This window comes from Triticum aestivum, chromosome 3B (genome assembly GCF_018294505.1).
Source record: "Triticum aestivum cultivar Chinese Spring chromosome 3B, IWGSC CS RefSeq v2.1, whole genome shotgun sequence".
Classification (NCBI taxonomy): Eukaryota; Viridiplantae; Streptophyta; class Magnoliopsida; order Poales; family Poaceae; genus Triticum; species Triticum aestivum.
In genome coordinates, this window is record NC_057801.1 from 804392870 (window position 1) to 804537048 (window position 144179).

Sequence of the window (144179 nt, forward strand, 5' to 3'; positions counted from 1 at the left end):
AATCTACAACGTAAAAAATACGCAAGAGCAACACAAATTGCTTCTACTGACATTAAAAGTACCAAACTAACAACACTTTTAGCCAACTAACACTATTAGGAAAAACCTTATACACAGAATCTTAGCAGCAGCGCAACACAAAAAGAGGCGCTACTGCTAATTAGTAGTAGCGCGGGTTGTAAACCCACGCTACTACTAAGTTGATAGCAGTAGCGCGGGGTGTAAACCGACGCTACTACTAAGTGTTCTCCACCGCGCCCGCCCGGACAAGTAGTAACGCGGGGTATAAACCCACGCTACTACTAAGTTGATAGTAGTAGCGCGGTTTGTAAACCCCGCGCTACTACTATGTGGTCTTCATCGTGCCTCGCGTGACAATGCCGTAGTAGCAGCGTGCGGTATAAACCCAGCGCTACTACTATAGAACCACCGACGCATGTATACACACATAGGCGGAGGCCAAAGCCCAAATTCCCCTCCTGACCACTCCGCCGCCCGACGCCGCCGCCAAGCACCACCCGTCCGCCACCGCCACCGCCTCCCTCTCCCTCTCCACCCCCGCGCGCGCCGCCTCCCCCAGCGCCCTGTCCCCCTTGCCATCTCCTCCGGCAGACGGGGTCAGCCCCGCGGCGCCGACACGGGGCGACGAGTACCTGGGGCGGCAGCTCGCGGCCGGGGCCGCGGCGGGCGCCTGCACATGCGCGCCGGAGGAGGACGCCGAGAGGCGCAGCGGCCACAAGGAGAAGCAGAGGGCCCTGGCCAAGAAGATGACCCCAACACACACACTCCCGCTCCCATCCTCTTCTCCCGGGATGCAAGCAGCTGCAAGAAAGGGCGCGGCGGCGGCAGCGGCAGCGTCGGCGTCCTTCCACTCCACCGCCGCAGCGCTCTCAAAGTCCACGGTGCGCCCACCCTGACTTTCCCCATCCATCTCTTTCTCCCTCTTTCTTTTTTCCGAATGACGAATCAATTCGATCCACGCATCCAGTTCAGTTCTTGCTCTCCAAATCCCGTTAGGATTGCTATACTAGATAGGCTAGGAGAGATGGCTAGGCTGTAAAAGAGGAATATTTACTGCCCGGGATCATCATCACAGTCAGCTTAGTAGGGTGATTAGTTTGCATGCTTCAGCAATGGAAGCTCTCCAAAGAAGGCTCTGCTAGATGGTGCTCTGAGCCAGCTGGACACATACGAGAAACTAGAATGACTCAGTCAGGTCACTATGTTGCTGAGCCTCTTCAGTCCATGGTTTCGCTGTTGTACTCTACAGTCTACAGTATGATTATGGTTGGCAAACATTTTTGTTAGCTAATGCCTGATGCATTGTTGTTTGAAGTGTCAACAAGCCATGTGGTGTAAATTTCCATGCCACTACAGTCTACAGCAATGACTCAGTCTGGTTCATTTAATTTTACTTACTGAAATGTGATTCGTAAGCACCGCAGAGTTGCCTCTGTTTAGATGCAAGTTAAGTTCAGAAACAGAAGCACTGCAGAGTTGCCTCTGCTTAGATGCAAGTTTAAGTTTCAGAAAGATATCATTTTCCAATAGGCAAAGCAGGAGCACCATCAGAAACAGCAAACAAATGCACCATTCAAATGCACCAACAGTTCTAGGCAAAGCAGAAGCAGCGCCGGAACAGCTAGTGTACAAATTCCATCGCATTTGAGATCATACAGGAGAGCACACAAATGCCCGTGTATGCAATTGCAGACCAAAATGAAACTACAATTAACAGCCCCTGTTTTGCAAGTAAATTTGATATCTTATACTCCCTCCTCTCTGGTTTACAGATCCTGCGTGTAAATCTAGGTTGTCTATTTTACCAACATAACAATACATATCACAAAAGTTATACAGTACCGTTAGTAGAAAGTACAGCAAGAACCAATAAGGTCTAAATAGGGCTCTGGCTCCAACTATATTATGTTTTGTTTAAACACGGTATGTTTCAATTCCTCCTCTACACAAATCTTCAGCAATCCGGAAAGCCACTCTGTTAGTAATACAGAACTAGCATTTATTTAGACTGAAAATATGCACTGTAATTTAATGTGCATTTTTGCCCAGTAATGTGTATTCCTTCTCTTTTTTGTTGCCTGAATTTAAAGTGGTTTTGGACTGTAATTTTCAGTAATGTGTCACTTCTAGTTTACCTGAATATTTTTGTATTCTTATCAGTTTTGTGCCCCATTCTAAAGAAGTTCAGTAAATGTGTACGTCCCATTTTGTAAATACAATATTTTACAAACCATTTAGATACAAAAACCTGATCTTTGTTTTCTTTTTCACAAGAAGCTATTTTTGGCTTACATGAAGGGATGCATGCTCTTCATCTTGCAGGTATGACTCATCCTCGCATTCTTACTCTGCCTTTGTTTCCTTCGGCTTCTTGATTATGAAATTTTAAGATAATTGTAAGTACTCAATATCATGTTCTTAAGCAAAGCTACTGTTTTTTGCTTGAATTACAGTGTTTTGTCTGACCTATGTATAGTGTCAATAAAATCTAAATTTCAAGATGGAGATACATTTTTTGGTGGCATCTTACATCACAGTCGTTGGTCATAGGATTTTAGAAAAAAACACTGTATGAGGAATACAAGTGTTTATGAAACTACTGTTGTTGGTCTAGCCAAACACCTCACAGTTTCCGAAACTTTAGTTTTGTAGAAACCAAAGTATTCTGATTGAGCTAAGCTAGCCGTGTATTTCCACTTGTGGGAGTCAAGGTGCGTACGCTCCTTGTCTTTTTCACTTTTTAGATTAGGTTGAATAACAAGAATTTCCAATCAACTGTAAAAAAAATTCATTACCAATCTGCATGCACAAGACATATATCTTTCTCATCATTTTAAACAGTAACCGTTGATACTCCAAGCATACATTTTCTGAGAATTACTCCATATATGTAGGCTGGCAGCGGTGTTCGCAAATCACCACGGAGAAAGTAAAGATCTCGAAAGGATTCCGTTTGTTTACTCTATGTATTGTCTTTCGAAGCGCACGAAAAAACACAAAAAAATTCTAGTTTATTTTAGTGCCTTTTGTAGTATGAAAATCACAAAAAAATGTTTGTTTCTCTGCCTTTTGTACTAATGGAGAGGGAAAGTCACAAAAAAATGTTTGTTTTTAGGGTCAAGCAGTCAGTTGGTTTGTTGCTCACTCAGAAATGTTTTTGGTTTTGGGGGGTTAGATGTGTACATTGTGCATCAGCATACACTGCTAGCTGCCTGTGGAGATCAGCACTAAAGAATAAACAAATCCTGGTAATTCTTTCATCTAGGATGCTTATGTCGTCTCAAAACTGTCAACCTCGCTCATAGAATGATCTTTTTATTTAGGATTCATGGTTATTTTTCCTTTTTCTTGTTATTATGCACTACTATGAGTTCATTGTATTAAGATTCCTTACAATGTTAGGCACCTGAGCTATTTACAGAAGGAGGGGACCCAACCTTCTTCACGGCTCGCGGCAATGTCTCCCAATGATTCGTTCGTGCAACAAGGAGGGGACCCGCCCTTCTTCATGTCTCGTGCAACAAGTAAGGACCACCCTCTGGCTATTACTATTGATTCGTGTGCATGTGCTAAAAAGTAAGAAAATACCCTACTAGATTTGGACGCTGACGAGCACTAACAAGTTTTCACTTTCCCGACGTGGCCACAGGGGTGATCGACACGGACTACCGCTGCCTGGTGGGCGTCGTGCTCTTCAACCACTTGGAGGTGGACTTCACCGTGAAGCCCGGCGACCGCGTCGCACAGATGATCGTCCAGGTGATCGTGACGCCGGAGGTCGCTGAGCTGGAGGACCTCGATACCATCGTTTGGGGGGGGGGGGGGGGGGAGGGAGGATTGGGGTCCACCAGCATCTGAACTCCGAGCCTTGGTAGATACATTTAGAGAAGTGGTATGTTTAGGCTATTGGTGGAACACTAGGAAAGGTACGTACCCACCTTTGGTTGTGTGCGTTTACTGTTAAATGGAATCACGTGATCTCTTGCAGTTGAGATGTTCAATGTTGCATCCATGAATGGTGCAAGTGTTAAGATGGTCATGTGACCTTAATTTATTTTGCAATGGACGTGTCTTTGATCTTCATCCATGAATGCTGCATCTAATTTTTATTTTTTTATTCTTAATTTGTTAGTAGTAGCGTGGGGGGAAAATGTATGCTACTAGTATTTAAGATACTAGTAGCGTGTGTTATAACAGATGCGCTACTACTATTCTTTTATTAGTAGCGCGGGCTTCAAATAGTAGTAGCGTGGGTGGCATCCGCGCTACTACTAACTTTTCAGTAGTAGCGCGGGTTGCACCCACGCTACTACTAACTTTTAGTTGTAGCGCGATACTAGTAGCGCGGGTACCCGCGCTACTAGTAGCCAATTTACCCGCGCTGCTAGTAGCCTTTTCCCTAGTAGTGTAAGCAACTTCACTAGCAAACAAATGAACGACAACTGCGCACAGGAGTAACGAGGATCTTGGCAGACCAAAAAGAGTCCTGAATTAACAGACCAGACCAGCAATTCTAGATTACTCCAATAGCAACAAGATCAACAGTTTATGCAAGCCATCAAGGTAATTCCCCTATTGATCGACCAAGCATCTAGCCATCTAAAGCAAAACGATACAGGTAGGTAACAGTACCAACATAGCAGCAATGAAAATAACAGAAATTAAAATATAAGTGTGGCAGCGCATATAACATTTGCCAGAAAGAACATGCTTCCACCTTGTTTTAACAAGACTTTTAAACTTAATAGTAATGTGGTTATCCATGGCATCATCAGTCTTATCCAAACCAGAGCAAGTAAAGGAGCTAATAGTCCTAATTCAGGTCATGTTATCATATCAGGTATTGCATAAAGACATAATTCACACTTTCACAGATGTGGTAGACAGAGATGCGGAAGCCTTTCACCGAATAAACCTCCCCAGATTCGGTGCATGGAACAGCTCCCTTCCGTTCCCAACAGCAGCAAGGTACTGGTGCTGCTGCCTTGCTAGGGTCCAATGGCATCCTCGCCGTCCCCCTCGCCGGGTTCCACGAAGGCTCACCAATAACATTAATGATATGTCCAAGGGTGGCCCTCCCAACAGGAACCTGAGAAAGAGAAACATCTTCCAGGTCAACAAATGAAGCGACTACATGTGTGTATGATTCAACTTCCAAAAAGACACCACCAGTGTACATGTATGTATCATATACAAGAGGCTCTTGCACCAGACTGTAAATTGATCCAACTAAGGACATCAAAACCAAGTTTCCAGTATTCACAAAGCAACACTTGATATAGATAACTGTAACAAACAGACTGTAAATTGATCCAACTCAGTCCAGCAGACACTAGTGTAGGTCGCATCGCCATAGAAAAACCAGCAGCATGGGTCAATCATGGATAGAAACCAGCATCAATCAACTGCTAGTACATAGTAATTCATAGAGAAAAGGTTCAACAAGTTACTACTACTAATTAGTCCTAGTACAACAAAATAGGATAACATGGCAAATATTTGATATTACTCTGTTTAGAACATGCATGGTCAAAACAAGCAGTGCTGGTACAAAATTCCTCGGAAAAACAAGTCTGAATAGTTGACTATAATAATCTACTGCAACGAAATTCCCAAAACAGAGAATCTGACACTAGCAGTGGTAAGATTATGTAATGTTTTACGATCAGAGGAGCCGACATGCCTGAGAAGTTGTGGCATTACAAAAGGATTTGATTAAACCAACAGGCTAGAGCACAAGTACTGTGTGTTGAATTGATAAACGCAACGAACGATCACGACCCCTTACTCAAATAGATTTAATCAAAAGGACAAACGAGAGTAATTCAGTAAAGTACTGCAATATTATCTATTATTGATTCCAAATAAGTGGTATCTGACACAGACACTTAACCTGACGGAACTATGCATCAACTAGGCACGATTTCAGAACTGATCGTGTCGTGCAGCCGAATAATTCAGGAGGGCGACTCTGCTAAATTCCAATCCACTGTTGCAGTCGATCTAAAGTACTGACTGAAACAAACAAGTTGCCTCATCCGCGACCATCTAAAATTCAGTAAGTATGCGATACCGCTTGCTTTTTGTTAAGCCGACGAAAGTAAACAAACTAGCACAATTTGACAAAGCAACATACGAAGGTGGCCTCTCCCTCTCTGCTCTCTCCCCACCCCCCAAATCCAGCAGTAGCGGGAGCATGCCCACGGCGACAACAAACACATGCCCTAGTGCACGAGCTACTCCCTTGGAAACCAAACGCGTCAGCGAAGGGAATGGATGGGATGGGGAGAAGATGGGCGAGATAGTGGCTACCTTGACGTGGGAGAAGCTGCGCTGTGGCGTCTCTAGCACTCCTATGGCGTCCGAGCAGAAGCAGACGGAGGAAGGAAGGACCCCGCCTCAATCTGGAACCTGTGCTGGCGCCGCTCTGCCTCCTCTATTGGAAAACCTCTGCATTGTGTCATTATATGTGACCAAGTTTCCAGGAAAAATAATAAACTTGTAATATGGTAATTATTTTAAAAAAGTGTTCTCAGAAATGACCTACCATGTGTGGAGATCAATGGCTTTCAAGCCAAACGATCAATCTTATGGCCATATTCATGATATAGTTTGTTCAAATGACCTCATATCATGCACAAGGGTGCATCTTGACTCACAAACAATGTTGCCTAAGGAAGTTTTCATTTTCTTTGGACGAAAAATTCATTTTCAATTTTTTCGAGTGCCCAAAATGAGTTTTTTTGTGAAGGACCTACCATATATTTGTTGCAAAATTGGACCTAATCAATTTTATAAAATACTAGGACATATATAATGCACAATTGACAAAATGGTTGGGTGTCAAAAGTTTTGATCCACCTCTGGTGAAAACGACAAATTCCCGCTGATTTAGTTGGAAGCGGGTCAAATTTGAACTGCAGGTGCCTCATAGTTTGCTCTTTATTTTTTCCAAAAATCATTTCTAGGTAAATAAGTATCTATTTAATCAGAAATACATTTTTTGATGGCGAGACATCGAGGTTTGGACGGTGGCTGAGGGCCCCAACTCTAGAGCACATAAGCTCGCATGCCCGCCGCGTGGTCACCGCGTGACCGTGGCGTTGCCATGCATTTTGGGCGGCCTAGGCATGTCTAGTGGGTTGGTCACTCCCCAGGTAGGTGCTAGGAAGAAAATTATAACATAAGATTTTCATGAGGAGACCGAACTATGCTCAAACATGAATTAGCAGCCAAGTGTTTTATTAGCGGTACGGGAAATGCACATGGCCAATGGGCGTGAGTTTTGGCTAAGGATGATCATATACTAAGAAGAATGTCTTCACAAATATGTAGGGAAATCAAGAATATATAAATAACACTTCCTTCACAAAGTGCTGCTCTGAATAGGAAAATGAATATAGTTGAGTTATTTTTGAACTAGGCAAGGAAGGTTTTTGACATATTTGATGAAGATATGATCCAAACAATTTATGAGATTTTTTTGGGAATTTTTGGAATAACAGAAATATAGGTTGCTTCACAACCTAGGGAAAAAATTGACACATGGACATGACACATAGGCAAAACTGATGAGATGGCGCCTAGTCATCACAACCCACCACAATCTACAAGGCTATGACCATCTATATTGGTCGTTAACAACTAGAAATAAGGCAGCGAACCAGCACTGTTTGCTTTATGACCATTTTGTGTAAGGAAATTACGACCTTTCTGACCAAAATGGTCGCAATGGTTTAGGGTTTGGACCCCCCGAACAGCTTTTGACCAATTGGTCTCAAATGGTCATAGATCTATGACCAATTCTTCTAGGGTCAATGACAGAAGGTCACTAGTTGACATATTTCTTGTAGTATCTTCCGATATGAGGATGTATGGCAGTCCCATGCAGAGTATGACAGTTTTGTTGCTGAGGCGTGGAGAAGGAACCATGCTGGACAAGGACTTGCAGGAATATAGGACACCTTACATAAACTCCAAAGTGATCTAGGAGCGTGGGGTGCCAAGGAATTCGTATGCCTTGCCAAGAAGGTTAAAAAGCTACAGTCCAAGCTTGAGGTTTTGACGAAGCAATCTATTGGCAGAGGCCCAACGGATGAGGAGAAAGCTACAGTGCTGAAACTTCGTGAAGCATTAAGGCAAGAGGAGGTGTGGATGAGACAGCGTTCCCGAGTGTCGTGGCTGCGGAAAGGAGACCGAAACACAGCCTACTATCATGCACAAGTGGCACAGCGGAAACGTTTGAATATGATTGCCAATCTTCGTCGTGCGGATGGATCTTTTTGCGCATCTAAGCCTGAAGATATGGCGGAAGTATAGTCATTCTATCAAAACTTATATTCCTCTCAAGAGTATAATGATATGAGTGAGTTGTTGCAGTATGTTCCCGAGCATGTCACCGGGGAAATGAATATGATGCTGGATAAACCATATGAATTGGAGGAGGTCCGAGCTGCACTGTTTCAAATGTCGCCCTCGAAGGCTCCGGGAGTTGATGGTTTTACTGCGGGGTTTTTCCAGCGGCATTGGAATATCATTCAAGGAGATTTAGTACCCACTATTCTGGGTTTTCTTAACGGGGGCGAGCTACCAGAGGGTTTCAATAATACTTCGATCACACTCATCCCAATGGTACGCAACCCTCAATGCATTGCTCAATACCGACCCATTTCGTTGTGTCCGGTTCCTTACAAGATCGGGGCCAAGATGATCACTAATCGCTTCAAAGAGCTAATGGACATTGTGGTTGGTGAAGAGCAAAGTGCTTTTGTCCCCGGTAGGTTGATTACTGATAATGTTGTGGTGACTTTTGAGAGCGTCCACACGATGAGAAGGAGGAAGAAAGGGAAGAATTTTTCTTGTGCTGTCAAGTTAGACATGATGAAGGCCTATGATCGAGTCGAATGGCACTATTTGGAGGCAATTATGACTAAACTTGGTTTCAGCGGTAAGTTTGTGAACTTAATAATGAAGTGTGTTTCTTCAGTAAGGTTTACAATGAGAGTTAATGGGGAGCTTCTGCCATATTTTACACCATCCTATGGTTTACATCAAGGAGATCTCGTATCACCTTTTCTCTTCTTATTATGTGCAGAAGGACTTACTTCACTGTTGAATTCCTATGGCTCCCCTCTTATTGACAGAGGCATCCGTGTGTCCTTTCGGGCACCATGGGTGAGCCATTTGTTATTTGCCGATGATAGTCTAATCTTCATCAGTGCAACGCAGGAGAGCGTGGTTCGGCTGAATGAAATTTTGATCATATACGCCTCATGCTCCGGCCAGGCTGTAAACAGAGGAAAAAGTGCAGTCTTCTTTTTGCCGAACACTCCAACAGATAGAAGGCATGAGTTGAAGATCCTGTTGGGCATACAAGTGGAGGCATTCAGCGAGTGGTATCTTGGACTCCCAACTGCGGTCGGGAGGATTACTAGTGGTACTTTTGACCACATTGGTGAGAGATCACGCAGTAAAATGAACGGGTGGGCCGAGAGACTTCTAGCCTGCGCTGGAAGAGAATCACTTATCAAATCGGTCATCCAAGCAATCCCAATGTTCAGTATGAGCTGCTCCCTTTTGACAAATAAGGTCTGCAAAAGTTTGACGGCCAGTATGGATAAGTTTTGGTGGAGTGGATCCCTGGATCGTCGATCTATGCATTGGTTGGCATGGGACAAGCTCGATTCCCCATAAGCTCGTGGGGGCATCGGTTTTAGAGACCTGAAGCTCTTCAACTTGGCGCTGCTCGGCAAGCATGGGTGGAGGTTTATCACTAACCCTGAATCGCTTTGTGCTCGGGTAATGAAGGGCCGTTATTTTCCTGATGGTGACTTTATGGAGGCCACGGTGCCAAAGATTTCCTCTGCCATTTGGCGAGCGATAGTGGCAGGCAGGGCGGCGCTCCAATCTGGACTGATTAAGAGGGTGGGAGACGGGACTACAATCTCGATTTGGCATTACAGATGGATCCCAGGCCTCGTGGGGGTATGTGTTTTATAAGGCAGACGGGGAAAAAGTTTCGGCTGACGGCAAATTCTTTGCCGTCTATCAGATAAAAAGTTGACGGCATATTATTCTTTGCCAACTTATCTTTGCCGTCTGAGTTTGCCGTCTGCTTCCTGACGGCAAAATCTTTGCCGTCTGGATTTAGGTCTTTGCCGTATGTGATCCACAGACGGCAAATTACCTGTTTCCTATAGTGTTACTGGATCCCCACAGACCGAAGAACAGATGTGGAAGTCGCTCTGGAAACTCAAGGTGTTGCCAAAGGTTCATGTTTTCTGGTGGAGGGTGGTGCGTGGAATACTCCCAGATGAATGTACCTTGAGGCATCGACATATAAAGGTAATCAGCAGATGTAATGTCTGCAATTTAATGGATGAGGACCTAATGCACGCCCTATTGCATTGCTCCCATGCAAAGTTGTTCTGGGAACAAGCATTTGCTCTCTTCAATCTTCGAAGGCCGCGATTGCACCCGGATACATGGTCCCGTGACATTTTATGTGAGGGGCGGTTTTTTGATGTTGAAAGGGCTCAAATGATATCAGTAATGTGGGCGATATGGCACTCGCGGAATAGAGTTACTCATGCAGATGATCAGCTTGACCCTTATACTTCGGTTAAGAGAATCCTGGAGGATTTGGCCTTGCTTGATATGCCAGACAAACATGCATCGGTGCTCCCGGGCTTTGGGTTGATTCCACCAGAGTTGGGGATCGTCAAGATCAACACAGATGCGGCTCTGAACTTGGACTCCAACAGGATAGGAGTGGGTGGTGTTGCTCGCTCCACAAATGCTTTGTTGGGTGCATGGAGTAAACCCCATCCGGGGATTTCGGATCCGTTCATTGGGGAGACAATGGCGTTGCGCGATGGAGTTATCTTTGCTAATCTACGTGGCTTCTCCCATGTGATCATGGAAACAGACTGCCTGAAGACTGCACCTTTGTGCTAAACATATTCAACATGTAAGTAGATCAGCCAATGTTTCGTCCCACCTTTGTGCTAAACATGCATGCACATTGATGGTCATCGAAAGTTGGACTGGATCTAGACCATCTTTCCTACTCACCAGCCTCTTGGCTGATGATGCTAGGAGTTCTTTCGTTGAATAAAAAGCTCTCAATTGGAACGCAAAAATAATAATTCCTACATGCAGTCAGCACCTGCTAATGACACTAGTGCACAAGGGCCTGGTCCAGATTTCGAGCAGATGTTGTCTGCACGGACGCGGTGATAACCGGGTGCCTAGACACCCGGGTGCTAAAAGTCCATTCTCATGTGTTACCACAGTAATACTAATGCAAAGGAATGCAGAAGAATGTTTTGCGTACATCTATTTTCTTCGGAATTTAAGACCTTATATATGTCTTTGCCCCAAACATTTCTAAGGTATTCGTTTTAGGAGAACAACTATAGTTTTTGCAGTTGGATTTTATTTCTTCTTCTTGCAAATCTTAAGTAACTCAAACATGAATTATATGAAGTGGCATACTCAATATGACTACCGACATTTATTTTGTGAATCACAAGGCAATTAATGGTGGCATCTCACTAGTAGAAAAAGACTCATTTGTCCCGGTTCTAGAGGGCCTTTAGTCCTGGTTCTGGAACTAGGACTAAAGGGTCGGTACTAAAGGCCGCCCCCTTTAGTCCCTGTTTTTATACAAACCGGGACTAAAGGCCCTCCACGTGGCCGCTATCTGGAACTCCACCTTTAGTCCCGGTTGGTACGAAATTTTATTTTTTGAATTTTTTTCTGATTTTCAAATTTTGGATTTTACAATTTAATCTCTAATCACCACTCATCACTGCTCAATTTAACCTCTAATCACTAATCACCCCTCATCATTCCAAATCGTCTAACTTCCCGGCCGGTCACCCATCCTCTCACTACTCCAGCCTGAGCACGCCTAACTTCCGGGTTCTATTCCCCCTCGTTTCCAAGTCTGCACTCGTTGTTTTTCTGACAATAGTAAGGTGTCAATCCTATTAACCCTCAGGAGTTTAGCTTGAGCATGAAGTCATATGTTTCACTGTTTGAATTTGAAACTATTATTCTAAAAAACAATAATTATTTTGTAACACTAATATTTCTTGAAATAAGTAGTTGGACCATAGTTTGACCAGATTTGACCAAATTCAAAATACTAAAATAATTATTTAGTAACACTAATATTCTTGAATAATTATTTAGTACCACTAATACTTCTTGATCATAGTTTGACCAAATTTAACGAAAATAAAAAAACTGAAATTTGAGTATAACTTTTTTTCCTTTTAGAATTTGAGAATTCTAAAAAATTGGAAATAGGCTGTAGGCCGTCAAAATCGGAAACGGATTTTTGTGCTGATTTTTTTGATGTATTATGCATTTTTTCGACATCGTATGCAAAAGATATAGCCGTTTATGTTTTCATAACACTTTTTTTGCAAAACATATCCAAATTTAAGTTTTTTAATTTTCCTAAGATGTAGTAGCATAACTACATCTCGAAGGATTTTAATTTTTGAAGTTTTTATCATTTTTTTTTGCTTTTTACAAAACTGAAAATGCGATCCAAGGGGGGGTGGGGGGTAGACTTTGAAAATGTGACCTTTAGACTAAAGTGGGCGATGCCCTTTAGTCCCGGTTCGTGTCTCAAACCGGGACTAAAGGGCTCATTTGTACCTGGACTAATGCCTTTAGCCGCATGAACCGGGACTAATGCCCACATTGGTCCCGGTTCGTGACTAAACCGGGACTAATGGGCTTATCTTGCTCGAATGAAAGCCCTGTTTTCTACTAGTGTCTACTGCATAATTTGTAGATTATCGATCACTACTGTGAGGTCTACATCTTATCATTTTGATAATATGACTACCTTCAATGTGCTCTTCCAAATATTAATACTGAATGTGACTACCTTCAATGTGCTCTTCCAAATATTAATACTAAATGTGACCACCTCCTTCCACGTCTGCGCACATTCCCGCCCAACACCAGCATTGAATTGGCGCTCCGGCCAAGGGCGCCACCCGCTACATGCCTGACTGAATACGCCTCCTCACCGCATTAAACCCGCGTGGAAGTCGAGAAACCTACTCCGGCCACACGTCCGTTCACGAGCATGGCGACATTAAACACAATGCTAGGCAAGAAGGAGGCCAGACGTTGGGGAAAAATAGCATCACTCCGCCGTTCCCCATCTCCTCCTTCCACCATTTTTCTTCACCCTTTCCATGGCATTTGATGAGAAGGAAGAGCAGTTTTTCGGCATAAAAGCCGGTTGGGTAGCCCGCCGGATGTGAGCGGCAGCTTGCTGCTCTACCTCTAAGACAGATGGAGCAAATTGCCGCTCCAAGCCGGCGCGTGGTTCAGCAACTCGCCGCTCCAAGCCAGCTCGCAGAGGAGTGCCGAATTGATCACAGACGACACGGGGGAGCACGGCGGCACGGGCATCATCGCTGTTGTGGACAGTGTCGGGTCGTACCACGCCTCCCGTGCCTGCGACCGCGCCATCCGTCGTGCATCTGCGTCTGCCGCCAACATCGAAGGAAAGTAAAACATGGAAGGATGCCGTTGCTTGGGTCCCAGGAAGGCCACCACCGGCGCATCACCGACTTGTACAGTCGTTGACATGTTCGGTTCTTTATCTCAGACCATCGTCGGCCACCATCTGGGCTCCACGGAAGCGCAGGAGCCCCTCCCATCCCTTCCGGCCGGAGCACCCTCTTTGCCAGTCTACTGAGCGGAGCAACCTAACATAGGGAAGATAGGGGACGTATGTGCCTCCGGGACTCTCAGTAGTATGATGAGCAGGCTGCCGGCCATGGGAAAGACAAAGCGATGCATCACGGTTGGTCGTAGGCTAGCGTAGTGTATCCTTGTCATGGAGTGGAGCTCTGCATGAACGTACGTGCACATAGTTTTATCTTTTTTATTTAAAATATGTCCAAAATGTAAATTTACAGTTTTGTGTGAAATCTGCTTAGTTTGTATGAATTATATCTGGTTTGCTGAAAAAATGTTTGTAATGTATGTGGGCAGCGTTTGATGGTTGCCTCCCGCGTCCTTGTCTAGGACTGGTCTCTTTTTGGGGACGATTACGGGAGGAAATTTGCGAGTCACCGTCGAAGTGGCACGATGGCGACATGACATGAATTGGAAGGAACCCTTGCACGGACACACGCTAACACGAAGGCACCAACAATTCCCCGGCTAAGCAAACATGCGCCACTCCAACTTTTCGTCGAAGCAGATTTTCCCCGTGCGCTCCCCTGCTTTTCTCCTCCACGAGAACCATCTCGACTGTCACGCCAAAGTCACGTATGCCCCCACGAAAGCTTCACATCCTTTTCCACTTGCTATCATTTGTTGAACTACGAGACTATGACATGCTCACAATTATTCACCTCTTTTTTCCCTTTTCCACTTGTTATCGAGTGTGCACCCTCCTTCCTCTTTGTGCCACTTCCATTTGTGTGTTCTATAGATGGTGCTTGGATAGTGATCTCACATGGAAATGATACTCCAATAAATGACTCAAGTTCTTGCACCTTCATCTGTTGACATGGTCAACAACATCAAGAATACCCTTATGCAAATATTTCATCTTCTCCTCATAATTTTTGGCAGCCATCATGCCCATATTGTACATAGTGCATGTACCTGAGTATAGTTGATTAGTGGCAAGTGAAATTGATTTAGTTGACCCTTGAATGGTGGTGCCATTTGAGTCAATTAACGTCATCTTTGTAGCCATTTTGTCCACCTATCAAGAATATATTGACTTGGGATCTCCTTCAATTTCTCTCTTTTGAGGACAAGGATGATGTGTGAATAGGGTATACCCACATATTTAAGCAATTTGCAAAAATAGTGTGAAATCTTCGTCGTAGTATTTTACATCACCTCTCTAACTTTGCCACTTAAATTAGAGATACGAGTGGTTTGTACCTTCACCAACTTGTTCTATTGTAAGTACATCACACATGTCCCTAACAGCGATCAACTCATCTTGAAATAGATGAAAAAATAGTATGAGTATAGGCATCTCTAGCATGACTCTTAATGCTCCAAGTGGTCTCTAGTAACAGTAGTGTATGAATTGTGCTATTGTCATCACCCAATTCTTTTTGGCATTCCTTTTCAGTGACACTTTCAAATCCTATCCAAAACTCAAGTAGAGAGTCGACGACTAACAAAGTGACTAAAGAAAACATTTTCACTCTCAGATGTCGATGTAGTCCGCAATAACCCACCAAGGAAGACACCTATGAAGTATGCAGGTATCCATCATTGACTAACTTGCCAGTCAACCATGTGTTGCTCTCTAGTCCACTAGTTCATGTTCAGTCGAATTAGTGTGTAAGACACGATAGTCAGTTAAAAATTCATAATTCTTATCGTTTTGTACTAAACTTTTTTATTTTGTAACATTTGGTATTTTCACTAAATGTATGCCGTGTTTTTTTTGTACATCGTTGCATAATATTTATAAATACTATTTTAATGAATAACTAGCATGATTAATAATGTAATCATGCACATGCATGTTATAGTACATAATTTTCATATTGATTAAGCATTTATCACTACAACAATAGTGTGCTTTACTAAAGTGAAATTATGTTCTCGAAATAATAAATTTAGTTTTATATTGGGCTGTTTAAGGAGATCCTTTGTTACAATGGATTTCACACTAAATCTAAGCAAACCCAAAAGTTTCAAATTACACTCAATATTAATGTATGCACCTTATTATTTATTAGAGTGAATCTATATCAATTCAATGTCCATGGTATCCTTAAATATCTAGAAACCTTGTAAGTAGTGTTTCAAATTGTATGAATCTAACAATAATTTGGAGGTTTCTAGAAAATCGGACTATTTAGTTTATGAGTAATGAAAAACATATATCTTATGTGTATCAAGTGTGAACAATTAGATTGTCGTCGAGACCCTTCTCCAGCTCTGACTCGTTAACAGTGATATGTTTGCAACAAAATTTTCCTTACTTGTTTTTGAACATGCATCCTCTATTGTTGCGGTATAAACATACAAGATCATATTATTTGTTTAGCATGCATGATATATTTTTTAGAATAAAACATATGTCTGCTGTTTTATTCATTTGGTTTTAGCTACAATTCTTCCTGAAATAGCCGTTGTTACTATAAGGTACCTAGTTAACTAATACCAAAGAATTAGTCTTTTTGAAGTCGACTCGGAAATGAACCCCATCAGATTGGATTTGTGTTTTAAAAGCAACAACAGAAGAGACAATGAATGTATAAACGCACTACAATTCATAGGTTTATAGATGCTACCGCTACTCTTTAATTTGTATGCATGCCGAAGTTTTATTTCCATGATATCTTGCAATGCAAGTGTATGCATACATTTCCGGCTGAAAATAACATTAGGTTCGATATTAGAGTTCCAAAGCTGTAGTGTGGAAATCATAATCATGGTTGGGACAGCGCGTAATGCAGAAAAACTTATACATCAATTTTGAGAAATGGCATTGCAGAAATGGTCTATAAACACTGTACATTTGCAAACTTGTAGAATCTGTCTCCTCCAAAGGATTACAAATAACGTCTATTCGATGGCTTTAGATGTGGATGTTATCTCTATGATACAAATTTGATCGTTGTTTTACTATATGCACACACTAGTACAAATAACTAAAAAATGTATACCTTTAAACATCATATAATACTCTGAAACGAGCCAAGTAAGGTAAATTCTACAAAACATATCATAAAACATGGCAGAAATCTCAAAGCGAGAGTGAACATTGTATCCGATGCACGGTAAAACAAGAAAAAATGAATCTATGGAAGAGGTGAAACACGTGAAATTGATACTTACATGCTGGAGTATTTAACAAAAAAACTACCACATTTAAGGTTTCGATCCTACGGAACTACTACATTAAAATCGTAAGCAAAAACTATCAGCTGAACCTAATTTTTTTCCAAAACGACCACGGATAGTGGCCGGTTTAGACGATTTAGATGCATTTACGGCAGGAGGGGCCTGCTTTTCGGGGGAAGTGTGAGGGGAAAGTCAACTCCATTACGTTGGACCGTTAAGTTGACCGTTATGACTCGGGGCTCACATGTCAACAGGAACTTTCTTCTTCCTCCCCTCTTTCTCTCTTTGACAATTTAACTAGCACCTTGTGTGCATCGGGCAGCACCACCGCACCGACATCGGCGAGCAGCGGCAGCCCGTACTCGTACGCACCTTGTGTGCATCAGCGCTCCCAACCAAATAAATGGTTGGAAAACACTACCGCTCCATCCAACTACAGCGGCACGATGGCGACATGCATGAGAAGGAAGGAACCCACACACGCACGCACGCCAAACGCGGAGGCGGCGCCCACATTTTCCCGGCAAAACAAACGCACGCGCAGCCAACGTCGAACTTTTCAGTCCCCGAAGCAGATTTTCCCCGTGCCTTCTCCACGAGAACCATCTCGGCCGTCACGCCAAAGTCACGTACGTCCCCCACGAAAGCTTCGCATCCATTCCTGGAGAAGACTACTGACCTGCCGTGGTTGACCACCCAGAAGAAAAAGAAAAACCCGCCGTCGTCGAGCCCGCCACACGGCATGTACGTACGTCCACGACGACCACGGCATCTCTCCTCGGGCCCTGCATGCCGTGAAGCTTCCAAGGACCGCGTCGCGCCCGAGTATATATGCACACGCGCACCTCCAAGATCACGCAGCAGCAACCTACAGCTCTATAGCAAAGCAGATGATCTAGGAAACACAGGCAGGATCAAGATCAACTAAAGTCTTATCAAGTGCCTCTCGATTGTCGACCATCCGGCGAGAATGGTTGTGACGAAGTCGGGCGAGCTGAGGGCGCTGTTCTTGTCACTGGACCGGGACGCGGACGGCAGGATCTCGGCGGCGGAGCTGCGTGGGTGCATGCGGGCGACGCTGGGCGAGGACGTGCCGGTCGAGGAGGCCGAAGCGATGGTGTCGTCGGTAGACGCGGACGGCGACGGGTTGCTGTGCGAGGCGGAGTTCCTTGAGCTGGCGCAGCAAGCGGCCTGGGCGGGCGCGGACGACGAGAACGACGAGCTGAGGATCCGGGCGCTGAGGGAGGCGTTCGGGATGTATGAGATGGAGGGGCAGGGGTGCATCACGCCGGCCAGCCTTGGGCGGATGCTCGGCAGGCTTGGCGCTGAGCAGGGCGCCGGCGAGTGCCGCGCCATGATCTGCCGGTTCGATCTTGATGGTGACGGCGTGCTCAGCTTCGACGAGTTCAAGATCATGATGAGCTAGAGGCCTGACCCCGGACCCAAGCATATACCATCTCCGTCTTGCATATAGCCCCTTCGCTCGTTCATTCATTCGATTGTTACATGGTAGTAGACTAGTAGTACAAAATTTGTAGTGATGATGCACAGACAGTAATTGATCTATGTGATACCTTTGGTCTCAATCGATTGTCGGTGCTTTTGGTATTTGATTGTGTGTATCTCGAGGAATTCAGATGCCGGAAATGAATGGAAAAGGTGTATGTGAAGGGGCTGACTTCTCATCCTCGGCTCCAACCCTTTAAGCTGGGGAGTATCATACACTAGTATCCTGTTGTTGTATGACACTACCTCCGTAATGCATAGCATGAACTAATCTGAAATATCATGACACATAGTACTCCCTCTCTCTCAGTTTACAAGGCGTGCGCGTATCCCTAGGTCGTCTATTTGACCAACCTAATACAAGTCATATATTACAAAAAATATATCAATATAAAATTCAGATATTCTATTTTCAAACCGTATAATTTTTGTGTTATATAGTTTATATTAGGGTGATAAAATTGACAACCTAGGTATACGCGCAGGACTTGTAAACTGAGACGGAGAAAGTAGCGTAGAATTTATTGAAGAATATATACACAGGAGCTCCTGGGTGCATCAGGCCTGCCAGCCTCGGGCGGATGCTTGGCAGGCTTGGCGCCGAGCGGGGCGCCGTCGAGTGTCGCTCCATGATCTGCCGGTTCGACCTCGATGGTGATGGCGTGCTCAGCTTCGACGAGTTCAAGATCATGATGAGCTAGAGCGCCTGACCCCGGACCCAAGCATATACCATCGTCGTCTTGCGTATAGCCCCTTCGCTATTTTATTCATTCGTTCATTTGATTGTTACATACATGGTAGTAGTACAAAAATTGTCATGATGATGCACAGTAATTGCTCTATGTGAATACCTTTGGTCTCGATCCATTGTCGGTGCTCTTGGAATTGGATTCTGGGTTTCTCAATGAACTCAGATGCCCGAAATGAATGGAAAACGTGATTGTGTGAAGGGGCTGACTTGTCATCCTCGGCTCCAAACCCTTTAGACTGGTCGTAGCGGGGAGTACCATATACTAGTATCACCCATATGATACTAGCATATGATACTTGCATAATATTATAAGTTAGTATCTTAGATGGTCTCAATTATTATCATGCATGACACATAGTAGCATAGAATATATTATGATATGGTATCATAATATGATAACTCAACCCTCTCTTTCTTTGTTTAATTCCACGCCACCTCATAAAATTACCTAGTTCGCATGCAGGATACTAGCTATGGTACTCCCATTACGACCAGCCTTAAGCTTTGTTCGGTAGTCAGGGGACCAAACCAACCCCCTAGGGCATTCAATCCACCCAGAGATTGGGTAATCCCCACTCCCTCACCCAATCCATGTAGGGATTAAATCTCTAGATGCCCTCAATCCATCCCTCACCCAATCATGTTCGGTTAAATCCCTGCTAGTAGGTAGCCGCTGCCGCCAAGTTCACATTGGGCTTCGCCGCCGCCAAGAGTTCACCTCCTGGTCCTACGTGGTTTGTTTTCTACAGTTGAGGTGACGATTCTGTTTCCCCATGTTTTTTGCAAGGATTGAAGGGGTTTCGGTTGGGAAACGGCCCACGCGGGGCTTAACTGAACCCGCACGAACGGATGGGCCGAGATACACCCCGGCGAAGGTGCTACCTGTGGACCCATGTGGGATTGAGCAGGGAACACCGCGTGTATGGGCGTAATCGGACAAGCACTTAGAGGGCTGCATGTGAATAGTTTGTTTCTAATTCAAAATATAGGAGTAACCAAATACACACTCGGGTTATATGGTTTACATTTGAGAGTCATAGCACCAAATATACCAAAATAGTCCCTGCTATATTATTTAGGCACAAAATATGTGTAAGTTGCCAAAAATTTATTTAGGGCCTCTATTCAATTTTCTATGCCACTAGACTAAGATCCAACCATCATCTTTTTTTTCTTCTTCCTCCAGCTTTTATTTCGTCCGACCGTTCCTCCTTCCACCAAACCGACTTACCCAAATTGCAAATTCAATGGACTTACATTTTTTTAAGCAAAAGACAGCCTTCCTCTCTGATTTTCTATTAAAGAGATAATTTGGTTCCTATCTTACTAACTAACTCCCACCAGCAACTACAACAAAGCTAAAAACATCTTCAACCCAAGAGGCAAAACATCTGGGAAAAAACAGCTCAGCAGATGAAGAACCTAGAGTCTCCAACGCCACAAACAAGGGCTGACACAAACATATTACACAAAAACTCCAGAGTTTTAAACTCAACAATACTAGAAGCTACCAACACAAGACCTAGAGCCAAACCACAACTACAAATACAGAAGGTAAATTTGAAGCAGACATCAGCATCCATGGGAAAGATATCACCAAGCAAAAGTCTGCTTCCAGAAAAATTCCAAAGCGCCAGTCCAGTATTAGCCACTGATCCCTGAGAACTCCTAGTCTCCACCCTTGTGAAGCTCTATACACCTCGTTTGCTACATGCTCTATGATTCTTGCCCCCAGCATCAACACCCTTTGATTTTCCTCATTTATCTACAGAATGGCCCAAGAAGATATCCAGTGATATATCAGTTTGATGAGAATAATTGGTTCATGATTGCGGCGGAGAAGAAGCGGAGTGGAGCCCGGGTGTAGCATTGGAGGAGACGGAGTCGTCGAGTTCCGGCAATGGTGTGACCGGGTGGCTAGAGTGGTGGAGCGGCGGCGGAGGCGAGATAGAAAACGGATGTAGAGAAAAATGAAAGGATAGATGCATGGGGTCCGGGATGAGTTTTGGGTGGCCGGGGGTGTGCGAGTCCTACATGACTACTATTCAGTCTCCCGCAAAGCGTCCCACGTTTATTTTGACTTTGCAAAAAATGCGTCCGGGTCGATCAGCAGATCGATAGAGACCCTTGTTCAATGGCTAAACACGTTCGGAGGTCCGAACGGTTGTGGGTGGTGGTCTGCTTTGGAGATGCCCTAACAGAACCAAACCTATCGCAAAAAAACACACACAATTATTGAACGGAGGCAAGTGAAATGTGTACACCTTGCATCAACGCTCGCAACCAAACAGCTGACAAAATAAATTGCTCCATCCAACAGCAGTGGCACGACCTATCTCATTGCCAAAACGCATCCCCCCGCGGCTCTCGCGTCGCCCCTCACGGGCGACTCGAGAGCGACCTAACCCTAGCCTCGCCGTCCCACTCCCTCCCCCTTCCCCGCCCCGCCGCCACCCAAGGCGCTCGCCGGCGCGGCTGCTGGTGAAGGTGGCGGCGAGGCACTGCTGCTCTGCGCTGCAGGGGCCCCTGGATCTCAGGGTGGCGGCCCTGGTTGGCGAGGGCGGCGTCGATCTCGTCCGGCGGATGGCACCGCCGGTGCTGGCCGTCCCCACTGGCCGTGTGGGCGGCGGTGAGGCGGTGGAGACTCATCGCTGCTGCGGGCTGCGCTGCTGGCCTCGGCTGGCTTGCTTGCCGGTCTTCTCTCCTCTGCTGTGGTCCTCCCTCGCCGATCTGGGTGCTGCTCCTCCGGGCGGCCAGATCTGGCACTTGAGGGTGGGTGGTGGCCGTCCTAGAACGGGGGAAACCCCTGGTCGACCTCCCGCGACCCCGACGATGGCGGCGCTCCGGTGTCGATCTCCCTCCTAAGGGTGTGTCGGGCTTCTTCGTCACCTCACTCCTCCTCTCCCACGATCCCGGGCGAAAGCCTTGGCCTTGCTGGTGGAACGGCGGCGGCGCTGTGGCGTCTCGGTCCTCCTTGGAGGCATCGTTCAAGGGAGGGTGAGGTTGTGGTCTCGCGGCAAGGTGCGTGGTGGCGGCGGCGTTGCTCTGCTCTCCGGGATGGCGGCTATGGTGGTGACGAGGTGGCCCCCCCCTGCAATCCTTCAACGGCTCTTCGTCTTGTTCGGCTCTGGGCAGCCGGTCGGTGGACGGCGTCTGCGTGTTGTGGCATGGTTCAGACGTAGGGGCGATGGGATCTCCCCTCCGGCAAGGCTCGGGGCGGCCAGATCTGGAGCCATGATTTTCTCCATGCAGCACGGGTCCTCTCTGCATTCACTTGTGCTGTCTACTGATTGCAGTTGCTCCGCTGTTCTAGCTTGCGTAGAGTTCTCCGGCAGCTTGATCCTGTTTTCGCTGTGGTGGCGCCCTGCTCGCCATTGCTCTGCTTAGCTCTGTAATATGTGTGCACGCCGCCTTTTTCTTTCAGTTTTTCTTCAAGCTTTCGCCTTTGTATCAGCACTATTATATCCTAGCCGGTTGATGGCTTCACTAATTTGAAGTCGGGCTTTACGTCTTTTGTCTAAAAAAAGAGCAGTGGCACGATGCCGACATGGAACGAATTTGCGTAGGAACCCACGCACGCGAGCGAACGCGGGGACGGCCAGAAGACTACACGCGACGCCAACCGACGCCGACCCCTTTTGCCAAGTCGGACCGCACGCACGCGCAACCAACGCTCATCTTTCGGGAAACAAAACACTCTTCCCCGCGCGCTTTTCTTTGTTTCTCGAATAAATCGACACACGGACGCCACGCGAAAGCTTCGAATCCATTTCCTGGAGAATACTGACCTGCATGCCGTGGTTGACCGCCCAGACCACAAGAATAACCCGCATGTCCACCACGACCACGGAATCTCTCCTCATGCCGTGAAGCTTCCATGGACCGCGTCGCGCCCAGAGTATATATATGCACACCCGCACCTCAGGACCTAGGAAGCCCAGGCTGAGCCTGTCTATAGTCGTCCATCCAGAGAGAATGGTTGCGACGAAGTCGGGCGAGCTGAGGGCGCTGTTCGCGTCGCTCGACAGGGACGCGGACGGCAGGATCTCCGCGGCGGAGCTGTGGGGGTGCATGCAGGACACACTGGGCGAGGATATGCCGGCGGAGGAGGCCTAGGCGCTGGTGGCATCGGCAGACGCGGACGGCGACGGGCTGCTGTGCGAGGCCGAGTTCCTCGAGCTGGCGCAGCAGGCGGCCTGGGCGGGTACGGACGAGGAGAACGATGAGCTTAGGATCCAGGCGCTGAGGGAGGCGTTCGGGATGTACGAGATGGAGGGGCAGGGGTGCATCACGCCGGCCAGCCTGGGCCGGATGCTCGTCAGGCTCGGGGCCGAGCGGGGCGCCAGCGAGTGCCACACTGCCACGCCATGATCTGCCGGTTCGACCTCGACGGCAACGGCGTGCTCAGCTTCGACGAGTTCAAGATCACGATGAGCTAGCTACCTCGCGCCTGGACCCAAGCATATACCCCTAGTTTCGTCTGCATATAGCTCTTTCGCTCGTTCGTTCGTTCATTCATTCATTCATTCGATTGTCATATGGCACTAGTACAAAGTTTGTAATGATGATGCTCAGACAGTAACTGATTATTTTTACCAAAAGGGGTCAAAAAATATTTTTTGAACATCATTTTATTACTTACGTTTTACAAATATTTAAAAGATTATCTTGAGTGTTTTATTTAAAAAAAATATTATTTAAGTTTTATTAAAAAATAGATAATACACAATTTATACTAAAATGTTCCTATTTACTAATCAACTTGTGTATGTATAATATTTTTACACACAAATATTTGAAAATAATCATATTTCTTATGTTTTACAAATATCTTAAAAAGATAGCGCGTGCAAAATGGGTCACAGTATCTGTATCCCAAATAAGCTCCACATGATCCTCGCTTAATATACTCCCTCCATTCCTAAATATAAGTCTTTTAGACATTTCAATGCGGACTACATATATACGAAGCAAAATGAGTGAAACTACATTCTAAAATATGTCTATATACATCCGTATATATTTTTTATTGAAATCTCTAAAGAAAAAATTTAGGAATGGTGAGAGTATAAATTTGTTCTCCAGTTTACACATCCAAATGTGAATGCTGGAGTGGCCATACGAGCAGTTGATCTAAAAGTGGGTGTCTGGTTAGAGCTTGGAGGTACCCTTTTTGTGTGTGTATATATAAATTCTAGGACTTTTTGTGCAAGTGTATTGCGTAGTTGGATTTTTTGGCAAATGAAAAATACGAGTGTGTCCTACACAAAAATGCATAGGTCCAGGGTCCTCACTCAATGACAAGTGGGGCCATACACATGGATATGCCAGCATACGCGTTCGTGACCGTATCTGCACGCTTGAGTTATGTTTCAATACCATATTTTTAAAATTTTAACACCAAGCTGAACATGCAATGCAAGTTTCTATGTGTTTCAGTGATATTACCTCTTTTTCAACTGGTAATTGATTTTTTCCTTCTTTTTAGTGTCAGATTTTGTGTGTGTGCGTGTGTGTCATGCATGTGCCGGTGTTGTGCAGGTGCAGGTGTTGTGTATAGTGTGCGTGTGTTGCCACCATGTCCGTGTACATGTACATGTGCATGTCTCTGTGTGTGCTTGGTTCTGAGCGTGTGTGTGTGCGCGTGCGCGCTTGTGCGGAAGATGACATCATTGGTGGAGATACGTTCTATTTCGACATGTAAGGTACAATTAATCTTTTAATTTAAAAACTACAGAAAACATAAATATACACATTTCAGTTTGACTTTTTTTTATTGTTTATCAAGTACAATTAATCTTTTAATTAGTCGTTTTTTCCTTTATGTGTGTTGTGAATATTAGGGGTAGGGGGGGTTGTACATATACACATAAGTATTATACCAGATGTGAGAAAATTACACTAGAATGCAAAATTTGCATTATTATACGGTTATTTTTGCATTTAAGAAATTATGCAATTTCATTAGAAATTGTGTGCAAAACAATTCATCATTTGCTTTTATTTTCTTATTTTATTTTCTTTCTTATTTAATAATAATACCAACACAAATAATTGATTCTTTCCTTGAAATTTATTTTTTCAAAAAACCACTATTATGCACTTATTGTTTCATATTATGAAAACGCGTAATTTCCATGTAATTTTGTGCAAAAAAAATTCATTCTTTTTTTCATTTTCTTTCTTCTGGAAGGGTAATACCAATACCACTAATCCATTCTGTCTTACAAAACTTTATTATTTTGGTTTATTTTCTTCTTTAATTAAGGGCAATGCACATGCTAATAAACCATTCCTTCTTAGATTTTTTTTGCGAAAATACCATTATTATGCTTATTCTTGTATATTACAAAAAACGTATTTTTTGTCTAAATTGTATGCAAACTTTATCATTACTAGTAAATGTGCACGTGCAACGCACGTTATATCCGAGGAATTTTTTTCATTAGGACGCGCATATTCAATCGAAACAAATTAAATCCCCTTTTAAATCTGATCACAACTCACGAGTTGAATTGCAGAAAATTTAGTACACAATGGGTAATTGAGCATACACAAAAAGTCCAGTCACATATCTCTCGTAATGCTACGCCTTTAATTCTTCTATCGAAAAAACTACCATATGCCCTAGGATAACCACCATGTGCGCATCCATGTGACAATAGCTTGTACCTTTCACCTGACATGATTCTTAGTTGGTTGTGCCTCCTCTATTTCTCTAAAAGATACAAAAAAAGACAATGTCATGTGTAAAGCTAGAATAACCAGACAATGAAGTTGTGCGAACTAAAAGCTATCTAACTTGATTACAACTCAAAACTACTCCCTCTGTTCCTAAATATAAGTCTTCTTAGAAATTTCAATATGCACTACATATGGATGTATATAGACTTATTTTAGAGTGTAGATTCACTCATTTTGCTCCGTATGTAGTCCATATATGAATCTCTAAAAAGACTTGTATTTAGGAACGGAGGGAGTAAAATTTTTCAGGTTAAGAATGATCCTGATGACATATGATGGCCGCACCTTGAAACTAATTATTTGAATTAGAACATGCATTTGGAAAACAAAGAAGTACTACACTGGAACATGCATTTATAAAAATACAATGATGCATCTGAAGAAAGATACTACTATACTGGGAATGCACTTGGAAAAATCAGTGCAACTTGCTTATCACGTGTAGAAGATGTGAATTTTAACAAGCAAGATATGAGCAATAGCGTGAGCCTGGTCTTGACAAGTTAGACAAAGCCACATATGCACTCTTCTTTCTTAATGCCTCATTGTCGCCAACATCTGAATGGTTGCCTTGATACTTTGGCAAAGCCACTGCAATCTATAAAATAAATCCATTGATGGTCACACTAAAAGTTTGCTCTTTATAAGCATTGAGTTTTCGACAGCCTCAAGAATAGAGAACACTACAAAGAGCTATTTTTGTCATGGATAATCAATTAAATAGGCACTAATGAACTGCTGCATGCACACAATCAGTTTCAGTGATTGTACAAAACAAAAACGAAGGTGAACAAACATGTACATGGGCGTTTTGAAGGTAAGGGAAGCAATAACATCACTCAGTGCAGACAGTGACTTGTCGATGAACTTTGCCTCCTTATACCTCTCTCCTTCTAATTCAGTTTTGGGAAAGTGGTCACTTCCAGCATGGTCAAACAACCATATGTGGGTTCTACTCCTTTGCCCAGTAAGCAAATGCCCACTCATGATGGTGACCCTAACCAAGATGCAAGTGAAACAGAAGTTCGGATGTCATTATCCCATTGCTAAAATATGCTCATTACTATGTCAAGTATGCTAAATTAAATAGAACTGGTTCAGTAACACTTCTTGATTAAATCAACTAACACAGCTATTATCTGGAACAACTTCCATAGTGAACATTTTCACTGTTCCAGTTTGCCCACATTGAAACCATACATCACTGACCTCACGACTGACAGATTCTTAGCAAATACAACATCTGAATAAAACATATAGAACAGAACCAATTAAATTCAACATCATCCAACAATATTAGCATATTTAAAATATATTGAGAAAAGGAATACATATGCTTATTATCGTGTTGAAAGACTGTCCAATTCATGAATTTGATACATCACAACGTTTGGAAGAAAACTTAAATGATTGCCCTATTCATAAATTTTCATGAATGCAGGAGCGGTAAAATTCAATTTGCAAGAAGCTTTTGAAAATGCAGATTGTGATGTTCCACACACCATCTATTGTATTATTTTCTCATCCAAATTTCATACCATGCAATAAATAGGAGATAGAAGAATATAAGGAACATGCTTAGGCCTGCCTCTGTCATTCCCTCTCTGCCACTTCCCTTCTGTTGTACTCCTGCTAGTGTTATGCAACATATAAGAACAATCTGCAGGGTGGAAGAACAGAATTACAGACGGGAAATAAAGTTTGATGCAAATATTTTAAAACTGCAAACATTATACAATGCCAAGCTCTCTAATATTTTTTAGGGAAGAAATCACTCTTTTTCGGATGAGTGATGTGAGAGACGCATCAAACAAGGGTTTTACGTCAAATTTGGACTAAAAAGTAAGTTTTTAGATATTTATACTATTATTAAAGAGGGATCTGTGGGGATGATCCGTCGTATTTCCAGCTCTGAAATGCGTCTTCCAAAAAAAATTGCGCGCTAAAATGAGGGCCATTGAATCAGCACTCTCTTGTCTCCCATTCTCCCTTCAAGCCTTGTGTCTTCTCCAGCAGAACCATATGCTGATCTGCATATCTACCACTGCCACATACACATACTAAACATTCAGATTAAGCTCAAGTTCCACTCATCACTCTTTTCGTAAAAGACAAACGATCTGTTGTTCTAGGCTGCTTGCTATAGACAGAGGGGCACTATAAAGCTTTGTTTAGTTTAGGCACTTGCAGATAGCATGTGAATCTATGAAGTGTCCTTACTTTACACTACACATGTTCTTTTTAGAAAAGACGCTACATTTAGCAAGATGTTAAGTAAGATGAAGATCCACGCCAATGGACGGGTAGATTGCTGCACAAAAGCACCCGAGGGGCAACAATGTGTACGAACCTGAAGTCCTGAATAACTCACGAAATTTATTTTGTTACCCTCTAGCGCTTCAGCCCAAGATCAACTCAAGTTTACTGTTCGGATAGTTCAGACAACTGACAAGTTGGTCGCTCTACCTGTGCCCGGCCAACAAGAACCCTACACATTCTAAATGTCATCGCAATCATAATGCCAACACATCTGTTCATAAATTTTGCAGTTCTATGTATAATCTGGACATACCATTTGCAATGGTGCCGAAGCTTTTCTGGCAGATTTGACAATTAGCTTCACCAATTAGGTTCTTCATATAACGGAAGAGAAAAAAAGGCCAGTCACAAACTCACAATGTTGAATGGATAGATAATCATCTAGTAGCAATATCAACCAATTAACAGGACAAAAGAAACAGTAAGCAAACACTACAAAGTGGTCTTGATATATGAATAAAGTTCTGTACGTTACAGTAAATTACTATATATGAATAAGATTAGGCGTAAGTAATTGGACACTGCTATGAGATGCTAATATTAAAAACATTAACCATGATATTTACTGGGAATATGGAGTATCACGTCGCTCCTATGCTTCATCTGCTTGCTTCTCAAACAGATTGGAAGAGCCAAATCACCTTCATCGGAATGGTACCCAATGGTTGAAACGACATACTCCCTCCGTTCCAAATTACTCGTCGTTGAAATGGATGTATCTAGAACTAAAATACATCTAGATACATCTATATGCGCGACAAGTAATTCGGAACGGAGGGAGTATCAGTGTACAACTTCTGCCTTCAGAGAAAAAATATCGAACACATACCTAGGGCGGCAGGGCTGGCTGGGAGGTGGGACAGATGCGCACTACGGCTAGCCAAGGCGGACACGACGGATGCTGCGCGCGGGAGGAAGGGGGGGGGAGGGGGGAGATCCGCTTGTGGTCTGACGGAGCTCTGCTCCATGCCATGGCGCCCTGCAGCGCGGAACGGAGAGAGGGAGATATATTAGTCAGGGGATGGAGAGAGAAGGAGTTTGAGGGCGTTGAGCGCAGCTTGCGCAGCTTACCAGCAGAGGAGGTCGGCGGCGGCTTGCTGTACGGCGGGCGACGACCAGAGGACGGGTCGACTCGCGGCGATGGGGAAGGAAGCACACGGGAGGAGGGGATCAGGGGAAGGAAGGTGGGGCCGTGCAAGTTGCTGCGGATCCGTTTTTGTGGCATGATTTCGGGTGGAGTCAATCTGGAAATCTGTGAACTGCCTGCGGGATTGCGGGGATTGGGGACGCGGAGCGCTACGAGGATTGACAGACTACCGCGTCTGGTTGGTAGAACATCTGATCTGAGACGTTGATCTCGGTAACAGACTATTGATGCATTATGAATGGTGGGATGTATTTAAGTTAATTTGATCCGAGGGTCCTGGTAAACCTGTGTATAGTTTACCGTGTGGCTTTAGGGGGATTGATGTTTGCTTTTTTAATAGTAGTATAGATATAGATATAAATTTATTTTATTTCATTTCTTCTAGAAGGATGATTCCAATGCTACTAATTCATTTCATGAACACGGAATTTAAGGATCGAGTACATATATTAGTGGTGTCACATTTTCCATCTCTCACACACGCGCACGCATACTCTACACATGCACACACACGTTGCACCGACAGCCACTAACGTGCACGTACATAAAGAAAATAAACACCGTTGAATGAACTAGCTACCATCGTATCACTAGTAGTTTGGGCATAGCTTGGCGTAGCTAGCGGATGGACAGGGTCGTTCATGGACCACCCTAGAATTCCACCATAGCTCATGCACAGTGTAGTAAAAAAATCATTTCCGTGAAAATAAACAAAATTCATGTAATATTTCTATTACGGGACCACCCTAGCACATCAGGTTGGCTACGCCACTAGCCTAGGTGCAGTGAGTACGCTCCAAGACTGACCCTTATATTATTTTCAATCGACTGGCATATAGCCACGCTCAAATCTGGAGTAACTAAATACGCACTCGGGTCATATGGTTTACACTTGAGAGTCTGTGACGCCCGGATAATTAAGCTACAGTAACTCTCTACTAATGACATCATGTCACCACATTTACTGTTGATAAACTCGCGTTGATTCAAACCCGCTCGAAATTCAAATTTAAAATGGAGTCAAACGGTAAAGGTTTTCAAACATTAAAACTAAAATCTCGATCATGTGGCAAATATTCCATTTCTAATTATGGTTGTGAACCAACAAGTTTGCAAAGTGTTTAAATGACCTAAGATAACTAAAATAGTGGCTAAAAAATTTGTTTAAATGTTTTTTAATTTATAAAATACTAAACTATTTTATTTAAACCTCACCTAAAAGTGGCAGTGGCCTAAGTTTATTAAGCTACATTAGGTACAAGTTTTATAAATTATAAAACTGTTTTGGTTTTAAAAAGTTTAGGAAAACAGAAAAGTTAAGGAAAAAAAGCAAAAGAGTAAAAAAATACACAAAGAAGGAACCCCCCCCCCCCCCGGCTCGCCCACCCGAGCCAGGCAGCCCACCTACCCCCACCGGTCGTCTTGTTCTTCTGTTCACCCGACCGAGCCGACGGATCTGGCAGCTGCCAGAGTTGCGAGGTAGGAGGAGGGAAGGGGGAGGGCCGGCGGCGAGCTGCGAGATGATGGAGGCGGACAGGTGGTGGGTGGCGCCGATGCGTTGGAGACGATGAGGAATCGGGACGAGGGTCTAGCCACGAGCCGAGGAACAAGGTATTAGGGTTAGATTTTATATGGGAGTGCCTAGGCGGGCTTTAGCGGGCCTGGCAGGCTGTACCGGGCCATCAATGACAGTTTGTGAATCTGTCATAAGAAATCCGTCATGGATTAACATATTTCTTGTAGTGAGTGCACGTCTCCATTCCATACCAAGCTCCTTCTCTAGTCGGGGAAAGGCCATTCTAAAACATCAGATCTCCCATTTTTGCTGAACAAAAATCAGTTTATTCACCTATAATATATGACAGGTAGCAAAAAATTGGATGCGTCAACAAGAGATTGTATGTCATTTCTGAACACCACCTCGGAGGAAAGCGTTGGAAGGATTCCTTTCAAAGCGTAAGAACCACCGAAGAGCATGGGATTGGTATTTCTTTTCTGGGAGTTTCCAGTTCTTGAGCACTAATAACGTTTTGATCATTCTTGTTGACCCTCCATGACCATAGGTTGGTTTCATAACTAGAGCTTCTGTTCAACTCTTTACATACCTTGATGGGAAGGAAAACTCCACTTTAGATGGATTAAAGGTTTTACAATTATACCTTGCTAATGTTATCAACCGGATGAATTTAAAATTGTTCGACTCATTGTCATCAGAGAAACACGTGCCATAGGAGAATTGACTTCGGATCAGAGCAAGAATCGAAACCAAGGAAAAGCTATCTTTCGTACCAACACATAGACAACTTACTAGTACCATTTTATTAATAAGTTCCAAAATATACAATCAATATATTAATGGAGTTTTTCTAATAAATTACAACCATACTGGCCCTCACGTGGCATAACAGTAACAGTTAAGCTTCCAAAGTAAGGAAAGAAATGTATGTCAGGCTAGCTCGACCTCTTCATACTCATGGAAGGAAAAACCTAGAACAACCAGAACAATTTTGACATGACTAACGAACTCCCCGCCAGTGATTAGATGTTTGGCGTGGAATTCAGCCCCACAATTACGAGCAATGTACCATAGCATATCCACCCATACCGTTGCAATCAGCTCCCACCGATAAGCTGCTCCTTCGGGCCTAAGCAATTCCAAGGAGACCTCACGAGCTTGGTCAAGTGCACGGGAACCATGGTAGACACCGTCATAGACTTTCTGGAGGAACGCACTCCGATCAGCAACGATAGCAGGACGAGTGCACAACAAACTATGTCGACTTTTATGAAGCACATGATACGCACAGCTATCAAGCATCACATTACACTTGGCGACAAGATACATCATGTAATTGGACAATGCTTGGCTAAAACTTCTGAATTCGGAGGCACTGGCAGTCTTATCGGCCACTAAGCATATATCAGTCACCATGTGCCAAAGATAGACACTTGACACAAAAGCCAAACCTTGGATGTTGCTTAACTGAAGTGCCCGTTGAGCTGCACTTTCAGATTGTTGACCTGCACCAAGATAATCTTTGGTCTGGAGCGCAGCCCACCATTGAGACCATTGGCCACGGAAGCTGCTGGAGGACAATCCCCCACCACCAGGTGCATTGGTTTTTATCTCAAGCAGTTTTACAAGTAGCACCTTCTTTACCTCAGGAGATATGACGACATGTGTTGTGTAATCCCGCTTGATGCCGATACTGCCCATCATCCGTTCCAGTCGGCCAGCTTGTATCTCCTGGATGCATCCATCAAGCATGTTATACTGTTTCATCTTCCCCGACCACTCCATTCTGCTTCCTGGATGGAGACCCTTGGGTACACAATGGAAGATTTTGTCATAATCAAATGTCCGCCAATATGCAATTGGCATGTATGGCCAATATGATAACAGGGACCACATGAAGGTAGAGGATATCTCCATTGTGACAGCGCCCACAAGCAATATGTAAGATATGGTAACATCAGCTCTACTGTAGTTGACTAGTCCCTGCAATTGATGATCAACCCTGGCTTCCAAAAACAAAACGAGAGCCGTAGAGGTTAGGACAAGTGTGATGAGTCGATGTAACACACCAGTGACCCGTCCAAACTTGGTGTACAAGTAGTCATGTACCAGTGAGAGTTGAATCTCAACAATCTTGTACACTAGATCACTAGCTCCATCGTCAAACCTGTGAATCCTTTCTGCAACTGCAATCCTTAAATCCTGTAAATCAATTCCGCTAAATGGAGGATTTACGTCCATCAAAAAATCAAACTTCATAAAGAAGCCCCCGCAGGTCACATCCATCACATGTTCGAAATTTTCCTCTTTCTTCTCAGAAATTATTGATAGCAGGCCATCATAATATCTGCTCAAGCCGGAGGCAAGATGCCTCCCACCGGCATTGAAGCTGCTGCTCCTTGAGCCTGCTCTCCTGAGTGCCCTAATTCTCTCAGCATATTTAATAGTTCCAGAGATGAACATTAGTACCATGGGAGCTACAAGTTGACTGCCTCCGTGCCACTGCTTGCGGACGATGTAAATGGCCAGTGCCACCTGGATGGTGAAGTTCAGCAGGTGGCGCTTCCACAGCATGCAGTCCTCCATGGAGAAGGCGGTGATGGTGTCCTGTCCGCCAAGGTGGAGCAGCAGGAAGGGCGCCCAAAATAGCACAAGCTGGTGCTGTGGGTCACTAGTGTGGGCGGCGAGGCGTCCGAGGACGAAGACCGCGATGGAGTCTGCCGATAGGTATGACAGCCACAACAGCGCGCTCAGCACGCGGGAGCTGTGGCGCTTCCGGAACGCTGCAGAGAAGAGGAGGATGACTTGAAGGGAGAAGCTCGCTAGCACGAGCAACTGGATCTCCCATTCCTTCCAGAGTTGCTGGACATGCTCCACTGAGCTGATACGTTTTACGAAACAAAAGTTAGAAAGGACGAAAAGGATTATATATAGAGCAAACGTCAGCGCGTAAGTGTTTGAGGGCGACAAACTTTGCGTCAAGCATTGGGCTGGAAAGTGATACTACCTCCATTCAAAATATAGGACAGTTTAGTAGGATACTTAAGCCTACCAAAACGTCCTACATTTTGGAACGAAGGTAATACTATCATTTAACATTGGTTTCTAACAGGGCCGGCCCTGTGGGGGGGCAGGGGGGCGGCCGCTCCGGGCCCCCAAAATCCAGGGGCCCCGAAGGGTATGTACGTAGCCTATAGGCCTATGGCCCATACAGGCAGGCGCGCGCTAGGGAGCAGCAGGCCAGCAGCCCGATCTCCCCGATCCCCAGCGATCGAGTGTTTTGAGCTATCAGCGGTATTTCCTTTCACGTAAGAAAAAAGCGATCAATCAGCGGCCTGGACCATTCCTTTCCTGTTCTGTTAGACTCTTTCATCACGCGGAGTCACGCAACACCCAGGTCCCAGCGATAGTTGATGTCCGCCGACGCCGCCGTACACGCACGCTGCACGCACGCACTCCCGCCTTGCCGCCGCCTGGTAATTTCCTTCGTAATCTGTATATGTTCGCCACTGATTTCAATTCCGGGGCCCCCTTTCGCATCTGCTCAATTGTTCTCTTCTCAATCCTTTGCAAACTCTAGGCGCTGTGCAATCCCCTGTGTATTGTATTGTATATATACGCGCACGCACTGAAGTTTGACCATCACTCCATCACGTATTGAGGTATATTGATATAATACTGATACAAGAAAAATCCTTTGATGGATAGCCGGCAATGTTCAACAATTGATAGAACAATTTTTTTTATTTTCAGCATTTTGTGTGTGTTATTATGAAGTCCTCCAGTAAGAGGAATTATCCATCATGTAGCAGCAAAAGGAAAAAGAAGAAGGAAGTGGAGAAATTGACACACACAAAACGCTGGTGTTTAAAGATATATTCAGATTTTTATTGAGCTCGGGCACTCTGAAATCATTAAGTGACAATGAACTTGAAGAATGTTGCACAAAATTTGCAGAAACTTTCTCTCTTAATGATTCATCTCATATTGAGGTATATGATCTTATTTCTGAATTAGAGATTATGATTATGAGATTAACTTTGCCAGATGGCGTAATGTCTGCTATGGAGATTTTCGGGCAAGTGAGAGAAGTCAACTGCTATCCTAATATCTCTATTGCCTCGCATCTTATGTACTGTGCCTGTGACGGTCGCATCGGCCGAAAGAAGCTTTTTGAAGTTGAAATTATTGAAGAATTATTTGAGGTCAACAATGACTTAAGAGAGGTTAAATGGTCTGGCTATATTATGCATCGAGAAGAAATTATTGGATGATATTAACATCGACCCTATCATAAGCGACTTTGCATCGAGGAATGTTAGAAGAAAATTTTAAGGTAATATCTATAAATTATTTGATACGCATACTGATTTTAGATGCATTGAAGTGTTACTGATAGTAATTTATATATACACTATTTTTTAGATAACTTTATATATATACGTATATTATAATGACTTGTATATTAAGGGCCCCCAATTTTTAGTTCGCCCCGGGCCCCCGAAATCTCAGGACCGGCCCTGGTTTCTAAAAGGCTAAAAGCAAAAGGCCTGGCCTGAGAACTCTGTTGTTTTATTTTTGCTTCATATATAAAACGGAGGAGATGTTCCCGTCGACTACTAAGGCGTCTGTGGCGACCTCGTTAATCTCAAGATGATGTGCCGGCTCAGTCTCTCGGACGTGCTCATAGGGGTATAGAGGGTGTATGCTCGTGTATGTGAGCGACTTCGATTATACCATGTTTTAAAAAGTTGAGCGGGGGAGACCCTTTCATTAAAAAAAAGGGCTAGATATCGCATGGAACAAAAGTTGATCTACTCAATATATGCATATCTTACCCCACGCATGCCATTTAAAGAAGATACTACCGGAATGACATTCTATGCCGACAGCCCGCAGTCGTCGGCATAGGCACAAACCCCGTCGGAATAGGCCTATGCTGACGGCAACCGTGGGCATAGGGTCGTCGGCAACTTGTACGTCAGTGTAGCTGGGCAGGGCCATCGGCGTAGAAAAGCCGTAGGCATAGAGGCCTATGCCGACGCCCTTCATACACCCATCGGCAAACTTCTACGTATGACGGCGGCTAACGGCGCCGTCGTCATGTTCTGATCAATGAAAGGGCGACACGTGGTACAGCTATGCCGACGGCCAATCCGTCGGCATAGTTTTATATCTATGCTGACGGCCAGACCGTCGGCATAGTTCTGCCATGTGTCGACAACTGGTGCAGCCTGGCACTAAGGTATGTCGACGGCCCAACTACCCCCCAAGTACCCCGTTCCGTCTAACCCTAGCACAGTTGACCGGCGGATCTAGCCCTTTGACTTTCACCAGACGAGATTTGCCGATGGACCTTTTCACCTGGTTGTGATAGGCTCCTCATGACTAACCCTGGCACCGTTGACCGGTGGATCTAGCACTTTCAAGATTCTTATTGAAAAAACATATAAAACTTGTCAAAATAGATGTAATTATCAATTTTTTGTGATTTTAATAAAGTATAGGGACCTATATACAAAAAACATGAGGTCACATTACTAACATACTCGAAAAAAATACAAACTACATATTCATAATCTATGGTAAATTCTACACCAAATCAATATATAATTTATGAATGCTTATGTCTAGATAAGTTAATGAAATTTTAATTTAGAAAGAGATAAAAACTAAAAAAATAGACAATACACAGATATGCCATTTAAGTTAATCAAATAGCTATGCCCCGGATCGATGAGGTGTGCCTGGCACGTGCCGCGAATCGAGGACGTGGACCAAGCCTATGCCAACGGCTTTGCCATCGGCATAGCTATGCCGACGACCTCCATTAGTGTCGTCGGCATAGCTATGACGGCATCAAACGCTCGTCCCCACCGGGTTGCCGGGCCCACGTTTATGCCGACGGCCGCTGTAGGCATATGTCCCACTATGCCGATGACATAACTATGCCGACAGTCACCGTCGGCATATGTGGAAGTATGCGGACGGCTTGCCCTAGGCCGTGGGATGGCAAAACAGGTCTGGACAACGTGGTCCGGACGTATGTGAACGATTTATGGGTCGGCATTGGAGATGCCGTTACCGGCCCACATCATTCTGGGCGTCATTAATTCACATAGAGGATGCCGGGGAAATGGCCCTAGGGACGTGGTGCCTGTCGCAAGTTGGTTCACGACGGTGTGGAGTGTGCATGTCGCAAGTTGGTACACGACGGTGTGGAGTGACAGCGGTGATGTCCACGTCGTGTTATGGGCTTATGGCTGGCCTTCTGATGACCGTGTTGACGGTCTATGGTCTCCCACCATGCATCTGCTAGCGCCGCTGTGGTCGATGTCTTGTTGGTGTGGTGGTCTTCGCGCGAATGCAGCAGTGGAGCGGGATCGCATGGTTTGGCGGCGATGTGATTTGCTGGATCGGGAGGATCTAGCGATATGCATCAGGCTTTGGTCAGATGACTCGCATCACGTGTAAGCATGGAGCGTCCTGCCATAGCCATAATGTGCATACATCTGGGCTATTTAGAGAAGGATGGTTGTCTTAGGGGGCTCTTCCTCCCTCCCGCATCTCAGGGGTGGCGGGACCCCAACATGCGTGGAGGTGCGGCCGATTTAGAAGTGACGGCGTTGGCTTCGACGGCAGCGGCGGTCGGCCCTGCCTCGGGCCAAGGGCAGCTGCTGCGGCGGCTGGCCTGGATCGGGCGGCGGCGCGATGCGGTCTTCGGCGGCATGTCATCTGGTTTTAGATCGGCGGCGGCGTCGAGGGCCTGGTGGACTGCTTCGCGGCACCCATGGCAGATCTGTTCTGGCCGGTGTAGCCAGTGGTGGTGGTCATCTTCTTCGTCAGCGGTGGCCGGCCAGAAGCTTGGTGATCGGATCTTGAGATCCATCATCTAGTCCCGGCTGCGAGTTGGGGAGACATGGTTGCCGGTGAAAACCGAACCGACGGTAGGCGATGGCGGCGTTCTATGCCATTACCTTGATGAAGGCATCGTCGTGTAACTACTGTCAACCCACTCGTGCTGCTCCGGAGGAAACCCTAGGATCTGGTGTTCTAGATCGGACGATGGCGGCACTGCGGTGTCGCTTCTCTCTTGGGAGCATCGTTTGTGGAACAACACTGGAAGTCAGAGGCAGAAGGTGGAGCGGCTTCGTCTTGCACGGAGCTTCGATGGAGATGTCAAGTCATGCCTGAGCGACAGGTGCTACGCTTGGTCATGCCTGGTCTGCAGGTGCTACGCACGGCAGATCTCCAAGGACTTCAAGCTGTGTGGGCTGGTGATACTTGGCAGCATGACACTGAGGTGTATCAGTGGCGGCCACGACGCGTTCAGTTGTTTGCGCGCAGGGAGGAGGTGTCGTTGGGTGCTGTGGTGGCGTCGACGATAGCTGGACCGAGCAAGTTTATGCATCAGTACAGTTCTGAAGATGGAGCGGTGGCAGTTGGCGGCGGCAGCCTCTGAGAGCACGCCGGACCAGTGTGTGCCCCAGACCCAGCAAGTGGCTAGGTTGGGGTATCAATCTTAGATGTTAGGCTTGGCTGCGATGTCTGTTTGGTATTAGGCCCAGGCTATCTACGCCGCTTCATCAACTGGATAGGCGTAGCGACAGTTTGTTGCTTAGACGGCGGCTTTAGTCTTACTGTTGTATTGATTTTGCAAGGTCTTATGAGAATAATTAATAAAGTGACCGTATGCATCGCCCAGATGCAGAGACCGGGGTCATCCTCCTTTTCTAAAAAAAAAAGATGCTAATAACATTTACAACAGTAAATAAGTGCTCTGTGGAAACATACGGTCAAATTGGATAATCCCCCTTAAAAAAGAGAAACGTATATTGTTTATCCTTCAACTTTTGGTGGAGTCCAAATTTAGCCCTTAAACTTTGAAACTAGATAACTCGCACCTTATAACTTTTAAAACAGGGTTTACTAGTCCTTCACCGAGTCCTTCAGGTTGTTTCCCTGCTGAGTCAACCCGGTTTTGACTCGTAAGTCTAACACAACATCCACCTCATCATCTTCATCTTACTGGAGTCGGGGATTTCATCGAACACTTCGTAGGCAGCCGATGCCTAGGTGCTTGTCATCTCGTCCATCCCGCCTGTCATGGTGCTCAACCCCCACGTCTAGCAGCCGCCTTCCAAGATCCCATGGCTGGCGGCCAGTAGCAACTCGCGGGGGCCGCGGCGATAGTTGGAAAGCTGGCCTGCGCGGCATGGATACGGCGGTGGAAGGGCGGGCCGGCCGCATACAGCAGCCTGAGAGCAACTCTAGCAGACCCCGCATCCCGCCCCGACCATTTAAATAACAGTCAAAATACGAGTCGGGGCGAAAAAACCAGCCCGATCAGACCCCGCATCCCGCCCCAACCCGCACAAAATTTTACGGGGCGTGGCAAAATCCCGACCCCAACCCGGGAAAACACGGGTTTTCCCATCGCGGCTGCGGTGCCCTGCATATAAGCGGAAGCGGTTGGTGGGGGAGACATTTCATCCCGTGCTTACACCCACCAAACACCTCTCCTCTCCCCCCACGTGTCGCCGCCGGCCGCCGCCAAAGATTCCGGCAACAGAAGCCAGCAGGAGCACGCCGGAAGACCGCCACGCGCACGAGGCCTCCCCTCCCTTCCCCCCTGCGTTGGTGGGCCGTCAGATTTGCAGATCTGCGGCACTTCATCGCGGGCCGCAGGATTTGGCTTTTGCAAGCCGCCGGTTACTGTCCCAGGCGATGGAGTGGTCGGGGAGCCACTCCCGCAGCCCAGGCAAGGGAGCATCGCCGCATGCAGGCACCGGTTCGTCCGCCCGCCGTCGTCGAAAGTTTGCTGGCATGGACTCGTCTGGCCGTCCACCGGGCTCGGCGCTCATGCAGCGTCTTTGTGGCCTGCTGATGCCGTTCATAGAGTGCGACGACTGCCCGCGCCAAGTGCTGCGGCTCACTTCGGGCACGCCGAAGCACCACATATGGGTGTTCTACAAATGCGAAAACGACGGGGTACGTGCACTTGCGGTAGCTCGTTCCATAGCTCATTCTTTAGTTCAATTGCGGTAGCTCACTTCAAGCTTTCTCATTCTTTTGTGTAGGACGATGGATGCTCATTTTGGTTTTGGAAAGGCCAATACATTGATTTGTTGATACAAAGAAACTTAATAGATGTTAGTGCACTCCTTAGTACAATCGAATGCAATGATGCGGCTGCATGTGCAACTAGAGGGGAAGCAACGTCTACTTCTTTGGAACCAAAGATGAAGAATGAAGAAAACAAGATCAAGAATCCGCAGATCAACAATGAGTGCATGGAGAAGATATTGCTTCAATTAGTGGGAGCAGTTATGGAAGTTGGAAATCTTCTGAAATGCATACTTGTGGTTCTTGTTTTCTTTGGTTTTGCTATTCTAGCCAAGATTTGGTGATATCTTTTGTATCTAATGTAGTTGCAAAGGCAAAGAAAAGCATTATGCTAGATCAATTTAAGTTGCAAATCTAAGTTTTACGGGCCGGGAGGAGCTGCGCCAGATCAGAACCCGCAGAAGTCGACCCGTAATAATAGTATATTCCGCGAATATACTTTTTTACGGGTCCATTATGCGGGGTCTGCATCTGTGCGAGCCCATGCTGGCCCGCAAAAGCGGTTTTGCGCGAACTACAAAGACGTTTTACGGGTCGGCGGGATGCGGGATCTGCTAGAGTTGCTCTGAGCCATGCCGCCATTGCACGTGCACCCAAATCAGCCATAGAAGCCTCCTGAGCACCGTGCCGGAGCTCGTGCTCGGGTGCTCAAGGAGGCATCGAGGTGAGGTGCACCAACCTATCAATAGAAGCCACCTTCACCTCGACACCTCGGCCTTGCCCTTGCCACAGCACGTGCGCACCAATGTGGCCCCGGACGCGAGCGTTGCGAGCTCGAGGGAAAGCACCACCGGCGGCAAAGTAACGTGTGGCTGCTTGTCGGAAGCAGCTAGACCACCGTCGAGCTCGATGCGTACCTAGGCGGCGTTGGTTTCCTGAAGGGGAGCTCCAGAACGACGCGGGCGTCAGCTTAGTCACCTGCATGGCTGGCGCGCTCGTGTCGCTCGTACTGGTGCGGCTAGCGGCGGTGCGCACAGAGGTTGGCAGGCAGCAAGGAACTGCGCCATGGCGAGGTGCACGGGGCTACCAGTGCTGGAGCGGCACTGTTACACGCTGCCAGCGGTGAGAAGGCGGCGCCGGCTTCGAGTGGCCAGTACGTAGGCAGCCCACGATGCGGCCACGGCAGCATGTGGTAGCTAGCAGGACCATCTGATGGTAGGCACGCATCGTGTGTTTGATGAAATGCCCAAACAGAAATAGGGAGAAGAGATAGGGCCAGGTTGGGGAGAGAAATACCGCCACGTGGATGAAAAACCAGTCAAAACCACAATGAGTCAGCAGTAATACCGGGTCAGCCAAGATGATGGACTAAACTTGTCCGATTTTTATTGTTGTGGGTGCAAATTGTCTGGTTTTAGACTTGAAAAACTAAATCTGGACTCCACCAAGAATTGAGTAACGAAAAGTATACTTTTATCTATTAGAAAGTACGATCAAATTGAATACGATTTACGACAATATCTAGAGCGTTCTATATTAAGGATTTTAAGTCTTGAAGCTACCTGTGTTGAGTCGTGGGCGGGCAGGTTGGCACGGCGCAGACGCAGTCTCCACATTCCTTCAGCACCCTCATGTTGCTCCGACAACAACATGAAACCGCAAGCAGCGGCTGGAGCGTGGGAGAAATTAGGAAAGATGGAGAGCTGCTTATGCTCGTCGTGTTTTTATAGTACCAGTACGTACCAATTCAATGCCCACACGTCCATGGCACTCTCCATTGATTCTTTGCTTGGACTGGCACAACTCCGCTTTGCTTGCAGCTGGGTCGACGGAAGATTCCGCTAGCTTAGAATAATACACATGCACGCAAACTAAAGAGCATGCCAGTGGAGGAACTGCATCAATCATATCTTACGAGGCAAGCTTTCGCTCTACTTTATACAGAATAAACCATATAGTCAAACAATGCAATGTGCAAAAAAATTCCCCTTGCAAACTGATTAGATAACAGAAAAACACAATGACCAAAGACAGCACATCACCAAGAATGCCTTGTCAAACAGCACCAACATGCCGCGGATCATAAACACGGGAGAGGCAGAACCACAACTAAATCAAACATAAGAACCGACAATCTACGAACTCGTGACTTCTATATTTTTTTTTTGAACCGGGCATTACCCCTTTCCATTGCAAACAACAGAAATACAACCAGTTTCGAGAACAGAGTCAGGAGGAGGGAAAGAGGTAAGGCGAGTTCAAGCATTACCAGGAAACCCACTGCAATTCGGTCGTCGTCGACCCGAACGCTATGGGGCGAAAACCTGGTAACACATACAGTTCAAGAGCAACAAGCTCCAGTACACCCAAAAGAGACAAACATGCCAACACGACAAAAGATCACAAAGCGCAAACTAAAAAGCCACTATGAAGGAAGAAGGCCCTCCCAGCTGCATGATCCTTCAAGCTCCTCCAATCGGCTGCCCCCCCCCCCCCCCCCCCGCAAAGCCTCATCAGCTGCATTGTGCTGTGTGCTGGTTCTGATCATCTCGGCACCTAATCGAAGCTTGTCAGCGTCTTCACCTTTCTGACAGTCATGTCCAGTACAAAAGAAAAGAGCACATGGAGAACACGATTTTAAAAGGAGACTTGATTTGCTTTTTTCAAACGTAGCCTTATTGCGAGCGAGCCAGATTGCCCAGCACGCGGCTGCAAGTCCAACCGTATAGAACTTGCCCTCTCCAGGAAGAAAGGACTGGCACCAAGCAAAGAATTGCCAATAGTTATCTGGACATTTATCGGTGCCAATAGCCACCCCAATAGATCGCCACACCACTCTTTGCAACAGGACAAGTAAAGAACAAGTGCTGGGAAGTCTCAATCTCATTGCAAAAAGAACAATCAAGATTCCCAGGCCAATTCCTATGGCGCATCACCTGTCTAGTCAACACCGCGTCTTGCGAAAGCTGCCACATAAAATTTTTAATCTTGAGAGGAATTTTGGCCTTCCAAATCCACTTATAATGGCACCTGTTGAGAGGTTTTTCAAGCCATTTGTAAACAGATTTGGTACTAAATTTACCATTCTGGTTTAAACTCCAAACCACTCGATCGTCTTTGTCAGTAAGACGCAGGTTGTTAACTATATCTAAGATTGTAACCCATTGTTCAGCAAGAGCAGGATTAAGCCTGCGCCTGAAAAAGGAGTCGGTCTCCACACTTAGCACTTGTTTAATGGTACACTCAGGGACATTACATATATTAACGAGCTGCAGATATTGATCCTTAAACGGAAGCAGTCCGTTAATAGGATCGCTCCACACCCTAGCAATGTTCCCGGATTCAGTAATAACTTTTACACCAGCCATATAAATCTCCTTGACTTTCAATAGGGCTTTCCAACTCGAAGAGTCAGAAAACCTTGGGGCGACATCCGCTACTGTTTTATTCCGCAAGTAGCGAGCATGAATAATATCTTGCTACACCCCACTTTGTGTTTCAAGCTTCCACCACCATTTCACCATCAGACTGATGTTCTGTTTATGCAAGTCCTTAATCCCTAGGCCACCTTTCTCGTTGGATCTGCAAATTCTGCTCCATTTCACAAGATAATATCTTTCTTCTTGTTACAACCCTGCCAGAAGAATTTTCTTCTATGCTTATCTAGTTTTTCAATAAAAGTTTTGTTCATCAACCACATACACATATGATACAGTGATAGCTGGGTGACAACCGAGTCTAAAAGGGTGTGTCTCCCTCCCATGGAGGCAGCATTGCCCACCCAGGCTTCGAATCTTTTCAGATATTTGCACACAATGAACTCCGAGTCAGAGTTCCTCAATGAGGTGTAACTAACAGGCATGCCCAAGTATTTGATGGGGAAGCTGCCTACATCACAATTAAAGAGGTCGGCATATTGCTTAATAACAGCATCGTCTCCCCCAACAGTCAAAATCTCACTTTTTTGAAAATTAACTTTCAAACCTGACATCATTTCAAACATGTACAGCAACAACTTCAGGTTAACTGCTTTGACGATGTCATGCTCGAGACAAACAATTGTGTCATCCACATATTGGAGAACCGCAACTCCATCAGGGATCAAATCCGCAGCTAAGCCAACCAACAGCTTATTATGTTGTGCATTCTTAATCATCTTTGTGAGACATTCAGCAGCTAAGTTAAACAGGAATGGGGAGTGAGGGTCGCCTTGACGCACCCCTTTAGCACTTTGAAAATACGGACCCACAGAATTGTTCAATTTAATGCTAACCGTGCCATTCTGAAGGATCTGGTTAATCCACCCACACCAAGTTTCATTGAATCCCACAGCTTATGACACTCTAGCAAGAAGTCCAGTTAACCTGCATGACTGGCGCGCCCTACTTTATATAGAATAAACCATATAGTCAAACAATGCAATGTGCAAAAAAATTCCCCTTACAAACTGATTAGATAAAAGAAAAACACAATGACCAAAGACAACACATCACCAAGAATGCCTTGTCAAACAGCACCAACATGCCGTGTATCATAAACACAGGAGTGGCAGAACCGCAACTAAATCAAACCTAAGAACCGACAATCTACGAACTCGTGGCTTTTATATGAAACCATCCAGCGGTGGAGGACGGAAAAAAAAACAAGGTAGGACAAACCCACCCTAAAGCATAAAGAAGATCGATACGTCATGCCTGCCTCTCCCTTAGTTCAGGTGACTCATCTCCCCCCCCCCCGACCCCATCATAACGTGGTGGCTATGGTGCTCGCCATCGAGACAATGGTTTAGTTTTTATTCTGTGGTGGTGTTCTTGAGCCTACCACAATCTTGGTACTGTGATGATCTTTCTTGTCAATAAATTGGTTTTCTTGTAATTGGGTGGCAGGTTCTTTGTTTGTACTGCATGCTGCAGGTTTTGTAATGGTGTCCATGCTTAGTTTCTATAGCATCCATATGCTATGATTTAAACTTTTTAATGGCTATAAAATAAAACAAGTTCTATAGTGCTGTTGTGTATTGATAGAACAAGTGTTATCCTTTTCTTGGAATCAATCATATTATGTGTTGTGCTTTAGTGTAGGGATAAACTCTTGTGTTACCTGCCCAGTGTTAGCTATGAATCCTGATTATAAGCATGTTTGTTTATTCACTTGTATGAGTTTGTTTGTTGCACCCTATGAGTTTGAAATTTTGTATCTTGGCCTGGCAGGTCCTCCATGAATCGTCTTTTCCAATGTCCTGTTGCTGCGCTTTTGTTTTTTTGTTAGTCTTGGAACTGGACACCTGATTCTGTTCAAAGACCTAGTTCCTTAGCTGAAATATGATGCATTTGTGGTCTGGCATTTTGGTTTTGTGGTGGGCACTATGGACTAGCAAAAAAGATGAGATGTTTGCGCGCAAACCCATCAAGCATCAAACTTACCCCCTACACTATGTCATGTTTCTACTGCAGCAATCGAGGATTCAATGAAGCGCCAAGATGAAACTTAATGGCTATCAAATATGACAAAATGCTTGTTTATTGTCTAGTCCCGATGTGTATTATAGGATTAAGCATGTTATCTCTTAACTTCTATCACCTTTTTCAATTCTGGTATAATAACTAGTGCCATTGTTTTAGTAGATTTAGGCCTAAAGTGCTAATTTAGCTACCATTTATCTAATAGTGACATGATTATGTGATTCCTAGTGTTCTTGTAAGCATATGTATGCCATTGTTTTGTGCCGCAGTCCCTATATGAACCTTGAGTTTACCTCTATCAATTACTTTTTGTTGTGTCGGTTCCAACATCAATGTTGAACATGCTGGTTACTTTCTGCTTGTAAGAACACTTCCTGTGTTCTTCTTCTTCATGCCACAAGTGAATAGAATTACTGATTTGTATGCCCTCTTCATTAGGTGTTGCCCTGATCTAAGCATTTTTTCTTGGTGAACAGCACCTCTGGTGGGCATTGTCGCCTAGACGGGAACTAAAACAAGATGGCGAGCAATAACATATCTTCCTTTCATCAACATGTGTTCTTCCTCGTCCTTGATCCGATGGTGCACCCCAAGCATCTGCGATGACCTCTCCATCTCTAATTCAAAGCCTTTGTAGTGTGTGAGGTGAGCTATAGGGACTTCTATGCTTTAGATTTGTTTTGTGGATGAGGAGTTTAATCTGTGACTTGGTTTGTGCATGCAAATATTTCTGTTACGGACTAAACATGGCTTTCTATCGTTATATTCTTGGTCTTTGGGGCTTGTTTATCTTGATAACTATTCATTATTATTTACATGTCGTAATATCTGTTCCGTTTTGGGTATGCACGACTCCTCTCATGTTTAAGTTCCACGTGTGATGGTATTAGGCATAATACGTGTATGTTTGGTGCATATTTAGGTGCCATATACTCCTATTTCTGTCTTTAGCTAAGCTGTTAGTTCATGTATGATCTGGATAGTGTAGTGTTGTGCTAATCTGGGTTAAGAAGGAGCAACCATGCGATCGCAATGCATGGTTCTTTCTCTAGCACAATGCCGATATGTACAAGGTGTAATGGGTTGACTCTGGATCTCTAGTTTATGTTATTTCTATCTACAAAAATGCTTAACAACATGCCATGCTTGGTGCATATATTACTCAAGCCTATATGGAGTGTATAATTTTATTATTCTTTCAAATATGAGCTTTTCTTTCCTCTAATTTGCTTTGTTTCACCATCTTCCTTTTTCCAGAAAATGCAGATGATTATGTGAGGTACTCTAACCTTCTACATCATTGGCTTCCTCAACCTCAACTCATTACATCGCTGCCTCTCCCTCGGTTCAGGTGACTCCTTGCTCTGTTTCTCTGTCGCCATCGAGCTGTGGGTGACTGGTGCTGGATATCGAGATGATGGTTTAGTTTACGGTTTTATGGCGGTGTTCTTCTGTCCACCGCAATCTTGTTATTGTGATAATCTTTCTTGTCGATGAAAATGGTTTCTTGTAATTCTTTCTGGGCTATTTTTTGTACTGCATGCTATAGGTTTGGTCTTGGGTGTCCATGTTTAGTCTTAATAGCAACCATATGCCAGGATTTAAAACTTTTTAATGTCTACAAAATAAAACAAGTTTTGTAGTGTTGTTGCGTATTGGTAGAACAAGTGGTATCCTTTTCTAGGAATCAATCATATTATGTGTTGTGCTATAGTGTAGGGATAAACTCTCTAGTGTTACCTGCCCAGTGTTAGCTATCAATCCTAATTAGAAGCATGTTCAATTATTCACCTGTATGACGTTGTTTATTGCACTGTCTGGGTTTGAAATTTCGTATCTTGGCCTAGCAGGTCCACTACTACACCTGATTCTGGTCAAAGACATACTCCCTCTGTATCAAATATAAGACATTTTTTTATACTCCCTTTGTATCAAAAAAGTTTTATACTTATCCCCTGAAATATAACACATTTGATACAAAGGGAGTAGTTCCTTATCAAAAAATGTTTTTGATACACCTGATTCTGTTCAAACATGTAGTAGTTCCTACTTGACATATGGCACATTTCTAGTTTGGCATTTTGGATGTGTGGTGAGCACTATGGACTAGCAAAAATGATGTGATATTTGAGTGCAAACCCATCAAGCATCATACTTACCCCATGCGCCATGTCATGTTTCTACTGCAGCAATCAAGGATTCTATGAAGTGCCAAGATGCAGCAACCTCTTGCACCCTCATCACCAAACATATGCTAAGCAGTGTGGTTGGGCCTTTTGCAGAGTCAGTGAGTTGATAGGAGTTGTTTTACCAGCCGTTTCCGCAACTAAACTGTTAGTGGGGGTGCCTTTTGGTAGCAATGACCTTGTACAAACCTATAGTGTTGGGTTTGGTTATAGTTGATGCTTGCTTGTATACGGCTTTGTTGCTTTTTTGTTTTGTGATTTTCTTAGGGGTTTTAGGATTTTCTCAAGCAATATGTTCAAGGAGCAGCACATCCATCTTGTTTGGAGGATGCTTTATCTTCCTGTAGTGTTGAAGTCTTGATCTCTAAAGCTTTTGTAGTCCTTACAAACCTGTAGTGTTCTAGTTGATGCTTGCTTGTTATCCCCAGAGATCTTTGTTTTGGTGCTTCTTTTACTTTGAGATAAATAAAAAATCGTATAGTTAAGTTGTTTCTATCATACTTAGAACTCTTCTGTTTTGTTGTCCTACGCAATACCGACATTCATTCTTTTTGAAATGGCAAAATGATTCTCAGTGATTAAATGCATTGGTTTGGTTTTTAGCGCCCGGCCTACTGCTGCAAATCAAATCATTTCCAACTACTCTCCTTTTGTGTTTGAACAATCTGATTTTTAGTCTACATTTGATCTTGGAAATACTGTGGATTTTTTTTCCTGTAACAGTTATTGGCATGTTGTACAGTATCCATCTCAGCTCTATGTGTCAACCAACCGGTTGGAGTTTAGGGAAAACATACTTATACTTTGGTTTCCAGATGAATTAATTATAGTAGTTTGTTAACATTTCAAGTAGGAGCTACACTTCCTTGCAGATCTTATAATATTTTCAGTATTTTCAGGGGAGTGCTTCTAGCATGACTGTAAGTCCTCTAGTTGTAAAGGCAACAACTTTGGTTTCTTCACAAAAGGGTCCCTTGCTGAGTTTGCAACTGTGCCACCGTAGACAATGGAGCCGGCTTTTGGGTCCCTCCTTTATATAAAAAAAGGCATGCCTTTTTTTCTTCAAATTTTCCTAACTATCGATATTTTTTAAAATATTATCTAATAATAAAAATATTGTGCTTTCACGGACCCTACTTAAGTTTTATTATGTTTTTCCGTCCATTGTTGGCATGCTCTCAAAGCAAAATCATCTTATTTGCAAACCTTAAAGGTGTGGACTATTGACAAAAATGTTACAAATAAAACTGAAGGTGCTTATTTAGATTGATTCAATCCTTCCTTTGTTACACATCAATACAAGAAAGCGGGATAGGGACACTTTGGTTTCGTCCTTTTGGCCCCACTTATAATTATACTACCTTATTTGCTCCCAGTGCAATGTACTCATGATGGAATGGATGACTGGAATTTGTTAGTTTTGTTTAATGATATATTGCATTGAAGTAAACAATATGCCCCCTCGGGCTTTTCGTTTCCATGGAGTCTTGTAATGTGAATAACACTCAGGCCAAAGTCCACATCAAATTAACTACATCTAGTTGCATCAATGCTCCCAACCAAACCATTGACACGAACTAACCTTTGGGTAGATGGTTAGGAGGATTGTGCTATCCCAGCCCATCAGGGTTCGAGTCTAGTGCTCGCATTATCCTGGATTTATTTCAGGATTTTCGGTGATGTGTGTTCAGTGGGAGGAGACGTTTCCGTCGATTACGAGACATCTGTGGTGACTTCGTCAATCTTAAGACGATATGCCGACTCAGTCTCTCGGAGGTAATCATAGGGATAGTGTGTGCGTGTGTGTTTATAGAGGCAAGTATACGTCCGCCTGCACGTCCTCGCCCAGCGTCGCCCGCATGCACCCCCGCAGCTCTGCCGCCGAGATCTGGCCGTCCCCGTCCCTATCCAGCGACGCGAACAACGCCCTCAGCTTGCCCGATTTCGACATAACCATGCCGGATGGTCGACGCTAGAGAGGTTTTAAAGACTTTAGTTTTTGATCTTGATCCTGCCTGGGCTTCCGAGATCTTCTGGTGCAGATATACTCTGGGCACGACGCGGTCCATGGAAGCTTCACGGCACGAGGAGAGATGTCGTGGTCGTGGTGGACATGCCGTGTCGCGGGTTGGACTGCGGGTTATTCTTCTGGTGTGGGTGGTCAACTAGGGCAGGTTAGTATTCTACACAAAATGGATACGAAAATGTGGCGTGGCATCCGTGTGTCGATTAACTCGAGATGGTTTCCGTCGAGGAGAAACCAAGAAAAGCACGCGGGGAAGAGGCCGGGGTGCTAGTGGAGCCGGCGGACGCGGACGGCGACGACCTGCTGTGCGAGGCTGAGTTCCTCGAGCTTGCGCAGCATGCAGCCTGGGCGGGCGACGCGGGGGAGGGTGACGACGAGCAGAGGATCTGGGCGCTGAGGGAGGCATTTCAGATGTAGGAGATGGAGGGGCTGTTAGAGTTGTGTCGAATATAATGTACAAGGTAGGTTACAATTGGACTTGTAGTTGTATTGTGTCTATATAGGATATGGAGTCGTGTCCTGATAGGACACTTGTATCCTAGGCCTCTCATATATAGCAGGGATAGACACACGATGTAACCTATGCCAACATAATAGCACATGCGCGCAAGGGGGAGCCGGCGACGTGTGCCGGCGCCCGGGTGGCCGGTGTGCGGTATTGTGACGGTGTCATGGAGAGGCGCGCCCATAGTCAAGCACCGTGGATGTAGCCATATCGGTGAACCTCGTTAACAAATCTCGGTGTCGTGCCTCGTGTGATTGCTTGGTCCTCGAATGATCGATGATGTGCCTCGGATTTATTCTAACAAGTGGTATCATGAGTTAGGTTGTTCGGAGGTTTCAGAATTGATTCAGAGGAGGCCGAGTTGGTTCGTTGATTTAGTTCGTCATAGGAGAAGATCGTGTATCAATGGATGGAAGCGGTGGTCAAAGCAATGGATGCAAGGAGGGGGGCTAGCAAGCTGGTAGATTTGTCCGAGTCTCGGCGAGATGCGATTGGAAACAATGGCGTCAGGCGGGTCCTGCAGCGGTGGATCAATGGATCAACCGGGTGAGCGTACTGGAGGCGCGTGCTGAGACAGACGCCGCAGCCGCTCCGTCTGCTGCGGCGTCTAGCAGTACAGCCAGAGGCGGGAGGCAATACAGATACGGTCCTTCTCTCAAGCCTCTAGAGAAGTTACCGTACGAGAGGACCAAGGAGGAAAACGCGAAGATCGTGCGGGCCGAAGTGGACGACTTCTTTGAAGGGTTGAAAGCAAAGAGACATCCACCTCCGGAGGAGAAGGTAGATCTGGTGAAAGCAAAGCGCACTCTCGATGCCCTGAGGAAACCAGCAAAGTCTCCGCCGAGAAGCAACTATGAGCGCATTGCTGAACAGACATATCTCCAAGCGGAGCGGTCGGGAAGTACTGTCAGACATCAAAGGTCAAGAGAACGAGCAGCTGTGAAAAAAATTGCCCAGCTCGGCGAACAAGCAAATCAATCGTGCCCCCCGCTCAATGTGTTTAGAGGCGATTTCATCGCTAATGCTCCGGGGACGGTGGCCGGTTATGGCAATCTTGCAGATTACCTACCTGATGATCAACTTCCTGATTTCATGGAGGTGGACGAACACAGATACGAGTACGGGAAGCCTCTCGTCAAAGATGAAAAATCTCTAACAACGATGATGCGAAGATTCCATAATTGGTACATGAAAACCTGCAGAGAGTCTGGGGGGACGAATAGTTTGTATCTGAGAATTAAAGAGGAGCACGACCTCGTTGGAACTGATCTGTTGCCTGTTCCATTTGAGGTGTTCTTCGCGTTCTTCAATCAAAAGGCCCTCGATAAATTAACGGTCTTTTGCTACTGTCTGTAAGTACTATTTTTGTCATTAATTCTCTATATATAGCTCAGCTCTTTCATTGCATGTATTTATAATTAATTATCCTCAATATATTATGCAGATTGAAGATCGTCGAGTGCAGAAAACAAGAAATGTATGATATTGGGTTCATTAACAAAAATATCATAGATGAAATTCAGATTCAAAAGCACGCCGAAGAGGCCGAGGCCAACTTGCTAGAATCGTTGATCAAAAATCAAAACAAAGATACCATACTCTTTCCTTACAACTTTGAGTGAGTGTTACTGTCGTGTGCATATTCGGTTTCCCTTATTACTCGAGCGAGGTTATAGTAATGTAATTGATGAGTTGTGCATGCGTGCGCAGCTTCCACTATGTTCTTCTAGAGATTAAGCTTGAGCGGGGACTAGTAACCGTCTTAGACTCGAGATGAAAAGATCCCAAAACCTATGCGGACATGAATAAATTGCTCAACAAGTAAGTTCAATCAATCATTATCGCACCATATCGGCAGCTTTTTGTTCATTTCCTGATATCTCAAGTAATGATAATTATTTTATTTGTCTTGCAGGGTTTGGAAATAGTTCACCGCAGAAGCTCCGAGACTGCCGAAGGAGCTGTGATATACATACCCGAAAGTAAGTACTACTGGCTAGCTAGTTGCGCGCATCTCCCGTCGATTCTATAGCTATACTTTCATCAATGCCATTTATAATGCTTCATTATCAGTTTGATTGACCTCTATTTCTCGTAAAGTGCTTGTGGCAGGAGGAAGGGAATGATTTCTGTGGATACTACGTGTGCGAGTTCATCCACACCGCGACTTTGAAAAACAAGCGGGGCTACTCTCAAAGACAATATGAAGTGCGTAAGCAATAATATTCACAATTTCATTTTATTACACCATCATTTATGTTGAGTTTCATTCATATATATGTATTAATTAACCCCCTTCTTCAAATTAGACGTGGCAGATGCGGAATGAACTCCTAGAACAAGATCGCATGAAAGCAATTCAAGAGGAATTGGCGGGATTCTTTCTTGACCACGTCATCAATAAAGCCGGAGAATACCATGTGGAAGTTGATTTCAATTGCTAGGGGATTGTAATTAAGAGATCTTACATATTGTATATGTATATAGCCAGTAACGTAGGATAGGTAATACGAAAACTTGTTGTTCAACCAATCTCTCGGAGAAGGAGAGGTCGATCGATCACTTCTCTCGGTATGCATGACGAACTTCTGTACTTAATGGTTCCCTTCATTTTCTTACTAGCTAGCGTGTCGAGGGCCTCTCTATGTATAGTACGTAACGTCGACCAAGCACGGACATAAGAGAGGACACTTATCCCTATTAATTAGCTAGCTAACACAATATATGAAACACCTAAATTAACCTCCCAAAACCCCCCACCCCCCCCCCCCCCACCCCTTCAAAAAAAACAAAAACCCTAGCCACTGTAATGCTGACGCGTGGATGCCTTTTGGTCCCGGTTGGTGGCACCAACCGGGACCAAAGGCCCTCCTGCCTGGGCTCGGCGCACCGGCCACGTGGAGGCCCATCTGTCCCGGTTCGTGTTAGAACCGGGACTAAAGGGGGGAGGTATTAATAACGACCCTTTAGTCTCGGTTCATGAACCGGGACAAAAGGCCCTTACGAACCGGGACTAATAGGTGTTTTTCTACTAGTGCCTGTTGACCCTCCATGACCATAGGTTGGTTTCATCACTAGAGCTTCTGTTCAACTCTTCACATACCTTGATGGGAAGGAAAACTCCACTTCAGATGGATTAAAGGTTTTACAATTATGCCTTGCTAATGTTATCAACTGGATGAATTTAAAATTGTTCGACTCATTGTCATCAGAGAAACATGTGCCATAGGAGAATTGACTTCAGATCAGAGCAGGAATCGAAACCAAGGAAAAGCTATCTTTCGTACCAACACATAGACAACTTACTAGTATCATTTTATTAATAAGTTCCAAAATATACAATCAATATATTAATGGAGTTTTTCTAATAAATATACAATCAATATATTACACATAGACAACACATAGACTACAGACTGTTAAACTGCTACTGATTTAGACTACAAATTTTCTACAGAATGTTATCTTTACCTACTGCTCTTATACCTTACCAAAACAAAAATAATTCTAACTAGGAGTAGTTTTTTGTTCAGATTTTGTATTTATTACTGCTCACATATTGTCGTGATTTACTTTTTGTACTGAATAGATCTTTCTAATATTCACAGGTTTTAGCGATCAGCCGTAGCTCTTTCATCAAAGGTGCATGGTGCAACTGAGGACAAGCACTTCATGTCCAACCAAGGTGCATGGTACTTGCAATTGATGAATAGGAGGTCTATGAAATTTGAAGTTCAAAGCCGGATAGCCCTACTTAGCAAAGAGTTGTCTCTTTTGTTTGACTGTAAATATTGTTATATTGTAATAGTAGGAATATTTGGGTTGTAATAGACTATGTACAGATTGTAGTAGACTTAGTTAGTGTTATTTGATGAACTACATTTGTACTGTTCCATTTGAAATATTGATTATGTATGTGATTTGAAAATGTGTGGAATGGAAACCTGACTTGTGGGACCCACTTATGAGAATAATCTGAGCAATTTTGAATTTTCTGTCAAGTGGGCCTAATGTGTGAGAAGATGAAAAATGGGACCAGCCCCAAAATATAATGGCCCAAACAATTTAAAAGGCCCCGGCCCAGAAATAAATAAAAGGCTGAAATGAAAAAAAAAACAATAAATGGGCTGAATTAATGGGCTCAGCCCATATAAACACTGAATTGGACCGGGCTGATTCTTGTGCCACATCAGATTGCCACGTCGGATGCCTACGTGACCTAGGGAGGCTGCTAGTGACCAAAACGAAACAGTAGGCATATTTTGGTCGTAAACGTCTACGACCTTCTCACAGAGAAGGTCAAAAATGTCAGTTTACGACCGTCAGCTTTTGATCTTCTGGTTTTGGTCACAAAAAGGTCACAAATGGAAAACCATGACCATTCAGTGACCAATAGTGGTGGTCACAAGTTGACATATTTCTTGTAGTGAGAGTTTTGGTCTTCTTGCCGATTGAGCAAATTTCGTTTCAACCAAAACAAAGCAATGATCTGATTCAACCGTGCTAATATGCCGAACACGGACCGGATCAAATCGCTGCAGAAAAGCTTCATTCGCTACACGTCTATCAAGGCGGGATTTAAAATTCATTGGCCCCCCTTGTTTGTTATCCCATGTGAATGGTACCCCTAAGAACCCTACACTAGTAGAAAAGGGGGCATTAGTGCCTGTTCGTAAGGGCCTTTAGTCCCGGTTCTTGAACCGGGACTAAAGGGTCGTTACTAATGCCTCCCCCCTTTAGTTCCGGTTCAAACTGGAACCGGGACTAAAGGTCGCGGCCACGTGGAGCTCCACCTTTAGTACCGGTTGGTAACACCAACTGGGACTAAAGGAAATTTTATGATTTTTTTTTGAATTTTTTTTATTTTCAAATTTCTGAATTATTTTAACCTCTAATCTCTAATCACCACCCCTTATCACTGCTCAATTTATCCTCTAACCTCTAATCACCCCTCATCATTCCTAATCATCTAACTTCCCGAACGGTCACCCATCCTCCCACTCCCCCATCCTGAGCACGCTTAACTTCCGGGTTCTATTCTCCCTTGTTTCCAAGTCTGCATTTGTTGTTTTGCTGACAATAGTAAGATGTCAATCCTATTAACCCTCAGGAATTTTGCGTAAGCATGAACTGACACATTTCACTGTTTGAGTTTGAAACTATTGTTTTAAAAAACAATAATTATTTAGTAACACTAGTATTTCTTGAATAATTAGTTTGACCATTGTTTGACCATTGTTTGACCACAGTTTGACCACAATTTGACCAGATTTGACCAAAATTCAAAATAACTGAAATAATTATTTAGTAACACTAATATTCTAGAATAATTAGTTTGACCATTGTTTGACCATAGTTTGACCATAGTTTGAAATTTTTTCGATTTTTTCCACTCTAGATCTTAAAAGCCCCGTAACTTTTTTCTGTTAGATTTTTGAGGATTCTAAAAATGTTTAACGAGTAGATGATTTTTCATATAAAAAACTTTTTCATCCGAGTCAGTATGCAAAAGTTATGCCCATTTTACTAAATTCTAGAGAGATTTTGCAAATAAAGTCGAAATTCATATTTGTAAATTTTCCCAACAACTAGACCACATATCACATGGGAAACTTATTTTCTTTTATTTTTTGACATTTTCATCATTTTCTTTTATTTTTTTTAAACTGAAAAGGCGATCCACAGGGGGGTGGAGTTTGAAAATTGGACCTTTAGTACCGGTTCGTGCCATGAACCGGTACTAATGCCTCAAACCCCATTATTATCGGTTGGTGGCACGAACCGGGACTAAAGGTCTAACCCTTTAGTCCCGGTTGGTGCCACGAACCGGGACTAATGGGCATCGCACCCTTTAGTCCCGGTTCGTGGCACCAACCGGGACTAAAAGATCCAGACGAACCGGAACAAATGACCCACGTGGCCCCTGGGCGCACGAACCGGGACTAATGCCCCCATTAGTCCCGGTTCTAGACTGAACCGGGACTAATGGGCTAACCCGGGGTGGACCAAAGCCCTCTTTTCTACTAGTGCTAGGTCCTGCAAGGAACAATCTTCCAATGCTTCTCGAAAAGCTAACATTTGCGTCTCTGATCGCGCAGCCCTGCTAAAGTGTTCTGCGCCATACATAGTCTCGTTAAAATCTCCAAAACACAGCCAGGTAAGGTGCGGTATTGCATGCAACATTCTCAAGCATCTCCAGCTGTGGTGGCGATCTTCAGACCTTAAGGCTCCATAAAACCCCATAAACCTCCACTCCGGAGTAGATAAATCAGCTGCCCGGATGATTACATCAATATGTCCAACACTGTAACTCTTTAACTCTACTTGTACATCCCTTGACCAAAACAGGACAATTCCACCAAACCGCACTGTCAACCGCAAAGCACCCCGCAAACCTAAACTGTGTTGCAGAATCTCCACCCTCTTAGCTCTGATCTTCGTCTCTGAAACAAAGAGCAAAGCAGGCCCTTCTTGCTTCGTTAATTTCCGAAGCTCTCGAACTGCCTCGGGGTTCCCAAGCCCCCGGTAGTTCCAACTCAAACATTTCATGGCTCCTGGCAGGGCTGACCCGCAGCCGCTGCTGAGTTTTTAGAAGATGTGGGGGTTGGCTTCTTCTTCTTTGGATCCGGTTGCGTAGCTCGAGCGTCTCCTCCCCCATCCCCCTCTACACCAGCCGAACCATCAGGTTTCTGAGCTGTGAACACAACCATATCAGTAGGTTTGCCACCTGTGTCTGTCGGATTTCCAGCACTTGGCAGGGCAAGTGTTTCAACCCTACGATAAACTTTTTCATTCTGAGGGACACCCTTCCTTTTGTGTGGAGCTCTCTTCTTCGGGGAATTAACCTCCTCATTGACACCTGATTTGTTGTTCGATGAAGCTGCATCTTTCTTACTGGTAGCAGAATTTTGTGGCTCCTTAGCCGAGCCATCACTCGACGCAGCTCCCTTCCTGTCCTCCGGCGCTCGCAAACTAGTATTAAAAGGTAGATCTCCGTTCTCATCACGGGTACCCGGAGTAGGACAAACTAGATCAGTGTGGCCAAGCCGACCACACGAGAAACAAAAGTTCGGCACGTGCTCATACTGAATATCATACCAGTCCTGAGACTTCCTCTTCGCTGAATCAATCAGGATCCAACATCACAAAGGTTTGTGGACATAAATTGTAACCCTTGCCCTCAAGAATCCTCCCATGGGATCAAAGTGGACTGACGTAGCGTTGACATCAATCTGTTTAGCAATCTGTTCCCCCCAATCTTCAGTCTGCAGGTTGAAGGGGAGATTTGGAACCCTAGCCCACAAATGCAATCTGTCAAACTTTAACTTCGACGGTCTCATGCAATCATCAAAATCTGCAAGGATTACTGCATGCCGGCTCACATGCCACGGCAAGCCGTCACGCACACGATCGCGATCACGACGATTCTCAAAATCAGCCATGAAGGTGTTCTCACCCACCGGCCTAAAAGACAGACCCCTAGGATTACCCCATGCCGGCCTCAATGCATTGGCCATGGTTTGGATATGAAAGATCTTCCGATGCAGAACTTTGCCGGCAATTTACCACTTCTGCGGGACTCCTTCATCGAGATCGTCAACCACCAAGGGGTGGCTTCTTCCTCGGTGAGGTCCAACTTTCCCATCACCTCCTCCATCCGTGCCCTCGCCGTCCTCGGGCATTGCGGCCCCCTCGAACTGCCGCTTGGATCCGTAGATGCAGCTGTCGGTGTCAAAACCGGGGGATCTCGGGTAGGGGGTCCTGAACTGTGCGTCTAAGGCTAATGGTAACAGGAGGCTGGGGACACGATGTTTACCCAGGTTTGGGCACTCTCGATGGAGGTAATACCCTACTTCCTGCTTGATTGATCTTGATGATATGAGTATTACAAGAGTTGATCTACCACGAGATCAGAGAGACTAAACCCTAGAAGCTAGCCTATGGTATGATTGTTGTTGTCCTACGGACTAAACCCTCCGGTTTATATAGACACCGGAGGGGCTAGGGTTACACAGAGTCGGTTTACAGAGGAGGAGATCTACATCTGAATCGCCAAGCTTTCCTTCCACGCCAAGGAGAGTCCCATCCGGACACGGGATGAAGTCTTCTATCTTGTATCTTCATAGTCCAATAGTCCGGCCAAAGTATATAGTCCGGCTGTCCGGATACCCCCTTATCCAGGACTCCCTCAGTAGCCCCTAAACAAGGCTTCAATGACGACGAGTCTGGCGCGTAGGTTGTCTTCAGCATTGCGAGGCGGGTTCCACCTCCGAATACTCCAAAATTGATTCCGAACACAAGGACCGTGTACGGCTCTGTAAGATAAATTCCATATACCACCATCGAGAGAATAATAATCCATAAATCTAATCTGCTGACAATTCTTCGAAAAGTGACATCATGCCACGGTCCGGTTTTTATTCGAACCGTTTTTACAACTTGCTACCGCACATACCACGAGGCGGTTTCCTTGGCAAGTCCTGTCAGAGAAGAGATCGTGTCCCCCTTACTACGGGATTCTCATCAATACGGGTATGGGTAATCCAACCGTGCCTGTTGGCATGACCCCGTGTTTTTAGGCAAGTCCCGAGCGACCACGTTCGGGACGCTTGATGTTCTTCCCCCTTTATAAAGGAGCCGAGGCCTATCCCTCTATCTCCACGCTCGCACATCTCGCACCCTGAGTTCCAACACCCAAAGCTCGAGCCTAAGCACCCCGGATCTTCGATCATGTCCGGATCCGACCATCAAGGCCGATGGATGGCTTCCTCTGTCACAGAGGAGGATATTGCGAAGCTCAGGGAGGCTGGGTATTTGACCGCCGATGTCATGCACAGGCTTCCTGCTCCCGAACAGGTTATCCCCACTCCTGAGACCAACGAGAGCGTCGTATTTGTCTCCCACTTCCTTCGGGGCTTGGGTCTTACTCTTGACCCCTTCGTGAAGGGGCTCATGTTCTACTACGGGCTAGATTTCCATGATCTAGCTCCGGATTCCATCCTACACATCTCGTCGTTTATCGTTGTGTGTGAAGCCTTCCTCCACATCACCCCCCACTTCGGCTTATGGCTCAATACTTTCAATGTGAAGCCGAAGATGATTGAGGGGCGACACGCAGAGTGCGGAGGCGCCATAATAAGTAGGAACGTCGATGCCCCGTGGCCGAAGGCTCCTTCCCGGAGGTATCTGATTTATGGCAACAGAGGTGGTTCTATGTCACAGCTCCTCAAGGCTCGAAGTGGGCGGCCGCGCCCGCCTTCCGCTCGGGCCCTTCACCTCAACTGGCATCGTGGGCCAATGTGGGACTAAAGTGGGGGCCTGCGAACGATGTAGCAATGCTACAAAGACGCATTCGGGAGCTCCTCGAGAGGGACATTACTCTTGTCAAAATAATCCAGGTAATGCTGGTTCGGCGGATCCTGCCGTGCAAACGTCGGCCTCTCCGGATGCGAGAATTCAATCCAGAAGGTCCGCGAACCATTCAGCATTTCTTCGGCATGACGCCCGAAGGGATGTATAAGTTGTTCTTCGGACCACGAATAAAGTGTCCGGACACCACCGAGGATGCAGGCCTGAGCTACAATCGCCTAGATATCCAAGTAAGTAACCCTATAACCGAACACTTTGATTATATTTGTCATAGCATTGTTCTGAATACTGTCCGCAACCAGGATTGGCTTAGTAAGGAGGAGAGGATCAGGTGTCCGGCCCCGCTGCCCGAAGGCTCGCCCGGTCCGGCAATGGCCAGCATTCATAAACGGACACTAAGTCAAGTGCCACCAGAGAAAGCTGAAGGGAAGAGTGGGGAGGCCAAGAGTGGGCCTCACACATTGCACATCCAAACAGGGGGAATTAACATTTCCACGGAGGAGGAGAATCGGGGGGCGCGAATCTGAGGTTTCCTCCCCCCGCAGGAAGAAGAGGGCTGCCTCCGAAGATTTGGAGACGGGGGCGCCTAAACAAGGGAAGAGAACTTCATCAAAGGGCCCTTCCCCAAAGGGAGTCCTCACCGTGCAGTGCCCGCAAACGGGCCAGCCCTCCACCGAGCTGTAAGTTTAATTAAACAAGGAACTTATTGCTTTTTCCTCTGAGAGTAATAACCACGACCTGTTTTTTGTAGTCCGGTCAGCAGTTCATCTCAACAGGGCTCGTCCTCGGGGGATCTTCTTCTGGAGATTATGGAGAGTGAAACCCCACCTGCCTCTCTGCCCAGTGAAGCGGGTGACCCTGAGGTATCGTCACAGAGGAGTCCAGATCCAATGGGGCCGGAAGCTAACACTTCGGCCGCCCCGAGCCCAGCGTGTTTGGCTCCCGTGGCAGACAATGAAAAGGGTCCGGGAGAGTCCGGTGTCGGGCTGAACATGCTGACGAGCCTCCTAGAGTCAGCTGCTCTCTTGGAGGATCATCGTACACTAATGGGTATGGTGTTGGAGAAAATCTCCTCCGCCACAAGAGCTTTAAACGAAGCTTTCAAGAGCCTGCTCAAAGGCTTTGAGGTAAGCCGCAAAAATACACAGATTTTAGTTGTACCGCACGCGATACATGTGCTCTGTATAGATAGTAGCCCCTGAGACTGTGGATGCCAGCCCATGGCGGCAAAGGGAGGATCACACTCCCAGATAATGATCACACTTGTATTGATGTGTAGGTTGCTAAGGGTTCGGCAATAGACCAGGCCGTTGAATGCGCTGAATTGAGGCGGCAGATTGACGTGGTGGAGGCCGACGTCACGCTTGTGAACAAGTGATTCGAGGAGTCGCAGAGTATGCTTTCCTATATCCACATCTATTTTGGGAAATTGCAAGAAGGTTGTAATATTAATGTGATGTGATGTAGTTGCAGGCGGAGCTGCTGCCGTTGAGGCCCTGAGGGTGGAGCTTGCCCTAGCCAAGGAACAAGCCCAGGTTAGCAATGCGGCTTCCCTAAAGGCAGCCGAAGAATTGAAAGCCGAACATGCCTCTCATCTCCGAAGCGAAGAAAAGATAGCCGAGGTGGATGTGGAGCTGAGGGACGCCGCCAGCCGGTATGAGCTTCTCAAGAAAGAGAATCAGGCGAAGGTGTCTGACCTGAAGAAGGCGCTGGACTCGGCTAAAGAGACACGCTCTCAGATTAGAGACGCGCGGGAGGAACTTCGACAAGTCGGGGAAATCGTGGCTGGAAATCCTTATTTGTTGTGGATGAAGTTTTTAGATCCAAAGTATGCTCCATTGGATAAGCTGTGGAGTGCTGCAGATGAGTATGCGGACTTGGCAAAGAGTGCGGCTGATGCAACCAAGATGTTCAAGGACCATGAAGATAAAATAGAAAGACTATTCTGGTCGCAGTTTAATGCCCCAGCACGTTCCTTACCCTTGAGTGAGAAGATGGCCGCTATAGCCGAGCTCCATAGGCTGCCCGGCCTTGCAATGAGGTCTGTGATAGACCATCTATGGCCGAAGGGGGCGAAGCCGGACAGTTACTTTGGTTTGGTGCAACAATTATTTGGCGCTAGAGCGTAGATCGATGCCGTGAAGAGATCGGCGTGCATAGAGGGTGGGGATGGCTCTTGCCTATGTGAAAAGATACTAGGCGGATATGGAGGCCACTAGCATTGCAACCCAGGGTCCGACAGGAAGCCAGGAACCAGCCAGCACTATTTTGAGTAGGTCATAGAAGGTGCTCGTAGAATAGAGGCACAGTGCTCAAAGAATGTCATGTTTGAATGACGATTCTATTAAGTGTAAACAATTATTTGTTTGATTATAGAGGCTGTTTTTTATACTTTTTGCCTGAAAGTATTATAATGTCTCATGTGCGGCTGTTTATGTATGCATATAACATGAAAGTTAGCAGTCGTTGGCTTCGGCCCCCACGCACATAATGCGGGGGTGTTCGAGAAAATATGTGTGAACACACTTGATCCAACATCTTGGTCCTTTAAGGAGGTGATCGCACATCGAACCAGGCAACCGGACTATATAGCTGTAACACTTTTCACTTAGCCATAGGAGTTTGAAAGGTGGGGCTACTATGTAGCCCCTAGTACTTCCGTGAGCGTCCAGATACGGTGCGCGTACTTGACCGGTAGACCGGTCCTTCGTTAATGCGGAGGAATCTTATAGATTCTGACGAGTCCTCGAGTGGTTGACCAGTCTCTCGATGTATCATGACAGTCAGTTTTCGGCTTTCTCTACTGAGGTGCTCATCCGGAATAACCAGGGCACAATCGCAGTAATTCTCCTTTGGCCGCCTTAGCCGATAGAACGGAACGTAAGGCAGCAAACCTAGGAGCCGGGCTAACCCAACATTTGACCAAAGACATGATTCGGAGCTGATGCATATAAGGCCAAACTCGTGACGCCGAACACTCCCGAAGGTATTCGGACTTTATAACATATCTGGCTGAATAACGCCCTTGACCCTGTGATTCCAGGTACGTGCATTGATCTATCGTGGCAAAAAGCCTATAAGCCAGTATCCCTTATAGGTTTATGAAATACCCACGGGATGTCGAGCAACAAGAAACAGTAAAGAAGGTTTACGCAGGGGCTTAATCTAAAGAGAAACATGTGGGCGGGGCCCTGCTGCACGTCTGCACCTATGTCTCTATTGTGCCGTATCCTGGAAGGGTGTCTCACTGGTAGTGTCTGTAGAAAAAAAAAGCGTTCGAAAAGTTAGTTAAGCTCGAGGAATGTTCGATAGCCGGCTTATTAATGAGGCAAGCCGAATTGTGGGCCTTTGTTACATGTTTGCAGCCCCTCGTATTATTTATGGGGACACATGTACATCACCTAGCTCAGGTTTATCCGAGCCATTGTGAAAAATGGTGTACTGGACTCGTCTAACCGTGTACGTGGTCTTGACGACCGGTCATGCGTTCCGGTGGGAGAGGCCGCCTAGAGTCCAGCGCCGGGAACTGCCGCGTACTGCTCTGTGTTTCTGCTAACCGTGATGACGCCGCGTGGATCGGGCATCTTGAGTTTAAGGCAGGCGTAGTTCGGTATTGTGTTAAAGCAAGCGAAGGCCGTTCTTCCAAGCAATGCATGATAATCGCTGCTGAAAGGGGTGATGTTGAAGAGTAGGTTCTCGCTTCTGAAGTTGTCGGGAGAATCGAATGTCACTTCCAATACGAGGGAGCCCCAACAGTGGGCTACCACGCCTGGAATCACTCCATTGAAGGTGGCGTTATTTTGACTTATTCTGGATGGGTCTACCCCCATCTTGCGGATGGTGTCTTGATATATCAGATTAAGAGTACTGCCGCTGTCCATTAGGACGCAAGTAAGATGGTATCCATCAATTATTGAGTCGAGCACCAAGGCAGCCGATCCTCCATGCCGGATACTGGCCGGGTAGTCCTTGTGATCAAAAGTGGTCGGGCAGTTGCCCAGGGACTGAATTGGGGGGCTACGAACTCTGCGTGAGTTACGTGTACCATGTTTACCGTTCTGACTTCCGGTGGGAATTTTTTCTGGCCCCCGGTGTTCGGCTGGTGTGGTTCGCCCTCGTCTTTGCTTCGTGTTTGGCTTCCCTTGTGTTCGGCGTTTAATTTGCCGGCCTGCTTGAAGACCCAACATTCTCTGTGGGTATGATTTGCAGGTTTTTCAGAGGTGGCATGGATTTGGCACAATCTGTCCAGGACTTTGTTCAGGCCAGATGGCCCCTCTTTACTGCCTTTGAATGGCTTCTTTCCTTGAACGGGCCGAGGTCCCCTGAATCCGGTGTTGACCGCCGTATTGTCCGGACTATCGCTACTCCGACGCTTGTGCTTAGTGTACCGTGGCTTCCCAATTGCCGTCTCAAATTTCGGATGTACCCGAGTCGTTGGTGCCTCTACGGGCCAACTAGCTGTCTTCGCCTGCACAAAATCGGGTCATGAGGCTTGTTAAGGCTGCCATCGTTCTTGGCTTTTCTTGGCCGAGGTGTCTGGCAAGACACTCGTCTCGGATACTGTGTTTGAAGGACGCTAAGGCTTCGGCATCCGGACAGTCGACAATTTGATTCTTCTTAGTGAGGAATCTGTTCCAAAGCTTGTGGGCTGACTCTCCGGGCTGCTGTATTATGTGACTTAAATCGTTCGCGTCCGGAGGCCGGACATAGGTTCCTTGAGAGTTGGCCATGAAAGCGTCCTCAAGTTCCTCCCAACTTCCAATTGAGTTTTCGGGGAGGGTTTTCAGCCAATGACGAGCTGGTCCTTTTAACTTGAGGGGGAGGTTTTGATGGAGTGGAGGTCATCCCTACGAGCCATGTGTATGTGAAGGATAAAATCTTCGATCCAGACCCCAGGGTCCGTCGTTCCGTCGTATGACTCTATATTCACGGGTTTGAATCCCTGTGAAAATTCATGATCCAGCACCTCATCGGTGAAGCACAGGGGGTGCACAACCCCTCTGTATCTAGCCGTGTCGTAGCATGTTGTTGGTTGTTGTTGCTCACGGTGTTGATTCCGGACTGGTAATTGATCAGTATGATCATTGTGGTGACCATAATCCCGCGTCGGAGCATGTCCTCTGGAGCTGTAGATGGATCTGGCCGCACTGGCCTTTTTGTCCAGGAGCTCTCGTAAATCATGTGCGGTAGCAGTGGTTGCTCTACCGCGGCCATGAGGTGGTTGGTTCGGCCCAATGGCCGTATTGTTTTTTGGCGGAATGGGCGCTGCGGCTTCGTCGTCAAATTCGGGTAGCAGTTTGTGCTTTGGGTAGCTCTTCGTGTGGCGATCGTCGCCAAATTTTCCTTCGGAGTCCAGCACCTTGTTCCATCTTCCATTGAGAGTATCCTGCGCGGCCTTGAGCCTTTGCTTCTGCTTCTTCAGGCTCCGTGCTGTGGCCAGCAGTTTTCTGTGGAGGTTATCTTGTTCCAGATGCTTTTCTGGGATGATGAATGCATTGTCAACCGGACTGTCCTCCTCTTTGGAGGTAGTGTGATGAGTTCGGCCTTCTGGATCGCTGTGATCGGGCGTCTGCTCCGGGCTATGTTCAACGTGTCCTGGCTTGTCCTGCTCCATCGCTGGGTCCCTATGGTCATTATTGCCTTTGGAGTCAACCGGAGTGTCATCCTGTTTTGTGTTGTTATCGCTATTTTTACTATGACGGACTTAGAGCGGCGCTTGCGCTGTCGTTTTTGCTTTTGTCCGGGGGGGGGGGGGGTTATCCTCCGTTGTGTCCTTTTTGTCACCATTGTCTTCTTTAGGCGTATCCACCATGTAGATGTCGTATGATGAAGTGGCAGTCCAGCGCCCTGTGAGTGCTGGTTCCAGGTCCTCCCCTACATCGACGTCCATACCATCGATGTTGTCGGAGTCGACGTCAAGCATGTATGTTAGGTCATCGACAGTGGCTATAAAGTGTGTGGTGGGTGGGTCGCGATTCTTCGTCCTCCGTATCCCACACGGGCCGGATACAGTCCGGCCAAGAGTCTCCTGATAAAGAGAGAGATTTTAACGAATTTAGCACATCGCCGAAGGGGGAGTGCTGGAAGATATCCGCGGAGGTGAATTCCATTATTGGAGCCCAATCGGACTCGGTTGGTCCGGATGCACGCGGTTCGGAGCCCACGCCCGGACACAGGTCCGGGGGCCCGGAGATACAGATTTCCTTGGGGGAGGAGTCTGCGTTCGGCCCTAACGCCGATGGGTGTGCGGCTTCCCGGGCGGAGTCCATCCATCCGTCCTCGGGAGGCACAACTTGCTCTAGACCGAAGTCCGGAGCAGTAGCAGGTGCGATATTCTGAATACTGTCTGACGGAGGATCTAAGTCATGCGCGTGGCAATCGTTCGGCGCTCCTGACATGGGCTCGAATCCGTCGAAGATCAAATCTCCGCGGATATCGGCAGTGTAGTTTAGGTTTCCGAACTTGACCTGATGGTCAGGGGCGTAGCTATCGATCTGCTCTAGATGGCCAAGCGAGTTGGACGGAGTTGTTGAAGGTTGGAGAAGACATCGAGCCTTATAGCGACGACACAGAGGAACTCTCAATGAAAGCACCAATGTCGGTGTCAAAACCGGCGGATCTCGGGTAGGGGGTCCCGAACTGTGCGTCTAAGGCTAATGGTAACAAGAGGCTAGGGACACGATGTTTACCCAGGTTCGGGCCCTCTCGATGGAGGTAATACCCTACTTCTGCTTGATTGATCTTGATGATATGAGTATTGCAAGAGTTGATCTACCACGAGATCAGAGAGGCTAAACCCTAGAAGCTAGCCTATGGTATGAGTGTTGCTGTCCGACAGACTAAACCCTCCGGTTTATATAGACACCGGAGGGGGCTAGGGCTACACAGAGTCGGTTTACAGAGGAGGAGATCTACATCCGAATCGCCAAGCTTGCCTCCCACGCCAAGGAGAGTCCCATCCGGACATGGGATGAAGTCTTCTATCTTTTATCTTCATAGTCCAATAGTCCGACCAAAGTATATAGTCCGGCTGTCCGGGTACCCCCTTATCCAGGACTCCCTCAGCAGCCATCTCTAGACCCAAAGTTTTGATGCGCCCCGCCAACGAGACGTCGACGAGCGCCGCCTTTCCACCGAAACCCTAATCGCCTATCGGGAGGCTCCTAGTTTTCCGGGGAACAAAACCTATCGACTGCATGTAGGAATTGACCTGCGCTTTCTCTACTGTCCACATGCGGCCAAAATCACTGTTCTGACCTTGTCAAAAATCTTTAACATAAAATGATCTCTCTCAGAAATTATTTCACGATCTAACCCTTTCTGAAGTGCCAAATCTTATGGCGTTACTGACCAAAGTATAAACGCCGTATTATTCAGCGTTGCTAGCTGCCCACGTGGCAAGTCGAAACGCCAAAGTGAGCCGCGTTGGTAGAATTGCCAGACCCTCTGGCGTTGTTGTTGCACATCACAACGCCAAAGGCTGTGGCGTTGGCATCAAGGAGAATATGGCTGTAGGAGGGCTGATGTCTTGCCTTGCCGATAATGTTTGGCCATGGAAGAGGTTAGCATTGCTATTATTTTGCAGTCCATGTGCTAAATATGTTAAATTAATCTCTTTTGGATTGTAGAATTTAATTAGGTACTAAAATAATGGTTCGTTTATTTCTCGGTGTTCCCGCAGGTGATGCAGTAGCCAGAGCAACTCCAATGCGGCGACCCATTTCGTCCGTCACCGTCGGTTTGGGTCACCGCGGACAAAAGTGATGGCCCGACGCGTCGACCCATTTACAAAACGCGTCTGCTTCGCGTCCGCGTGGACCCATTTTTAGACTAAATTTGGGCATAAATTGCGTCAGCGCGGATACAAAGAGGATGCGTCGCGTGTTCTCTCGGTGTCCGCCGCGTCCCCACATGGCAGCCTGTCAACTAACCCATACTTCTTTATTAATGACGATCGCAAACCACGGGCCCATCGTCAGTGACGACAGGCGGCCTTTTTTAATCCGAGCGTGCGAGAAGGGGAGGGGACGCCCTCATCCTCTTCCAGCCTCCCGTCCCCATCTAGCCATCCTTCTGTTCCCCTGGGCTGGGCCCGGCGCCGACGCTCATCGACCTCACCGGCCCCCACCACGACGAGGAGGACACCTCGAGCAGCGCGTCTCCTCCTCGTTTTTAGTTAAGTTAAATGTTTTTAATTAATGTGACGTGGATTTGTGGACTCTCGCCGGCTTTTGTGGCCGGCAATTATGTTTATTTAACATTTTAACTTCAAAATATTTGCGTAATTTATTTTTTCGCGCGCGGACTCGAGAAATGGGTCCGGCCAGTGATGGGCGCAAGCGCTGACCCAAACGCGAAAGCAGAAATGGGTGTTGCTCTCACGTACAAAAACCGCGAGAGATTGACCGACCCAAACGGACAAAAACGGACAAAATCGCTATCCTTTTGGGTCGGCTAGTTGGAGTTGCTCTCATGTATAGAAACGGCAAGACGTCGACACAGTATCTGCGAAACTCAGGCTTTTTCATACCTGAAGGTCAAAGTCTACAATGTGTACTACATGTTGTGCCTTGGTGGCTGACACATGATATGAGAGATTGGCGTTTTGAAGGACCAGGATGGCAACGCTACAGACTTTGGCGTCGTGACGTGCAACAGCAACGCCAAGTGTTCTGGCGTTTTTACCACGCGGTACAGTTTGGCGTTTTGACTTGCCACGTGGCCAGCTAGCAACGCTGAATAGTACGGCGTTTTTACTTTGGTCAGTAACGCCACGAGGTTTGGCGTTTCAGAAAAGATCAAATTGTGAAATAATTTATGAGAGAGATCATTTTGTGTTAAAGATTTCTAAGGATCAGAACAGTGATTTTGGCCTCCACATGCAAAGTACTGACCCGTCATCTCTCTGCTGTCTACATGCAGGTACTGACCCGTCATCTCTCTGCTGTCCACGTGCAAGGTACTGTAGCCACGTGAGTTTGCTGGGAACTGAACTGAAGCAGAGAGAGCGCCGTTGTGCAAAGTTTTTTTAGAAGATTAAGAGAGAGAGAGTTGCAGCTGACCCAGAGAGAAGCATCGAGTGCATTGTATTACTTTTCAGTGAGAGAACCTGGAACCTGCATGGGATAGTTACAAAGAGAAAATATTTCTTTTAAACTCTGAAGATAGATAGGAGGTGACTGTATGAGAGAGAACTCGGCTTTTTCAGAGAAGTGATAGAAAGAATGTTTTTTTTAGACAAGTGGGAAAGAGAAACTGTGTGAGAGGGATGTTATTTTGAAGTGGGAAAGAGAAACTGTGTGTGAGAGAGGTCATTTTTCGGTAAAAAATATGTGAGAGAGGAAGCTTGGCTCGTGCATGCACTGAGGTGCATGTCTACATGCGAGACAGCTTTTAACAGTGAGAGACATGGCATGGGATAAAGAGAAGTGACTTGTCTTGTCAGTCAATAGTAACCAGCCTGTGCCGCTGCACCTCTATTAAAATGATCAAATGGCCTGGACAGACATGCTTACGCTGCAAATCCTCTGTGGCTTGTCAGAACAGGGTACGAATCTTGGCGAGGCTCCAACGCACAGGATAACCGAGGGTCCCTCGGGACTCCCGGGTGCTACCACGCTTTTTCGGGTAACACATATAGGTGGAAAAGGTTCACATGCAAATATAGTATATTCGAACATGAGGTCTTTGAATGACAATTTTACCCATTGTAAAATGCTGTATAATTGTGTTGTATGTAAGTTAAAATGAACTGGATCTGATGCACATATGTACTGCTGAAAATATGTGTTTGCGCATCACCTGTATAACCTGAGGGTTATGAAATGCGCAGAGCAACTCCCGACGCCGACGAGGATCCGGCAGACGGAGGCAAACGAGGAGGCGAAGCTGAGCTCGTTCCAGCAGGAGATCGTGCAGCTGGCGGCGGTGCTGAACGGCGACCACCAGCTGAGCAGCCTGCAGGAGAGGATCAGGGAGAGGATGAATGTGAGGGAAGGCACCTCCTACATGAGGTCGGCCGTGCGGCGCTTCTTCAAGGCCGGCATGTCGGCCAAGAGGATGGGCCTGGCCGACGAGGAGCATATCGTCAAGATGAGGCCCTCCCTCACCACCCGGACCTCCTCCTCCTTCGAAGATGATCGGCCGTAGAGAGCATACATACACACATACTCCCTCCGTCCGGAAATACTTGCTAAAAATAGAGAAAATGGATGTATCTATAACTAAAATAAATCTAGATACATCCATTTTTAGGACAAGTATTTCCGAACAGAGGTAATACATAGGAAATTGATTGGTGTTGGGGAATTTTTTTTACTAGTCCTACAAATAGAATATCAGCCAGCGTAGTCTAGCCAGTACTATACGGTGTGCTCGTGCTCTATACGATGGAAGTGCTGTTGGATGGATGGATTCGGCAATACCTGGGCTGTAAAAAACCAAACATTCGTTCTATGTGGTACACAAGCAATGCAGAATTGCCCCTGTCACAGACCGAATATGTTGGGTGAACCGCCGCGTCGCCAAGCAAGTCGACTGCACAAGGCAGTCCTGACCATCAAGCAGGGCAAATAGTTCATCCTGACCATCACCGTGGAGTCACTGGCTGGTTGTGACTATAAACCTAACTAGCAATGCTAATTAGCATGTTGATCTAAAGCCAAACTGATGACAAGTCAGGAGGCTAGGATCCCATTCCTAGCTCGGTTGGCACCTGGTACACTACACAGAGCTTTCCGGTGCCTTGGCCACCTGGGTTGGAAACACATCGTGCCTACCTTTTCGGTGTTCGTCTCCTCAAAAAGCTTTGCAATGGGGAACTTCCGCGTATAGTACTTTATGCTGGCATCGCCTGATGTTGGTAAAAGGAAATAGAATGTATGTTTATAAATAGCGTTGAGTTGGAAAATGGCTAGCAATGCCCGTCTAGCTCAGTTGGTAGAGCGCAAGGCTCTTAATCTTGTGGTCTTGGGTTCAAGCCCCAAGGTGGGCGTCCAATATCTTTTTTTCATTTACCTTATTCATTTAATAGGACAGAATTACTGGAAGTTCCCTTGCAAAAAAAAAGAATTACTTGAAGTTGCTTTAGAAAATTTTCTACCTTTTCCCTTTAAATTTACAAGTTCAATGTTTCATATTTGTTTACTAAACTTTATCGTTGACTATGTGGCGTTCAATGTTTTTTTTTCATTTACCTTATTCATTTAATAGGACAGAATTACTCAAGTTGCTTTAGAAAACTTTCTACCTTTTCCCTTTAAATTTACAAGTTCAATGTTTTATATTTGTTTACTAAATGACCCCACTTTATCGTTGACTATGTGGAATAACGCAAACCAGGGATATGCGTCATAAAAGTCGAAGTTAGAACGAGGATATTTAAAGTTGTTTTGCATCTTGATGCTCCACTGGGTCTCACTTAAGAAAAATGCACAACAAAAAATCCTTTTGAATTGGAGTAATCTCAGAATTTTGAAAAACCAGATTAGTCGAATATTGTGAGAACCTAAAAACATTGCACGTCTGGACACATTTTGGTCGAAGACAACAGGTTTGCAAGGTGAACTACCACTGCTTCCTTGTTGTACAATCGACAAAAAAATCTTAGGTACAAAAACAAAAAATGGGGGAAGCTCTAATCAAAACACATGTGATGTCGTCGTGGACACCATCATTACCAAGAGGTTTGCAAGGTGAGCCTTCATTGTTGTACCGTGAGAGACCACCACTACCAAGATAACCAGACGTTTTTTTGGAGGGGGGGGGGGATAATCAGACGTTTTATGATATCAAAACACCACAGATTTTTGTCCACAAAGAAAGATGTATGAGATAGCCCTCAGTTTTTCCCTCATGCAACAGTGGATGCCATTACGGCCGAGACGTTGATATGTGTTGGGTTTGGTTTTTCGTGGCGTGTTGGCTCCGTTGGGCACTCTGGATTTTGTTGGTTCCATCATCCGTTGGTTTTTGTTTGCTTCCCCTCACCTGATTTCACTCACATTTTCCATACTTTCAGTGCCTTTGTTTTAGGGAGTTGCTGGAATAATTTGGGAGCGAGGTGAGGCGAGAGGATGCATGAGAGGGCGAGTTCACAAGATTCTCGCTAAGGTTGAAACATAATCCCAAAAGCATCGGAACCAAACATAAAGCACTTATATATTGCAACACAAGAAGGAACAAAACCTCAAATTTAGCTGACCAGACATAAGCAGGTTAAAAAAGGGAACAACGAGAAAAACAAAGTGTTGATGAAAATACCGCACAAGGGGTGCGCCTATTTCTTGTCCTCAATGATATTTGAGTTGTTCCATTCTGTTCTTGACCTCCCCACCTTCTCGATGTCATTTGTATTCCATTTGATCTTATTTGCTTAAGAATAGTTGTGGTTTCAATCATAATTCATACCATTTTGTTGGTTGATAGCTTGATGTCATGCATACACATCCCGTGTGGTGCGTGTATGTGTCTCTTGTTATGTTATTGCAAACGAAATGCATGTAACATTTTTATGCCTACTATATCCCCACAACCAGATACATCTATACGCTTCCACTATCCCGCATATGTATTGTAAATTATTCCACGGTAGCTATATATAAGTTGACTAAATTGATTAAATTAAAATGTCTAACAGGAAAGATACCATCAGGTGGATGTTGACATCTGATGGTGTCTTCACAATGAAATCTTTTTTACAGACAACTTGTTATTGTGTACTTTTAGCCTGGCTGACATCTGATGATCCAGTAGCTTCCAAAAGAAATGTATGTGGAAAATAAAAGTTTCTTCTAAAATTAGAGTGTTTTATGGCTGCTGGTTAAGAAGAGCATATTAACCAAATGCAATTTGCCGAGGAGAGGTTGGATAGGTAAACAAATGTTTTGACCTTTGTGGCATGTTCATTTTTTTTCAAACGCTTAGTTGCTCAATTGGTTTGGAGTTTGTTCAAATGTGCTTCCGATTTGAGAAATCTTCCTGACACTTAAACACTTGTTTTGGTGTTTGGATTAAAAGTTTTTCAAAGATAAATAAGAATCTGATATTGGTGGAGGTTTCTGCCATCTTCTGGACTATATGGAGACGCATGAATAATATTATGTTTGAGACAAAACACAATTATGATCCTATTATTCACATCAATTTGATATGTCATTGTATATCTTATTGGTCCATTCTGTAGATAAAGGAAATCGAAGGGTCCTGATGTTGGGGGTAATAGTCATACAACATGTGGGAAATGAGGTGCATAGAGCTTCACAAAGGTGGATACCAGGAGTTCTCAAGAATTAGTTACTGATACTAGACTCGTGATTTGGAATTTTTCTGGAGGCTGACCTTTGCTAGGTTCTATCTTCTGTATTTGTAGTTGTGGTTGGCCTCTAGGTTTGGTGCTGGTAGTTTCTGATGTTGATGAGTTTAGAACTATGGTGTTTTATGTAATGTTTATGTGTGCCCCTGTTTGTGGCGTTGGAGGCTAGATTATTCATCTGGTGAGCTGGTTTTCTTTCAGATGTTTTGCTGCTTGGTTTGATGATGTTTTTTAGCTTGGCGGAACTGTTGGGGGTGTTAGGGAATCTCCACGGTGGACCCGCAAACTGTCCGCATCCGTCTAGACCACGCTGTCCAGACCGCCGAAGCCATCCCATGCGGGCCTGTATGGTCCGCGGGGCGGTCCGGACGAGTTTTCTCCTGCAAAATGGAGAAAAAAGGGGGAGTTTTGCAGGAGTCTGGACATCAGACACGTAGGACTCCGACACCCAGCCCCACCCAAAACCCTTCATGGACCCTGCGCCTCCATCCTAACCATTTTCTTTTCTTCCTTCTTTCTCTCTTGCCTTCGCCACCGCTCCACCACCATGTCTGCCATGCCACACCCTTGCTGAAACTCTACATCTCCGTCACCTCTAGCGATCACCGTTGTTTGCGAAGCTAACTGTAGAAAAAGCTCCTCCTTGCCACTATATTGTCAATGGACATGAGTAAAACATGAGCTACTATCTGGTTGACAATATTTATTCTCCGTGGGATACCTTTCTCAGCACCATCTCTAACTCAGTTGGTCAGAAAAAGGCTCACTTCGCCCAAAGACAAGAAGCACCTAGAAAGGATGTCGAGAGAGCATTGGAGTTAACGGAATCCGGAGACCTTGTGGGAGATGATGCCATGTTATGTGATCCTGCATAACATGATCGCCCGGATGAGGGTGACGATGTTGGCGCAACTCTAGAATTTGAGAACGTGGGTGACCCTATCAAACTCCCTGGCCAGAATCCGACCACATTTGAAGAGTTTATTCAAATTCATCAACAAATTCAGCATCGAACAACTCACGAGCAGGTGAAAGAAGATATGATTGAGTATCAGTGGGCGGTTAAGGAGGGAAACAATGCTAGGATGTAATATTTGAACTTTTGTAAATTTAAAATAATGCTACATGTGACTATTTGAACGTATGTACCCTATGTACACTAGTGCAGAACCGGCCTTTAGTGCCGGTTCGTGACGGCCTTTAGTGCCGGTTTGCCAACCGGAACTAAAGAGTGGGGACTAAAGGTCCCCCCCCTTTAGTACCGGTTCGTCACGAACTGGCGCTAAAGTGCAAACACGTGGCACGAGCCAGGCCCGGGTGTGCGTAGGGCTTTAGTACCGGTTGGTAACACCAACCGGTACTAAATGTTTTTTTAGTTTTTCCTTTAATTTTGTGTTTTCAATTTAATTTAGTGATTGTTTAAATTATAATGAGTTGTTAAATCATTAGGTGAAAGTACCGCGGATTAGTTTCGACTGGATGCAGATCTAGCTAGCTAAGTGATCAAGTATATGTTGGGGAACGTAGCAGAAATTCAAAATTTTCCTACGAGTCACCAAGATCTATCTATGGAGAGACTAGCAACGAGAGAGACGAGAGTGCATCTACATACCCTTGTAGATCGCTAAACGAAAGCGTTCAAGAGAACGGGGTAGAAGGAGTCGTACTCGTCGTGATCCAAATCACCGGAGATCCTAGTGCCGAATGGACGACACCTCCGCGTTCAACACACGTACAGCCCGGTGACGTCTCCCATGCCTTGATCCAGCAAGGAGAGAGGAAGAGGTTGGGGAAGACTCCGCCCAGCAGCAGCACAACAGTGTGGTGGTGATGGAGGAGCGTGGAAATCCAGCAGGGCTTCGCCAAGCACCGCGGGAGAGGAGGAGAAAGAGAGGTAGGGCTGCGCCAACAGGAGAAGAACTTCGTGTGTTGGGCTGCCCCTTTGCCTCCACTATATATAGGGGGAGAGGGAGGGCTGCGCCCCCACCTAGGGTTCCCTCCCTAGGGGTGGCAGCAGCCCCAATCCCCATCTGGGGTGGCGGCCAAGTGGGGGGGAGAGGGAGGCGCACCAGGCATGGGCCTTTAGGGCCCATCTGCCCTAGGGTTTACACCCCTCTTCTCTCTAGGAGCATGGGCCTTGGTGGGGAGGCGCCCCAGCCCACCTAGGGGCTGGTCCCTTCTCACACTTGGCCCATGTATTCCTCCGAGGCCCGTGGCTCCTCCCAGTGGACCCCCGGACCCCTCCGGTGGTCCCGGTACACTACCAGTGATGCCCGGAACACTTCCGGTGGCCAAAACCATACTTCCTATATATCAATCTTTACCTCCGGACCATTCCGGAACTCCTCGTGACGTCTGGGATCTCATCTGAGACGCCGAACAACATTCGGTAACCACATACAAACTTCCTTTATAACCCTAGCGTCATCGAACCTTTAGTGTGTAGACCCTACGGGTTCGGGAACCATGCAGACATGACCGAGACGTTCTCCGGTCAATAACCAATAGCGGGATCTGGATACCCATGTTGGCTCTCACATGTTCCACGATGATCTCATCGGATGAACCACGATGTCAAGGATTCAATCGATCCCGTATTCAATTCCCTTTGTCCAACGGTATTGTACTTGCCCGAGATTCGATCGTCGGTATGCCGATACCTTGTTCAATCTCGTTACCGGCAAGTCTCTTTACTCGTTCCGTAACACATCATCCCGTGATCAACCCTTTGGTTATATTATGCACATTATGATGATGTCCTACCGAGTGGGCCCAGAGATACCTCTCTATTACACGGAGTGAAAAATCCCAGTCTCGATTCGTGCCAACCCAACAGACACTTTCGGATATATCCTTAGTGCACCTTTATAGCCACCCAGTTACGTTGTGATGTTTGGTACACCCAAAGCATTCCTACGGTATCCGGGAGTTGCACAATCTCATGGTCTAAGAAAATGATACTTGACATTAGAAAAGCTTTAGCATACGAACTATACGATCTTTGTGCTAGGCTTAGGATTGGGTCTTGTCCATCACATCATTCTCCTAATGATGTGATCCCGTTATCAACGACATCCAATGTCCATGGTCAAGAAACCGTAACCATCTATTGATCAATGAGCTAGTCAACTAGAGGCTTACTAGGGACATGGTGTTGTCTATGTACCCACACATGTATCTGAGTTTCCTATCAATACAATTATAGCATGGATAATAAACAATTATCATGAACAAGGAAATATAATAATAATAACTAATTTATTATTGCCTCTAGGGCATATTTCCAACAGTATATGCCATATCCATATTATACTTGATCACCTAATTAGGTGATCAAGTATAATATATATGGATATGGCATATATATATATACTTGATCATTTAGGTATGATCCATCCAGCTGAAACTAATCTGTGGTTTCTTTCATTAAATGATATAATAACTCATCATCATCATCATATTAATATAAAAACTCTTGCATCATATCATCAACATGAGTATATATATATACTCTAGTTAGCTAGCTAAAAATCATCGTAGTCGTCATTATCACTATTTAATCATCATAGTCATTACCGCTATCTAATCACCACCAACAGTAGTTTAAAGAAGAAACATTCACTTGTAAGCAATAATATCATCGAGTTCAACATGATTGTCATGATATTATAAGCGTTCATATATAACACCACAAAAGCAAATCACTCTTTGAGATTAAGTTCAGAACGAAGAACACGGACATGAAAGGACAAGTACTAAGAGCAGCATGAACTAGCTAAATCACTCCTGCTACTCTCTCTCTCTCTCTGGTAAAATAGCATAGAACATGTATAGCTCTCCTGATTCATCATACTGGAGCATGCAGATGAACATGTCTCCTAATCGTGGGTTGCGCTTCTCATTGCTGCCCCTAGTACTTCTCTGCGATCGTTAACAATTTTCCTCCAATCTTTCACTATTAAGCATTCATCGCTTCTAGAAATCCTGAATGCATTCATGTGCAATGCAGGATATCTTGGCCGTAAGATAACAATTGACATGCGACCTTTAGTCTCGATCCCCTGAGGCACAACTGTCATCGGGAGTCCCTGTTGAAGAACATCGTATAGTACTTAATTAATATACTTAGCAATGAAAGTTTAGCAAAAAAATTATGTATGCAAAAGATGCACTGAGGACAAATAGTAAAAATCTTACCATCATTCCTAAATAGATGTGACCGTAGTTCAATACCATCACTATTGGTCGCACGTTTTGAGTACTAACATTTCTAAGTGCAGGAAGAAAATTTGTCTTGACAGTATGAAGATCCTCAAGCCATGAAACATAATGACTTATCTCCTCGCAGTTTAGTTCAGCTCCGGGACAGTAGTAGGTCCTGTCTACCAAGCGCCAGACATGTTTGCTTGAATGGAAATAAGCTGTCAATAGAAATTAGTTGTCAATTATTTTTGAATAAGCAATATCAAAGACAAAATATAGTTGAGAAGAACTCACATAATGGTAGAACTGGAGACGTCTGCACATCGACCCATATGTCTCTATTACCTTCAATATCATCTTCCGGACGAATATCAAAGGTAATAACTATACCAGACTCAAATGCATAAGCCTTGCATAGTGCTTTCCAAGTTTTGCATTCAAAATAGGTGTACGTGTGTGCATTGTATACTTTAACGTTGAAAGTATAACCATGCTCAGTTTTCAGGTAAACTCTCTTTACCTCCATAGTTTTCATATCATTGAAACCTATCTTATCCAAGACAGGAATTCTTGCATGGCAGGAGATGCGCTAGTAAAATAGTGAAAATTAAAAATTATAAGTCAGGCAAATGAAGCACATATAAGTCATGCTTAATTACGAAAATAGACTTGTCGTTGTGACTTATTGTATCGAATTCGAAGGTCTCATCCAGCTTGATGCTGAATCGCCTATCATCAACAAGGAAATTTCTGTCGCACTGGCCGCGCTGGTCTTCACAATATTCACACATAATGAAATTTTTTTCGTCGTCAGACGACATTTTCTATGTTCATATAGGCGAAACATTAAACACTTACTAATTCAATTAATCCAACTACTTCTATTAATTCAACTAAGCATTTACTAAAAATAAACTAGTTATATTAATGCAAATAATCTCATATACCTAAATTTTCTTGCTAAAAGTAAACTAGTTCTATTAATTCAACTAGTTCAACTAAGCATTTACTAAAAATAAACTAGTTATATTAATTCAACTAGTTCAACTGAGCATTTAGTAAAAATAAATTAGTTATATTAATTCAACTAGTTCAACTAAGCATTTACTGAAAATAAACTAGTTATATTAATTCAAATAATCTCATATATCTAAATTTTAATTAGTTCAAATAATCTCATATACCTATAAATTTTCTTACTAAAAATAAACTAGGTTTATTAATTCAACTAGTTCAACTAAGCATTTCTAAAAATAACCTAGTTATATAAATTCAACTAGTTCAAATAATCTCATATACCAAAATTTCTTACTAAAAATAAACTAGTTCTAATTCATCTAACATTAACATTTCTAACATTCTAAAAATAAACTAGTTATATTAATTAATTCATCTAAATAATAAAAAACAGAAAATAAGTAAAAAAATATATGTGTGTGTGTGTATGTGTGTACGTACATGTGTGTATGTGTAGTGTGTGTGTGTGTGTATGTGTGTATGCGTGTGTGTATGTGTGTGTGTGGGTACTAAGATCGAGCGGGCGTACGGGCGGCGGGGGCGGCGACGACGGGCGGCGAGGGCGGTGGGGACGGTGACGAGACGGGCGGCGGGGGCGGCGACGAGGCGGGCGGCGGGGGCGGCGAGTACATCATACGGGCGGCGGGGGCGCGCGCCGACGATGGGGACGACGACGACGGGCGGCGGGGGCGGCGAGGGCGGCGGGGACGGCGACGACGTGCGGCGGGGGCGACGGCACGGCGGCGCGGCGGCGTCGGCGTCGGCGTCGGAGATCGATGTCGCGAGAGAGAAGTGGAACGAAGTGGTCAACGATAACAGAATTTTGGTAAGTGCCATATATATAGGAGGGGCCTTTAGTACCTGTTGGAGCCACCAACCGGTACTAAAGGCCAATTTTGGCCAGCCCAAGCGGCGGGAAATGAGGGCCATTAATATTGGTTGGTGGCTCCAACCGGTACTAAAAGGCAACGCATTAATACCGGTTGGAGCCACCAACCGGTACTAATGGTCTTGCGCTCCCACCCGCACCGGCGCTATTTTTAGTCCCACCTCACCGAGCGAAGGGCAGCCGCACTGGTTTATAAACCCAGCCGCGGCTGCCCATTCGAACTCTTCTATATAGCAGGCTTCTGGTCCTAACTAGGGCGCGCTGCCCTGTGAGCCTGTTAGCCCTTCTGTGCCTGAATTTGCACACCCTAGGTTTGGCAGGTCCACCGGACAGCGCCCCAACAATTTTTTATAGAATTTGTTTCTTTTCTGCATTATTTTTTTTCTTCTATTTATTTTTGAGTAATTTTTTATATAGTTTTTTCTTTTCTACTTTATTTTTTTCTTCTATTTATTTTTGAGTAGTTTTTTTGCTGTATTTAGTTTCTTTGTAAATATTTTTGCTTTATATATTTTTTTTCTTTTCTGCATTATTTATTTTCTTCTATTTATTTTTAAGTAATTTTTTTATATAGTTTTTTATTTTCTGCTTTATTTTTTTCTTCTATTTATTTCCGAGTAGTTTTTTTTGATGTATTTAGTGTCTTTGTGAATATTTTTGCTTTATATAGTTTTTTTTTCTTTTCTGCATTACTTATTTTTTGCTATTTATTGCTTTATATAGTTTCTTTTCAGAGTTCGTTTTGCTATGATTTACTGTTTAACGGTCATTTAGCTCTCTGAACAAATTGTTGTGATTTTCATTTTCACGGTCATTTAGCTCTGATCTAAACAAATCGGTGACTGAATAACAACAAATGATGTCAGAACATGTTGGAAATAGATGACGTCGCTTCGAATGCTGCATAATGCCGGCTCAAAAAAAGTCTGAAGTTCAAATAAGTTAAAAAAATGAAGTGTCTGTGTAACTGATGAGTTCTCGTCCGAAACCGGTGAAGACTCATATTGAGTCCACAAATTATACACATAGAGTTCAATGAAGACCAAATGCTTGTGATACTTTGAAAAAGAACATATTTAAATTGTGCATCTGAACGCAGAAAAAATACATTGATCAATACCGCCTTTCAGCCAAAACACGCTACTGCTACAGAGAAGTACATATAAAAAATACATTGATCATCAATGATCTTTTTATATGGAATCTAAATTGTCAATAGGAATCTACAACCGATTTAAGAACCGGCGAAGACTTCTATTGCAGCCACAGATCCTACACATAGAGTTCAATGAAGACCAAATGCTTGTGATAGTTTGAGAAGTAACATATTTAAGGTGGTCAAATTCTTGCTAGGGGAGCGAGGTGGAACTAAAAATAGCCCCTGCCACAACCTCTTTAGTACCGGTTCGTGCCACGAACCGGTACTAAAGATTCGCAATGAACCGATATTAAAGGTCTGTATCAGTACATGCTGTGGTGGAGCGGTACTTCATCTCACTCATTGTTGGCGGCGAAGATCGGCGGCATAGCGGTGTGGAGGAGCGCCGCCCGATGCGCGGAGATGGACTCGCGCAGGAGGAGGTTGCTGTCTGGCGTCATGGTGACGTCGATGGCGGAGTGGCCTACACAAGGTAGAAGACTCAATATATTGTGAAGACGGACATGTGGAAGATGGCTGCGACGACACAAGAGTGTGTCTGACCGGATTGTGCCCCAGACCCGGTATGTGGCTCGGCTGGGGCTTCCGGCTTTTGATGTTAGGTTTAGGTGAGTGGTTTGGGTAGTGGCCCAACTAGCATCCCTTCATCATATGGATAAGAATAGCGGCATATGTTGCCGAGATGCTGGATTCAGGAATATTGTTTGTAATACTTTGTAAGGTCCTCGAGAATAATTAATAAAGTGGCCGTATGCATCTCCCAGATGCAGAGGCCGGGGTCATCCTTCTTTTCAAAAAAAGTAACAGAAATCAAAGAGGAAGGCTCTCTTTTGCTTAAAAAAATAAGTTCATTGAATTTGCAATTTGGGTACTTTGATTTATGGGAGGAGGAACGGTCGGGCTAAGAAGAAAGTTGGAGGAAGACGAGAAAAGAACGACGGTTGGATCTTAATCTAACGACCTTGAAAATTGACCTACCCAAAATAAATTTTCAGGCAACTTAAGTATAGCCAGTCCCTAAATAATTTAGCAGGGACAATTTTGATGTCTGTTTGATATATTGGGTATTTTGACTCTTGAAGTCTAAACCATATATCCCGAGCGGATATTTGTTTGCTCCCGGATTTAATGAAAAAGCATGTCCTTGAGCCCTCCCTGAAGTGTTTGGAGCCGAGGATGACAAGTCAACCTTTTCACATTCACATTTTCCAATAATTTCAGGCATCTGAATTCCTCAAGAATCACAAAATCAAATTCCAAGACAATCGATCGAGATCGAGACCAAAGGTATTCACATAGATCAGTTACTGTCTGTGCATCACCATTACTATATGACAATCGAATGGATGAATGAATGAATGAATAAACGAACGAACGAACACGAGTGAAGGAGCTATATGCAAGACGAAACTAGGAGTATATGCTTGAGTCCAGGCGCCATGTCCCTAGCTCATCATGATTTTGAACTCGTCCAAGCTGAGCACGCCGTCGCCGTCAAGGTCGAACCGGCAGATCATGGCGCGGCAGTCGCCGGCGCCCCGCTCGGCGCCGAGCCTGCCAAGCATCCGGCCCAGGCTGGCAGGCGTGATGCATCCCTGCCCCTCCATCTCGTACATACCGAATGCCTCTTGATCCTCTGCTTGCTATGAAGCTGCGTTGCTGCTGCATGATCTTGGAGGAGGTGCGCGTGTGCATATATACTCAATACTCTGGGCGCGACGCGGTCCATGGAAGCTTCACGGCACGAGGAGAGATGCCGTGGTCGCGGGTTGGACTGCGGGTTATTCTTCTGGTCTGGGTGGTCAACCACGGCATGCAGGTCAGTATTCTCCACGAAATGGACTCGAAGATTTCGCGTGGCGTCCGTGTGTCGATTTATTCGAGAAACCAAGAAAAGCGTGCGGGGGAAGAGGCGGCGAAATCTGCTGCGCAGAAAGATGAGCGTTGGTTGCGCGTGCGTGCGGTCCGACTTGGCAAAAGGGGTCGGCGTCGGTTGGCGTCGCGTGCAGTGGGCTCGTATGCAAATTCATTCCATGTCGGCATCGTGCCACTGCTGTTGGATGGAGCAATTGTATTTTGTCAACTCTTTGGTTGGGAGCGTTGATGCAACGCGTACACGTTTCACTTGCCTCCGTTCAATAATTGTGCATGATTTTCGAGATAGGCTTGGTTCTATTAGGCCAGGTCCAAAGCGGACTCTTAAATCACCCACAATCGTTCAGCCGGCACGGTCCGAACGTGATTAGCCATTGAACACGGGTCTGTATCGGTCCGCCGATTGGGCCGGACGCATTTTCTGCAAAGTCGAAACAAACATGGGAGGCTTTGCGGAAGTCTGGACAGTAGCCATGCAGAACTCCAACACCCCGGGCCACCCAAAACTCATCCCAGACCCCATGCATCCATCCTTCCATCTTTCTCTACATCCGTTTTCTATCTTGCCTCCACCGCCGTGGCCGCCCGGTCACACCCTTGCTGGAACTCGACGACTCCATCTTCCCAAATGCTACACCCGGGCTCCACACCGCTTCTCCTCCGCCGCAATTATGATCATATTATTCTCATCAAGCTTATACATCACTGGATATCTTCTTGGACCATTCTGTAGATAAACGAGGAAAAATCAAAGGGTGTTGATGCTGGGGGCAAGAATCATAGAGCATGTAGCAAACGAGGTGTATAGAGCTTCACAGAGGTGGAGACTAGGAGTTCTCAGGGATCAGTGGCTGATGCTGGACTGATGCTTTGGAATTTTTCTGGAAGCAGACTTTTGCTTGGTGATGTCTTTCCCATGGATGCTGATGTCTGTCTCAAATTTACCTTCTGTGTTTGTAGTTGTGGTTTGGCTCTAGGTCTTGTGTTGGTAGCTTCTAATGTTGTTGAGTTTAAAACTCTGGTGATTTGTGTAATATGTTTTGTGTCTGCCCTTGTTTGTGGCTTTGGAGACTCTAGGTTCTTCATCTGCTGAGCTGTTTTCCCCCCAGATGTTTTGCCTCTTGGTTTGAAGATGTTTTTAGCTTTGTTGTAGTTGCTGGTGGGAGTTGGTTTGTAAGATACGAACCAAATTATCTCTTTAATAGAAAATCAGAGAGGAAGGCTCTCTTTTGCTTAAAGAAATGTACGTTCATTGAATTTGCGATTTGGGTAAGTCGGTTTTGTGGAAGGAGGAACGGTCAGACGAAATAAAAGCTGGATGAAGAAGAAGAAAAGATGACGGTTGGATCTTAGTCTACCGGCATAGAAAATTGAATTGAGGCCCTAAATAATTTTTTGGTAACTTATACATATTTGGTGCCTAAATAATATAGCAGGGACTATTTCGGTATATTGGGTGCTATGAGTCTCAAATGTAAACCATATAACCCGAGTGTGTATTTGGTTACTCCTATATTTTTAATTGAAAAAAAACTATTCACATGCAGCCCTCTAAGTGCTTGTGCGATTACGCCCATACACGCGGTGTTCCCTGCTCAATCCACATGGGTCCACAGGTAGCACCTCCGCTGGGGTGTACCTCAGCCCGTCCGTTCGTGCGGGTTCAGTTAAGCCCCGCATGGGCTGTTTCCCAACCAAAACCCCTCAACCACGCGAAAACACGGGGAAACATAATCGTCACCTCACCCGTGGAAACAAACCACGCGGGATCTGCAGGTGAACTCTCGGCGGCGGCGAAGCCCAATGCAAACTCAGCGGCAGCGGCTACCTGGCAGGAGGGGTTTAACCGAACATGATTGGGTGAGCGAGGGATTGAGGGGAACTAGAGATTTAATCCCTACACGGATTGGTTGAGGGAGTGGGGACCACCCAATCCCTGGGTGGGTCGTTTGGTTGGGGGTAATTAGAGTTGTGAAGTGGTATGAGACTTCAGATCTATTGTTTGGTTGGAGGGATTAAGAATTTATAAGGGAATGGTCATGGGACTTCCAATCGTGCGCGAAACAAAGGATTGGAAATAAAACGACTCATCTCACTGTCTAATCTCAATACAACTCCCTACTCTAAATTCCTATTCCCCTTTCCAAATATTGCCAAATGTGCTGTAAAGGGTTTGGAGCCGAGGATGATAAGTCAGCCCCTTCACATTCATGTTTTTCATTCATTTCGGGCATTTGAATCCCTTGAGAAACCCACAATCCAATTCCAAGAGCACCGACAATCGATGGAGACCAAAAATATCACTTAGATCAATTACTGTCTGTGCATCATCATTACAAATTTTGTACTACCATGTAACAATCGAATGAATGAATGAATGAACGAGCGAAGGGGCTGTATGCAGGACCGAGATGATATATGGTTGAGTCCGGGGTCAGGCGCTCTAGCTCATCATGATCTTGAACTCGTCGAAGCTGAGCACGCCGTCACCATCAAGATCGAACTGGCTGATCATGGCGCGGCACTCGCCGGTGCCCCGCTCAGCGCCGAGCCTGCCGAGCATCCGCCCCAGGCTGGCCGGCGTGATGCACCCCTGCCCTTCCACCTCGTAGATACCGAACGCCTCCCTCAGCGCCCGGATCCTCAGCTCGTCATTCTCCTCGTCCGCGTCCGCGTCGCCCGTCCAGGCTGCCTGCTGCGCCAGCTCGAGGAACTCGGCCTCGCACAACAGCCCATCGCCGTCAACGGCCGCCGACGCCACCAGTGCCTTAGCCTCCTCCGCCGGCACGTCCTCGCTCAGCGTCGCCCGCATGCACCCGCGCAGCTCCTCCGCCGAGATCCTGCCGTCCGCGTCCCGGTCCAGTGACAAGAACAGCGCCCTCAGCTCGCCCGTCTTTGTCGCAACCATTATCGCCGGATGCTTTAGTAGTTGATCTTGACCCTGCCTGTGCTTCCTAGATCCTCTGCTTTGCTATAGAGCTGAAGGTTGCTGCTGCATGATCTTGGAGGTGCGCGTGTGCATATATACTCATGGGCTCATTGCGCGACAGCATGCATTGCGGGAGGAGAGATGCCCTGGTCGCCGTGGACGTTCATGCCGTGTGGCGTGCGTGCGTGCGTGCATGTCGCCATCGTGCCGCGGTAGTATTTTCCAACCATTTATTTGGTTGGGAGCGCTGATGCAAAAGCAAGGCTCACTCAGCACGCACGTACGAGTACGGGCTGCCGCTGCTCGCCGATGTCGGTGCGGTGGTGCTGCCCGATGCATACAAGGTGCTAGTTAAATTGTCAAAGAGAGAAAGAGGGGAGGAAGAAGAAAGTTCATGCTGACATGTGAGCCCCCACGAGTCAAAACGGTCAACTTAACGCTCCAACGTAATGGAGTTGACTTTCACGCCACATCTCCCCTGACAAGCAGGCCCCTCCTGCTGTAAATGCGTTTAAATCGTCTAAACAGGCCAAAATCCTCGGTACGCTATGGTCACCCACCATGTGCACACCTAGCCACAGATGGGCCCCCAATATTAATGTATGCCCCTTATTTATTAGAGTGAATCTATATCAATTCAATGTTCATGGTATCCTTAAATATCTCGAAACCTGGTAAGGAGTGTTTCAAAGTGTATGAATCTAACAATAATTTGGAGGTTTCTAGAAAATCAGACTATCTAGTTTATGATTAATGAAAAGCATAGTTCTTATGTGTATCAAGTGAGAACAATTAGATTGTCGTCGAAACCTTCCTCAGCTCTGACTCGTTAACAGTGGTATGTTCCTACCAAAATTTTCCTTTCTTGTCTTTGAACATGAATTCTCTATTGTTGGTATAAACATACAAGATCATATTATTTGTTTAGCATGCATGAGTTTTTTTTAAGAATAAAACATATGTCTGCTGTTTTATTTATTTGGTTTTTGTTATAATTCTTCCTAAATTAGCTGTCTACCTAGTTAACTAATACGAAAGAATTAGTCTCTGTGAAGTCGACTCGGAAACGAACCCCATCAAATTAGATTTTTATTTCAAAACCAATAATAGCAGAGACATTGAATGTATAAACTTACTACAATTCATAGGTTTATAGACGCTAGTGCTACTCTTTAATTTTATGCATGCCGAAGTTTTATTTCCTTGATATCTTGCAATGCAACTGTACGAATGTATTTCTTGCGGAAAATTGGAACATTGGGTTCGATATTAGAGTTCCAAAAGTGTAGTGTGGAAACCATAATCATGGTTGGGACAATGTGTAATGCAGAAAAACTTACACGGCAATTTTGAACAAAGGCATAATAGAAATGGTCTGTGAACACTATACATTTGCAAACCTGTAGAATAAGAATCACTCCATCTCCTCCACAGGATCACAAATAACATCTATTCGATGGCTTTAGATTTGGACGTTGTCTCTATGATGCAATATTGATCGTTGTTTTACTGTATGCACTAGTACAAATAACTAAAAGAATGTATACGTTTAAACATCATATAATACTCTGAAACAAGTCAAATAAGGTAAATTCTACAAAAAAATATTAGAAACTATGGCAAAAATCTCAAAGCTCGAGTGGACAGCAGATACATGTACACTGTATCCGATGCATGGTAAAAAATCCCTCTTTTTTCAAGAAAAAATGAATCTATGAAAGAGGTGAAACTGGTGAAACAGATGCTTACATGTTGGAGTATTTAACAGAAAAGTACCACATTTAAGGTCTCGATCCTACAGAACTACTACTTTAAAATTGTCAGCAATAACTACCAGCTGAACCTAATTCTTTTTTGACGTAATATTACGGGGAGTCACAGAACTTGCATTCGATATTCAATTTAGTGTTAAAACTTATAAATACGGATTTGTGCTCATTTAACTTGCGTTCTCATGCAAATACAGTGCTTCCGCTCGTATTCAGCAGTGTGGGCTGCTCACATGACACGCTAGCCTGCCGGAGACCCACCTGAGGAAGGTTTCGACGACAATCTAATTGTTCTCACTTGATACACATAAGAACTATGCTTTTCATTAATCATAAACTAGATAGTCTGATTTTCTAGAAACCTCCAAATTATTGTTAGATTCATACAATTTGAAACACTCCTTACCAGGTTTCGAGATATTTAAGGATACCATGAACATTGAATTGATATAGATTCACTCTAATAAATAAGGGGCATACATTAATATTGGGGGTAATTTGAAACTTTTGGGTTTGCTTAGATTTAGTGTGAAATCCATTGTAACAAAGGATCTCCTTAAACATCCCAATATAAAACTAAATTTATTTTTTCGAGAACATAATTTCACTAAGCACAATATTGTTGTGATGATAAATGCTTAATCAATATGAGAATTATGTACTATAACATACATGTGCATGATTACATAATTAATTATGCTAGTTATACATTAAAATAGTATTTAGAAATATATGTGCAACGATGTGCAAACAAAACACGACATACATTTAGTGAAAATATCAAATGTGGAAAAATAAAAAAAAAGTTTAGTACAAAAAGATAAGAATTAAGAATTTTGAACTTGCTATCGTCTCACACACTAATTGCCTTGATTGCTGCCTGAAGCTTCCGGATTGGTATTGCAAGTTGCTCATCCGTCCCAAACATACTCCCCTATTTCTGGGTCCAAAGTTCCCCCAACCCCGAAGAACCAAGTACTTGAACGATCTGGCTAGTGCAATGTCGCTGGTTCGAGCCCTTTAGCAAGCAGGTCTTGCTCAGCTTTGTCCCACAATGGCCGGGCTTTGTAGTAGCCACCTGACCCCATGTGATGGTGATACTTCTTCTTTGCAGCATTTTAATTATTTGCCAGTGACCTTTTCTTACCCTTCTTCGATTTCTTGTAGGCCACAAATGTGGGCCAGTGTTCTGTTATCTTCTCATATCAACTGATGAATTCTGGAGTCTCCTCTTTCTCGACAAACTTTGTGTTCAACTCTTTCTTCCAGCTCCCGAATAGTTCTGCCATCTTCTTAAGAGCAAACGCCTTGACCTTTCGCTCTATAACCGGGTTATCCGGATCCTCCTCTCACAGTAGGCTAAAATTTGTCATCAACGAGGTCCAAAGATCATCTTTCAGTCTATCCTGGACATAAGAAACTTCAGGGTCCTTCTTCTTATTCCATTTCTGGACGCTGATCGGGACGCTGTCCCTAACAACAACTCCGCACTGATGTACAAATGTGTCCTTGGTCCACTTGGGAGGAATTTGTTGGCCATCTCGAGCGACTTCTGTGATCGTGAACCTTTCATCCTGGCGCAACCTTTTCTTTGGGCCTCGTCTCCTTACAGAAGTTTGGCTCGATCCGGAAGGCTAAAAGAAGAAAGAAGCGTTACTATATGTACATACAAAACAATTAATGCATCAAGTCAGCACAACCTTAATTAATATATATATATATACCTTGCCAGACTTTGCAACAATTAAGGCTCCCTCCTCCGTTCGGTCACCGGAGCCGTGATCATGATCTCCTTCCTCCGCCACTTGGTCACCGGAGCCGTCATGATCTCCTTCCTCCTCCATTGTTGGATCACCGGAGCCATCATCCTCTCCTTCTTGACCATCGGTGTCGTTGAGAAATGACAAGGGATCACCTCCGTCGCGGATTATATCCCCCAACAACTCTTCTTGTTCTAAGTCTCCATCCATAGTTTCTGCAAATATTACAACATGGCAATATACAAACATGAGAGATGGATTAGTGGCAAATATGGACTTAATATCACAAAAAGGAATCATATGCATATGAGCAATGGATTAGTGGCAAACATCATCGAGGACTCCTCCCCCTCATGTCTGATGAGTTGTCCTATATATCTTTCGAGAGAGGCTACTTTGCGGATCGCCTCTCTCATGCCTGTCCGACGTCCCCCTTAGGTCGAAGTTATCGGGATTATGTTCTAACGATCCCCTCTCATGTCGAAGTTATCGGGGTTATGTTTTAACGACACCCCCTCATGTCGAAGTTCGGGGTGTTTTAACGACCCCCATCATGTCGATTTATCGGGGTTATGTTTTAATGGAACATAATTTGTTAACTTGACATTAGACGTCAGTAGTATTATACATAACAATAGTATTATATATAACGACCCCCACCCGCCACCTTCGACAAACGGGTAGGGGTGGGAGGGGGTACGAGATCGGCAACGCTCTTTCTTCTAGGGTTTGGGTGGCCTCCAACTTTGAATATATGAGTTGTTACTCCCTCTCTCCCATTTAGTAAAGTTGCCTCTCCCCGATTTAGGAAAATTAAAACTTAGTAAGATCATCCATATACATCATTGCTCATATATTCAAACTTAATACGAGTTTTAGCAAAAAACTTTCTATGAACAAAAAACTTTCTATGAACATCATTGCTCATATATCAATGCATACATCCACGGATCATCATTGTTCATATATCCATGGATCATATATAAAAACTTTCTATGAACAAAAAAAAGCATACATCAATGGACAAAAAAAATTCCGTGAACAAAAAAAATCATACATCAATGCATACATCCATGGATCATCCATTCATTTGCATATCAATGCATACAACATCCATACATACATCAATGGACGAAAAGTGTATGAAAAAAAAGAAGGGCAGGCAAGGGCAGCAGCTGTGGCGCGACAAGCAGAGCAGGGGCACGGTGCAGCAAGCAGAGCAGTGGCGGTGGCGCGGGGGAAGGGGGGCTCACTGGGGGCGGCATCAGGGAAGGGGCAGGGGCACGGCGGTGTCGGGGCAGGGCGTGCTTCGGGGCAGAGGGCGTCGAGGGCGTTGGCGAGGGCGTCGACGGCGAGGTGGAGGAGCCTGACGGCATCGACTGGGCAGAGGGCGGCGACGGCGATCTCGGGCGGCCTGGCGGCACCGATGTGCTCGATGTCTTTGGGGGCAACTGCAGATGAACTCCAAAAAATTCCTAAGCCCCTGCTAATATACCCAAACCCTTTCGTCCCAGTTGGTGGCTCCAACCGGGACCAATGCCACCCTTTCGTCCCGGTCCGAGCCACCAACCGGGACTAAAGGTGTATTTTCAGCAACCCAAAGGGCGGGAAGCAAAGACCCTTAGTCCCGGTTGGTAGCTCAAACCGGGACTAAAGGGGGGCATTAGTCCCGGTTGGTGGCTCGAACCGAGACCAAAGGCACCCTTCATCCCGGTTCGAGCCACCAAATGGGACCAATAGCCTGGCACGACGGTGTGGTGGGAGTTTGGTCCCACCTTGCTAGTTGAGAGAGTGCGGCACCGGTTTATAAGGCGCGCTGCAACTGAGCTTTCGAACTCCTCTCTAATGCAGACAGTACATGCCTACCCTTGGCACTGCCATGTTGGGCCTATTGGGCCCGCGGGCCTGTATCCTAGCTCATGTACAGATGGGTTTCTAGTCGTATGCAGGCCGTGGTCGCTCAGTAGCGGTATTTTTGTATGTCATTTTAGTTTCCTATTAAAGTTTCTAACATAAAATGCTATGAAATAACTTTTTGCTATTAAAGTTTTTAACAAAAATACTTTGATAATTTTAGTTGCATATATTTTATATAATTTTAAGTTAATATTATTCTGATAATATTTTTTTGATTTTTATGTCATTTTAGTTTGCTATTAAAGTTTTTAACATAAAATACTTTATGAAAATTCTTTTTGCTATTAAAGTTTTTAACAAAAAATACTTTGATAATTTTAGTTGCCTAAATTTTATATAATTTTAAGTTAATATTATTTTGATAATAACTAGAAGTTTATAAAAGCTTTTTAGTTGATTCTTTTTGCTATTGAAGAATATTATAGTTTTGTTTTAGTTGATTATAACAAAATATTTTAATTGATTCTTTTTAGTTCATTATTTTTGCTATTAGAGTTTTATAAAAACTTTTTAGTTCATTCTTTTTGCTATTAGAGTTTTATAAAGTTTTTTAGTACATTCTTTTGAAAAGCAGTACAAATGGACTCTGAAAAGGTTGAATTTGACATGGTATCATCATTTCACCCACATAGCATGTGCTAAGAAGTTGAGAGGGTTACGACAAAAGCAGGATGCACTTCGTGTATAAAATGGACAATCTCTTTCCAAGTATCAGGGTTGTGGACGAAGAATTATTTGTTACAAAGGGATTTCATTTGTTTGAACTTATTTGAACTCCAGAATGTTTTGTGTGTTCAAAATGCACCATTCAAAGCCACATCATCAATTTTCAACCCTTTCTGTCTTCATTTGGTATTTTTCATGCATTTACTGATTTTTTAGCTAAATGACCCTAAAATTGAAAAGCACTACAAATGAGCTCTGAAAATGTTGAAAGTTGGCATGGTATCATCATTTCACCCACATAGCATGTGCTAAAAAGTTGTGAGGATTACCGCAAAATCTGGATGCACTTCGTGTACAAAATGGACAATCTCTTTCGAAGTATCGGGTTTCAGACGAAAACTCATCTGTTACAAAAGGCATTTCATTTCTTGACATGTAGGTGCGGTGATATTCTAGATCAAAGCCATCATCAGAATAGTTGTGGAGAGAAAGTCTTCACTTTTTCTTCGCATGTGTCCCTTGCTTATTGCACCGCAACCATGGATAATCTTCATCGTTTAACAGGGTGCTTGGGTCGGCCTTGACTTTGAAGGAAGGAATTTCATGAAACTTTTCATATTGTTCAGACATGTCTGTCTTGCCCTCCACTCCCATGATGCCTCTTTTCCCTGAAAGAAGTATGTGGCTCTTTGGATCATCGAATGATGTATTCGCTTCCTTATCTGTTCTTTTTCCCGGTTTGGTAGACATATCAAGTGACCTGTAGCAACATTGTTTCATTAAGCTATGTTAATTTATGAACCATATCATCTTGTGAGCTATTTCGTATTGTGAACTATAGCAGTAGCGGTGGGCCACCGACACGTGCTACTGCTGTGGGACTACAAGTAGCGCAGTTTTTTCAGAACGCTACTTCTATGGGTAGCCCCGGTGGGTGAGGGTGGGACCACTTAGTAGCAGTGCTGGCCTGCCGGTCTGCGCTACTGCTACTATCCTACCAGTAGCGCTGGTACATGCCACGTGATACTGCTAAGTAGCAGTAGTGCTGCACCCCAACCCCACGCTACTGCTATAGTTCTATCTATAAGCTTTCTCCTAGTAGTGTAACTCTGGCCTTGTCATTTTTGGAAATCTGACAAGCCTCTTGTGATGCAGTCCATATATGATAATTACTGGTCTTAAACCTTCCTTGCCATCAAAATTCATACCAAGAGTAAACTTTGATTCATCCCCTTTGTCCTTGAACCTTATATATCTAGACTTGAATGTCTTCACTTCACCATCACTACCAATCTCATTGAAAGATTCACACAAATCAGAGCTATCTTCATATGCGGTACCACTCTCATTATTTTCCTGTCCCCACATTATTTGAGGACCCAATTGTAGGCCCACCATCCAACACAACATCATCAAGATGATCTAGTTGTCTAGCCTTCATCTTTGCCTTATACTCCTTATAATTTTTGTTGATCTCAACAGGCTCTTCATCTTCATCAATAAATATGTCATCATCAGGACATTAGTCACTCTCTCTACTATCCTTGTGTTCATCTTCCTCTGAATTTTCATTTGCAGCCTCTGAATTTTTCTCTTCGGTCTCTTTTGAGTTACCAGTAGTGATTGCAACACAATCATTGTTTGTAAGTGAACAATTAGCCAGTGTGACAACTGATCTGCAGCTCCCTCCGATTCACTACTAGCATTCAGACCCATCAGACGCTCCACATATATTTTAGCTACACTTCCAACATCAACACAATTAATCTTTAATCTACTTGCAGTCAGTATATAAAGCAACCATTTTAGACCATAAAACATCTCCTTTCTGGAAATAGCCAATGGAACATCTTCCCTTCCTTTGTTTGGCAGTGCATACCGAAAGTTTGAACAAGATCGAAAAAACTGAACTTGTCACGATAGACGGATGACATGGCCATCTTTCCCCCAATATATTGCACTACTTTCCCATCATTCAAAAACTGCCCTTAAAAATGAAATCTACTAAACAACACCACTCTAGGATCCATGTGACTACCCTATAATCATACAAGAGAAAAACAAGCCAAATGTGAGGCATCTCCTTACTCACAAATGGAGGACAACAACAATTGCAAGCAAAAAAATACCTCTAGCATCGAGCTCGTTGTCATCGTTCAATGTCTTCGCCGTCGTGCTCGGCCAGCCACCTCCGCACAACCGCCACCATGCTTACCCAGCAACCATGGGCCTCAGTCCCACCCAGGCCACACTGTTGTGGCCCGCCTCGCTGCCGGCCAATGCCACCCATGGCGAATCGCCGCTCGAGGGTTCATGAGAGAAAGGGGATCGAGTGTGTGTGTGTGTGTGTGTGTGTGTGTGTTTGTGTGTGTGTGTGTGTGTGTGTGAGAGAGAGAGAGAGAGAGAGAGAGAGAGAGAGAGACGCGCAAGTTGCGCTTAGCCACTTATCTAATGTGGTGGTCAAAACCAGGCCACATGGAGAATTTTAGTGAAAACATGGTCCACACCACAATAAAACCACCTTAAGTGTTACATGGGACCAAAGGTATCCGGATTAAATAGTTGAGGGGCTAAGTTTTAGTGGTTTTAAAGTCGAGTGACGTTTCTAAACTTTGGTGAGAGTTCAAGAACATAAAATATACTTATCCCCTAAAGAAGCCTCTAAAGAGTTTGGAGCCGAGGATGACAAGTCAACCCCTACACATTCACCTTCTCTATTCATTTGGGGCATCTGAAATCCTCAAGAAACCCACAATCCAATTCCAAGAGCACGGACAATCCATCGAGGCCAAACGTATTCACATAGATCAATTACTGTTTGTGCATCACCATTAAAACTTTGTATTAGGACAGTATAACAATCGAATGAATGAATGAATGATTGAACGAACAAATGAGTGAAGTTAGTTATATGCAAGACGAAACTAGGAGTATATGGTTGGATCCTGGCGCTAGGTAGCTAGCTCATCATGATCTTGAACTCGTCGAAGCTGAGCACGCCATCACCGTTGAAGTTATCGGGATTATGTTCTAACGATCCCCTCTCATGTCGAAGTTATCGGGGTTATGTTTTAACGACACCCCCTCGTGTCGAAGTTCTCGGGGTGTTTTAACGACCCCCATCATGTCGATTTATCGGGGTTATGTTTTAATGGAACATAATTTGTTAACTTGACATTAGACGTCAATAGTATTATACATAACAATAGTATTATATATAACAACCCCCACCCGCCACCTTCGACAAACGGGTAGGGGCGGGAGGGGGTTGGAGATCGGCAACGCTCTTTATTCTAGGGTTTGGGTGGCCTCCAACTTTGAATATATGAGTTGTTACTCCCTCTCTCCCATTTAGTAAAGTTGCATCTCCCCGATTTAGGAGAATTAAAACTTAGTAAGATCATCCATATACATCATTGTTCATATATTCAAACTTAACACGAGTTTTAGCAAAAAACTTTCTATGAACAAAAAACTTTCTATGAACATCATTGCTCATATATCAATGCATACATCCACGGAGCATCATTGTTCATATATCCATGGATCATATATAAAAACTTTCCATGAACAAAAAAAGCATACATCAATGGACAAAAAAAATTCCGTGAACAAAAAAAATCATACATCAATGCATACATCCATGGATCATCCATTCATTTGCATATCAATGCATACAACATCCATACATACATCAATGGACAAAAAATGTATGAAAAAAAAGAAGGGCAGGCAAGGGCAGCAACTGTGGCGCGACAAGCAGTGCAGGGGCACGATGCAGCAAGCAGAGCAGTGGCGGTGGCGCGAGGGAAGGGGGGCTCACTGGGGGCGGCGTCAGGGAAGGGGCAGGGGCACGGCGGTGTCGGGGCAGGGCGTGCTTCGGGGCAGAGGGCATCGAGGGCGTTGGCGAGGGCGTCGACGGCGAGGTGGAGGAGCCTGACGGCATCGACTGGGCAGAGGGCGGCGACGGCGATCTCGGGCGGCCTGGCGGCACCGATGTGCTCGATGTCTTTGGGGGCAACTGCAGATGAACTCCAAAACATTCCTAAGCCCCTGCTTATATACCCAAACCCTTTCGTCCCAGTTGGTGGCTCCAACCGGGACCAATGCCACCCTTTCGTCCTGGTCCAAGCCACCAACCGGGACTAAAGGTGTATTTTCAGCAACCCAAAGGGCGGGAAGCAGAGACCCTTAGTCCCGGTTGGTAGCTCAAACCGGGACTAAAGGGGGGCATTAGTCCCGGTTGGTGGCTCGAACCGAGACCAAAGGCACCCTTCGTCCCGGTTCGAGCCACCAAATGGGACCAATAGCCTGGCACAATGGTGTGGTGGGAGTTTAGTCCCACCTTGCTAGTTGAGAGAGTGCGGCACCGGTTTATAAGGCGCCCTGCAACTGAGCTTTCGAACTCCTCTCTAATGCAGGCAGTACATGCCTACCCTTGGCACTGCCATGTTGGGCCTATTGGGCCCGCGGGCCCGTATCCTAGCTCATGTACAGATGGGTTTCTAGTTGTATGCAGGCCGTGGTCGCTCAGTAGCGGCATTTTTGTATGTCATTTTAGTTTCCTATTAAAGTTTCTAACATAAAATGCTATGAAAATACTTTTTGCTATTAAAGTTTTTAACAAAAAATACTTTGATAATTTTAGTTGCATATATTTTATATAATTTTAAGTTAATATTATTCTGATAATATTTTTTGATTTTTATGTCATTTTAGTTTGCTATTAAAGTTTTTAACATAAAATATTTTATGAAAATTCTTTTTGCTATTAAATTTTTTAACAAAAAATACTTTGATAATTTTAGTTGCCTAAATTTTATATAATTTTAAGTTAATATTATTTTGATAGAAGTTTATAAAAGCTTTTTAGTTGATTCTTTTTGCTATTGAAGAATATTATAGTTTTGTTTTAGTTGATTATAACAAAATATTTTAATTGATTCTTTTTAGTTCATTATTTTTGCTATTAGAGTTTTATAAAAGCTTTTTAGTTCTTTCTTTTTGCTATTAGAGTTTTATAAAGTTTTTTAGTTCATTCTTTTGAAAAGCAGTACAAATGGACTGTGAAAAGGTTGAATTTGGCATGGTATCATCATTTCACCCACATAGCGTGTGCTAAGAAGTTGAGAGGGTTACGGCAAAAGCAGGATGCACTTCGTGTATAAAATGGACAATCTCTTTCGAAGTATCAGGATTGTGGACGAAGAATTATCTGTTACAAAGGGATTTCATTTGTTTGAACTTATTTGAACTCCAGAATGTTTTGTGTGTTCAAAATGCACCATTCAAAGCCACATCATCAATTTTCAACCCTTTCTGACTTCATTTGGTATTTTTCATGCATTTACTGATTTTTTAGCTAAATGACCCTGAAATTGAAAAGCACTACAAATGAACTCTGAAAATGTTGAAAGTTGGCATGGTATCATCATTTCACCCACATAGCATGTGCTAAAAAGTTGTGAGGGTTACGGCAAAATCTGGATGCACTTCGTGTACAAAATGGACAATCTCTTTCGAAGTATCGGGTTTCAGACGAAAACTCATCTGTTACAAAAGGCATTTCATTTCTTGACATGTAGGTGCGGTGATATTCTTGATCAAAGCCATCATCAGAATAGTTGTGCAGAGAAAGTCTTCACTTTTTCTTCGCGTGTGTCCCTTGCTTATTGCGCCATAACCATGGATAATCTTCATCGTTTAACAGGGTGCTTGGGTCGGCCTTGACTTTGAAGGAAGGAATTTCATAAAACTTTTCATAATGTTCAGACATGTCTGTCTTGCCCTCCACTCCCATGATGCCTCTTTTCCCTGAAAGAAGTATGTCGCTCTTTGGCTCATCGTATGATGTATTCGCTTCCTTATCTGTTCTTTTTCCCGGTTCGGTAGACATATCAAGTGACCTGTAGCAACATTGTTTCATTAAGCTATGTTAATTTATGAACCATATCATCTTGTGAGCTATTTCGTATTGTGAACTGTAGCAGTAGCGGTGGGCCACCGACACGTGCTACTGTTGTGGGACTACAAGTAGCGCAGTTTTTTCAGAACGCTACTTCTATGGGTAGCCCCGGTGGGTGAGGGTGGGACCACTTAGTAGCAGTGCTGGCCTGCCGGTCTGCGCTACTGCTACTATCCTACCAGTAGCGCTGGTACATGCCACGTGATACTGCTAAGTAGCAGTAGTGCTGCACCCCAACCCCACACTACTGCTATAGTTCTATCTATAAGCTTTCTCCTAGTAGTGTAACTCTGGCCTTGTCATTTTTGGAAATCTGACAAGCCTCTTGTGATGCAGTCCATATATGATAATTACTTGTCTTAAACCTTCCTTGCCATCAAACTTCATACCAAGAGTAAACTTTGATTCATCCCCTTTGTCCTTGAACCTTATATATCTAGACTTGAATGTCTTCACTTCACCATCACTACCAATCTCATTGAAAGATTCACACAAATCAGAGCTATCTTCATATGCGGTACCACTCTCATTATTTTCCTGTCCCCACATTATTTGAGGACCCAATTGTAGGCCCACCATCCAACACAACATCATCAAGATGATCTAGTTGTCTAGCCTTCATCTTTGCCTTATACTCCTTATAATTTTTGTTGATCTCAACAGGCTCTTCATCTTCATCAATAAATATGTCATCATCAGGACATTAGTCACTCTCTCTACTATCCTTGTCTTCATCTTCCTCTGAATTTTCATTTGCAGCCTCTGAATTTTTCTCTTCGGTCTCTTTTGAGTTACCAGTAGTGATTGCAACACAATCATTGTTTGTAAGTGAACAATTAGCCAATGCGACAACTGATCTGCAGCTCCCTCCGATTCACTACTAGCATTCAGACCCATCAGACGCTCCACATATATTTTAGCTACACTTCCAACATCAACACAATTAATCTTTAATCTACTTGCAGTCAGTATATAAAGCAACCATTTTAGACCATAAAACATCTCCTTTCTAGAAATAGCCAATGGAACATCTTCCCTTCCTTTGTTTGGCAGTGCATACCGAAAGTTTGAACAAGATCGAAAAAACTGAACTTGTCACGATAGACGGATGACATGGCCATCTTTCCCCCAATATATTGCACTGCTTTCCCATCATTCAAAAACTGCCCTTAAAAATGAAATCTACTAAACAACACCACTCTAGGATCCATGTGACTACCCTATAATCATACAAGAGAAAAACAAGCCAAATGTGAGGCATCTCCTTACTCACAAATGGAGGACAACAACAATTGCAAGCAAAAAAATACCTCTAGCATCGAGCTCGTTGTCATCGTTCAATGTCTTCGCCGTCGTGCTCGGCCAGCCACCTCCGCACAACCGCCACCATGCTTACCCAGCAACCACGGGCCTCAGTCCCACCCAGGCCACACTGTTGTGGCCCGCCTCGCTGCCGGCCAATGCCACCCATGGCGAATCGCCGCTCGAGGGTTCATGAGAGAAAGGGGATCGAGTGTGTGTGTGTGTTTGTTTGTGTGTGTGTGTGTGTGTGTGTGTGTGTGTGTGTGTGTGTGTGTGTGTGAGAGAGAGAGAGAGAGAGAGAGAGACGCGCAAGTTGCGCTTAGCCACTTATCTAATGTGGTGGTCAAAACCAGGCCACATGGAGAATTTTAGTGAAAACATGGTCCACACCACAATAAAACCACCTTAAGTGTTACATGGGACCAAAGGTATCCGGATTAAATAGTTGAGGGGCTAAGTTTTAGTGGTTTTAAAGTCGAGTGACGTTTCTAAACTTTGGTGAGAGTTCAAGAACATAAAATATACTTATCCCCTAAAGAAGCCTCTAAAGAGTTTGGAGCCGAGGATGACAAGTCAACCCCTACACATTCACCTTCTCTATTCATTTGGGGCATCTGAAATCCTCAAGAAACCCACAATCCAATTCCAAGAGCACGGACAATCCATCGAGGCCAAACGTATTCACATAGATCAATTACTGTTTGTGCATCACCATTAAAACTTTGTATTAGGACAGTATAACAATCAAATGAATGAATGAATGATTGAACGAACAAATGAGTGAAGTTAGTTATATGCAAGACGAAACTAGGAGTATATGGTTGGATCCTGGCGCTAGGTAGCTAGCTCATCATGATCTTGAACTCGTCGAAGCTGAGCACGCCATCACCGTCGAGGTCGAACCGGCAAATCATGGCGCGGCACTCGACGGCACCCTGCTCAGCGCCGAGCCTGCCGAGCATCCGCCCGAGGCTGGCCGGCGTGATGCACCCCTGCCCCTCCATCTCATACATCCCGAACGCCTCCCTCAGTGCCCGGATCCTCAGCTCATCGTCCTCCTCCCCCGCGTGGCCCGCCCAGGCCGCCTGCTGCGCCAGCTCGAGGAACTCAGCCTCGCACAGCAGGCCGTCCCCGTCCGCGTCCGCCGACGCCACCAGCGCCTCAGCCTCCTCCGCCGGCACGTCCTCGCCCAGAGTTGCCCGCATGCATCCCCGCAGCTCCGCCGCCGAGACCCGGCGGTCGCCGTTCTGGTCCAGCGACGCGAATAGCGCCCTCAGCTCGCCCGACTTTGTCGCAACCATTCTTGCCGGATGATCGGTCGATCGGTCGGGCTAACTAACCGGTGAACTAGACGCTGTTTGTGTTTGGTCGATCCTGCCTGTGCTTCCTAGATCCTCTGCTTTGCTACAGAGTTGTGCTTTGCTGCTGGATGATCTTGTGGGAGCGCGTGTGCATATATACTCGGGGAGCGACGCGGTCCATGGGAGCTTCATGGCATGCAGGGAGGAAGGAGAGATGCCGTCCGTGGTCATCGTGGACGTACATACATGCCGTGTGGCGGATCGGACGGGAGGTTTTTCTTTTTCTTCCGCGTAGTCAACGACGGCAGGTTAGTAGTCTTCTCCAGGAAATGGATGTGAAGCTTTCGTGGGGGCATAGGTGACTTTGGCGTGACGGCCGATCGAGATGGTTCTCATGGGAGGAGAAAAGCAGGGGAAGGCACCGGGAAAATCTGCTTCGGCGACTGATAAGTTCGATGTTGGCTGCGCGTGCGGTCCGACTACGTGGGAGTCGCGCGTGTGTGCATTACTGCTTAGCTGGGAAACGGAAATAGTCCAAAATAAACATTTAGGGTCGCGCTAACTGTCACACGTGCGGCAGAAAGGAAGACGCACCACACGTCTCTAATGTAAACAGATTGCCACGTCATCGCATGCATGCATGCAGGAATCTTTTTGGATTTTCAGTTTTTAAAATGTTTTATCTCTTAAACGAAAAATCCGATTGAAAATCCGTTTTCACCATTAAATCCCTCGCGATGAGATCTTCAAAACTAGATCCCATGTTGATATGTTTTGATGAATTTTTTTTTTGGATTAAAAGTTGCCATGTCTATTGCATATGAATTGCCATGATGTTTACACTCAAGTTGCCATGATATGTTTCAGCTATTTTTTTCTACATTTAAAAGTAAATTTTGACATTTATAAAACGGGGAATTAAGAAACTAGACTTGCCATGAACCATAAACTAAAATTGCCATGATGCATGCACGTAAAATTGCCATGGCTCATACAAAAAATAATTTTCATGGTCAAAGTACTGGAGTTGCCATCATTAAAATACTAAAATTGCCATGATCTACAAACTAAAATTGCCACATGGCAACTTTAGTTTAAGCCCTATGGCAACTGCAGTGTAAACATCATGGCAACTTCTGGCAAAAAAAAAATTCGTCAAAACATATCAACATGGGGTCTAGTTTTGAAGATCTCGTCGAGACGGATTTAATGGTGAAAACGGATTTTTAGTTCGCTTTTTTATTTAGGAGATACAACATTTTTAAGCCGAAAACCAAAAAAAATTCTGCTGATGTCATCTATCCATACGTGGCAAAATGAGTGGTGATGGAGGCGTGTGGGCGATGTGCAAACGCCCACACGTATGGGCGTTAACATTTCCGAACATTTAACTTGTATGCGAAAACTAAATCAAACCCTGAACTCTCAATTCCTGAAATCAGCACACCAAACTCTCGGATCTCGATCTATTTTGAACCTTCGGAGGATTTATTTAGCGTCGATGAGTTGGGCCGGCCCATTAGCGTAGTTGCTCGCGCTGCTATGATTTTTCTTTATTTTTTATATTTATTTTGGGTTGTTTTTTATTTTGTTTTTCATCATTTTTTCTTTTTTTCTTCATTATACTTTGTTTTTTATCTGGTTTTTCTTTCTTCGTTATACATTTTTTTATTCTCTTCATATTGTTTGTTTTTCTCGCTTTTATTTTGTTTCTTTACCGGTAACTGGTTTTCTTTTTAAACAAGTCTAATTATTCTCAGTACCCAATGTACATTTTTTAGCGCAGACATGAAATATTTTTGATACACTTTCAATTTTTTCAAATGCATTACGTACATTTTTTAATATACATGTTTTCAATACTTTTTTGAATACATGGTACTATTTTTTTGAATACACATTTTACATTTGCTTAACAACAATAAACATTTTATAAACTACATGAACATTTTTGCACATTGTTACACATTTTTCTTAACAATAATAAACATTTCACAAGGCTTACGAGCGCATAATCTTGCAGTGTAAAGATGTGAGTGAGTGAGAAAAAACGTATGGCAGACAAGTGCTTCCTCCCAAAATTAAGAGAAAGAAAGGCAGAAAGGCGAAGAACAGACGGCAACAACCAGAAGAGACTGAGTGTAGGGCAGGGAGGAAAGTTGGCATAGGTGGATCTGTTATCCATTGTAGCTATTGTGGGACTACAGGACATAACATAGGTGGGTGCAAAGATTCCAAATTAGGCCTAAAACCCAAGAGGAAGTTAAGAAAAAAGAAAGTTAGAGCAGAACCTGAAGTTTCCTCCTCTAATGAAGAATATGAGGCCATGAACAAGTAATATAGCTGACAACAACCTCCTTAATGTTAAACTGTTTTTTCCATAACCAGAAGCTTACTAATTTGTATGGTTTTTGTAATCAGGAGCAGAACATGCAAACTGAGTTTGGCTGAGCAGCAGGAGAAGAAAGCACTTGTAGAGGCCAAAAGGAATGCACTGCAAGCTAAAAAGATGCAAGAAGAGGAAGCAAAAAAGTTGAAGGCTGCAGAAAAGAAAAGAATTGCAGATGAAAAGAGAAAGAAAGGTAAAGATTCACTAAGAGCAGAAGAAATGCAATTTTTGTTGATGCAAGAGGATGAGCAGGAAAGAATTAGAGGTTTTTAAAGATTATCTTGCTCAAGGTGAGAATTCAAGGCAGCAGGCATGGGAGAAGCAAAATCTGCAGCAAGATACATCCAGGACACAAGATTGGGAAGAGAGAAAGAGATAAGTAGAAGAATGGAATAGAGCATATGCACAAGCTGAAGAAGGAAAGGAACAAGCCATGGAAGGAAATCTCAGGTTGGCAAGTGAGGAGCAAAGGCATGATGAGTGTCAAGCAAAGCAGAGCACTTTGGAGCAGCCACATCAGCCAAAGAGACCTTACTTCAGTCAGGCCAGGATAGATTTTAAGAAACCAAGAAAAAGTAGCATGTTTGATATATTTAGGAAGTAGAGGATATAACCATTTGACACATGAAGTGTTATGTGTTTTCTTTTGTTAAGTTGCAGAACTTCTTTATTTTCTTCCACCAACCTGTTAAATCTTGGTCAGACTAATCATGTTATGTTCATGATCATGTAATGATCAGGCAAACCATGTCAAATTGAATGCTTTTGTTAAATGCACGAAACATGTTAGCCCTTGTTCTGTTGTGTTCAACTGTTGCGTGTATAAAAACAGATTATTTTGGCATATGATTTGTGCTATTTATCTGTTCTGTATGAGAACATAGAAACATGCATGATTTAAATGAAGTTCGGTATGCATTGTACTCAACTAGTGGACTTCTAGCAAAGTAAGAAGCTGACAAACTTGCTGCAATTCCTAGCAAATTTTATACAACATTCACAAGATACCAAATTGCATCCGGAAGCTACCAAACTTCATTACATGACATCCCAGTTCAACTTGATTACATAACTGACCATATTTACATAGGATGCAACTTCCCGGCAAAAGGTAGCATACAAATTTCATTATATAGCGTGCCAGTTTGGCAATTTTCCTCTTCCACTTGACATAGTGATATCCTAATTCACTACTGTAGTACGTAAATCAGATTGAGCCGTCGGCCTCGGCAGGCCCAGTGTAGTCCACGCCGTAGAGCCAAGTGTGGAAGCGATGTTAGCACGTAATGACGGCGGGCATGCCTCCTCGAAGCCCAGCTGCGTCGGCTTGACGCGGCACTTCTTCGCGAGGACATCAAGCAGCGCAGCCAATCTCCAACTGCCGTCGCCGGAGCACGTGGCTGCGCGAGTCTGCAGTAGGTCCATCACCAAGGTGGGAGCGAGGAGCACACACCCGGTCTCCGGCCAGAGGCACGGCTCGCCGCGGCGCCACACCACCAGCCACCTATAGCACCGCCGGCGCCGCGGGTGTGACACCCAACCTTGCCGCAGCTGACGGGGGAGCCGATGTTTCTGCCCGCGCCGGAAACGGGGCTCTCCGTCATGCTATCGCCAATTCGCCACCCACTGAGAGGAGAGGAGAGGAATTTGGGATTTAGGTTGGGGAGGGAATGGGGAATTTTGGCCTACCAGTGTGCCACCCCTCTGGTTTAAGCAGCTCGGCTCGACCAGTCTGCGCGCGGTCTGGGCCTCGCGCGTACGAGCGGAGTAGTCAGGTTCGTACGAGATACGCACAAAAGACCGTTTTGGAGCGTTTCTGCGTATTTGAGGATCATATCGGAGCAATCGACGAGTGCCAGGACCATGTTGTTACGTGCCAGATAGTATAGGTACCGTAGTTGTAATTATCTCGAGAGAAAGAGGGGAGGAAGAAGAAAGTTCATGCTGACATGTGAGCCCCCACGAGTCATAACGGTCAACTTAATGCTCCAACATAATGGAGTTGACTTTCCCGCCACAGCTCCCATAACAAGCAGGCCACTCCGGCCGTAAATGCGTTTAAACCGTCTAAACTGGCCACTATTTGTGGTTGATTTTAGAAAAAAAAGATATTTTCAGCAGGTAGTTTTTGTTGACCATATAAAAGTGGTAGTTCCGTAGGATCGAAACCTTAAATGTGGTAGTGTTTTGTTAAATACTGCAGAATGTAAGCATCAATTTCACGTGTTTCACATCTTCCATAGATTCATCTTTTCTTGTTTTACCATGCATCGGATACAATGTCCACTCACGCTTTGAAATTTTTGCCATGTTTTATGATATGTTTTGTAGAATTTACCTTATTTGGCTCGTTTCAGAGTATTATATGATGTTTAAAGGTATACATTTTTTAGTTATTTGTACTAGTGTGTGCATATAGTAAAACAACGATCAAATTTGCATCATAGATACAACGTCCACATCTAAAGCCATCGAATAGACGTTATTTGTAATCCCGTGGAGGAGACAAAGTGATTCTTATTCTAGAGGTTTGCAAATGTACAGTGTTCATAGACCATTTCTGCAATGCCATTTCTCAAAATTGCTGGGTAAGTTTTTCTGCATTACGCGTTGTCCCAACGATGATTATGATTTTCACACTACAACTCGGAACTATAATATCAAACCTAATGTTATTTTCAGCCCGAAATGTATGCATACAGTTGCATTGCAAGATATCGAGGAAATAAAACTTCGGCATGCATACAAATTAAAGAGTAGCATTAGCATCTATAAACCTATGAATTGTAGTAAGTTTATAAATTCATTGTTTTTGTTGTTGTTGGTTTTAAAATACAAATCTAATCTGACAGGGTTCGTTTCCGAGTCGACTTCACATAGACTAATTCTTTGGTATTAGTTAACTAGGTACCTTATAGTAACAACGGCTATTTCAGGAAGAATTATAGCTAAAACCAAATAAATAAAACAGCAGACATATGTTTTATATTTTTTAAAAATAGCATGCATGCTAAACAAATAATATGATCTTGTATTTTTATACCAACAATACAGAATGCTTGTTCAAAAACAAGTAAGGAAAATTTTGTTACGAACATATCACTGTTAACGAGTCAGAGCTGGAGAAGGGTTTCGACGACAATCTAATTGTTCACACTTGATACACATAAGATCTATGTTTTTCGTTACTCATAAACTAAATAGTCTGATTTTCTAGAAACCTCCAAATTATTGTTAGATTCATACACTTTGAAACACTACTTACAAGGTTTCTCGATATATAAGGATACCATAGACATTGAATTGATATAGATTCACTCTAATAAATTAACAAGGGGCATACATTAATATTGAGAGTAATTTGAAACTTTTGGGTTTGCTTAGATTTAGTGTGAAATCCATTGTAACAACGGATCTCCTTAAACATCCCAATATAAAACTAAATTTATTCTTTCAAGAATACAATTTCACTTTAGTAAAGCACACTATTGTTGTAATGATAAATGCTTAATCAATATGAAAATTATGTACTATAACATCCATGTGCATGATTACATTATTAATTATGCTAGTTATACATTAAAATAGTATTTAGAAATATATGTGCAACGCTGTGCAAACAAAACACGACATACATTTAGTGAAAATATCAAATGTGGAAGAATAAAAAAGTTTAGTACAAAAAGATAACAATTAAGAATTTTTAACTTACTATCGTCTCACTGATAAATCACGAGTGGACATGGTGCCACAGGAGGATGTAATCATGCCCGTCAGCTACCATGTGATTCGTGCAGTTTTAGTACACACGTAGCGTATAATAACTTCTCTGCACCATATCCACATAGTATAATTTTCTTATTATTGCTCTGAACGCATCGAGTTTCTGTCAGTCTTAATGGCTACATGCGACATTGAGCGGGTCAGAACGCATTCAGGAGAGAGGAGGCGATGGGCAGGAGTGACGGTTGCAGCAATCTTGCATTGTTCGACGAACTGGATGCTCATGCTTCGTTCTACTCCTATGCAGGGCCGGGCCGGCAAAATGCGGGGCCCTGTGCGAAACTAAAAAATGGGTCCCTATCGCACTAGAAACATAAACTATCGAGCAATTATAATATGTGATATATTGTCTGACATAAAAATTATGTAGTACTGAAACACGAGATACAAAAGATGAATAAAATAAAATTAAAGTGTTATGGCAGCAGATATCAATTGGAGATTATGTGTCAATGTTTGGCAATTAAACGGACCGATTTACTCACCTAGTCTTGTGTCCTATCCGGTTGAACTGCTATCCTGTAATATTTAATCGAGGAGGCAATCATGCAAGAATCTATCACTCTAATGATCCCTGCGAAAAGTTAGTTAGAAAATAGAAAAAAAATGCGACTAGAAAATAGAAATTTAAGATGATAGCAGTAGAGTTAGGAGTAGAAGCCAACAGTATCCCTCTCTAATACTCTGAGAACCCGAGAACATGGATGCAAAGTTGTGAACCAACGAGGACATTAGAGTATTTGCAATGACAAAACTAGCGTACTACGTCTCCTCATCCTGCTTGTGACTTTACCTTTCACCGTGTCGTCCATCGCAGCGTCGCCGGATTTGGAAGTCTGGAGGATGCGCATGCACCATGTCGCCCGCCCATGGATTCTGGATGCAATCAATCGAGCTGAACTGGACACCGCCCTTCGGTTTTTGATCGAGCAGATCATTTTTTAGGGGAGATTGAGGTATAGAGCAGATCAGCATGCGCTGGCGGCTGGCATCCAGCAGATCAAGCCATCAAGGCATCGAGCAGCGGCCTGGGATGCTGGAGCAGCGGCCTGGTGGACTCACGTGCGGGGGGGGGGGGGGGGGGGGGGGGGGTGTCACGTGCCAGCAGGCAGGCACCAGCCCAACTCCATGTGCGGCCCAACGGCTACCTTCAGAAATAATATGTACACCGACATGTAAATTTTTTGGGGCCCCTTAAATTTCTGGGCCCTGTGCACCACTATGGGCCCGGCCCTGCTCCTATGCATGGTGCTCTTCCACCTGCATTGGCGTTTGCCTTTGATCCCACCATAATGATGTTGATTATGGCTCATTATCAAGCCCACCTGTGCAGATGTATCACATTCCAGTCAATTAGCTAGAGTAATATTATTTGCATCCTTATCAAGTACCTTCAGTAGTCACGACCACAACCCAGCTGCTACTAAATGTAATACTTGAGCTTTGCAACGTTGCAGTTAAGGTCCACCATTAGCACTTGCTTGCCTTGGTCACAAACAGTAACCATTCAGATATTATGATAAATTTCCATCTTCCCATACAACCAGTATCAAGGAAATGAAATATTTTAACTTCCCCCAGCAAAACAGCCATAAACGACCACATGCGGTCGACAGACGTTAAGGTCCACCATTAATATTATGCCAACGCATTGAAAATGCATGTGCCCTCCTTAATGGTTGACACCGACCATGGGCAATATTAGAAAGCGATAAACATCTCAGATGGGCTTTATAGTTAGATTAGCACAAAAACTAGTGTATGAATTGGATTGCTTAAGCACTTCCAATTCAACATTGATGCACATGATGGTAATATACAACACGTTGATATAAATCACTTGTTTTAGGAGATAATGAACTAGATATGATACAGATAACGTTCATAGCGAGTTATATTTAAGTGATGACATTGTCACCACGTAGGTGGTGATTACTACATAGCGTAGCGCGAGTAGGGCAAACCTCAAGGGAATAGTAATGGGATGATAAGACATAGGCCTATTACAAAATCTATATCTATTTTAAAACATCTTCAATATTTTTTAAATGCATGCCTTAGTTAATGTTCGTCGAAGTTCATTTTCTTATAAATCTCAAACATGAAATTATTTTTCTCATTCAACTTGCAATTCATATTTCAATGCACATTCACGAAAAATCTCATCAGTTTGCAGTTAGTCACAAGCCGAAAGTTTGCATCGTCACATGTTTGATGTGTTGTAGTTACAACCTATTTGGGAGTGGGACAAAACATGTGCCCATGTTTAAGCTGCATAACCCCAAGTTCCTAAGCATGTCAAAGATGAGCAAGTGATTATATGAGCAGCAACAATACGTGCAATAGGAAAACCGTGCATCAAATAAAAATGCTCTAACATAAAAAAGTGAATATTCAACATAATTATGCTAGACCCCACCGATATTTTACATCAGCCAACTTAAATGGTCTAATCAAGCAGCTGCCCTCCCCAGCTCCAGCCAGCTATTTAAAATGCTCAACATCAAGTCCATCGGCAATATTTACACAATAAGTAATTCAGAGAAGTTAATGAAGAGAGATTTGGCTGTATCCAGCTTCTTTTAAGATGCCCAACCACCTACTCATATACAAATATTTGTTGAATTAACCTATCGTAGCGTTCATGTATTCATTTTACCGCTATATTAAGTGTTAGTCCCACAACATGCATGGACCGCCCAGATTACATCCTCGCGTAGCACCATGTCCCAAAAAGCCGCGTCCCTCACCGTTCACACTAATTCGACTGGACATTAACTATTAGACTAGAGAGCAACACATGCATGGTTGACTGGCAAGTTTGGTATTTGTTAAACATGGATACCTGCATACTTCATAAGTGTCTTACTTGGCGGGTTATTGCAGACTATATCAACATCTGATAGTGAGAATGTTTTCTTTGGTCACGTTGTCAGTCGTCGACTCTGTCTACTTGAGTTTTAGATAAGATTTGAAACTGCCATTGAAGAGGAGCGCCAAAAGGAATTGGATGATGACAATAGAACAATTCATACACTACTATTACTAGAGACACCTAGAGCATTCAGAGTCCTGCTAGAGATGCCTATACTTATACTTTTTTTCACTATTTCAAGACGAGGTGATCGCTACTATGGACACGCCTGATGTACTTTCAATAGAACAATTTGATGAAGGTACACACCGCTCGTATCTCTAATTTAAGTGGCAAAGTTAGAGAGGTGATGTACAACACTACAACGAAGATTTCACATTGGTTTTGCAAATTGTTTGAATATGTGGGTATACCCTATTCACACATCATCTTTGTCCTCAAGAGAGAGAGAGAGAGAGGGAGAGAGAGAGAGAGAGAGAGAGAGAGAGAGAGAGAGAGATTCAAGGAGATCCCAAGTCATTAAATTCTTGATAGGTGGACAAAAATGGTAAGACGACGGTACTTGACTCAAATAGCACCGTCATTCAAGGGTCAAGTAAATCACTTTCGCTTGCCATTAATCAACTATACTCGGGTACATGCACTAAGTTCAATATGGGCATGATGGCTGCCAAAAATTCTGAGGAGAATATGCAATATTTGCATAAGGGTATTGCTGACGTTGTTGACCATGTGTTGAATACGGGAACAAGCTGCCAACAGATGAAGGTGCAAGAACTTGAGTCATTTATTGGAGAATCATTTCCACGTGATATCACAATCCAAGCACCATCTATAGCAGACACAAAAGGAAGTGGCACAAAAAGGAAGGAGGGTTTACACTCGATAACAAGTGGAAAACGAAAAAAAAGAGATGAATATAACTCAATTGGTTGTGAGCATGTCATGGTCTCGTAGTTCAACAAATGATTTTTGTACCTGGTCTTATAGGTCAAGAAGCTTCCATAGACCAGGGGGATAAGAATGTGCACCAGTCTTGAAGGTTATTTCGCGTTTCCCATATTTAATGTTGTATTGTTTTCTTGAAAGGTTTTTAGGTTCTAGTTTTTGATTTTATAAGGTAGGTTTGCTTTTGTGCCTACCATTGGATGATGTAGGAATAGAAACTCATCAAGTAATCTGTAGCAATATTGTTTCATTTAGCCATGTTAATTTATGAACCATATCATCTTGTGAGCTATTTCGTATTGTGACCTATAGTGGTAGCGGTGGGCCACCGACATGTGCTACTGCTATGGGTCTACTAGTAGTGTTGTTTTCTGCAGAACGCTATTACTACGGGTAGCCCCGGTGGGTAAAGATGGGACCACTTAGTAGCAGCGCTGGTCTGCCGGCTCGCGCTACTGCTACTGCCCTACATCTAGTGCTGGTACATGCCACGTGCTACTACTAAGTAGCAGAAGGGCTGCGCCTCAACCCCGCGCTACTGCTAAGGTTCTATCTATAAGCTTTCTCCTAGTAGTGTAACTCTGGCCTTGTCACTTTTGGAAATCTGACAAGCCTCTTGTGATGCAGTCCATATATGATAATTACTCGCCTTATACCTTCCTTGCCATCAAACTTCATATCAAGAGTAAACTTTGATTCACCCCCTTTGTCCTTGAACCTTATATATCTAGACTTGAATGTCTTCACTTCACCATCACTGCCAATCTCATCGAAAGAATAACACAAATCAGAGCTATCTTCATATGCGGTACCACTCTCATTATTTTCCTGTCCCCACATTATTTGAGGACCCTATTGTACGCCCACCATCCAACACAACATCATCAAGGTGATCTAGTTTTCTAGCCTTCATCTTTGCCTTATACTCCTTGTATTTTTTGTTGATCTCAACAGGCGCTTCATCTTCATCAAAAAATATGTCATCATCAGGACAATAATCACTCTCTCTGCTATGCTCGTCTTCATCTTCCTTTGGATTTTCATTTGCAGCCTCTGAACTCATTTGCATGCTCTGAATTTTCCTCTTCAGGCTGTCTTGAGTTACCAGTAGTGATTGCAACACAATCATTGTTTGTAGGTGAACAATTAGCCAATGCGACAAATGATCCGCAGCTCCCTCCGATTCACTACTAGCATTCGGACCCATCAGACGCTCCACATATATTTCAGCTACACTTCCAACATCAACACAATCATTAATCTGCTTGCAGTCAGTATATAAAGCAACCATTTCAGACCATAAAACTTCTCCTTTCTGGAAATAGCCAATGGAACATCTTCCCCTCCTTTGTTTGGCAGTGCATACCGAAAGTCTGAACAAGATCGAAAAAAGTGAACTTATCACGATAGACGGATGACATGGCCTCCTTTTCCCCAATATATTGCATGCTTTCCCATCATTCAAAAACTACCCTTAAAAATGAAATCTAATAAACAACACCTCTCTAGGATCCATGTGACTACCCTATAATCACACAAGAGAGAAACAAGCCAAATGTGAGGCATCGCCTTACTCACAAATGGAGGACGACAACAACTACAAGCAAAAAATACCTTCGGCATCGAGCTCGTTGTCATCGTTCAATGTCTTTGCCGTCGTGCTCGGCCAGCCACCTCCGCACAGCCGCCACCATGCTTACCCAGCAACCGCGGGCCTCAGACCCGCCCAGGCCACATAGCTGTGGCCCCGCCTCACTGCCGGCCAATGCCACCCATGGTGAATCGCCACTCGAGGGTTCATAGAAAGGCGAATGGCGATCGAGTGTGTGTGTGTGGGGGGGGGGGGGGGGGTGAGAGAGAGACGCAAGTTGCTCTTAGCCACTTAACTAATGTAGCGGTCAAAACCAGGCCACGTGGACAATTTTAGTCAAAACAAGGTCCACACCACAGTAAAACCATCTTGAGTGTTACATGGGACCAAAGGTATCTGGATAGTGGTTTTAAAGTTGAGTGACGTTTCTAAACTTTCGTGAGAGTTCAAGTGGCGCATACGTGACTTCGGCGTGACGGGCGAGATGGTTCTCGTGGAGAAAAGCAGGGGAACGCACGGGGAAAATCTGCTTCGGCGACGGAAAAGTTTGAGTGGGTGTACGTGTGTGCTTAGCCGGGAAACTGTTGGCGCCTCCGCGTTAGCGTGCGTGGGTTCCTTTCCAATTCATGTCATATCGCCATCGCGCCACTCTTCAACAGTGACCCGTAAATTTTCTCCCATATCCGTCCGCCAGGGACCTATCCCGCACAAGTATGCGGAGACCGCCATCCAACGCTTCCCACATACATTGCAAAGATTTTTTCAGCAAACTGGATAAAATTCATAAGAACTCAGCCGAGAGAATAGACATTGACATAGTGATCAGGAGTGTGGGGCCAAGGAAGGTTAAGGCCAGGGGTCTGAAAAAATATACTTCCTCCGTTCCAAAATACTCCCTGCATTTTTATTTACTCTGCATATTAGATATGGTCAAAGCTGCATATTAGATTTGGTCAAAGTCAAACTTTGTAAAATTTGATAAAGTTTGAAAAAATATTAACATATACAATAACAAATCAATACCACTAGATTCATTATTGAATACACTTTCCCATCATTTAGATATGCTATTGTAAATGTTCATATCTTTTTCTATAAACTTGGTCAAAGTTCATAAAGTTTGACTTCAGTCAAATCTAATATGCAGAGTAAATAAAAACGGAGGGAGTACTCTACAAGGTGTATTATTATTTTTGAAAAGTAAAACATGTGCATGTTTGATCAAGTTTTGAGAAGAAAAGTCAATATCTAAAATACTACATTTGTATCATTAAATCCATCACACAAAAAAAATTGTGTTGTAAAGGAATGACCTTATAGAAGGAAATAGGCAGCAAGGGAGTTGGGTAGACTAAAGATAATGCCTTTAGCCCTCTGCGGCCTTTTTTTTATGTCGAGTCATAAGAAAAGGTCGATAGGATTTGGTCCATTTGGCGTCCTTCCAGACAGAGAAGCGAGAACCCTTGATGCTATGACCGCTTGCCCTTCTGATATTTTATTCTATAATCTTGAGCAAACATACATACGAATGACTTACTCGAAAATGGATGCACCTTATATCCTAGAACGGAGGGAGTATGAGTTATAGTACGTTGTGTGTCTCCCATGGAACCGATCAGATCAACAAGAGATGACACGAATCATCCAAGAGGTAAGAATCTCAATGTGAGAATGGAAATTTCCAGCATCTTAAATAATTGGCACGGAAACCAAGTGATGCAAGAAAGAATATTTCAAAATCATTTGAAAGAACTACCGACATCATGTTGCAAATGTATATTGTTTGTAGACCATTTCTAGAATGCAATTTTCAAACTCAACGTGTTTTTCCGCATTACACGCTGCCTCTAGCACGACTTCTGATTTCTTCACTACATGATTTGAACTCTAACATCGTATCTAATGTTTCCAATTTTCTTCAAGAAATGTAAGTGCATAGTTGCATTACAGGATACCAAGGAAATAAAACTTCTACATGCATAGAAGTTAGCGAGTAGCACCTATGAACCCAAGAAATGCAGTAAGTTCTGACATTCATAGTTTCTGGTGTCGTTAGTTTTGAAATACAAATCCTAAATGATTTGATAGTTTTGGAACCTGACTTGAGAGATGCTAATTCTTTTGTACTCAATTAGTTCGGTACACGAGAATAACGATGGTTACTAAAAATAACCAAAATAAAACCCAATGAATAAAACAGCATACATGAGTTCTATCCTGATACAAACATGCATGCTGCACAAATAACATGATCTTGTATCTTTATACTAAGAATGGAGAATGCTTGCTCCAAAAAAAAAGAAAGGGAAATTTAGTCAGGAAAATATCATCATTAACGAGCAAGAGCGGAAGAAGGGATTCATGGGCAATCTAATTGTTCACATTTCGTACAAATACCTATGATTTTTGTTACTCATAAACTTAATAGTCTTATGTTCTAGAAACCTCCAAATTATTTAGACCCATATTCTTTAAAACACTCCTTACCAGTTTTCTAGATACTTATGGATACTATGGACATGCAATTGTGTATATCACTTTAGTAAATAAGGGGTAATAATTATATTTTGGAGTAATTTGACACTTTTGTATTTGCTTAGATTTAGAGTGAAATTCATTGTAACAAAAAATCTACTTAAACATCCCAGCCTATAAAAAGAAAATGATTTTTTAGACCATGTAATTTCGCTTTAGTAGATGACAATATAGTGTGTGGCTTTGCCCAGAAGGTTGGACCATGCATACTCTTCACTCTACCCTTCTCATTTACATGCATTTTTTGAATGGAGTGTCTATCTTTGATCTCTTTACTTAGATTGATTGTGATGGTATCTTTTTGTTGTTAACTTTCCTTAACAATAAATTTATATGTATCTTCACAAGTTCGCGTTCACTAGTAGAAAACAGGGCTACCGTTCGGGCCTGGCCAGCCAATTAGTCCCGGTTCTTCAAGAACCGGGACCCATGAGGGGTATTAGACCCGGTTCGTGAGCCCAGGGGGCCGGCCGGGGCCTCGTTGGCATTGGTCCCGGTTCGTGTGGAACCATTTGTCCCGGTTCAAGCCACGAACCGGGACCAATGGTGCTCGCTCCTGGCCCACAACCATTGGTCTCGGTTCGTGGCTTGAACCGGAACAGAATGGGGTGCTTTAGTCCCGGTTCATTCCATGAACCGGGACAAATAACTTGCCTATATATACCCACCACCGCGGCAGAGCACTCCAGTGCTCTGTTTTTTGAATCCGGCGAGGAGAGGGCATTTGGGTGCTCTAGTTCACCTCCTATGCACATGAGGTGTTCAATGAAATGCCCGAGCCACACTAGTTAAGCTTTCTCCTCTCGAAGCTCGACCTCGGAGCTCCATTTTTTTCGAGATTTGTCTAGATTTAGCGGTCCGTCACGCCCCGTCCCCGTTTTCACCGCCGTTGATCGCCCGCGCCGATCTCGTTGCCGGCACCACCATGGTGAGCCTCTTGTTCTTATCTTCTTTCTGATACTTGTCTGATTTTCTTACTTTAGGTAGATATTTGTCTGATTTTCTTACTTTTGACACACATAATTGTATATAATGCACGCAGATGAACCGGCAATGGATGTATGGTGATAGACACACCTCCGAGTACATTAAGGGCGTGCATAATTTTCTTGAAGTGGCTGAGGCAAACAAGAAGAATGGTTTTATGTGTTGTCCATGCACTAAATGTGGGAATACGAAGTCTTACTCTGACCGGAAAATCCTTCACACCCACCTGCTTTACAAGGGTTTCATGCCACACTATAATGTTTGGAAGAGGCACGGAGAAATAGGGGTTATGATGGAAGACGGCGAAGAAGAAGAGGACGATGACACCTATGTGCCCCCTGAATACGGTGATGCTGCAACGGGGGGAGCTGCTGAAGATCAAGAGGAACCAGACGATGTGCCCGATGATGCTGCAACGGGGAAGCTGCTGAAGATCAAGAGGAACCAGACGATGTGCCCGATGATGATCTCCGCCGGGTCATTGTCGATGCAAGGACGCAATGCGAAAGTCAAAAGGAGAAGCTGAAGTTCGATCGCATGTTAGAGGATCACAAAAAGGGTTGTACCCCAATTGCGGAGATGGCAACACAAAGCTGGGTACCATACTGGAATTGCTGCAGTGGAAGGCAGAGAATGATGTGTCTGACAAAGGATTTGAGAAGCTACTGAAAATATTGAAGAAGAAGCTTCCAAAGGATAATGAATTGCCCGACAGTATGTACGCAACAAAGAAGGTTGTATGCCCTCTAGGATTGGAGGTGCAGAAGATACATGCATGCCCTAATGACTGCATCCTCTACCGCGGTGCGTACGAGGATTTGAACGCATGCCCGGTATGCGGTGCATTGCGGTATAAGATCAGACGAGATGACCCTGGTGATATTGACGGTGAGCCCCGCAGGAAGAGAGTTCCTGCGAAGGTGATGTTGTATGCTCCTATAATACCACGGTTGAAACGACTGTTCAGAAACAAAGAGCATGCCAAGTTGATGCGATGGCACAGTGAGGACGGTAAGAAAGAGGGGAAGTTGAGAGCACCCACTAACGGGTCGCAGTGGAGAAAAATCGAGAGAGAGTACTGGGCTGACTTTGCACATGACCCAAGGAACGTATGGTTTGGTTTAAGCGCAGATGGCATTAATCCTTTCAGGGAGCAGAGCAGCAATCACAGCACCTGGCCTGTGACTCTATGTATGTATAACCTTCCTCCTTGGATGTGCATGAAGCGGAAGTTCATTATAATGCCAGTTCTCATCCAAGGCCCTAAGCAACCCGGAAACGACATTGATGTCTACCTGAGGCCATTAGTTGAAGAACTTTTATAGCTGTGGAATGGAAATGGTGTACGTGCGTAGGTGAGCACAGACAGGAGGAATTTAACTTGCACGTGTTGCTGTTTGTAACCATCAATGATTGGCCGGCTCTCAGTAACTTTTCAGGACAGACAAACAAGGGATACCATGCATGCACACACTGTTTAGCTGACACCGAAAGTATATACCTGGGAAGCTGTAGGAAGAATGTGTACCTGGGCCATCGTCGATTTTTTCTGACCAACCATCAATGTCGAAAGAAAGGCAAGCATTTCAAAGGTGAGGCAGATCATCGAAAGAAGCCCGCCATGCGTACCGGTGATTACGTACTTGCTATGGTCACTGATTTACACGTAATCTTTGGAAAGGGTCCCGGTGGACTAGCTGTTCTGAGTGATGCTGAGGGACACGCACCCATGTGGAACAAGAAATCTATATTTTGGGACCTACCCTACTGGAAAGACCTAGAGGTCCGCTCTTCGATCGACGTGATGCACGTGACAAAGAACCTTTGCGTGAACCTGCGAGGCTTCTTGGGCGTGTATGGGAAGATAAAAGATACAACTGAGGCACGGGAGGACCTGCAACATTTGCAAGAAAAAGACGGCATGCCTCCAAAGCAGTATGAAGGTCCTGCCAGCTACGCTCTTACCAAAGAAGAGAAGGAAATCTTCTTTGAATGTCTGCTTAGTATGAAGGTCCCGACTGGCTTCTCGTCGAATATAAAGGGAATAATAAATATGGCAGAGAAAAAGTTTCAGAACTTAAAGTCTCATGACTGACACGTGATTATGACACAACTGCTTCCGGTTGCATTGAGTGGGCTTCTACCAGAAAATGTCCGATTAGCCATTGTGAAGCTATGTGCATTCCTCAATGCAATCTCTCAGAAGGTGATCGATCCAGAAATCATACCAAGGCTAAGGAGTGATGTGGTGCAATGTCTTGTCAGTTTCGAGCTGGTGTTCCCACCATCCTTCTTCAATATCATGATGCACGTCCTAGTTCATCTAGTTGACGAGATTGTCATTCTGGGCCCCATATTTCTACACAATATGTACCCCTTTGAGAGGTTCATGGGAGTCCTCAAGAAATATGTCAGTAACCGCGCTAGGCCAGAAGGAAGCATCTCCATGGGCCATCAAACAGAGGATGTCATTGGGTTTTGTGTTGACTTCATTCCTGGCCTTAATAAGATAGGTCTCCCTAAATCGCGGTATGAGGGGAGACTGACTGGAAAAGGTACGCTTGGAGGGGAGACAATAATATGCAGGGACGGATATTCTTGGTCTCAAGCACACTACACAATTCTACAGAACTCTACCTTGGTGACTGTTGGGGAACGTAGCAGAAATTCAAAATTTTCCTACGTGTCACCAAGATCTATCTATGGAGAGACCAGCAACGAGTAGAAAGAGAGTGCATCTACATACCCTTGTAGATCGCTAAGCGGAAGCGTTCAAGTGAACGGGGTTGATGGAGTCGTACTCGTCGTGATTCAAATCACCGATGATCCTAGTGCCGAACGGACGGCACCTCCGCGTTCAACACACGTACAGCCCGGTGACGTCTCCCACGCCTTGATCCAGCAAGGAGAGAGGGAGAGGTTGAGGAAGACTCCATCCAACAGCAGCACAACGGCGTGGTGGTGGTGGAGGAGCGTGGCAATCCAGCAGGGCTTCGCCAAGCACCATGGGAGAGGAGGAGTAGGGAGAGAGGTAGGGCTGTGCCAGAACTTCGTGTATAGCTCCCATGCGCCTCCCCACTATATATAGGGGTGGAGGGGCTGGTTTCTTGCCCTCCAAGTCCATTGGGGCGTTGGCCAAGGTGGGAGGAAAGAAATCTCATTATTTCCTTCCCCACCGATTGTTATCCCCCCTTTTTAGGGATCTTGATCTTATCCCTTCGGGATATGATCTTATTCCTTCTAAGGGGGGATCTTGGTGCGCCTTGACCAGGGGTGTGGGGCCTTGCCCCCACTACCCACGTCCATGTGGGTCCCCCCATGCAGGTGGGCCCCACTCCGGAACCTTCTAGAACCTTCCCGGTACAATACCGAAAAATCCCGAACATTTTCCGGTGGCCAAAATAGGACTTCCCATATATAAATCTTTACCTCCGGACCATTCCGGAACTCCTCGTGACGTCCGGGATCTCATCCGGGACTCCGAACAACATTCGGTAACCACATACAAACTTCCTTTATAACCCTAGCGTCATCGAACCTTAAGTGTGTAGACCCTACGGGTTCGGGAGACATGTAGACATGACCGAGACGTTCTCCGGTCAATAACCAACAGCGGGATCTGGATACCCATGATGGCTCCCACATGTTCCACGATGATCTCATCGGATGAACCACGATGTCAAGGACTTAATCAATCCCGTATTCAATTCCCTTTGTCTATCGGTATGTTACTTGCCCGAGATTCGATCGTCGGTATCCAATACCTTGTTCAATCTCGTTACCGGCAAGTCACTTTACTCGTTCCGTAACACATCATCCCGTGATCAACTCCTTGGTCACATTGCGCATATGATGATGTCCTACCGAGTGGGCCCAGAGATACCTCTCCGTTTACACGGAGTGACAAATCCCAGTCTCGATCCGCATAAAACAATAGATACTTTCGGAGATACCTGTAGTGCACCTTTATAGTCACCCAGTTACGTTGTGACGTTTGATACACCCAAAGCACTCCTACGGTATCCAGGAGTTACACGCTCTCATGGTCGAAGGAAGAGATACTTGACATTGGCAAAGCTCTAGCAAATGAACTACACGATCTTTTGTGCTAGTCTTAGGATTGGGTCTTGTCCATCACATCATTCTCCTAATGATGTGATCCCGTTATCAACGACATCCAATGTCCATAGCCAGGAAACCATGACTATCTGTTGATCACAACGAGCTAGTCAACTAGAGGCTCACTAGGGACATATTGTGGTCTATGTATTCACACGTGTATTACGATTTCCGGATAATACAGTTATAGCATGAATAAAAGACAATTATCATGAACAAGGAAATATAATAATAATACTTTTATTATTGCCTCTAGGGCATATTTCCAACAGTCTCCCACTTGCACTAGAGTCAATAATCTAGTTCACATCGCCATGTGATTAACACTCACAGGTCACATCGCCATGTGACTAATACCCAAGAGTTTACTAGAGTCAGTAGTCTAGTTCACATCACTATGTGATTAACACTCAATGAGTTTTATGTTTGATCATGTTGCTTGTGAGAGAGGTTTTAGTCAACGGGTCTGAACCTTTCAGATCCGTGTGTGCTTTACAAATCTCTATGTCATCTCCTAGATGCAGCTACCACGCTCTATTTGGAGCTATTCCAAACAACTGTTCTACTTGGAGCTATTCTAAATTATTGCTCCATTATATGTATCCGGTCTCTCTACTCAGAGCTATCCGGATAGGTGTCAAGCTTGCATCATCGTAACCTTTACGACGAACTCTTTTACCACCTCCATAATCGAGAAAATTCCTTAGTCCACTAGTTACTAAGGATAACTTTGACCGCTGTCCTGTGAGCCATTCTTGGATCACTCTTGTACCCCTTGACTGACTCATGGCAAGGCACACTTCAGGTGCGGTACACAGCATAGCATACTGAAGAGCCTACGTCTTAAGCATAGGGGACGACCTTCGTCCTTTCTCTCTATTCTGCCGTGGTCGAGCTTTAAGTCTTAACTTCGTACCTTACAACTCAGGCAAGAACTCCTTCTTTGACTGGTCCATCTTGAACACCTTCAAGATCATGTCAAGGTATGTGCTCATTTGAAAGTATTATTAAGCATTTTGATCTATCCTTATAGATCTTGATGCTCAATGTTCAAGTAGCTTAATCCAGGCTTTCCATTGAAAAACACTTTCAAAATAACCCTATATGCTTTCCAGAAATTCTACGTCATTTCTGATCAACAATATGTCAACAACATATACTCATCAGAAATTCTATAGTGCTCCCACTCACTTCTTTGGAAATACAAGTTTCTCATAAACTTTGTACAAACCCAAAATTTTTGATCATCATCAAAGCATACATTCCAACTCCGAGATGCTCACTCCAGTCCTTAGAAGGATTGCTGGAGCTTTGCATACTTATTAGCATCTTTCGGGATTGACAAAACCTTCCGGTTGTATCACATACAACCTTTCCTCATTAAAATCGTCGAGGAAACAATGTTTTGACATCCTATCTGCAAGATTTCATAAATAATGCAGTAATCGCTAATATAATTCCAACAGACTCTTAGCATCGCTACGAGTGAGAAAATCTCATCGTAGTCAACTCCTTGAACTTGTCGGAAAACATCTTAACGACAAGTCGAGCTTTCTTAATGGTGACATTTACCATCATTGTCCGTCTTCCTTTTGAAATCCATCTGTACTCATTAGCCTTACGACCATCGAGCCGTTCTGCCAAAGTCTACACTTTGTTTTCATACATGGATCCTCTCTCGGATTTTATGGCCTCAAGCCATTTATCGGAATCCGGGCCCACCATCGCTTCTCCATAGCTCGTAGGTTCATTGTTGTCTAGCAACATGACCTTCAAGACAGGATTACGTACCACTCTGAAGTAGTACGCATCCTTGTCATCCTACGAGGTTTGGGAGTGACTTGATCCGAAGTTTCATGATCAATATCATAAGCTTCCACTTCAATTGGTGTAGGTGCCACAGGAACAACTCCCTGTGCCCTGTCACACACTAGTTGAAGAGACGGTTCAATAACCTCATCAAGTCTCCACCATCCTCCCACTCAATTCTTTCGAGAGAAACTTTTCCTCGAGAAAGGACCCGATTCTAGAAACAATCCATATTGCTTTCGGATCTGAATTAGGAGGTATACCCAACTGTTTTGGGTTTCCTATGAAGATGCATTTTATCCGCTTTGGGTTCGAGCTTATCAACCTGAAACTTTTTCATATAAGCGTCGCAGCCCCAAACTTTTAAGAAACGACAACTTAGGTTTCTCTAAACCATAATTCATACGGTGTCATCTCATCGGAATTACGTGGTGCCCTATTTAAAGTGAATGTGGTTGTCTCTAATGCCTAACCCATGAACGATAGTGGTAATTCGATAAGAGACATCATGGTACGCACCATATCCAATAGGGTGCAACTATGATGTTCGGACACACCATCACATTATGGTGTTCCAGGCGGTATTAATTGCGAAACAATTTCCACAATGTCTTAATTGTGTGCCAAAACTCGTAACTCAGATATTCATCTCTATGATCATATCATAGACATTTTATCCTCTTGTCACAATGATCTGCTACTTCACTCTGAAATTACTTGAACCATTCAATAATTCAGACTTGTGTTTCATCAAGTAAATATACTCAACATTTACTCGAATCATCTGTGAAGTAAGAACATAATGATATTCACTGCATGCCTCAGCACTCATTCGACTGCACACATCAAAATGTGTTACTTCCAACAAGTTGCTATCTTGTTCCATCTTACTGAAAATGAGGCTTTTCAGTCATCTTGCCCATGTGGTATGATTTGCATATCTCAAGTGATTCAAAATCAAGTGAGTCCGAACGATCCATTTGCATGGAGTTTCTTCATGCATATACACCAATAGACATGGTTCGCATGTCTCAAACTTTTCAAAAACGAGTGAGTCCAAAGATCCATCAACATGGAGCTTCTTCATGCGTTTTATACCATTATGACTTACATGGCAGTGCCACAAGTAAGTGGTACTATCATTACTATCTTATATCTTTTGGCATGAAAATGTGTATCACTACGACCGAGATTCAATAAACCATTCCTTTAGGTGCAAGACCATTGAAGGTATTATTCAAAAATAGAGTAACCATTATTCTCCTTAAATGAATAACCGTATTGCGATAGACATAATCCAATCATGTCTATGCTCAACGCAAACACCAATCTCGGTGGTAGAGGGAGCGTGCGATGCTTGATCATATCAACCTTGGAAACACTTCCAACATATATCGTCAGCTCACCTTTAGCTAGTCTCCGTTTATTCCGTAGCTTTTATTTCGAGTTACTAACACTTAGCAACCGAACCGGTATCCAATACCCTGGTGCTACTAGGAGTACTAGTAAAGTACACATTAACATAATGTATATCCAATATACTTCTATCGACCTTGCCAGCCTTCTCATCTACCAAGTATCTAGGGTAATGCTGCTCCAGTGGTTGTTCCCCTTATTACAGAAGCACTTAGTCTCGGGTTTGGGTTCAACCTTGGGTTTCTTCACTAGAGCAGCAGCTGAATTGCCGTTTCATGAAGTATCCCTTTGTTCCCTTGCCCTTCTTGAAACTAGTGGTTTCACCAACCATCAACAATTGATGCTCCTTCTTGATTTCTACTTTCGCGGTGTCAAACATCATGAATATTTCAAGGATCATCATATCTATCCCTGATATGTTATAGTTAATCACGAAGCTCTAGCAGCTTGGTGGCAATGACTTTGGGGAAACATCACTATCTCATCTGGAGGATCAACTCCCACTCGATTCAAGTGATTGTTGTGCTCAGACAATCTGAGCACAAGCTCAACGATTGAGCTTTTCTCCCTTAGTTTGCAGGCTAAGAAAATCGTCGGAGGTCTTATACCTCTTGACGTGGGCACGAGCCTGAAATCCCAATTTCAGCCCTCGAAACATCTCATATGTTCCGCGACGTTTCGAAAACGTCTTTGGTGCCTCTACTTAAACCATTTAATTGAACTATCACGTAGTTATCAAAACGTGTATGTCCGATGTTCGCAACATCGACAAACGACGTTGGGGTTCAGCACACTGAGCGGTGCATTAAGGACATAAGCTTTCTACTGATCGCATAATCGCTACTATCAACTTTCAACTATATTTTCTCTAGGAACATATCTAAACAGTGGAACTAAAGCGCGAGCTTACGACATAATTTGCAAAAGGTCTTTTGACTATGTTCAGGATAATTAAGTTCATCTTATGAACTCCCACTTAGATAGACATCCCTCTGGTCATCTAAGTGATCACATGATCCGAGTCAACTAGGCCGTGTCCGATCATCACGTGAGACGGACTAGTCATCATCGGTGAACATCTTCATGTTGATCGTATCTACCATACGACTCATGCTCGACCTTTCGGTCTCCGTGTTCCGAGGCCATGTCTGCACATGCTAGGCTCGTCAAGTTAACCCTAAGTGTTTTCGCTGTGTAAAACTGTCTTACACCCGTTGTATGTGAACGTAAGAATCCATCACACCCGATCATCACGTGGTGCTTAGAAGCGACGAACTGTAGCAACGGTGCACAGTTAGGGGAGAACACTTCTTGAAATTTTGTAAGGGATCATCTTATTTACTACCGTCGTCCTAAGCAAACAAGATGCATAAACATGATAAACATCACATGCAATCAAATAGTGACATGATATGGCCAATATCATTTTGCTCCTTTTGATCTTCATCTTCGGGGCTCCATGATCATCATCGTCACCGGCACGACACCATGATCTCCATCATCATGATCTCCATCATCGTGTCTTCATGAAGTTGTCACGCCAACGACTACTTCTACTTCTATGACTAACGCGTTTAGCAATAAAGTAAAGTAGTTTACATGGCGTTCTTCAATGACACGCAGGTCATACAATAAATAAAGACAACTCCTATGGCTCCTGCCGGTTGTCATACTCATCGACATGCAAGTCGTGAATCCTATTACAAGAACATGATCAATCTCATACATCACATATCATTCATCACATTCTTCTTGGCCATATCACATCACATAGCATACCCTGCAAAAACAAGTTAGACGTCCTCTAATTGTTGTTGCATGTTTTACGTGGCTGCTATGGGTTTCTAGCAAGAACGTTTCTTACCTACGCAAGACCACAACGTGATATGCCAATTGCTATTTACCCTTCATAAGGACCCTTTTCATCGAATCCGTTCCGACTAAAGTGGGAGAGACTGGCACCCGCTAGCCACCTTATGCACCAAGTGCATGTCAATCGGTGGAACCTGTCTCACGTAAGAGTACGTGTAAGGTCGGTCCGGGCCGCTTCATCCCACAATACCGTCGAAACAAGATTGGACTAGTAACGGTAAGCATATTGAACAACATCAACGCCCACAACTACTTTGTGTTCTACTCGTGCAAAGAATCTACGCAATAGACCTAGCTCATGATGCCACTGTTGGGGAACGTAGCAGAAATTCAAAATTTTCCTACGTGTCACCAAGATCTATCTATGGAGAGACCAGCAACGAGTAGAAAGAGAGTGCATCTACATACCCTTGTAGATCGCTAAGCGGAAGCGTTCAAGTGAACGGGGTTGATGGAGTCGTACTCGTCGTGATTCAAATCACCGATGATCCTAGTGCCGAACGGACGGCACCTCCGCGTTCAACACACGTACAGCCCGGTGACGTCTCCCACGCCTTGATCCAGCAAGGAGAGAGGGAGAGGTTGAGGAAGACTCCATCCAACAGCAGCACAACGGCGTGGTGGTGGTGGAGGAGCGTGGCAATCCAGCAGGGCTTCGCCAAGCACCATGGGAGAGGAGGAGTAGGAAGAGAGGTAGGGCTGTGCCAGAACTTCGTGTATAGCTCCCATGCGCCTCCCCACTATATATAGGGGTGGAGGGGCTGGTTTCTTGCCCTCCAAGTCCATTGGGGCGTTGGCCAAGGTGGGAGGAAAGAAATCTCATTATTTCCTTCCCCACCGATTGTTATCCCCCCTTTTTAGGGATCTTGATCTTATCCCTTCGGGATATGATCTTATTCCTTCTAAGGGGGGATCTTGGTGCGCCTTGACCAGGGGTGTGGGGCCTTGCCCCCACTACCCACGTCCATGTGGGTCCCCCCATGCAGGTGGGCCCCACTCCGGAACCTTCTAGAACCTTCCCGGTACAATACCGAAAAATCCCGAACATTTTCCGGTGGCCAAAATAGGACTTCCCATATATAAATCTTTACCTCCGGACCATTCCGGAACTCCTCGTGACGTCCGGGATCTCATCCGGGACTCCGAACAACATTCGGTAACCACATACAAACTTCCTTTATAACCCTAGCGTCATCGAACCTTAAGTGTGTAGACCCTACGGGTTCGGGAGACATGTAGACATGACCGAGACGTTCTCCGGTCAATAACCAACAGCGGGATCTGGATACCCATGATGGCTCCCACATGTTCCACGATGATCTCATCGGATGAACCACGATGTCAAGGACTTAATCAATCCCGTATTCAATTCCCTTTGTCTATCGGTATGTTACTTGCCCGAGATTCGATCGTCGGTATCCAATACCTTGTTCAATCTCGTTACCGGCAAGTCACTTTACTCGTTCCGTAACACATCATCCCGTGATCAACTCCTTGGTCACATTGCGCATATGATGATGTCCTACCGAGTGGGCCCAGAGATACCTCTCCGTTTACACGGAGTGACAAATCCCAGTCTCGATCCGCATAAAACAATAGATACTTTCGGAGATACCTGTAGTGCACCTTTATAGTCACCCAGTTACGTTGTGACGTTTGATACACCCAAAGCACTCCTACGGTATCCAGGAGTTACACGCTCTCATGGTCGAAGGAAGAGATACTTGACATTGGCAAAGCTCTAGCAAATGAACTACACGATCTTTTGTGCTAGTCTTAGGATTGGGTCTTGTCCATCACATCATTCTCCTAATGATGTGATCCCGTTATCAACGACATCCAATGTCCATAGCCAGGAAACCATGACTATCTGTTGATCACAACGAGCTAGTCAACTAGAGGCTCACTAGGGACATATTGTGGTCTATGTATTCACACGTGTATTACGATTTCCGGATAATACAGTTATAGCATGAATAAAAGACAATTATCATGAACAAGGAAATATAATAATAATACTTTTATTATTGCCTCTAGGGCATATTTCCAACAGTCTCCCACTTGCACTAGAGTCAATAATCTAGTTCACATCGCCATGTGATTAACACTCACAGGTCACATCGCCATGTGACTAATACCCAAGAGTTTACTAGAGTCAGTAGTCTAGTTCACATCACTATGTGATTAACACTCAATGAGTTTTATGTTTGATCATGTTGCTTGTGAGAGAGGTTTTAGTCAACGGGTCTGAACCTTTCAGATCCGTGTGTGCTTTACAAATCTCTATGTCATCTCCTAGATGCAGCTACCACGCTCTATTTGGAGCTATTCCAAACAACTGTTCTACTTGGAGCTATTCTAAATTATTGCTCCATTATATGTATCCGGTCTCTCTACTCAGAGCTATCCGGATAGGTGTCAAGCTTGCATCGTCGTAACCTTTACGACGAACTCTTTTACCACCTCCATAATCGAGAAAATTCCTTAGTCCACTAGTTACTAAGGATAACTTTGACCGCTGTCCTGTGAGCCATTCTTGGATCACTCTTGTACCCCTTGACTGACTCATGGCAAGGCACACTTCAGGTGCGGTACACAGCATAGCATACTGAAGAGCCTACGTCTTAAGCATAGGGGACGACCTTCGTCCTTTCTCTCTATTCTGCCGTGGTCGAGCTTTAAGTCTTAACTTCGTACCTTACAACTCAGGCAAGAACTCCTTCTTTGACTGGTCCATCTTGAACACCTTCAAGATCATGTCAAGGTATGTGCTCATTTGAAAGTATTATTAAGCATTTTGATCTATCCTTATAGATCTTGATGCTCAATGTTCAAGTAGCTTAATCCAGGCTTTCCATTGAAAAACACTTTCAAAATAACCCTATATGCTTTCCAGAAATTCTACGTCATTTCTGATCAACAATATGTCAACAACATATACTCATCAGAAATTCTATAGTGCTCCCACTCACTTCTTTGGAAATACAAGTTTCTCATAAACTTTGTACAAACCCAAAATTTTGATCATCATCAAAGCATACATTCCAACTCCGAGATGCTCACTCCAGTCCTTAGAAGGATTGCTGGAGCTTTGCATACTTATTAGCATCTTTCGGGATTGACAAAACCTTCCGGTTGTATCACATACAACCTTTCCTCATTAAAATCGTCGAGGAAACAATGTTTTGACATCCTATCTGCAAGATTTCATAAATAATGCAGTAATCGCTAATATAATTCCAACAGACTCTTAGCATCGCTACGAGTGAGAAAATCTCATCGTAGTCAACTCCTTGAACTTGTCGGAAAACATCTTAACGACAAGTCGAGCTTTCTTAATGGTGACATTTACCATCATTGTCCGTCTTCCTTTTGAAATCCATCTGTACTCATTAGCCTTACGACCATCGAGCCGTTCTGCCAAAGTCTACACTTTGTTTTCATACATGGATCCTCTCTCGGATTTTATGGCCTCAAGCCATTTATCGGAATCCGGGCCCACCATCGCTTCTCCATAGCTCGTAGGTTCATTGTTGTCTAGCAACATGACCTTCAAGACAGGATTACGTACCACTCTGAAGTAGTACGCATCCTTGTCATCCTACGAGGTTTGGGAGTGACTTGATCCGAAGTTTCATGATCAATATCATAAGCTTCCACTTCAATTGGTGTAGGTGCCACAGGAACAACTCCCTGTGCCCTGTCACACACTAGTTGAAGAGACGGTTCAATAACCTCATCAAGTCTCCACCATCCTCCCACTCAATTCTTTCGAGAGAAACTTTTCCTCGAGAAAGGACCCGATTCTAGAAACAATCCATATTGCTTTCGGATCTGAATTAGGAGGTATACCCAACTGTTTTGGGTTTCCTATGAAGATGCATTTTATCCGCTTTGGGTTCGAGCTTATCAACCTGAAACTTTTTCATATAAGCGTCGCAGCCCCAAACTTTTAAGAAACGACAACTTAGGTTTCTCTAAACCATAATTCATACGGTGTCATCTCATCGGAATTACGTGGTGCCCTATTTAAAGTGAATGTGGTTGTCTCTAATGCCTAACCCATGAACGATAGTGGTAATTCGATAAGAGACATCATGGTACGCACCATATCCAATAGGGTGCAACTATGATGTTCGGACACACCATCACATTATGGTGTTCCAGGCGGTATTAATTGCGAAACAATTTCCACAATGTCTTAATTGTGTGCCAAAACTCGTAACTCAGATATTCATCTCTATGATCATATCATAGACATTTTATCCTCTTGTCACAATGATCTGCTACTTCACTCTGAAATTACTTGAACCATTCAATAATTCAGACTTGTGTTTCATCAAGTAAATATACTCAACATTTACTCGAATCATCTGTGAAGTAAGAACATAATGATATTCACTGCATGCCTCAGCACTCATTCGACTGCACACATCAAAATGTGTTACTTCCAACAAGTTGCTATCTTGTTCCATCTTACTGAAAATGAGGCTTTTCAGTCATCTTGCCCATGTGGTATGATTTGCATATCTCAAGTGATTCAAAATCAAGTGAGTCCGAACGATCCATTTGCATGGAGTTTCTTCATGCATATACACCAATAGACATGGTTCGCATGTCTCAAACTTTTCAAAAACGAGTGAGTCCAAAGATCCATCAACATGGAGCTTCTTCATGCGTTTTATACCATTATGACTTACATGGCAGTGCCACAAGTAAGTGGTACTATCATTACTATCTTATATCTTTTGGCATGAAAATGTGTATCACTACGACCGAGATTCAATAAACCATTCCTTTAGGTGCAAGACCATTGAAGGTATTATTCAAAAATAGAGTAACCATTATTCTCCTTAAATGAATAACCGTATTGCGATAGACATAATCCAATCATGTCTATGCTCAACGCAAACACCAATCTCGGTGGTAGAGGGAGCGTGCGATGCTTGATCATATCAACCTTGGAAACACTTCCAACATATATCGTCAGCTCACCTTTAGCTAGTCTCCGTTTATTCCGTAGCTTTTATTTCGAGTTACTAACACTTAGCAACCGAACCGGTATCCAATACCCTGGTGCTACTAGGAGTACTAGTAAAGTACACATTAACATAATGTATATCCAATATACTTCTATCGACCTTGCCAGCCTTCTCATCTACCAAGTATCTAGGGTAATGCTGCTCCAGTGGTTGTTCCCCTTATTACAGAAGCACTTAGTCTCGGGTTTGGGTTCAACCTTGGGTTTCTTCACTAGAGCAGCAGCTGAATTGCCGTTTCATGAAGTATCCCTTTGTTCCCTTGCCCTTCTTGAAACTAGTGGTTTCACCAACCATCAACAATTGATGCTCCTTCTTGATTTCTACTTTCGCGGTGTCAAACATCATGAATATTTCAAGGATCATCATATCTATCCCTGATATGTTATAGTTAATCACGAAGCTCTAGCAGCTTGGTGGCAATGACTTTGGGGAAACATCACTATCTCATCTGGAGGATCAACTCCCACTCGATTCAAGTGATTGTTGTGCTCAGACAATCTGAGCACAAGCTCAATGATTGAGCTTTTCTCCCTTAGTTTGCAGGCTAAGAAAATCGTCGGAGGTCTTATACCTCTTGACATGGGCACGAGCCTGAAATCCCAATTTCAGCCCTCGAAACATCTCATATGTTCCGCGACGTTTCGAAAACGTCTTTGGTGCCTCTACTTAAACCATTTAATTGAACTATCACGTAGTTATCAAAACGTGTATGTCCGATGTTCGCAACATCGACAAACGACGTTGGGGTTCAGCACACTGAGCGGTGCATTAAGGACATAAGCTTTCTACTGATCGCATAATCGCTACTATCAACTTTCAACTATATTTTCTCTAGGAAAATATCTAAACATTGGAACTAAAGCGCGAGCTTACGACATAATTTGCAAAAGGTCTTTTGACTATGTTCAGGATAATTAAGTTCATCTTATGAACTCCCACTTAGATAGACATCCCTCTGGTCATCTAAGTGATCACATGATCCGAGTCAACTAGGCCGTGTCCGATCATCACGTGAGACGGACTAGTCATCATCGGTGAACATCTTCATGTTGATCGTATCTACCATACGACTCATGCTCGACCTTTCGGTCTCCGTGTTCCGAGGCCATGTCTGCACATGCTAGGCTCGTCAAGTTAACCCTAAGTGTTTTCGCTGTGTAAAACTGTCTTACACCCGTTGTATGTGAACGTAAGAATCCATCACACCCGATCATCACGTGGTGCTTAGAAGCGACGAACTGTAGCAACGGTGCACAGTTAGGGGAGAACACTTCTTGAAATTTTGTAAGGGATCATCTTATTTACTACCGTCGTCCTAAGCAAACAAGATGCATAAACATGATAAACATCACATGCAATCAAATAGTGACATGATATGGCCAATATCATTTTGCTCCTTTTGATCTTCATCTTCGGGGCTCCATGATCATCATCGTCACCGGCACGACACCATGATCTCCATCATCATGATCTCCATCATCGTGTCTTCATGAAGTTGTCACGCCAACGACTACTTCTACTTCTATGACTAACGCGTTTAGCAATAAAGTAAAGTAGTTTACATGGCGTTCTTCAATGACACGCAGGTCATACAATAAATAAAGACAACTCCTATGGCTCCTGCCGGTTGTCATACTCATCGACATGCAAGTCGTGAATCCTATTACAAGAACATGATCAATCTCATACATCACATATCATTCATCACATTCTTCTTGGCCATATCACATCACATAGCATACCCTGCAAAAACAAGTTAGACGTCCTCTAATTGTTGTTGCATGTTTTACGTGGCTGCTATGGGTTTCTAGCAAGAACGTTTCTTACCTACGCAAGACCACAACGTGATATGCCAATTGCTATTTACCCTTCATAAGGACCCTTTTCATCGAATCCGTTCCGACTAAAGTGGGAGAGACTGGCACCCGCTAGCCACCTTATGCACCAAGTGCATGTCAATCGGTGGAACCTGTCTCACGTAAGAGTACGTGTAAGGTCGGTCCGGGCCGCTTCATCCCACAATACCGTCGAAACAAGATTGGACTAGTAATGGTAAGCATATTGAACAACATCAACGCCCACAACTACTTTGTGTTCTACTCGTGCAAAGAATCTACGCAATAGACCTAGCTCATGATGCCACTGTTGGGGAACGTAGCAGAAATTCAAAATTTTCCTACGTGTCACCAAGATCTATCTATGGAGAGACCAGCAACGAGTAGAAAGAGAGTGCATCTACATACCCTTGTAGATCGCTAAGCGGAAGCGTTCAAGTGAACGGGGTTGATGGAGTCGTACTCGTCGTGATTCAAATCACCGATGATCCTAGTGCCGAACGGACGGCACCTCCGCGTTCAACACACGTACAGCCCGGTGACGTCTCCCACGCCTTGATCCAGCAAGGAGAGAGGGAGAGGTTGAGGAAGACTCCATCCAACAGCAGCACAACGGCGTGGTGGTGGTGGAGGAGCGTGGCAATCCAGCAGGGCTTCGCCAAGCACCATGGGAGAGGAGGAGTAGGAAGAGAGGTAGGGCTGTGCCAGAACTTCGTGTATAGCTCCCATGCGCCTCCCCACTATATATAGGGGTGGAGGGGCTGGTTTCTTGCCCTCCAAGTCCATTGGGGCGTTGGCCAAGGTGGGAGGAAAGAAATCTCATTATTTCCTTCCCCACCGATTGTTATCCCCCTTTTTAGGGATCTTGATCTTATCCCTTCGGGATATGATCTTATTCCTTCTAAGGGGGGATCTTGGTGCGCCTTGACCAGGGGTGTGGGGCCTTGCCCCCACTACCCACGTCCATGTGGGTCCCCCCATGCAGGTGGGCCCCACTCCGGAACCTTCTAGAACCTTCCCGGTACAATACCGAAAAATCCCGAACATTTTCCGGTGGCCAAAATAGGACTTCCCATATATAAATCTTTACCTCCGGACCATTCCGGAACTCCTCATGACCTCCGCGATCTCATCCGGGACTCCGAACAACATTCGGTAACCACATACAAACTTCCTTTATAACCCTAGCGTCATCGAACCTTAAGTGTGTAGACCCTACGGGTTCGGGAGACATGTAGACATGACCGAGACGTTCTCCGGTCAATAACCAACAGCGGGATCTGGATACCCATGATGGCTCCCACATGTTCCACGATGAACTCATCGGATGAACCACGATGTCAAGGACTTAATCAATCCCGTATTCAATTCCCTTTGTCTATCGGTATGTTACTTGCCCGAGATTCGATCGTCGGTATCCAATACCTTGTTCAATCTCGTTACCGGCAAGTCACTTTACTCGTTCCGTAACACATCATCCCGTGATAAACTCCTTGGTCACATTGCGCATATGATGATGTCCTACCGAGTGGGCCCAGAGATACCTCTCCGTTTACATGGAGTGACAAATCCCAGTCTCGATCCGCATAAAACAATAGATACTTTCGGAGATACCTGTAGTGCACCTTTATAGTCACCCAGTTACGTTGTGACGTTTGATACACCCAAAGCACTCCTACGGTATCCAGGAGTTACACGCTCTCATGGTCGAAGGAAGAGATACTTGACATTGGCAAAGCTCTAGCAAATGAACTACACGATCTTTTGTGCTAGTCTTAGGATTGGGTCTTGTCCATCACATCATTCTCCTAATGATGTGATCCCGTTATCAACGACATCCAATATCCATAGCCAGGAAACCATGACTATCTGTTGATCACAATGAGCTAGTCAACTAGAGGCTCACTAGGGACATATTGTGGTCTATGTATTCACACGTGTATTACGATTTCTGGATAATACAGTTATAGCATGAATAAAAGACAATTATCATGAACAAGGAAATATAATAATAATACTTTTATTATTGCCTCTAGGGCATATTTCCAACAGTGACCCCTTATGTCGATGAACACAAGAACAGTCTGCGCTCCAAACACCCGGAGCAGTGCGATAACTGGATTACATGTCAACACATCAGTACTTTCAACAGTTGGTTGGAAACACGTCTCAGAGGTGAAAACACTGTATGTGAGGAGTTGTACTCGTTGTCCAGGAGACCATCTTCAACTGTAATGATTTGGAAAGGATACAAGATAAATGGGAATACATTTTACACGATCGCCCAAGATCAAAAGAGCACCAACCAAAACAGCGGTGTCCGCTTTGATGCAGCCACCAAGAGGGGAAAGGACACATATTATGGTTACATAGTGGACATATGGGAACTTGACTATGGAGTAGATTTTAAGGTTCCTTTGTCTAAATGCAACTGGGTCAATCTGTCAGGAGGCGGGGTACAGGTAGACCCACGATACGGAATGACAACAGTGGATCGGAACAATCTTGGGTACACTGACGAACCGTTCGTCCTAGCCAATGATATGGCACAGGTTATCTATGTGAAGGACATGTCTACCAAACCGAGAAAAAGAAAAAATAAGGAAGCGAATACATCATATGATGAGCCAAAGCACCACATAGTTCTTTCAGGAAAAAGGGACATCGTGGGAGTGGAGGGCAAGACAGACATGTCCAAAGATTATGAAAAGTTTCATGAAATTCCTTCCTTCAAAGTCAAGGCTGACCTAAGCATCCTGATAAATGATGAAGATTATCCATGGTTACGGCGCAATAAGGAAAGGACACAAGCGAAGAAAAAGTGAAGACTTTCTCCACAACTATTATGATGATACCATGACAACTTTCAACCTTTTTGTAGTTCATTTGAAATGCCTGTTGTAATAGACAAGTTTCCGTATGAAATCCTGATACTTTAAAAGAGATTGTCCGTTTTGTACATGAAGTGCATCTAGTTGTTGCCGTAACTCTCTCAACTTTCTTGCACATGCTATGTGGATGAAATGATGATACCATGCCAACTTCCAACCTTTTCAGAGTTCATTTGAAATGCTTTTAAACTTCAGGGTCTTATAGCTCAAAATAATCAGTAAATACATGAAAAATAACAAATAAAGTCAGAAAGGGTTGAAAATTGATGGTGTGGCTTTGAATGGTGCATTTTGAACACACAAAAAGTCAAGAGTTCAAATAAGTTTAAAAAATGAAAAAGAATCACTCCAAATATATTTTTAGTTGCATAAAGATTATAATTATTCAAATTTGGAAACTAATGGAGTAACAGAAAGATTATAATTATTCTGACCTAAAAGAAAAAAGAATAAAAAATAAAGAAAAAATCAAAAGAAAATAAACAATTCAAAGCAAAAAATAAAATAAAAAAGTGCCACCTAAAGGGCGACCACGGCCTGAATACGACTAGAAACCCAACAATGGGCCAGGATTCAGGACCGCAGTAGGCCCAGTAGGCCCACACACACATATAGCGCGTTTAGGCCTGTAAGCCTGCATTTGAGAGGAGCTCGAGAGGGCAGCGGGACTGGCGCTTATAAACCACTCTCGAGCTCCCTCGGCTAGCAAGGTGGGACTAAACTTTCGTGCCGTGACGCGGGCAGCACAAGGCCTTTAGTCCCGGTTGGTGCCACCAACCAGGACTAAAGGGGTGCATTGGTACCGGTTGGTGGCACAAACCGGTACCAATGCCCCCCCTTTAGTCCCGATTGGTGCCACCAACCGGGACCAAAGGCCTCTGCTTCCCGCCCTTTGGGCTGCTGAAAAGAGGCCTTTGGTCCCGGTTGGTGGCGCCAACTGGGACTAAAGGGGGGCATTGGTCCCGGTTGGTCTCACGAACTGGGACCAATGCTTTGCCTATGTAAGCAGCACTCGTGAAAATATGGTTCAGTTCGTTCTTCCCCGCCCGACGCCGCCAGGATGCCCGTCTCCGCCTCGCCGTCGCTGTCGTCGCCCCGCGCCGTCCCGCGCCGCCCCGATGCCGTCGCCGCCCCCGCCTCGCGCCCCGTGCCCCGCGACGCCGACGGCCCCTGTCCGTCGCCGCCCCGCCCCGCGCTGCCCCTCACCATCGACCGTCGCCGCGCTGCCCCTCACGCACCGTCGCCGTCGTCATCGTCGTCCCCTGCCCGTCGCCCTCGCCGCGCCCCTCACGCCGTCGCCATCCTGTGAGCAAAAATTTTGCTAATTTAATTTGATGTAATAGTTAATTTAGATGTGTAGTATAATTTAGATGTGTAGTTAATTGAGTTAGATTTTGTTAGATTTTTTTGTTAAATTGTTTTGTAGTTCATAGATTTTTTGTTAGATGTGTAGTAATTTAGATGTGTAGTCGATAGATTTTTCAGTTAGATTTTTTTTCATATTGTGTAATTTGTTCATATTATATTAGAGTTTTTTTTCTGTTAATAGATTTTTTTTGGTGATATTATTGTTGAATATGCATGTTTGTATGTTCATATATATGCAAAGATCGAATATGTCAATTTTTTATGATTTTTTTTTTGTTTATAGAATTTTTATGATTTTTTTCTGTTGTAATTTTGTTCATAGAATTTTAATGATTTTTTTGTTCATAGAATTTTCTTTGTCAATTTATGTATATGTTCATATTGTGTTTGTATAGGAAAATTGTGCATGATCAAAGTCATTTATGAATATGTTCATATTTAGAATAGAGGAAAAATGAAAATAAGAAGAGAAAGTGTTTAATATAATTAGTTAGAAAAATAATAGAACTATAGTTAAACTAATTTATTTTTAGTAAGTACTACTTTATTTTATTTATAGTAAGTGCTTAATATATAGTTGAACTAGCTAGTTGATTTAATAAACTACTTTATTTACTATATATAGAAGTAGTTTATTTTTATTAAGTACTACTTTATTTATTTATAGTAAGTGCTTTGTATAGTTGAACTAGTTGATTTAATTAATAAAACTACTTTATTTTACTATATATAGAAGTACTTCCCGCATCGACGTCGACGATGCCTATCCCGCATCCTCGTCGTCGACTCGGCGGTGGAGGCCTGCTTGATCAGGGCCATGTCCGGGACTGGGCTCCGCCGGGCTGGTATTGAGAGGTGCTACCTTCCGGGGGACGTAGGTTGGTGAGGAGCCAGCCGGTTGTTGACCCGATCCTTGTTTGGTGGCGGTCGCGTGGGCCAGTAATGGTGCCGAGGCTTTTGGACACCGCGGAGGTGGTACGTCACCGTGTCAGCGAGGAGGACGCGCACGTCCGTCGCTACATGGTTGCGTTGGAGGGCAGGTTCGACAATACCTGGCAGGTTCTTCATGGATCTCACTGGAGCTATGATCCTGTGATGTTTCCTTATCTTTGGGTGTCCACCGCCCGCGACGATACCCGTCAGGCGCTACGGTTCTAGCTGTATTAGCGATGCTATATGTATGATAGTATTCGAGGAGTATTGGTGATAATATTTGACGATGTACGGACACAAGAGATGATGTACTTTTGGTTATAATTGAATGCATGCTAATTTGAATACTACTTTATTTTATGATTTGGTTTTCCTTATTGAATGCTCATATTTGAAAAGTACTCCTACATTGAATGTTAAAATTGAAGAGCACTCTATGCAGAAATCTAGGAGCCCCCTCCATCATCCACGCCGTCGTGGGGGTAGCTTCTCCTTAATTCCCGTGTGCTAGACAGTTTGGTGTAATAATGCACGCGGAAATGAAAGGAGGAGCTACCATCATCGATAGTCAACCCGTGATTAATAATAATGATCTAATTTAGGTTTTTTAGTACACATATTTAATTATACAAGTTTAATATTTGAATTATGAACATAGGCCGGAAATGTCGTACTCGGACGATGAATACCGCCCGGGGGAGTGCGGCTGGTGCCACGACGACCGAGGTATGTGCGACAGGTTCCTTGAGTTGGACGAAGATCGGCGCTTCAGCATTAAGCTCAAGGAGACCTTCAACGTTCATACGGTACGCAACGACGACAATAGTTTTTTTCGTAATTAAGCACGACTTCAACTATTTTAACGTGTATTTTTCATCTTTTCCAATTCTACTAGCTTATCCCATGCTATGCAAGACGCTATGTCTTGGAGAGGATGAGTTTTGAAGACCATGAAAGTATGGAAACCAAAAAAAATCACCTAAGGACCCATCATGGTGTGGATTTTGAAGTAAAGCTGTACAATGCTGAGAGTGTAACCCATTTTGGTTGCAAAAATTGGGAAGCACTTTGCAAGATGTATGGTTTTGATGAGGGTATGCTTGTCACCATGGATCTTGGTGATCCTACAATCTAGCAAGACAATATGGACATTTGGGTCCTTATGAATACACTTTCAATTATTCCCCCATGTGAGCTTCTCAAACATAGTTATTAAGTAATTTATATTGTTTATTTCAAAATAGTTGACAGCTTATTTTCATTCTTCAAAGAATGTGCGGAAGATGGTAGACAAAACCCACTACACTGATGGCTCTGAATTAACTTATAAGGAGAAAAATCATTTGATCGCATTTTGCACTGATCTTGAGAATTACAATATCTACAATCGAACTCCTCAACATTATGGTCAATACGTGCCACTAGTGCACGTGTTGAACTACTGTAACTACCATGGAGATACCCTGGTAAGATTTTTACTATTACGACATCCGTGCATCTTTTTGCATACTTCTAAAACTAGTACATCATTGCTAACTACGAAGTTATTACTATGTTTTTCAACAGATAATCCCGAATGATTGTGTGCCTCATCTGATGTATACACACGGTCGCCTTGATGTTTTGAACATACAATCAGGTCGTCCTACGAATCTCAACTGTCCATACCGGATTTCTAAAAGAAGTGGAGACATGACAATCAAAGAATGGAAAAAATGTATGGACAGTCGTAAGGAGCTTCTTGGAAGCAAAAGGAAGCGAAGCACAAGAATTGGAGACAGGATGATCTCCATTCTTCATAATGGAGAGTCAGGGTCTATATTGTTTTATGCTATTTTACCTTAAGGGTGTTTAGGTCCTACCTGATACTGGTGATCATGTGCTAAGAACAATTATGTAGGGTTGGGTTTGATGACTATGAGGATGATGATCGTATGACTTGTTATTAATAACGAGTAGAAGTTGTATGATGATGCATGATTAGTAGGAATTGTTATTATATATGATGATGATGCGAGCATGAGTTATTATATATCACCAGGTGAAATGAACATACCAGTAACATTGGTAAACCAAGGACGAAGATATAAGAGAGGACACTTCTCTCTATTAGCTAGCTAATAACAACCTAAATTAACCCCCAAAACCCCTAAACCAGCCACTTTTTTTTTAAAAAAAAGAAAAACCTCAGCTCCAGCCAGCTGCTGACGCGTGGAAGCCTTTTGGTCCCGGTTCATGTCACCAACCGGGACCAAAAGCCCCCTTGCCTAGGGTGCCCGCAGTGGCCATGTGGAGGCCCATCTGTCCCGGTTCATGTAAGAACCGGGACTAAAGGGGGAGGGCATTAGTACCGACCTTTTTGTCCCGGTTCTTAAACCGGGACAAAAGGCCCTTACGAACCGGGACAAATGCCCTGTTTTCTACTAGTGGTTGTTAGCATCTGCATTGAGGAATTTTGCTTTGCAGTATGTTGTAGTTGTATTTTGATGTGGTTTATGGGCTTGTGTTTCCTTTTTATCCATCCAGTTCCTATTCCATTTAAATCCTTTGAAGTATTATGTACTGAGATGTGTATTTTAAGATTTTTGAAGTTATGAACATTTTTTTGGAACCACATTGTAAAATTAATAAATGTTGCTTCACTATGTTATTTTTGTTTTGTAGAGTGGTAGTATTCAGATCGATAACAACGGTAAAATTTGTAAAGTGGTCTATTCATATGTTACTTAAGTTGGAATTAAGTGCTGATATTAACAAATTACCTTTATGAAAGTCCTTAATTTTTTCCATCTAATCTCTACATGTTCTCAATTATCTTTTACACATACAAATACGGGAACGTACACAACATAGGTTCCGTTACAAAATTATTACTTTTCCATCTCAATTTTTTTACAACGTATGTGTTGTTGCGGAACGACTTCTGCAACACATATGATGTTGCAGATTTTTTTCTGTCTTAACTTTTTTGGAACATGGGTGTTGTTGCGAAAGGACTTCTGCAATAAAGATGATGTTGCAGAAAAATTGTTAAGGTGGCAGAGGCACGCGTTGCGCGAGGACTGAGTCATGTGGTGCCACGGATCAGGTGTTTTGCAACACCTATTATGTTGCACTAAGATGTACGGTGTGCACCATCCGATGGAACTTGGGTCTGGCGGCTGCATGAGTGGCGGAACACTACGTGTGATGGGCCGGCTGATGCTATTCATGGCCATCTTTTGAAGCATCTATATCCAACCTGTTCTGATTTACTATGCTTGCCATCTTGATGCCTTTTCTCTTTTTGTTGCAGATGATCGACTAGATGCATCGTTGCCCCAGTTCATCTCTTTGCCTGGGCTTAGCTAATGATAATGACTATATTCGTCTCTCCCACCGTGTATTCCTACACTGGCCGTGCATAAAAGGGAGAAATAACTGAGAAATAGATCATGTATAGATAAGCGGCATGGCAAGGTGCGCGACCGCTTTAGTAAATACACCGTGCCCCCTACTTTTGGAGCTCTTTCATTGAATTGAATTGTCCATTTTTGGATCTGGTTCATGATTTTGATTGAGGTTCTTTTGAATTTGGTTCATGATTTTTATTCAATTGAGGTATTCAATTCCGGATCTTGTTCACAATTTTGACTAGGTCAACAATTTCGGTTGAAGTTTCTAATTTTGAATCTGGTTCATGATTTTGGTGGAGTAATGATTTCTGAAGTCAATCGGCAATAACCAACCTACAAAGCGACATGACTCCCATGCACCCTCTCATCACCTGGCAAAAAAGAATTATCAACATGCGACACCGTATCATCAATATAGTACATGCATTCGCGAGCACAACAAACTTTCCCAAATGAATATAGATTGAGTAGTAGAGAACACGTAATCACACCTCTAGGAAGGGTCCACCAGAACGCATTATCAAAAAGGAAACATATACAATCATCTCCCTAATGCACCAAACGATATAAATTTTTGTTGAAATCCTGACAACCCAAACAGCGCAGCAAAGCACACACAACCCTTCTAGTACTTAGTTGTATGTCGGGTTGCCCCGTTTAGTTGGAGTTCATCCTTACTCAACTGTATGCAGAAATTTCAGCAGTTGTAGTGTAAGTCTTATAAACCAGATGGAGAAAGTACTTATGTATATCTGTTTTTGTTTAACAAAGTATATATGTATATCTGTTATTCTGTTAGTGTCAAAATTTGCAGTTACCTGTCCCATTTCCTATTGTTCACCACTTTGGCGTTTGCTTGTAACAGTAAAAGTAATATAGGAGTACTTAGTCGATACATAATGATAGGTGATTGACCGAGAATCAGTCGCCAGCTGGGTACTCATGCGAAAAGACCAAACATGAAGGAACGGCCCGCACCTGACTTGGTCCTCGCCGGCGGCGAGGCAAGTTTAGTATATGTGCGCCCTGCATGCCGGGAGGGTGAGAATGACACGTCAAAGCACCGGGAGTAGACACCGAATAACATATCAGCAGCAACCGACGCAAGTCCCTGACTGGCCTGGCCTGCATGGAATATTCCGTCACACAAGGCCCATGCATGCTGGAGTATTATATATATACTCCGATGTGCTGGTTCAACTTTGCACTTTCCCTTCTCGACGACGGTTGAAAACGAATTGTCACCGTCAACAGACCAGTTCCTCGGCCTCATCAATCCTTTCAATAATTTTGCCTTGAATCTTTCAACACAACTGGCTAGCTGCACACTTGTAGTACGTACGTACTTGTGCCGCCTGCATATATACACACATAGGCACTTCAGAGTTGAGACCAAGCACCGGAAGCTAGCTAGCGTTGCATGCATTAAAACACGGTCACACACTGCTACCACAGCCACGAATCTCAGGTGATCACCGAAGCAAGCAGGCGAAGATGGTGCACGCCGCGACGGCCGAGTGCTTCAGCAGCGTGTTCGCCTCATTCGACCGTGACGCCGACGACAGGATCTCGGCGGCTGAGCTGCGGCTGTGCATGAAGGCGGCGCTGGGCGAGGACGTGTCAGCGGAGGATGCCAAGGCGCTCGTGGCATCGGCCGACGCCAATGGAGACCGGCTGCTGGACGAGCAGGAGTTCCTCCGGCTAGTGGTACGGTCGGAGATGGAGGAGGAGGAGGAGGAGCGGTGCAGGGGGCTGAAGGAGGCGTTCGCGATGTACGAGGCCGGCGTGCCTGATGCGAATGCTCGCCAGGCTGGGGTCCGAGCAGGGCATGGAGGAGTGCTGCGCCATGATCCGCAGGTTTGATCTGAATGGAGATGGAGTGGTTTGCTTCGATGAGTTCAAGGTCATGATGGGTGTGTAGCAGTGTTTCCATTGGTCACCGGTATACTGATCCTTTGTATTTACCAGTACTATTTAATATGCCAGAGAAACCAGATTAATTTATTTTTTCTGTGCACCTGCAAACATATTTCACATATTCACCATGTCAAATTGTTTATGTGCCTGGTGTATTGTTTTTGTTTTCCAAATAGTGACACCCCCCCCCCCCCCCCCCCCGCGGCTCTCTCTAAATTGCTGTTCGGAATTGAATTTCTCCGAACGTCAGAATTTTCAGATTTGGCGCCGAACATCTTATAGACCATTGATTTTGAAACATGAATCCTATAGCAATGAGATCACCCATGCCAGCCTTTTCCTTTCGTTCGGTACACAAGTAAGTCGCCCCGAACGTTCTTCTATTTGTCTCACCCACCCGACATACCTTATCCAATGGCTCTCACCACACTGGGGGGAAGGAGAAGAGGTGCCGCGAGCACGTCAGTGTGACGCCCGGATAATCATGCTACAGTAATCCCATGTTAACGATGCCATGTCACCACGGTTACTGTTTTTAAATCTCGCGTTAATTCAAAACCGCTTCAAAATTCAAATTTAAATTAATGGCAAACAACAAAAGTTTTTAAAAGTGAAAACAAAAATGTTCGGGCGGTGCCATATTTTGCTTAAGTAAATATCGTGTAATAAACACATTTTTATAAAGTGACTAGATAATTTAAAATGATTTAAAACAGGAAAGAAAATAAATAAAAAGAAAAGACTAAACATGATTAAAACAAAAACAAAACAAAGTAAAAGGACCCCCCCCCCCCTAGCTGGGCCTTGGCCCAGCAGGCTACTGGGCCGCCAGGCCGGCCCAACCGCGCCCGCTACTACTCCCCACCGGGAGCCAGAAACCCTAGCCCCTCTCCCCCACTACCCCGACCCCCACTCTCTCTCTCTCGCTCCCCCACTCCCCCCGATTTCTAGATCGGGGCAAACCACCCCTCCCCCAGTCGGCCCGCTCGTTCCACTCCCCCTCTTCAGGATCGGGGGCGTTCACCGCCGCCGCCGCCTGGAATCCCCGCTGGAGCCGCCCCACCACCCGCCGTCGTCGGTGCCGCCTTCCCTTCTTCGTCGCTCGTCCTCGCCAGACGCCGTCAACGCAGGCCGCCGCCGCACACCGTCATCGCCTCAACCACGCCTCCCTCGCCGGACCACCTCAACGGCCTACCTCCTCGTCGCCCGGTCGTCGCCGTCGACCACCCCGAGCCCCGTTGCCCTTCCCGGTCTCCTTCCTCTCCATGCTGCACCGCGCCCGTCTTCCTCGAGCTCCGCCCACGCTCCGTCCATGGCCGCCCCGACCTCCCGCCGCACGCCGTCGGGCTGCCCATCGCCGGCCTCCCCGAGCCTCCCCTGCAACGCTGTGAGCGGGCTCCTCCTTCCCCCTCTCGATTCACTGTTGTAGGCCGCCATTCGCGCCGTCCGTGCTTCTGACCGTGGCCGCGGACATCGCGCGGTCGCTGCGCCCCGCGCTCGCCCGCATGTGCACGGCCTTGCTCGCCCCGTGCGCCCTGCGCCGCACCTGGCCACCGCCCCCTCACCTTGCTATCCCCACTCTGGTCAGCTGCGGTCGCCCTGCCGTGACCGCCGGCCAGCCAGCACGCGCCCGGGTCCGGTGACCCGGCGCCCACAGCCTTGTTCGGGTGCCCCAGTCGGGTCCTGGCACCCGAGAACCCCGCCCGAGACCCGCTAAGGCCCCCAGGGGCCTATGACAAGTGGGGTCGTCCCCTAAAATGTTTTAAAAAAAGGAATAGAAAAAAATGACTTAAAAAATATATATAATAATAAATAAAAATGATTAATTAATTAAGTAATTAATTAAGTTAATGAATCCTGATTAGATTAACCTAATCACTAATTAAACTAATTAATCTATTTTAGTTAATCTTAGTCAATGACAGTGGGACCCACGCGTCAGTTGGATCCAGTCAACCGACTGTTGACTGCTGACATCACCCTGACATCATGCTGCCGTCATAATTACATTTTCTAATTAAATTAATTCTGTTAATTCTAGAAAATGATTAAATCCTTTTAAAATTAATATAAAATAAACCGTAGCTCTGATCAAAAAACTTTGTACATGAAAGTTACTCAGAACGGCGAGACGAATCCGGATACGTGGCCCGTTCGTCCGCCACACATCCCTAGCATAGTGAACCTGCAACATTTCACCTCCGGTTCATCTGTCCGAAAACGTGAAACGCCGGGGATACTTTCCCGGATGTTTTCCCCCTTCACCAGTATCACCTACTGCCGCGTTAGGGCACACCGAACACCGCGTATTGCCTTGATATATTTTGTGGTGCTTTGTTTGCTCCGTATTCATTATTTCTTCCCCCTCTTCTCTCCGGTAGACTACGAGACCGACGCTGCTGCTGACCAGTTCGACTACGGAGTTGACGACCCCTCTCTCTTGCCAGAGCAACCAGGCAAGCCCCCCCCCCCTTGATCACCAGATATCGCCTATTCTCCTCTATACTGCTTGCATTAGAGTAGTGTAGCATGTTACTGCTTTCGTTAATCCTATTCTGATGCATAGCCTGACATTGTCGCTACATCTGTTGATACCTTACCTGCAATCCTAAATGCTTAGTATAGGATGCTAGTGTTCCATCAGTGGCCCTACACTCTTGTCTGTCTGCCATGCTATACTATTGGGCTGTGATCACTTCGGGAGGTGATCACGGGCATATACTATATACTTTACACTGTTACATTACCTGTGATACTGTTCGGAGTTGGGGGCTGAAGGGGCAGGTGGCTCCATCCAGGTAGTGGTGGGCCTGAGTTCCCAACGGCCCCCGACTGTTACTTTGTGGCAGAGCGGCAGGGCAGGTTGAGACCACCTAGGAGACAGGTGGGCCTGGCCCTGTTCGGCGTTCGCGGATACTTAACACGC

General features: G+C 44.5%; 4 protein-coding genes, 1 non-coding gene and 2 pseudogenes across 5 annotated transcripts; 4 read left to right on the top strand and 3 right to left on the bottom strand.

Annotated features, from left to right (window-relative positions):
• The first annotated feature begins 17754 nt into the window (after positions 1 to 17754).
• On the top strand, positions 17755 to 18458 carry LOC123066721 (probable calcium-binding protein CML31). Its single transcript, XM_044489755.1, has one exon. It carries the CDS (start codon positions 17858 to 17860, stop codon positions 18311 to 18313), a length of 456 nt encoding a protein of 151 aa, XP_044345690.1. The 5' UTR covers positions 17755 to 17857; the 3' UTR covers positions 18314 to 18458.
• A 4628-nt stretch (positions 18459 to 23086) lies between these two features.
• LOC123066722 (probable calcium-binding protein CML31) lies at positions 23087 to 23739 on the top strand (annotated as a pseudogene).
• Positions 23740 to 31800: 8061 nt separating this feature from the next.
• Positions 31801 to 41639, bottom strand: LOC123067960 (uncharacterized). Its single transcript, XM_044490518.1, has 2 exons — positions 41499 to 41639; positions 31801 to 33751 (listed from the first exon to the last, which is right to left on the bottom strand). Exons 1-2 carry the CDS (start codon positions 41567 to 41569, stop codon positions 31801 to 31803), a joined length of 2022 nt encoding a protein of 673 aa, XP_044346453.1. The 5' UTR covers positions 41570 to 41639.
• A 28765-nt stretch (positions 41640 to 70404) lies between these two features.
• TRNAK-CUU (transfer RNA lysine (anticodon CUU)) lies at positions 70405 to 70477 on the top strand. The gene has a single exon. It is a non-coding gene; the product is annotated as a tRNA-Lys (tRNA).
• Positions 70478 to 84336: 13859 nt separating this feature from the next.
• LOC123066723 (probable calcium-binding protein CML31) lies at positions 84337 to 84923 on the bottom strand. Its single transcript, XM_044489757.1, has one exon. It carries the CDS (start codon positions 84845 to 84847, stop codon positions 84383 to 84385), a length of 465 nt encoding a protein of 154 aa, XP_044345692.1. The 5' UTR covers positions 84848 to 84923; the 3' UTR covers positions 84337 to 84382.
• Positions 84924 to 98557: 13634 nt separating this feature from the next.
• On the bottom strand, positions 98558 to 99669 carry LOC123066724 (probable calcium-binding protein CML31). The gene has a single exon (XM_044489758.1). The coding sequence runs from the start codon at positions 99546 to 99548 to the stop codon at positions 99090 to 99092; it is 459 nt and encodes a 152-aa protein (XP_044345693.1). The 5' UTR covers positions 99549 to 99669; the 3' UTR covers positions 98558 to 99089.
• A 41098-nt stretch (positions 99670 to 140767) lies between these two features.
• Positions 140768 to 141257, top strand: LOC123067961 (putative calcium-binding protein CML19; annotated as a pseudogene).
• The last annotated feature ends 2922 nt before the right edge of the window (positions 141258 to 144179 follow it).

Excerpts from the sequence above, each read along its gene's own strand:
- LOC123066721 (XM_044489755.1), top strand. The coding sequence starts at position 17,858 with ATGGTTGTGACGAAGTCGGGCGAGCTGAGGGCGCTGTTCTTGTCACTG.
- LOC123067960 (XM_044490518.1), bottom strand. The coding sequence starts at position 41,569 with ATGAGGGTGCTGAAGGAATGTGGAGACTGCGTCTGCGCCGTGCCAACC. Across the intron at positions 33,752-41,498 it reads CCGCCCACGACTCAACACAG|CTCAGTGGAGCATGTCCAGC; the intron begins GTAGCTTCAAGA and ends AAAACGTATCAG.
- LOC123066723 (XM_044489757.1), bottom strand. The coding sequence starts at position 84,847 with ATGGTTGCGACAAAGACGGGCGAGCTGAGGGCGCTGTTCTTGTCACTG.
- LOC123066724 (XM_044489758.1), bottom strand. The coding sequence starts at position 99,548 with ATGGTTGCGACAAAGTCGGGCGAGCTGAGGGCGCTATTCGCGTCGCTG.